General features: G+C 44.0%; 1 protein-coding gene and 2 long non-coding RNA genes across 9 annotated transcripts; 2 read left to right on the top strand and 1 right to left on the bottom strand.

The window, feature by feature from the left end:
* The first annotated feature begins 11,395 nt into the window (after positions 1-11,395).
* Positions 11,396-37,769, top strand: LOC140204084 (uncharacterized). 2 transcript variants are annotated; one of them, XR_011887519.1, is made up of 5 exons: positions 11,396-11,763; positions 13,232-13,499; positions 32,239-32,638; positions 34,618-34,818; positions 36,645-37,769. It is a non-coding gene; the product is annotated as an uncharacterized lncRNA (long non-coding RNA). The 2 variants fall into 2 exon arrangements; XR_011887520.1 differs by having other exon boundaries at positions 36,642-37,769.
* Positions 37,770-75,154: 37,385 nt separating this feature from the next.
* LOC140204088 (uncharacterized) lies at positions 75,155-104,220 on the top strand. Of its 5 annotated transcripts, none has more exons than XR_011887523.1 (4): positions 75,155-75,718; positions 77,594-77,669; positions 77,798-77,922; positions 103,538-104,220. It is a non-coding gene; the product is annotated as an uncharacterized lncRNA (long non-coding RNA). The 5 variants fall into 5 exon arrangements; XR_011887524.1 differs by lacking the exon at positions 75,155-75,718 and adding an exon at positions 76,351-76,422; XR_011887525.1 differs by lacking the exon at positions 75,155-75,718 and adding an exon at positions 76,512-76,695.
* On the bottom strand, positions 102,512-139,757 carry LOC140204086 (interferon-gamma-inducible GTPase 10-like). Of its 2 annotated transcripts, XM_072270406.1 has the most exons (4): positions 139,605-139,757; positions 139,004-139,247; positions 136,242-136,373; positions 102,512-107,054 (listed from the first exon to the last, which is right to left on the bottom strand). In XM_072270406.1, exons 3-4 carry the CDS (start codon positions 136,259-136,261, stop codon positions 105,857-105,859), a joined length of 1,218 nt encoding a protein of 405 aa, XP_072126507.1. In that variant the 5' UTR covers positions 136,262-136,373; positions 139,004-139,247; positions 139,605-139,757; the 3' UTR covers positions 102,512-105,856. The 2 variants fall into 2 exon arrangements, with proteins under 2 accessions (XP_072126507.1, XP_072126508.1); XM_072270407.1 differs by lacking the exons at positions 139,004-139,247; positions 139,605-139,757 and adding an exon at positions 136,513-136,728.
* Positions 139,758-144,179: the final 4,422 nt, after the last annotated feature.

Genomic DNA, 144,179 nt, shown 5'->3' with positions numbered 1-144,179 from the left:
CTTAGGCAAACCAAATCTGTTCAGTCTCCAAATGCAATATAGTCCCCCTCTTGCCTTCTTTATAGCTGCGTCCCGGTTCGGTCCTCAGAGATATTGACACCCAGGAACTTGAAATGGCTCATTCGATCCACTTCTGATCCCTCTATAAGGATTGTTTTTTTGTACGCTCATCTCACCCTTCCCGCAGTCTACCATCAACTCTTTTGTTTTGCTGACGTTGAGTGCAAGGTTCTTGCTGTGACACCACTTAACGATCTGGTATATCTTGTTCCTGTACGCCTATCGTCACTATCGGAGATTCTGCCAACAATTGTGTCATCTGCAAATTTCTGGAGACCATTTGAGTTGTGCCAGGCTACACATTCGTGAGTGTGAAGAGAGTAGAGTCGAGGGCTAAACACACATTTCTGTTGTACGCCAGCGTTGACTGTCAGCAAGGTGTAGATATCATTTCCAATCCGCGCAGAATGTGGGCTTCCGGTTACGAAGTCGAGGATGCAGTTGCAGAGGCCTAGGTTCTGTAGCTTTGCGATCAGGACTGTAGGAAATATGCTGTTAAATGTTGAGTATTGTCTAGAAAATGCATCTTGTCAAAGTATTTGCATTGTCCAGGTGATCCAAGGCCGCATGGAGAGCCACTGGATCGCGTCTGTTGCAGACCTATTGTGGAGACAGGCAATTTGCAGTGGCTCCAGGTGTTTCCTGAGTCAGATGTGCAACGGAAACTCGACCCGCTCCCCTTATTAACTGTAAGACACCTTCCAAATGATTTCTCCTACGGTGTCCTTGGCTCATAGACTGCATCGAGCTAAAGGTAAAAAGAGAGAGACTCGCACACCTGAAGACCTTTATACAACTGAAGACAGGAAACCAGTAGTAGGTATAGGACCACGTGACCCAGGACCAGAAAGCGGTACTGCAGTGTGGGGGAGCGAAACAATTGGACAGGGACTACACACCAATCATTAACCAATACGGTAGAGCGACTTCGGAATAATTTGAGATGAGCAAATAAGCTAATTGTCACATTGGGGGGGGGGGGGCGTTGATGGCGGACCCAAATGCAAGACACAGACACTGAAGTACAAGGACCAGGACGTGACTAGAGTAGGGACGTGACAGGATACAGACAAGGAGCAGGAACAAGATCGCGGACTTGGGCTAGGACATGGACTAGACAGGGAACCCGGACAAGGAGCTAAGAAACAGGAGCCTCGCTCGGGAGAGCGGGGCCAGGACTAGAAACCATGGACTAGGAGGCAAGGCTTGGACTCCGAGCCAGAGACTGGACAAGGACCCAGAACCTGGGATGCCTCGGGCTCGGACCCCAGAACCAGGCAAGGACAGGACGTGGCTGGGGTCTTGGCTCTTGAGCTTGGCTGCAGGCTCGGGTCTTGGATCTTGGGCTTGGCTGCAGGCTGCGGTCTTGGATCTTGAGCTACGGAGGCTGGAACTCGGAGACAGACTGGGAACTGTACATTAACATAGAGCCGGGATTTATCCTTCGAAAATCCGGGACTCGTCTTTGACATGACACCAACATGAGACAGGACAGTACATAGACACAGAGCCGGGACTTATACTTAGACAAGCCGGGACTCCACTTCTTCACCACACCAAGGTGGGACAGAACCATCCGTCGGGTAACGGCAGAACGGCCGCCCTTACCCAACAGAGGCAAAGACAAGACAAGACAGATCCCCCCGCAGGACAACGGCAAAACGGCCTGACTTACCCCACGGAGGCAAGGACAAGTCAAGACGAGACAGGAACACCCCCCCCCCCCCCCCGCCGGGCAACGGCAGAACGACCTGACTTACCCCACGGAGGCGAGGACAAGACAAGACAGATCCCCCCGCAGGGCAACAGAAAAACGGCCTGGTTTATCCCACGGAGGCGAGGACAAGAAGCGACAACACCAAAGAACGACAGACAGTTCCAACTCTGCACTCCGGGGTAGCTCCGAGCCTCAGTTTGGCCAGCAACCTCAGCTGGCTACGGAAACAGCCGGATCCCTACCTAGCTCGGAGTAGCTGGCAGCCACTCAGCTGGCCCGGGAAACGGCAGAATCTAAACCTCAAAGACAGCTCCGACTACTGACAGCAAAGCTCCATGAGGGGTCGCTTTCCCAACGCGGCCTAAAGATGCCAAGTGGCCGCTCTAGCCTTCTGCCAGTAGGTTTCTCCCAGGGGATCTTGACAAAACAAACCAGCGCCTACACTCAACCCCAAGGCTACTAATAGTACAAGCCTCAAGATGGGAATCAGGTGCCTATGATTAACTCAACCAAACATGGGACAGCTGGAAGACCCGGAGTCCTGAATCCACAGACCAGACCGTGAACAGCAATGCGGACTTCACGGACCAGACCATGACATTAACATTCTATGTGACAAATATTACATTTATGATTGTCCAAAAATTTCTTCATGTACAGGAGATCGATAAAGAGAGGCTTCTCTGATGCAATGTCCACAGCAATTGAGGAAGTATTCAGCATTGTACTTTGTGCAAAAATTGTGATTATTACACAATTTCAATTTCTTGATAATATAATATCCTTTTCACCCTAAGCTGGGTCTTATGTTATTCGGGAGGGACAGGACGGCAAGACTGTCTCTATTCCAGTAGCTGTCAGTATTACGCTGGGTATCCCTTTTCCTCTCTGGGCTGCTGTCCTTGTTAGCAGAAAATGCTGTGGAATACACACAAATGGCTGGAGGAACTCAGCAAGCCAGGCAGCAGCCATGGAAATGTACAGTGGACATTTCGGGCCGAAACCTTTCGGCAGGACTGTGGGTCAGTTATTCCAATTCAATTCACCAAAGCATCACAAGATCCACACAGCTACTTGTAAACTAAAGTCACTAGAAAATAATAGTTAATTTCACCAACATTCGCTGCATTTCTCTGTAACCAGGCGATGGCCGTTCATCCAGCTCCTCTAAAATCTCGTCATTTGGAACTCCTGGCGGTCTGCACTTGACGGCCAGAGTGATGCCCGTGCTCTCACAGCAATAATCCCCCACATTCAGCTAAACTCAATGCAGTGCCTAAGTTTCATCGTCGTTTTGATTGCAGTTCTGACCTGGGTCATGAACTGATGAGCGAAGAGAATAAAACTTGAAAAATAGTTACCCAGCTTTCTCACCAACAAATTTCGCTGCTAGCAGATCCGGATCTCCTGTTGATTTGTACGAAACGATAATGAGATGTTGAGAGTACTCCCTGCAGCAAATATTTTGTTTGGGCAAAAGGTTTATGTTCTTTCGGCATTTCATATCGAAAATTCCCGCGAAACTGCCATATCTCTTTATTAGACGTTTGAAACTCTTTATTGATTGCACACGGATAGTGATCCGCTCGCTTTTTTATGGTGGCCGACTGCCTTAAAATCGATGAAATCGGAGTGTTCTATGTGATGAAATACTTGGAATAATTCCAGGATGTTGAGTGTTGATAAAATAATAGATTTTATTTTCTGTTTCACAGAATAAGGAAACAACAATTTGCACATATTTCCTGCGATATACAGACTCACATTGATCAGCATCTCCTCTGTAGACGATCGATGCTATTATAGTCGTCTCCTTTTCCGAAAATTACCATCCTTTATTCTTTTGCCCGAGTGAATTTTTGTAACAATGTATGTGAACATTTTCAGAAAGAAAATCCACAGGGACAAACTAGCTCTGTTATCTGTTTCGATTTCCAAATTGTTCATTGCACGAGCAATCCAATTATCATTTGTCCGTCTTCATCCCATTCATAAAATTAAATACGAAAACACGTCTGGGTATCTGCGAGCAAAGTCCACCACTGGTATTTGGAGACAGAGTGTTTTTTGTTGCGACTGTCGTTTTTCCCGTTATTCCTTTCAATGGCAAATTATTTGGCTATACCAGGCAATGCTTGTGTTAAACAGAGGAGTCCTCTTGATTTCCCCTTGATCCAATACTAATTTTCTCAAGAACTATAAATGAATAAAATTTATCTGTACCGCTTATTTTCAAACATGGCTTAAAAACGGCAGAATCTAAACTAGGTACGTGTTGGATGTTTGCATCAATGGACTATGCGTGTACATACTGCCCTGTGACAAAATAGTCTCGAGTTTGAATATAATATCATCATGAATATACAGCATCTACATGTGTTTTCTGAGAAAATTACTCTTTTCACTATCCGAGCTCAGTTCCCAGAGAAAGTGACACGCATGGAGGAGATTTGCTGATGCTTGGTGGAAAAGCGAACATAGTCGCTCTAAACTAGATGAGTTGAAACAATTGTAGGTCCTCAGAATCGTTTGGCAATGATAAAAAAAGAATACGTCGATTGGCAGAAGGTGGTGCGAGGGTAGGTATTGTGCACTAATGTGACATCAGCACTCAGCCTCTCGGAATCTCATTATTCGCCTTTCTCCATACAATACATCACTCGGACTCGACAGAAAGCGGGTGTTCCTGTTACTACATTCATCATGATAAACTTTCCTTTGACATCTTGGCACAGTCCACAGCTGGTAGTCATTGGCAGACCAAGTGAAAACATTAATTCACCGACACATAACGTGTAAGAGTACAGTTTCGAACATATTTTACCAAAATGCCAAAGCGTGTCCACGCCGTTGACATTTATTTTAGTATTTGAAGATTCAGCAGTTAATGACATCTGTGGGAATAAATGTTTTCTAATTATCAAGCAAACATAAAAATTGCTGGGGAACGCAGCAGCCCAGGCAGCACCTATAGGAAGAGGTACAATCGACCCTTCGTTAGGAATTACTGAAAGAAGAGCTAGTAAGAGATTTGAAACTGGGAGGGGGAGGGGGAGATCCGAAATGATAGGAGAGGACATGAGGGGAGGGATGGTGCTAAGAGCTAGAAAGTTGATTGGTAAAAGGGATATGCGACGATCATGGGACGCGAGGCCTAGGGAGAAAGAAAGATGGGGGGGAGGGGAGCCCAGAGGATGTTAAGGAGTATAGTGAGAGGGGCAGAGAGAGAAAAAGAAGAGAAAAAAAAATAATAATAATAGTAATAAAGAAATAATAAATACAACATAAAAAGAAAACAATAAAAATTAAAAATTTCATATATATATATATATATATATATATATATAAAATAAATGAATAGCGGATGGGGTACGAAGGGGAGGTAGGGCATTAATGGAAGTTAGAGAAGTCAATGTTCATGCCATCAGGTTGGAGGCTACCCAGACGGAAAATAAGGTGTTGTTCCTCCGACCTGAGTGTGGCTTCGTCTTGACAGTAGAGGAGGCCGTGGATAGACATATCAGAATTATCAATGTAGATTCCTGATATTGTGTGTTAAAAGTAGTTAATGTTATAAACTGTATCATGGCATGATAACACATATCAAACGGATGCAAATCTTGTGTAAAGAAGCAAAATCAGGAACATTCTCGGGTCATGGATATTCTAGATGCACGAACTGTTGCTGGTTGAGCGCAAACTCCGCGATTTTGGACGTGAAAACAGGTGATATCCCTGCGATGCATGCGATGTCGAGCGGTTACTTTTACAGTGTATTTCAGGTGATCATCCAAAGTAGATTTTGAGATATGGTCCCTTGGAAGATAATCAGCCCCAGCCCTTTGTTGATATAAATAGATTCTATATAGCGCTATTGGCTCGGGGCGACGTAAAAATAATGAACACTGAGCCGCACTGAATATGGACTCTTTGAATTCTATATTTTTTTTATATGTTTTATATTCTGTGCTTTAGCTCGTTCTTTCTTCTTGTTATTTGCGTGATTTATTTTGTTCTTGCGTGGGGCGGAACGGTGGTTGAACATGATTTTCCTTGTTTCGTGGCCGTCTGTGGAGAAGACGAATCTTGGGGTTGTACACTACATACATCAAATCCTTTGAAACTTGAATTTCCTGCTGACTACATCACTTGAAAAACTGAAATCGTTTAATAAAGAGTACCGAGAGGTGTGCGTCGATACTACTGAAACTTAATAATTTCGATTTTAGGGAAGACACAAAAGACTGCAGATGCTGGAATCGGGAATAATAGACAATCTGCTAAGGAACTTGGGGATTCCAGTAACATTGAAAATTCCTTCCACCCACAGATGCTGTTAGACCCGCTGAGTTGTTTAAGTAGGTTATTGTTTAGAGGGGAGAATCCATTATTTTATGTTGCATTCAATGAGACAAAGGCTGTTGATCAGAATTTTTGTTGAAGGTAATGGGTCGAGTTCAAGTGAAGGAATTACTTCAGTAAAGAAGAGTACAAACGCCGGGAATGTGGCTTTCAGTAAATGAGAAAATGATAATTTTAGTTTTAAAGCAACTGACCAAAAGGTAAGAGGGAAAGGAGGGTAATGGTCTGTCTATGCTGAACGCTTCGCTTGTCTGGATCACAGTATGGAATGATAGGTGAGACATAAACATATAAAGAATGGACAAGTGAGCATTTGAAAGTGTCTAATGAACGCGTCAGTGACATGAACATGCGGCCGATAATTGAAGCTGATTGGTGGTTCTATATTGATTAGCACGTTCAGAAAGGACCGAAAGCCTCTTCATAAAATTTGAATGTTCCACGGTTCTGCTTCATTAATTTCAGTGATATTAAAGAGTGAGATATACTAGGTAGTTGCGTGGTGTCACAGCAACAACCTTGCACACAATGTCAGTAAGATGAAGGAACTGATTGTGGACTTCAGGAAGGGTGAAATGAGGAAACATGACTACTCCTCATGCACGGATCAGAATTGGAGAAAGTGAGTAATTTCACGTTCCTGGGTGTCAAGATCTCTGTGGATCTAACCTACTCCCAACATATCGATGCGTCTATAAAGAAGGCAAGACGGTAGCTATATTTAATTTGAAGTTTGGAGAGATTTGGTCTGTCACATAAAACTCTCGAAAACTTTTACAAATGTAACGGCCTTTGCCCCAACTGACTCCCGTTGTCTAGGGTGAATAGCCGTCGACCCCGCCAAGCAGTGCAAATGCTTCGGTGCGGATACAGTGTGAGGCGCCCAATGATCAGCCACATCACAAGTATGAAATAATATACCAAGTGCAAGTAAAGAATTATACTTTATAGCAAATTTTGGTGATGGGTTAGTAGCAACAACTAAAAGAAAAGGCGCCACATAAGTAACTTATCAGTCTAGCGCACATAATATTTTAATACGTTGGAGCCCAGGCCTCCGATTCCATCCACAGCGTCCTTCCGAGACTCCGGCCACCATACGAACCCCCGAAGTCCGGTATCTGCCAGCTTGAAACCACTGTCCGTTCCCCGCATGTCCGTCCTCTCGCTTATCTGCCGAAAAAGCCCGCGCTGCTCAACTCAGCACACATATACAAGATAATATAACATGACTTACATTGGCTAACAAATGAATACACTCCTCATTATCAGTAATATAACCCAAACAAACTGCTAGAGAGAGAACTTTCTCAGCAGTTAACATACAGGAAGCCATTTTAGTATAAAACTTCAGAGAAGCCATTTTGGTAATAAGCGATTAACAGTTAACGGTCCAGCTAATATTACTGAGAACCCTACACATATCCACCATGGAGAGCATTCTGATAGGCTGCAGCACTGTCTGGTATGAGGGAGTGCTACTGCACGGGACCAAGAACGGTACAGAAAGCTATACAATTAGTCAGATCCATCTTGGGCTCTAGCCTTCATAGTATCCAAGACATCTTCAAGGAGCGGTGCCTCAGAAAGGTGCAATCCATTATGAAGGAGCTCGACCACCCAGTACATGCCGTTTCTCACTGCTACCAACAGGGAGGAACAGAAGTCTAAAGGCACACACTCAGCGATTCAGAAACAGCTACTTCTTCTCTGCTATCTGATTCCTAAATGGTGATTGAACCCATGGACAATACATCACCTTTTTACTATTATTTATGTTTTGCACTATGTTAATCTATATATATATAGTTGTTTACAATATATATTAATGACTTAGACGAGGGAATTAAATGCAGCATCTCCAAGTTTGCCGATGACACGAAGCTGGGCGGCAGTGTTAGCTGTGAGGAGGATGCTAAGAGGATGCAGGGTGACTTGGATAGGTTAGTTGAGTGGGCAAATTCATGGCAGATGCAATTTAATGTGAATAAATGTGAGGTTATCCGCTTTGGTGGCAAAAATAGGAAAACAGATTATCATCTGAATGGTGGCCGATTAGGAAAAGGGGAGGTGCAACGAGACCTGGGTGTCATTGTAAACCACTCATTGAAAGTGGCCATGCAGGTACAGCAGGCAGTGAAAAAGGCGAATGGTATGCTGGCATTCATAGCAAGAGGATTCGAGTACAGGAGCAGGGAGGCTCTACTGCAGTTGTACAAGGCCTTGGTGAGACCACACCCGGAGTATTGTGTGCAGTTTTGGTCCCCTAATCTGAGGAAAGACATTCTTGCCATAGAGGGAGTACAAAAAAGGTTCACCAGATTGATTCCTGGGATGTCAGGTCTTTCATATGATGAAAGACTGGATCGACTGGGCTTATACTCTCTGGAATTTAGAAGATTGAGGGGGGATCTTATTGAAACATACAAAATTCTAAAGGGATTGGACAGGCTAGATGCAGGAAGATTGTTTCCGATGTTGGGGAAGTCCAGAACGAGGGGTCACAGTTTGAGGATAAAGGGGAAGCCTTTTAGGACCGAGAAGAGGAAAAACTTCTTCACACAGAGAGTGGTGAATCTGTGGAATTCTCTGTCGCAGGACACAGTTCCATTTTCTACTAATGCTCCCTGAGTTGCTGATATTTCCAGCACTTTCCATTTTGTTGTGTTTATCAAACTGTCACGGATACACTTTATGGCCGTTGTTCAAATTTCAAAGTAAATTTATTATCCCAGTACATATACAGCATGGCGGCATCTGCAACACTGAAGTTCATTTCCTTGTGGGCATTTACAATAAATCCATAGAATAATAACCATAACAGAATGAATGAAACACCGCACCAACTTGGGCGTACAACCAGTGTGCATAAGACAGCAAACTGTGCAAATGCAAAATGAAAGAAATAATAATAATAAATAGCTAGACAATAAATAACCAGAACATGAGATGAAGAGTTCTCAGAAGTGAGTTCATCGGCTGTGGGAACATTTTATGATTGGGTAAGTAAAGCTGAGTTAAGTTACCACTTTAGTTCAAGATCCTGAAGCTTGAGGGTTAATAACTATTCCTGAACCTGGTGTTGTGTGTCCTGAGACAGGTGGCATCAGTGACAGGAGAGCCTGTCCTGGGTGGTGAGGTCTCTGATTTGCCCTTCATGCTATGTAGGACATCCCTACTTTCGAAAAACACGTGACCTCTCCATCTGTGATATTGAATTGAATCTCTTTTGGCATTGTCATCAAAACACGATGGGAAATACAGAGGTCTTCTATAACCCATGGCGTACTTGAACGTCACGTGAAGCATTCTGATCTCGCACAGTCATTGCTCTGTCTCGGCTTTGTTTGCAGACAAGAAATGTTTTCGATATTTGATTTACTGGCCCACATATCTCACAGCCACAGTTTATTATTATTCTCTCTTTCAGTTTTGCGCGGCACAGTTTTTTAGCCCTTAATGCTGTTATAGCACCAGGAAACAGAGTTCAATTCAGTCGGTCTGTAAGGAGATTGTACGTTCTCCCACTACTGCGTGGGTTTCCTCCGAGTCTCCAGTTTCCTCCCACTTTCCAGAGACATACAGGTTAGTACAATTTTTACTCAGTCATCATTGAGAGTGTTGTGACCACCTCTATCAATGTTTGGTTTCCTGCAACCTCCCCCCTCTTCAATTATCGGTCCACTCAGAAGAGAAGGTCACTAGCTGTCAGCTACCGACATTAAGAGACCTATTCATCACCAGAGCGAAGAAACGAGCTGGAAGAATTACAACCTGGCAGTCACCTATTCACCGAATTACCATCAGGGAACTGCTCCAAGTCCATCACCACCAGGACTACACAAGATCAGGAAAGCTTCAATCCAGTAGCTATCCAGCTTCTCTGCAGAGATCATTCAGGTGCAAGACCCTAACTGGCCCTCTACAACATCTGTGTATTGAGTGTAAATGAGTGTTGTGGGCTCGTAGGGAGTCAGAGAGAGAGAGGTCACTGAGGAATGAGGAAACACAGGGAGAGGATGATATGGCTAATAATGATCTCCCATTTCAAATGGTGGAAAATGGTGGGGGGAGAGGCATTGTTGCTTGCTGCCACTTATGCGAGGTAAGTACAGGAGCTGTGGGAGTATTTTGGTGTTCTAACATTTAACTGTTGTTCATTCTTTGGGCCAGTCCTCTGTTTTCATGGATAGTTGTGAAGAAAAGCATTTCAGGATGTATATTGTATACATTTCTCTGATATGAAATTGGACCTTTGAACCTTTGAATGATGCCATGGTGCTCTCTCGAACGACAGGACAGAGGTGCAAAGGAAGGGCACAATCCCCAGGAAGAAACGGAAACAAGAGATTAAACATTAGGAGCAGAGCCTCATGGGGAGCGACTGAGCGACTCCGCGAGGTAATCAATCCTGTCCGACACAATGACCCTATACTAAGGCACTGAATGGGAAACCTGCTTAAATAAACATACAATGCGAGAAATGTACCAGTCACAATTAACTTAACAAGATTAACAAAAGGCTGCAAAACTGTATTTGAAATATTGATTAGCAAATACAGGTGCTCAAAAAACCGAGAAGCTCAACGCTCTATGGTAAGCTACTGGGTTCATGACAGATGATCCATGATGTGATGGCTGCTAAGGCTATTGGAAATGAAGGTGTTTACCAATGGGTTTCTGTCTTCATTCAGTTTGGTGGCTGATAAGACCATACGATTTAGTAGCAGAATTAAGCAGTTTGGCCCATCAAGTCAATTCCACAATTTAATCATGGCAGATCCTTCTCCCCTCCTCAACCCCACTCTCCAGCCTTCTCTCTGTAACCTTTGATACCATGTCCAATCAGGTTCTGCCTTAAATACACCCAATGACCTGGCCTCCACAGCTGCCTGTGGTAATGAATTCCAAAAATTCACCACCCTCTGGTTGAAGGAATTTCCCTGCATCTCTGTTTGAAATGGACACCCCTCTATCCTGAGGCTGTGCCCCCTTCTCCTGGACTCCCGCACCATGGGAAACATCCTTTCCGTATCTACTTTGTCTCGGCACTTCAACTTTTGAAAGGTTTCAATGAAATCCCACCTCATCCTCCTAAATTCCAACGAGTACAGACCCAGAGCTATCAAATATTCCTCATACGATAATCCTTTCAGTCCCGAATCGGCCTTGTGAACCTCCTCTGAACCCTCTCCAATGTCCGCACGTTTTCTTAGATGAGGAAACTGAACTGTTCACCTTAGTGCGCATGCGCCGGTCGTGCATACGGCCTGGTACAGCTGTTCCGTTCTATTCTTACTTTACTCTTCTTACTTTTTAATTTACACTATTTTTTGTATTTTTTTTCCCACGGTAACACGTCGAAGCTGCACCCTCTCTAACATGCTGGTAGAGAGAGTTTTATTTGGGTTTTCTTTAGTGCTGGAAATGGTTACATTCCGACACGCGGGACAGAAGCAGGGTCTTCCACCCACCAGCAAATACCGGCCGGTTTAGCGAGAAGAGCGTCGGACACCCCTGCTGAAATCCGGAGGAAAACACACAGAGGATTCAGAGGCGGATCACAAAGCCGAGGAAAGAGGACCGGGTCGAGACAACAGAGACTTTTGGAGAAGAGGAGTTCGGTGAGTAATACCGTTCCGGCTGACCGGAAGTGCACTGAGAGCGGTAAACGTGAAGGAATTGGGTCCTTACTGTTCTGGCTAACAACAGATGGTACAATCCGGGGCATATTTCGATCGAGGAATGTGCTTGCAGACTAGATATTGAACTCCTTACTGTTGGACTTCGGCCACATTCCACCGTGATACAACACTTGGCGGCACGGGAGGTCGTTCCAGCCTGTGGCCATCGAACGTGCAGCTCCTCCCGTGGAGGGCCAGACACCCTGAGCCAATAGACTGGTCCTGGACTTATTTTCCATCTGGCATAGTTTGCATTCTGTTGTTTGACTGTTGGGGGTTTTTTGTATTGCTACATTTACGCTCTATTCTTGGTTGGTGAGGCTGTAACGAAAACAAATTTCCCCCGGGATTAATAAAGTATATCTATCTATCTATCTATCTATCTATTTACTTAAGGTGATGCCTCACCAGTGCCATAAAGCCTCAGCACCACATCCCTCTTCTTGTATACTCGACCTCTTGAAATGATCGCTAACATTGCATTTGCCTTCCACACCAAAGACTCAACCTGCAAGTTACCTTTCAGGATGTTCTGCACAAGGATTCCCAAGAACCTTTGCATCTCAGATGTTTGGATTTTCTCCCCATTTAGAAAATAGCCTGCACACATATTTCTATTACCAAAGTGCATGACCATGCATTTTCCAACATTGTATTTCATTTGTCACTCTCTTAACCTGTTTAAGACCTTCTGCAGCCTACTTCTTTCCTCAACACTACCTGCCCCTACACCAATCTTCCTATCATCTGCAAAGTTGGCAACAAAGCCATCTATTTCATCATCTAAATCATTGATATACAGCATAAAAAGAAGAGGTCCCAACGCGAACCCCTGTGGAACACCGCTTGTCAATGGCAGCCAACCAGAAAATGAGGATCCTTTTATTCCCACTCACTGCCTCCTATCAGTCAGCCAATGCTCTCACCCTGCCAGTAACTGTCCTGTCGTACTGTGGTCTCTGATCATGGTAAGCAGCCTCATGTGTGGCACCTTGCCAAAGGCCTCCTAAAATTCCAAATATACAACATCCACTGAAGACCCTTTATTATCCTATGTGCCATCTCCTCAAAGAATTCCAACAGGTTCATCAGATAAGATTTTCCCTGAAGGAAACCACACAGACTTTGTCCTTTCTTGTCATGTGTCACTAAGTACTACATAACCTAATCGTTAACAAATGCATCCAACATCTTCCAAACCACTGACGTCAGGCTAACTGGTCTATAATTTGCTTTCTGTTGGCTTCATCCTCTCTTGAAGAATGCAGTGACATTTGCAATTTTCCAGTCCTCTGGAACCATGCCATAGTCCAATGTTTTTTGAAAGATCATTACTAATGCCTCCACAATCTCTACCGCTGCCTCTTTCAGAACCCTAGTTAACCTATCCCCTATTTTTTTTTTACAGCAGCACGGACCAACCATTGTTCTGAGTAGGATATTTGTTACACATCCTGAAATCTGTTCTTCACTTTCATTGAACATTATACAAAAGAAAATTCCAGCTGTGCAGCAACAAAGGCTATGTGCACGGGAGCATTTCACTTTCTGCACGGCCACACACCCAGACAGCATAGAAAGATCAATCGGGCAGAGAGAAGAAATCCACACATCAAATGAAAGGTGACGGAGGACTCTACGAACCACAACAGAACGGAAGGTGCATTTCTTCATGAGTGAGTACTTCTATCCTATACTAGGTAGATGCTTCCTGTATGATAATCATTCGACCATTCAATGGGATCATGCAAACATCTGTTATGGTGGGTCTTTCCTGTGCAATTCTCACATTCCTGGATTCACATCAGTTTTTAATATAATTTATCTGCTTACTCTTGATCGTACAGAGAATTTGACTTTCATCAGACCAGTTTAGCAGAGAATTCCCATGATAACCATATTCTGGGTGAAGACGTTTTCCATCTCTTTTCCACTTGAATGGAATGCTGCTGAGATGGGATTCTTTTTTGCCTCGCATCCACGGGGAGGAAATCACCTCAATATACCTACTCTTACAAGTTCCTTCCCATACGGAGACAACCTGATACCCAGCATTCTATCTCCAGCAAATGTATACAGTTGCATTTCATTGATCAGTTAAATCACACTAATTTAGATTCGGGATAGGCTGTGATTTGTTGGAACATCAGCTGATGTGAACAGAATTTTCAGAATGGAAAATTATTCATGTTGTCGTAATATAACCATGTAACAATTACAGCACGGAAACAGGCCATCTCAACCCTTCTAGTCCATGCCAAACTCTTACTCTCACATAGTCCCAGTGACCTGCACTCAGTTCATAACCCTCCATTCCTTTCCTGTCCATATATCTATCGAATTTAACTTTAAATGACAACATCGAACCTGCCTCAACCACTTCTGCTGGAAGCTCGTTCCACACAGCTACCACTCTCTGAGTAAAGAAGTTCCCCCTCATGTTACCCCTAAACTTTTCCCCTTTAACTCTCAACTCACATCCTCTTGTTTGAGTCTCCCCCAGTCTCAATGGAAAAAGCCTATCCACGTCAACTCTATCTATTCTCCTCATAATTTTAAATACATCTATCAAGTCCCCCCTCAACCTTCTATGCTCCAAAGAATAAAGAGCTAACTTGTTCAACCTTTCACTGTAACTTAGGAGATTAAACCCAGGCAACATGTTAGTAAATCTCCTCTGTACTCTCACAATTTTATTGACATCTTTCCTATAATTCGGTGACCAGAACTGTACACAATACTCCAAATTAATCTCTGTTTTCAAAGTTCAAAATACATTTATTCTCAAAGTAAGTATACTGTATAGAACCTTTAGATTCATCTCTTTAAATGTAGCCACAAAACAAAGATTCCCAGTACTTCCCATCGAAAAAAAAAGATTGTCAAACACCCAACGTGCAGAAAGAATCAATTTGTGCAGACAGTAAGAGTAACATTGAGAAATGAAGTTAATTAAAGTGAGTCCACATCCATGAAGGCTGGTCATCACTGCAGCAGATCCAGGAACCCATTAGTTGCAGATCACAGGGACAGGTCAGTTTAGAGACAAATAAACCTCACAAATTAGTGAGCTGCACACCGTCCCCTCCCTCTCCTCTGGCCCTGACACCCTGACGTTGTCAATGTGGCCTGGTGGTTAAATTGCCCGAACCTTATGTCGTTATTCACTCTCTGACCCAGGTCGTGCCGCATGAATATGCTCTCAGGCCTGGGCCTTGCATTCTCAATTCAGCACATATCTGATCTTTCCAATCAGGGCTGGTGTTTAAATCAGCCAAGCAGTGGGTTGTTCCTCTTCCTCAGGCATAGGCGCCGCTTCCTCGAGTCTGCCTCATTTCCGCGGGCTTTGCCTCAATTTTGCCGCATCAAATCACTTGCAAGACCGCTCCAGCAATGGCCAAATATTGGTTCAATCCCTGCTCTCGCACCCTGGCCCCGCTCCTCAGTTCTGCCTGTATTCACCAAGCTACAACCGCCCTACCCCATGGACACTTCAGTTCACACCGCAAATATGCCAGGTCGTACAGCGGTTCAAAAGGTCTACTCCGAGATGGAAGTCGCAGACTATAAATGGCATTGATAGTTTCCGAGAAGAAGGGTGATTTATAAGCAGTAATTTATAGTTTTGTTCATTTTGTTTGCTGCCAGCAATTCGACGCTGTGATTTACTATCACCATTGCAAACAGTCTGTCATTTAGAATTTTTGCATGTTGATATATTCAAGTCAGGTCAAGTCAAGTCACTTCTTATTGTCATTTCGACCATAACTGCTGGTACAGTACACAGTAAAAACGAGACAACTTTTTTCAGGACCATGGTGCTACATTAAACAATACAAAAATTACACTGAACTACGTAAAACAACACAAAAACTATACGTACTAGACTACAGACCTACCAAGGACTGCACAAAGTGCACAAAACAATGCAAGCATTACAATAAATAATAAACAAGACAATAGGCACAGTAGAGGGCAGTAGGTTGGTGTCAGTCCAGGCTCTGGGTATTGAGGATTCTGATGGTTTGGGGAAAGGAACTGTCACATAGTCTGGTCGTGAGAGCCCAAATGCTTCGGTGCCTTTTGCAGATGTCAGGAGGGAGAAGAGTTTTTTTATGAGTGGTGCGTGGGGTCCTTCATAACGTTGTTTGCTGTACGGATGCAGCGTGTGATGTAAATGTTTGTAATGACAGGAAGAGAGACCCCGATGATCTTCTCAACTGACAAAAGTACCAATGAATGCAATAATAGAGCATCAGCATGAACATGCAAAAACTACCCAGAAAGTCTGTACTGTAAATCTTATGCAAATTTCTGAACAGTAAAAAAATCAGATAAGGCAAATATAGATCATCTGTAGAAGAAGAGCATTGTAAAAGGCAGAAAGTGAATAACAGAACAATGAAAGCAAGTTTTGTAGCATCTATGGAAGGGAATGAAGGGTCTTGGCCCAAAACTGACTGCTCATTCCCCTTCATCGATGCTGTCTGACTTGCTGAGCTCCTCCAGCATCGTTTGTCTGTTGCTCAAATTGATATCACTTTGCAGGATATTCGCACATTCAATTGAACTAAAATATACGCATTAGGTGCCCAGACTAATGTTCAATCCCCCAGAGTAGTGAAATAGGTGGAAAATGCCTTCATCCACAGAACCAGAGAATTTCAGTATTTAATCAGAAAGGCAGAGTAAAGAAATTTCTGAGAATTAGAACAAGAGATAAATTTACTTTTAATCTGTGATTTGAAGAAACTGGTGCTCACATTTTAAAGCCATTTAAGAAAATAATATTGAATTGATGATGATGGTGAAACAGATCATTGACCTTTACTATTCAACTATCATACCTCATAAATTTTTTTTATACTTTACAATAGCGACTAAACGGCATCACCATTAATTGGTAATTAAGTGATTATATTCAATATTCTTGGCTTTACAAACAACAACAATAATATAGTCGAAGTCCATGAGTGTCTTGGCCTGTAGATTGATGGTGCATGGATGTTGTCTTGGAGCCATGTTTCTGCAAGGACAGGCCATAGCAGTTTCTTATTTCACACTAGGGCAGCTTCTGATGGACACAATCCAGCTGGTCTTCCTGGGAACCAATACTGAGGGTCAGAACCAATGGGAGGGGTCAGTGTTCTACATTTCCACTGTCCAAGGGTCCTAGTATCACAAAAAGAACATTCAAGAGGATCATCTGTTGTATCATGCACCACTTCCATGAACTGCCTATGACTATTTCTTTACTGGGTGGATGAAGCAGGCTGCAGCACAGTGCAAAACAAGTAAGCAACTCGGTAGTGGGGTAAACCTGCGATGATTGATATTCTTGATAACCAGAAATGTCTTCTGATCATGACTAACAGAAAGAGGATGAACAATTACACCTTTGTTTGGACCCAGAGAGGCTGCTGTTTCTGCATTCACTGCCATCTTGCCGGAAGATACCGATGCACTGTATCAGAACACCTTTAAATGCTGACAGATTCCCCAGGGATCCCCTGTAAATACTGACACACACCCCGGGTCCCACTATTGATAGGGACACAGTCTGGGGGACCCTCTAAGACTAATACTGAGACAATCTACGTAGAAGTATAGATACCTGGTAAATTCTGATACACTCCACAGAGACATCCTGTAAATAGTAACACACACCTCGAGACCCTGTTTAAATATTGACGTACTTCCTGAGGACCAGCTGTAAATACGGACATTCCCAGCGATCCCCTGTAAATACTGACACAATCCTAGTGAAGCCCTGTAAATACTAACGGATTGCCAAGGACCCCCTGTAAATGTTGACATACTCCTTGTTATCTTCTTAAACACTGACACTCTTCCAAAGACCCTCTATGAAAACTAACACGCTCCAGAGACAGAATATAAATACAGACACACTCTCCAGGACCACCAGTTAATAATAAGACATTCTCCGGGACCCTCCAAATACAGACACACTTTATGAAACTCCCTGGGCCCCCCTGACAATACTGACATAATACCAATGACCACATACAGTATAAATACTGACACACTTCCGTTGAAACCCTGTAAAGACTGATATTCACTGACCGGGACCCACTCTAAATACTGGTACACATCCCCGGATTCCTGTAAATAGTGACAAATTCCTGGGCACACACTGTTGATATTGACACACTCTAACATCTGCTGTATATACAGACACCGTCCTCAGCGCTCGTGGTAGGTATGAAAATTGAGGAAAGGGGTAATGCTGTGGGTAATTTAGTAGCCAGGCACTAAATAAAAATGCTGTATGAAAAAGGTTTGTTACATGAGCCACGTGTAAATTGGCATAGAGTTAATAAGTTCAGAGAACTATATACGTGCTTCACAGATTGGTGAGGGAGAACTGGGTTTGAAGTCATGGGACTTTGGCACCAGTAATGAGGAAGGAGGGAGTTGCTGTGATGGGTTGGTCTCAATGAACCACGTTGTGACTATGCTCCTAGAGAATCACATATCTTGGACTGTGGATAGGGCTTTAAACTAAACAGTACAGAAGGTCAAACAGCTTGGAAAAGTATAAATAAAATAACAATGGCTGAAGTTTCTGGGGTAATTGGAAATTTAGAAGATCGGCTCATTCCAAAGAAGCAAGAGCATTTGGAAGGGAGGACGAGGTAACCGGGACTGATGAGGAAAGTAGAAGGCAGCACAAAAGCAAAAGAGAGGGCAGATGAATAGCAAAAAAAAATTGGCAAGAAGCTTGAAGATTCAAGTTTGTTTCATGCCATTTCCAGCAAATCAGTGTGCAGTAGAACAAAACAATTGTTACCCTGAAGCATAAAAAGAATCAGAATTAGATAAAACACAATAATAATAAAATAACAAATATAATCCGTTACAACACACATAAAATGCTGGAGGAACACAGCAAGACAGGCAGCATCTATGGAAAAAAAAGTACAGTTGACATTTTTGGCCAAGACTCTTAGGCAGGACTGGAGGGAAAAAAAAAGATGGGGAGTAGATTTAAAAGGTGGAAGGGACAAAAGAGATAAACAAAAGGTGATAGTTGAAACCAGGAGAGGAAGGGATGAAGTAAGGAGCTGGGAAATTGATTGGTGAAAGTGAAACAGGGCTGAAGCGGGAGTCTGATAGGAGAGGACAGAAGTTCATAGAAGAAAGAAAATGGGAAAAGAGCACCAATGGGAGGCGATGGGCAGGCAAGGAGATAATGTGAGAGGTGGAAAAGGGATGGGGAATTATGTGGGGACATTACTGGAAGTTTGAGAAGTCTATGATCCTTCCATCAGGTTGGAAGTTACACAGCTGGAATATAAGGTGTTCCTCCAACCTGAGTGTGGCCTCATTGCGTCAATAGGTGAGGCCACGGATTGACATAATGGAATGGGAATAGGAAGTGGAATTAAAATGGGTGGCCACTGGGACATCTGGCTTCCTCTGGTGGACGGAGCATAGGTTCTCGGTGAAGCAGTCTCGCAATCTACGTCGGGTCTCATCGATATACAGGAGGCCACACGGGGAGCACTAGACACAGTATATGACTCCTACAGACTCACAGGTGATGTATTGCCTCAGCTGTGATGCTGCCTGGGCGCCTGAGTTCCCCCAGCATTTTGTGTGTGTTGCTTCGATTTCCAGCTTCTACACATTTTCTCTTGTTTGTGATTGAATATAATACAGAACTTATGAACACAGCTTGATTGTATATCCATAAAGTGATGCTAGTCACAGGAATGTCTGTACATAAAGTGACTTTGACTGGAAATGATAAGAGTAGTGGTGGTGCAAGATGTACACTTCCAGAAGATTGAAACTATTCGCAGCTTCCACTGCTGTGCCACTGATCTAAGGATGGGTGTGAATGGTGTGAGTTCTCATGAAGTCAATAACTGTCTGATTGCATTGTTGACATTGAGGAAGAAGTTCTATGCCTGGCACAAAGCCTTCTGAAAATCCAACAAAGTCCAACGATTCTCCCTTTTCTATCCTGCTTGTTATGTCTTCAAAGAATACCAACAGACTTGACAGGTAAGATTTTCCTTGACCATGCTGACTATGGCCTATTTTAACATGCGCCTCCAAATACCCCGAAACCACATCCTTAACAATTGACTCCAACATCGACCAGCCACTGAAGTCAGACTAAGTGGCCTATAGTTTCCTTTCTTTTGCCTCTTTCCCTTCTTAAAGAGTGGAGTGACATTTGCAATTTTCCAGTCTCCTGGAGCCATGCCAGCATCAATTGACTCTTAAAAGATCACTACTAATGCCTCGATAATCTCTTCCACCACCTAGTCCAGTATCCTGGGTTGTACACCATCTGGATCAGGTGACCTATCTACTTTCAGACCTTTCAGTTTCGCAAGATCCTTCTCCTTAGTGATAGCACCCTCACACACCTCTGCCCCGACACACTTTATCTTCCAGCATAATGCTAGTGACATCCATTTAATCAGTTCATTGCCATTTCCTTGTCCCCCATTACTACCTCTCCAGCATTATGTCCCAGCAGTCCAATATCTACTCTCAACTCTCTTTTACACTTTATGTATCTGCAGAAATGTTTGTTATCCTCTTTAATGTTATTGGATAGCTTCCTTCATATTCTATCTTGTCCATTATCGTGATTTTTGCAGTTGCCTTCTGCTAGTTTTTAAAAGCTTCCCAATTCTCTATCTCCCCATTAGTTTTTGCACTAGATTAAAGATTTTGTGTTGACTTTGACTTCTCTTTGCAGTGTCATCCTGCTTTTTGAATACTTCTTCCTCTCTGGAATGCGTACATCCTACACCTGAATTTCTCGCAGAAATTTCAGCCTTTGCTGCTCTGCCATCATCCCTGCCAGTATTCTTTACCAATCAATTTGGCCAGCTTCTCTCTTATGATTATGAAGACACGTAGTCCTCTTTTATTGTCATTTAGTAATGCATGCATTAAGAAATGATACATTATTTCCTCTGGTGTGATATCACAAAACACGGGACAGACCAAGACTGAAAAAACTGACAAAACCACATAATTATAACATATAGTTATGTTGATCCCCTGGCCAACACCAGGGTCGCTCGGCTCGCTGCCGTCTAGGGAAACAGCCCTCGGCCCCGCCAAACTGGGTAATTAGTTCATGTGGATGCTGTGTGATGTACTGCACCCCGCCCAAATACCAGACAATACACCAGATACGATTAAATGATTTACAGTTTATAGATATTACTGGAACTATGTAATTAATAGAGAATAAAATATAAAAGGAAAATAAAAGACGCCACACTTATCAAAGTTCAATCTCTTCGTGCACAAACAGTTGGATTGCAGGACCCTTCTTTTTCACCCTGCAACCCTCAGACTACCTTGACCGGCCGCCTGGGACCACAACGGTGGTCGACCTGACGCTCCACACGAGTCCGCTTCCATCTCCTCTCCTCGCCGAATGCCCTCCTCGGGGTCCGATCCCGTTAGCGGACATCACAGCACCTGGTCCATCCTCTGTCTCTCTCTCCCGCCTTCTGCCTCCAAAACTCCGCGCATACAAATCTTCCAGTTATACCAAAAACATAACAGCTATCCCAATTGGATGGTAACATCATTCTTATCAGTAGATAATCCAAAAGAAACTGCCAGCGCAAGAACTTTGTCAGCGTTTAACATAACAAAGAAGCATTCCCAAGTATAGCATATCAAAGAAGCCATTTTAATTAGCCTACACAGTAACATAAAAGACGAAACCCCCTTACAGTTACAACAGTGCAACAATAGCATAAATTGATGAAGAAGTCCATGAGCACAGTAAAGTTCAAAGTTTCTCAAATGTCCCACATCTCACGCAGACGGGAGAAGGAAGAAAAACTCTCCCTGACATGCCAACCACAATCCGACTGTGAGTCATCCGAAAACTTCGAGCTCTGATCTGCTCTCCGACACCGAGTACTGAGCGCCATCTCTGTACGAACGATTCGACCTCCATCTCGGTCGCCAAGAGCAGGCAAGGCCTGGCATTTTGAGGCCTACCCTCCGAAGGTTTCCCGACCACACAGCAACGACAGCGGCGAACGGGCATTTCAGAAATTTCTCCAGATGTTCCTCTGTGCTTTCACGTCCATTCTCCATCAAATCAGAATTGTCCACGGCCCCTATTTAACAGATACAATATCATTTTTCACCGGAGGGTTGCGCACACGCAGGCGCGCCGCCATCTTCTCCTCCCGCCAATCTCTTATACCTCTTTAATTCACTTCACTTGGCAGTAATACTGATACATCCAACTTCAGCTCTTCCTTCTCAAATCGCAGGGCAAATTGTATCATTTATGATCACTTTTCCCTGAGGTTTCCTCTACCTTAAGCTCTCTAATCAATTCCATTTAATTGCACAACACTCAGTAAAGAATAGTTGATCCCCTAGAGGGTTCAATCATAAGCTGCTCTAAAATTCATCTCATAGGCATTCTAGAAATTTCCTTTCTTTGGATCCAGAATCAACCTTATTTTCGCAATCTACCTGCATATTGAAATCCCCCATAATTATTGTAACATTGCCTAGGGTAGCCCTGTTGGATTTGGCCATCCGTATTGATGTTTGCCTTCAGCAGCGCCGCAGAGGGAGGGGTTCCAGAGGATCCCTGGGGCACTGAGTTCCAAGCTCTTCGTCGGTCGACTTTGCCCTGCCGTTTACCCCTATCTACAATTCCTGTTCCAGAGCCCGAGGCTATGCATGTTGACCGTACTCGCCTGACGCCTACTGAAAGAGAACGGAGAATCAGCACGGCCCCTATCTGTCTGTACTGTGGCCGACCAGACCACTTCATCTCCTCCTGCCCAGTAAACACCAAGCGTTCACCAGTAGGACGAGGAGTACTGGTGAGCATGACCTCTGGACGGCCCTCCTCGACGCCACGCACTCTCATACCTGCTTCTCTGGAGTTGGGCATCCAACGGTGAGCAGTCTCCATCTTGGTTGATTCTGGTGCAGAGGGGTGTTTTATAGATTCTGGCTTGGTTGCCCAGTGGGGGTTACCCACATCTGCTCTCCAGTCACCATTGATGGCCAACGCCTTGAACGGTCAGAGACTGGCTAACATCACCTACGTCACGGCCCCGGTGAGTCTCAGTTTATCCGGCAACCATGATGAACAGTTAAACCTATATGTTATTGACTCTACTCAAGTTCCCTTTGTCCTGGGTCATCCCTGGTTAGTTAAATACAACCCACACATTGAAAGGCTCATTCGCAAGATGGTAGGCTGGAGCCAATTCTGTCACTCCCACTGCCTCTGCTATGCTCAGGTCCCCTTGTCTCCAAGCCTAGGTCACCCCGGAGGAATTACTGGTCCTTAGTGCCATCCCTCCTGAATACTCGGACCTCAAGGCCGTGTTCAGCAAGTCCCGGGCCACTTTCCTGCCACCTCATCATACATATGATTGCTCCATTGACCTCTCGCCTGGCACATCTCCCAGAAGGGGCCGCCGGTATTCCCTGTCCTTACCTGAAACAGAAGCCATGAATGAGTACATTCAAGAGTCTCTGGCTGCAGACATCAACCAGCTGAATTCCTCCCCTGCTGGTGCCGGTTTTATCTTTGTTGAAAAGAAGGAAGTCTCCTTACGTCCTTGCATTGATTAACGGGGACTGAATGAAGTTACTGTTAAGTACCGTTATCCTCTTCTGCTCATGACCTCGGAATTTGAACTACTGCAAAGGGCCTCAAATTTCACCAAGCTTCATCTCCGTAAAGCCTACCATCTTGTCCACATCCGCGAAGGGGACGAGTGGAAAACGGCATTCAGCAGCAGGCTATTACGAGTATCTGGTCATGCTATTCTGTATCCCCAGTGCCCCCGCCGTTTTGCAAGCCCTGGTAAATGGCGTTCTCAGGGACACGCTGAACCAATTTGTTCTTGTGTATCTCCATGACATTTTCTTTTTTTCTAAGTCCCTTGCTGAACACATAGGTCACGTCCGCAAAGTTCTCCAGCGCCTTCTGGAGAACCAGCTCTTTGGGAAGGCTGAGAAATGTGAGTTTCATCGCAATACAGTCTCCTTCCTGGGGTATGTAATTTCAGGCGGTTCCATTCAGATGGACCAAAAGAAGGTCAGTGCCGTGGTCAAATGGCCCCAACCTTCGACTTGTCGGGAGTTACAACGCTTTTGGGCTTTGCCAACTCTGTCGCCGCTTCATCAGAAATTACAGTACGCTGGCTGCAACACTCACTGCTCTTGTCTCATCTGCTGTCAGATTCTCCTGGTCTCCTGCTGCTGAAAAAAAACATTCTCTGACCAGAAGAAACGTTTCACATCTGTCCCCATACTGTTTCAACCCAACACCGACCGGCAGTTCATTGTGGAGGTGGATACATCTGACGTTGGTGTAGGAGCTGTGCTTTCTCAGTGCTCAGCCAAGGATGCCTGTGCCTTCTTCTCTCACCGCCTCACTCCCACAGAGTGGAGTTACGATGTCGGAAACCTTGAGCAGCTGGCTGTGGAGTTAGCTCTGGAGGAGTGGATGCATTGGCTGGATGGAACCAAGGTACCATTCTTGGTCTGGACTGATCACAGGAATCTGGAATATATCCATACTGCCAAGCATCTCAACTCCTGTCAAGCTCGTTGGTCCCTGTTTTTCTCAAGATTCAATTTTACTCTATCTTTCCGCCCCGGTTCCAAGAATGGAAAACCTGATGCCCTCTCCGGAAGATTTCCCTCTGAGACCCCTGAGGTACCCGATGTCATCCTTCCTGCTCACTGTCTCGTGTGTTCAGCGCAATGGGACATTGAATCCATTGTGCAAGCTGCTCAACAGAGCGAGGCAGCCCCTAGTCAGTGCCCCACTAACCGTGTCTATGTTCCCAGCTCGCTCCGCTCACAGGTGTTGCAGTGCGGTCATTCTTCCTGATTATCCTGTCACCCTGGAGCCAAGTGTACTCGGGCCTTCATCAGTCGGCGGTTATGGTCATCCTCCATGGGAGATGATATCCGCAACTTTGTCTCAGTCTGCTTGGACTGTGCTCGAGGCAAGAACTCTAACAGGTCACCTATTAGTCTGTTTCAGCCCCTGTCTATCCCCAAGAGACACTGGTCCCACGTTGCCCTGGACTGTCTCACTGGTCGTCCCTCATCAGGTGGTAATACCGCCATTCACACAGTAGTTGATCATTTCTCCAATCTGTGCACTTCATTCCCTTACATAAACTCCTTTCGCCAAAAACAAGCCAAATTACTAGTTTTGCATGTTTTTAAATTACGTGGTTTACTTGTAGATGTTCTGTCAGACAGGGGCTCTCAATTCACATCTAACTTTTGGAGGGCATTCTGTAATTTCTGGATACCTCCATGAGTCTGTATTCAGGATTCCATCCACAGACCAATGCCCAGACCGAGCGGGCCAGCCAACAACTGGAGACAGTATTGCAGTGTCTTATCTCCCAGAACCTCTCTGCGTGGAGTCAGCAGCTACCCTGGGCTGAGTACACCATAAACTCTCATCCGTCCTCATCCACCTGTCTGTCCCCATTTGAGTGCTGCCTTGGCTACCAACCTCCACTGTTTCCTGCCCAGGAGGAGGAGGTTGGCGTTCCATCTGCCGAGGCATTCATCCGCCATTGTCAGCAGAAGTGGAGGCACACTCGCTCTGCCCTTCTCCGTGCCTCTTCTAGGATCAAGCATCAAGTTGACCACTATCGCTCCAAGGCCCCACGTTACCGCCAGGGACAGAGTGTGTGGCTTTCAACCCGAGACCTACCCCTCAAGGTGGCTTCCTTCAAACTCACCCCTCACTTCATAGGCCTCTTTCCCATTGCTAAAGTCATAGCCCTGCTGCTGTCCATCTCAAGCTGCCCTCCACTCTCCGCCGCATCCTACCTTCCATGTGTCCCGCATCAAGCCTTTCATGAGCCACCCCTGTGTCCTGTTCCCAAACTCCGCCATCCCCCAAGGCTCATCGATGGGTCAGAGTCCTTCACGGTGCAGCGACTACTGGAATTTCATCACTGGAGCTGTGGCCTCCAGTACCTTGTGGACTGCGAGGACTACGTGTCACAATTGGGGGCATTGGGAACGGACCCAAATGCAAGACACAGACACTGCAGCACAAGGAACAGGACTTGACTAGAGTAGGGACGTGGCAGGATACAGACAGGGAGCAGGAACAAGAGTGCATACTTGGGCTAGGACAAGGACAACAAAACCTGGAACCCGGAAAAGGAACTATGAACTAGGAGCCTGGGCAAGACCAGAACTAGGAACTATGGACTTGGAGCCTGTGCTTGGTCTCCGAGCCAGAGACTGGACAAGGACCCAGAACCTGGGTCTTGCCTCGGGCTCGGACCCCAGAATTGGGCAAGGGCATGACATGGTTATCAGACTGGATGCTGGGGTCTTGAGGCCTGAGCTTTAAATAAACATACAATGCGGGATATGTACCAGTTACAATCAACTTAACAAGATTAACAAAGGGCTGAACACCTCCATTTAAAATATTGATTAGCAAATACAGGTATAGGTGCTCAAAAACGCAAGAAGATGAACGCTCCATAGCAACCTACGGGGCACACGACAGACAATCCATGATGTGATGGCTGCTAATGCTATTGGAAATAAAGGTGTTTAGCAATAGGTTTCTATCTTCACTCAGTTTGGTGGCTGATAAGACCATCCGATCGAAAAGCAGAATTAGGTAATTTGGCCCATCAAGTCAACTCCACAGTTCAATCATGACTGATCCATTTTCCCCTCCTCAACCCCACTCTTCGGCCGCCTTCTTGTAAACTTTGATACCATGTCCAATCGAGAATCTATCAAGCTCTGCCTTATGTATACCCAATGACCTGGCCTCTACAGCTGCCTGTGGTAATGAATTCCAAAAATTCACCACCCTCTGGTTGAAGGAATTTCCCTGCATCTCTGTTTGAAATAGATACACCTCTATCCTGAGGCTGTGCCCCCTTCTCCTGGACTCCCGCACCATGGGAAACATCCCTGCCCTATCTTCTTTGTCTCGGCACTTCGGCACTTCAACTTTTGAAAAGTTTCAATGAAATCCCAACACAGGGCTATCAAACATTCCTTGTATGATTAGATTAGATTAGATTAGATTATGAGGTCACGCAGTCCTTTTTTACTGTCATTTAGTAATGCATGTATTAAGAAATGATACAACGTTCCTCCAGAAATAACCCTCTCATTCCTGAATCATCCTTGAGAAGCTCCTCTGAACCCTCTCCGATGCCAGCTCATATTTTTAGATGAGAAACCTGAGCTGTTCACAATACTCAAGGTAATGCCTCACCAGCGTCATATAAATCCTCAGCACAACATCCCTGTTCTTGTATTCTAGACCTCTTGAAATGAATGCTAACATTGTATTTGCCTTACACACCAACAACTCAACCTGCAAGTTAACCTTCAGAGTGTTCTGCACACGGATTCCCAAGACCCTTTGCATCTCATATGTTTGGATTTTCTCCCCATTTAGAAAATAGCCTGTGCATTTACTTCTACTACCAAAGTACATGATCATGCATTTTCCAACGTTGCATTTCATTTGTTACTCTCTTAATCTGACTAAGACCTTCTGCAGCCGACCTGTTTCCTCAATGCTACCTGCCCCTCCAGCAATCTTAGTATCATCTGCAAAGTTGGCAACAAAGCTATCTATTCCATCATCTAAATCATTGATATACAGCATAAAAAGAAGAGGTCCCAACGCTGACCCCAGTGGAACACCACTATCCATTGGCAGCCAACCAGAAAAGGATCCTTTTTAATCCCACTCGCTGCCTCCTATCAGTCGGCCAATGCACTCACTATGCCAGTTATTATGTGTAATACTGTGGTCTCTGACCATGGTAAGCAACCTCATGTGTGGCACCTTGCCAAAGGCCTTCTAAAAGACCAAATATACAAAATACACTGCATCCCCATTATTATCCTATATGTCACCTCCTCAAAGCATTCCATCAGGTTCATCCGGCATGGATTTTCCCCAAAGGAAATCATGCAGACTTTGTCCTTTCTTGTCCTTTGTCACTGAGTACTCCATAACCTCATCCTTAACAATTGCATCCAGCATCTTCCAAACCACTGACGTCAGGGTAACTGGTCTATAATTTCCTTTCTGTTGGCTTCCTCCTCTCTTAAAGGATGCAGTGACATTTGCAATTTTCTAGTACCCTGGCACCATGCCATAGTCCAATGTTTTTTGAAAAACCATTACTAATGCCTCCACCATCTCTACCTCTGCCTCTTTCAGAACCCTAGTTAACCTATCCTCTTTTTTTTACAGCAGCACGGACCAACCATTGTTCTGAGTAGGATATTTGTTACACATCCTGAAATCTGTTCTTCACTTTCATTGAACATTATACAAAAGAAAATTCCAGCTGTGCAGCAACAAAGGCTATGTGCACGGGAGCATTTCACTTTCTGCACGGCCACACACCCAGACAGCATAGAAAGATCAATCGGGCAGAGAGAAGAAATCCACACATCAAAAGAATCGTAACAGAGGACTCTACGAACCACAACAGAAGGGAAGCTGCATTTCTTTATGAATGAGTACCTCTATCCTATACAGGCAGATGCTTCCTGTCTGATAACCATCGACCATTCAATGAGATCATTGCAAACATCTGTTACGGTGGCTCCTTTCTGTGCAATTCCCACATTCCTTGATTCAGATCAGTTATGAAAATAATTTATCTGCTCACTGTTGATCATACTCAGAAGCTGACTTTCTTCAGACCAGTTCAGCAGAGAAATCCCACGATAACCATACTCTGGGTGAAGGCATTTCCCATCTCTGTTCCACTTGAATGGAATGCTGCTGAGACGGGATTCTGTTTTCTAGCCATCCACGGGAAGGAAATCACCTCCATATATCTACTCTTACAAGTTCCATTCCATAAACTACTCAGTATCCCACACTGAGACCACGTGATACCCAGCTTTCTATCTCCAGCAAGTTTGTACAGTTGCATTTCATTCATCAGTTAACTCATTAGTTTAGATTGTGGTTAGGCTGTGATTTGTTGGAACATCAGCTGATGTGAACAGAATTTTCGTAACAGAAAATTGTTCATGTGTTCTTAATCTCTGTTTTCAAATTTCAAAATACATTTATTCTCCAAATAGGTATACTGTATAGAACCTTTAGACTCATCTCTTTACAGGCAGCAACAAAACAGGAATCTCAGTACATCCTATTAAAAAAACAGAGCGTCAAACACCCAACGTGTAGAAAAAAATCAGTTTGTGCAAACAACAAAAAGCAACATTGAGAATCGAAGTTCATTAAAGTGAGTCCACATCCATGAAGGCCGGTCATCACTGCAGCAGATCCAGGAACCCATTAGTTGCAGATCACAACCTCAGTTCAGTGCAGACAAGTAAATCTCACAGATTAGTGAGCTGCACACCGGCGTATCCCTCTCCTCTGGCTCAGGCACCCTGACCTTTTCAATGTGGAATGGTCGTTAAATCGGCCAAACCTCATGTCGTTACTCAATCTCTGACCCAGCCCCTGCCTCTTCAATATGCTCTTAGGCCTGGGCCTTGCATTCACAGTTCAGCACATATCTGATCTTTCCAATCTGGCCTGATGTTTAAATCGGCCAATCTGTGGTTCGTTCCTCATCCTCACGCACAGGCGCTGCTGCTTCGAGTCTGCCTCATCTCCGCTCACTTTGCCTCAATTCTGCCGCATCAAATCACTTGCATACCATTCCAGCAATGGCCAAATATTGGCTCATTCCCTGCTGTCATACCCTGGCCGTGCCGCCTCGATTCTGACTGTACTCACCAAGCCACAACTACCCTGCACCATCGAGATTTCAGTTCACACCACAAAAATGCCAGGTCATACAGCGGTTTAAATGCTGTACTCCGAGATGCAAGTCGCAGACTATAAATGCCATTGATCATTTCCGAGAAAAAGGGTGATTTATAATCAGTAATTTATAGTTTTGTTCATTTTGTTTGCTGCCAGTAATTCGACGCTGTGCTTTGCTATCACCATTGTAAACACTCTGTCACTTAGTATTTTTGCATGTTGATAATTTATCCACACAACTGAGTGCTGTGGCAATGTATCCTGCATGATATCCTTTCTCATTGTCCGGACACACTACATCGTTTGGTTTGCAGATACATTATATAAACTGCAAAATCAATACATCAAAAAATTACCAATCACGATACTATGTTAACCGATTACAACTGCCATTAGCGAAATATATCAATATTTCCAAATGTCATGCGACAACTTCTGTGATAAAAATAAATGACCACTTTCTTTTTATTAATATTATGCTAACTAGTCTGGAGATTTGTTTTTTTATATTTCACCCTTTCTTTCAATATTAAAGTTATATTTGTTCTCTTTCAAGCTTATATTTTCATACTTTCTTCTATTTTGGAAGCACATGGTGACTATTGCAGCTGCCAGAGCAAACCCCTCAATTACATTCCCATGCTGATTTACCAGGGATTATTTGCTCCTACAAAGGGTTTAGGTTGATTTGTTGTTTTTCCTCTATTGATCACTGATTATCCCTGTAACACCTCCCTTTTTAATTTCACTACCTTAACTTTTGTAATTTTGTAACTAATGCCCATTCTCATCATACCATCAACAATTTATGATAGGTGTCTATCGTCATGTTTAAAAGTTGTTCACTTAGAATTAATTCCAGTTCTGATTGAGGATTATGAAATTACTTTTCAAAGTGATCAGAAGTTCCAACAGATGCTGATCCCTCTCGATGACGCATAGTCTGATATATATATAATGTGGAACACATTACTGCCTTGGTTGCAACATAAATAACAGATAGATTTCTAAGACAGTTTACAGAGACAGCCCTTGACAGCAATCTGACATTCTAACGAGTAATATATCAGGGTTCTCCAACAAAACTAAAGCCAAATGTCAGCCAGTGGAGAGAAAAAGTGTTCTTAGTCTAAACTCACATTTGCTGAAGGGAAAGTGGCTGTGATTACTGAAGAAAGATTCAGGGATACGTTAATGGTCTCAAATGGTGCACTTTGCAGGATCTAATGTGAGCAGAGAGTTCCCACAACTCAGATTGATTGGGCTGTCACTGCAGATTGGTAGGCTAAAATGGAAGAGCAATAGACTGCTGATGATTGTGTAAGGAGAAATCTGGAGGAGTTCAATGGTTCATCATTTTGCAGAGGAACTATCAGGAAGTGTATCATAACAAGGAAGCAGCCAATTGCTTCGTGGGAGCAGATGCCCATACCCTATACTTTAACAGTTTAGAAGTTTAATATAAAGGCAAGCACAAGTTGCTGTGTTGATTCATCCATTTTGTCAACTGTAAGTTCATATTCAGTAATTCATAGATTATTGGTGATAGTAGCACAGTGTTCCTTGGACATTGAGGGAAAATAGTTTCTAGCGAGCATGCAGGCAGGAAGTTCATTCAGCTGTGTTTACAGATTTCAAGCTTTACAGAGTTGGAGCTGCAATTAGATTCACTGTAGTCCTCTGCTGATGTTGAATGTGTTTGAGTTCAGAATCAGCTGCAGAACTCGGCACCGATGATACGTAATTTAGCAGAGTGACAAAAATATCAAAGAGTGCAATAATTGAGCATCAGAGTGAACATGCAAAAACTACCCACAAAGTCTGGTCTGTACTGTAAATCTTCTACAAATTTCTGAACAGTAAAAAATCAGTGAAGGCAAATATAGATCATCAGTTGAAGAAGGGCATTGTAATAGGCATAAAGTAAATGACAGAACAATGAAAGCAAGTTTCATAGCATCTATGGAAGGGAATGAAGGGTCATGGCTGTTCATTCCCCTTCATTGATGCTGTCTGACTTGTTGAGCTCACTCCAGCATTGTTTGCACGTTGCACAGATTGATATCACTTTGCAAGATATTCGCACATTCAGTTGAACTAAAATATATGCATTAGGTGCCCAGACTAATGTTCCATCCTCCAGAGTAGGGAAATGGGTGGAAAATGTCTTCATCCACAGAAACAGAGAATTTCAGTATTTAATCAGAAAGACAGAGTAAAGAAACTTCTGAGAAACAGAACAAAAGATAAACTTACCTTTAATTTGTGATTTGAAGAAACTGGTGTTCACAGTTTAAACACGTTTAAGAAAATAAAATTGAATTGATTGATGATGATGGTAAAACAGACCTTTACTATCCAACTATCATGCCTCATAATTTCTTTGTCTACTTTACAATAAGTAACTAAACGGCATCACTATTAACTGGCAATTAAGTGATTATATTCAATTTTCTTGGCTTTACAAATAACAACAATAATATATTCCAAGTCCTTGAGTGTCTTGGCCTGTAGATTGATTGTGCATGGATGCTGTCTTGGAGCCATCTTTCTGCAAAAACAGGCGATAGCGGTTTCTAATTTCACACTAGGGCAGCTTCAGATGAACACAGTCCAGATGGTCTTCCTGGGAACCAATACTGAGGGTCAGAAGCAATGTGACGAACCAGCCCCTAACCGTGCACGGAACCCAGCGGCACATAGCCAACTCCAGTATCTCTTTCCCCAGCGACCGCAAGAGACTCTGTGGCATGAATAAGGGCCTGGACTGTGCCACAACCAAGGCCACACAGCTCCTCCACCATCGTTCTTTACAATGATCCAGAGAATCAGACGTCCAGTGTTCTACATTCCCAATGTTCACAGGGTCTTGGTATCACAAAAAGAACATCCAAGGCGATCATCTGTTGTATCATGCACCACTTCCTTGAACAGCCTCTATCTCTTTCTTCACTGGGTGGCTGAAGCAGGCTGCAGCAAAGTGCAAAACAAGTAAGTAACTCGGTAGTGGGGTAAACCTGCAATAATTGATATTCTTGATAACCAGCAATGTCTTGTCATGACTAACAGGAAAAGGATGAACAATTACCATTTTCTTTGGATCCAGAGAGGCCACTGTGTCTGCACTCACGGCCACCTTACTGGAGGACGCTGATAAAATGTATAGGACCACCTTTAAATGCTGGCATATTCCCCAGGGACTCCCTGTAGATACTGGCACACACCCCAGAGACCTACTATTGATAAAAACACAGTCTGGGGATGCCTCTGAGAGAAATACTGAGACATTTAACATGAAAGTATAGACACCTTGTAATTTCTGATACACTCCACAGAGATATCCTGTAAATAGTGTCACACGCCCTGAGACCCTCTTTAAATATTGAGGTACTTCATGAGAACCAGCTGTAAATACTGACATTCCCAGTGATCCCCTGTAAATACTGACACACTCCCAGGGATCCCGTGTAAATACTGACTCACTCCCCGTGATCCCCTGTAAATACTAACAGACTGCCAAGGACCCCCTGCAAATATTGGCAGACTCCTTCTTATCTTTTTAAACACCGATATTCTTTCCAAGAAGCTCTGTGAATACTAACACGCACAGAGACACAATGTAAATACAGTTACGCTCTCCAGGACCACCAGGCAATAACAACACATTCCTGGGAACTCTCTAAATACAGACACACTTTATGAGATTCCCTGGGTCCCCCTGTCAATGCTGACATAATACCCGTGAGCACATGTAAATACTGACACACTTCCGTTGGAACACTGTAATGACTGATACTCACTGACCGGAACCCACTGTAAATACTGACAGACATCCCCGGATCCCCGTTAATAGTGACAACCTCCCTGGGCACACACTGTTGATATCGACACACTCCAATACATGTTTAAAATACAGACACTGTCCTCAAGACCTATGGTAGGTATGAAAATTGAGGAAAAGGGTAATGTTGATGGAATTTCAGCAGCCAGGGACTAAATGAAAATGATGAAAAAGAAGATAATAAACTCTTGTTTGTTATGTGAGCCACGTGTAAATTGGCACAGAGTTAATGAATTCAGAGAACTATATATTAAGCTTCACAGATTGCTGAGGGAGAACTGGGTTAGAAGACATGGGACTTTGGCACCAGTAATGGAGAAGCAGGGAATGGTCTCAGACTGAACCAAACAGAAGGGAGGGTCAAACAGCTTTGAAAAGTATAAATAAAGTAACAATAGCTGAAGTTTCTGGAGTAATTGGGAATTCACAAGATGGGTTCATTCCAAAGAAGCAACAGCATTCAAAAGGGAGGATGAGGTAACTGTGGCTGACGAGGAAAATATAAGACAGCACAAAAGCAAAATGTAGGGCTGACAAATAGCAAACATTGGCAAGAAGCTTGAAGATTCAAGATTGTTTCATTTCACTTCCAGCAAACAAGTGTGAAGGAGAACAAAATAATTGTTACTCTGAAGCACAAAAAGAATCACAATTAGATAAAAGCACAATAATAATAACAAATATAATTCATTACAACATACACAAAATACTGGAGGAACTCAGCAGGTCAGGCAGCATCTATGGGAAAAAAGGTACAATTGAAATTTTCTGCTATGACCCTTCGGCGGGACTGGAGAAAATAAAAGATGAGTTGTAAATTTAAAAGGTGGGGGTGAAGGGAGAGAGAAATAGAAGGTGATAGCTGAAACCAGGAGAGGGAGGGATGAAGTAAAGAAGTGGGAAATTGATTGGTGAAGGAGAACAGGGGCTGGACAAGTTGGAGTCTGATAGGAGAGGACAGAAGGTCATGGAAGAAAGAAAAAGGGGGAAGAGCACCGATGTGACGGGCAGGCAAGGAGATAACGTGAGAGGTGGAAAGGGGATAATGAATGATGTGGGGGGCACTACTGGAAGATGGAATATAAGGTGTTGTTCCTACAACCTGAGTGTGGCCTCATTGCGTCAATAGGTGAAGCCACGGCTTGACATATCGGAATCGGAATGCGACGTGGAATTAAAATGGGTGGCCAATGGGACATCCCGATTCTTCTGGTGGACAGAGCATAGGTTCTCGGTGAAGCAGCCTCGCAATCTACGTCAGGTCTCATCGATATACAGGAGGCCGCACGGGGAGCACTGGACACAGTATATGACTCCAACAGACTCACAGGTGATGTATTGCCTCAGCTGTGATGCTGCCTGGGCGCCTGAGTTCCTCCAACATTTTGTGTGTGTTGCTTCGATTTCCAGCTTCTGCAGATCTTCTCTTCTTTATAATTAAATATAATACAGAACTTATGAACACAGATTGATTGTCTGTGCATAAAGTGATGCTAGGCACAGGAATGTCTGTACATAAAGTGACTTTGACTGGAAATGATAAGAGTAGTGGTGGTGCAAGATGTACACTTCCAGGAGATTGAAACTATTCGCAGTTTCCACTGCTGTGCCACTGATGTAAAGACGAGTGTCAGTGGTGCGAGTTCTCTTGAAGGCGATAAAAGTCCAATTGCATTGCTGATATTGAGGAAAGTGTTCTACACCTGGCAGAAGGCTTCTGAAAATCCAAGTACATGACATCCAACTGTTCTCCTTTTTCTATTGTGCTTGTTATGTCTTCAAATAATACCAACAGATTTGTTAGGCAAGATTTTCCCTTGATGAAACCATACTGACTATGGCCTATTTTACCATGTGCCTCCAAGTACCCTGAAACCACATCCTTAACAATTGGCTCGAACATCGTCCCAGCCACTGAGGTCAGACTAACTGTTTCCTTTCTTTTGCCTCTCTTCTTTCTTAAAGAGTGGAGTGACATTTGCAATTTTCCATTCCTCACGAGCCATACCAGGTTCAATTGATTCGTGAAAGAACACTACTAATGCCTCCACAATTTCTTTGCCACCTACTCCAGTATCCTGGGGTGTATACCATTTGGTTCAGGTGACTATCTACCTTCAGACATTTCAGTTTCCCAAGATCCTCCTCCTTAGTAATGGCAGTTTCAGACACTTCTGCCCCGACACACTTGATCTTCCGGCATAACGCTCGTGACATACATTTAATCAGTTCGCCGCCATTTCTTTGTCCCCCATTACTAGCTCTGCAGCATTATCTCCCAGCGGTCCAGTATCTACTCTCAACTCCCTTTTACACTTTATGGATTTGAAGAAACGTTTGTTATTCTCTTTAATATTAATCGTCTAACTTACCTTCATAGTCTATCTTTTCCTATATCGTGACTTTTGTAGTTGCCTTCTTCTAGTTTTTAAAAGTCTCCTGATCCTCTAACTCCTCATTAATTTTTGCATCATTATTTGGCTTCTATGTTGTCTTTGACTTTTCTTGGTAGTGTCATTCTGCTTCCTGAATACTTCTTCCTCTGTGAAATGTCTACCTCCTGCACCTTCTGAAATTTCTCACAGAAATTTCAGCCTCTGCTGTACTGCCATCAACCCTACCTGTGTACTTTACCAATCAATTTGGTCAGCTCCTTGCTTGTACCACTTTAGTTCCCTTTTCTCCACTGTAATACTGATACATCTGATTCAGATTCTCCATCTCAATTTACAGGATGAATTGTATCATTTATGATCATTTTTCCCAAAGGGTTTATTTACCTTAAGTTCGCTAATCAATTCCAGTTCTTTGCACTGCAGCCAGTCTAGAATCGTTGAACCCAAGAGGGCTCAACGAAAAGCTCCAAAAATTCATCTCATCGGCAATACAGAAATTTCCCCTCTTGGATTCCAGAACCAGCTTGATTTTCCGAATCTACCTGCATCTTGGAATCCCCCATAACTATTGTAATATTGCATTTTGTCTCTCCCGTTGTAATTTGTAGATGTCATCTTTGCTCCTGTTTGGAGGAGTATATATAATTTCCATCAGGGTGTTTTTACCCTTGCAGTTTCTCAGATATATCCAAAAGGATTCAAAAACTTCCGATCCTATGTCACCTTGTACTGATATTTTGATATGACGTTTTACCAGCAGGGCCAGACCACCCCCTCTGCCTACATGTACAGATTTGGAGAGCGCCTTCACCAGTCCATGCGAATGACCCGAGCCTTCCCGTTCCCTGTTACCGTAACTGGAACGGTCATCAGTCTGCTGGAGGGAAGTCATTGGGTTGAGCAGAAATTGTACCGTGGAAACAGCGAGAGAGTGTCTCACAGAAGTCCTGCGGGACAAAGTAGAAAATGGTTTCCAAAGTGACATTCCGTGAACAAACTTTGCAATACAACACAGACGCTGCCCGACGCGCTGAGCTCCTCCGGTAGATTATCACTTGCTCCAGATTCCAGCAGCTGCCGTCTCCAGTGTCTCCTGTCAGTTTAGTCCTCCTTCATCAGTCCGTGGTCACATCAACCATGACCTTAATGGAATGGTGGAGCAGGCTTGATCGGCCCGATGAGCTAATCCTGCTCATATTTCTTCTGTTCTTAGGCACAGTGGGAGGAAGGATAGATCATGAAAGCATATGTTTCACTTATTTTATGTCTTTTAATCATTTATTTGCGTCTTGGATGTAATCCAGGAAATTTAGGAGCCTGTGATTTGCTGTTTGGAGATCGTTTGGATGTTCCAGCACTCTGCAGTCTCCGAAAGGATTCCGGTAGGCAGAGGCAGCATAATTAAACATCAAGACGGGAAGGCCGCAGAACGGCTGCGACGTGCGAGCTGATGTTTGACTCCATTTGACCAATTAAAGCTTCCACTGTTTGCCAATAAAAGCGGCGAGGGAAATCGAAACACTGAAGTGAACGTGGAAGCTTGGAGATTGTTTGGGTGTTTGAGTGTTCTGCAGTCGCCAAGAGGATTCCAGGAGACTGAGTCAGCATTGCCGAACTCCATGGCGGTCAGGTTGCGGAACAGGGTGCAAGACGACGTTTGAATGCAGTTTGCCAAATAAAGCAACGAGGGAGATTTAAGCATTGAGACGAGTACGGAGGCTAGGCGCCGGCTGCTTGTCTTGACTGCTCTACTATGGAGTGGTGAAGGGCAAATGGAGAATGTTACCCAGGTTTTCTGTGTCTTGGATGTGGACTTGGACTATAGGTTTTATCGACTTACAGGTTTTTATATTCTATGTTTTTAGCCTGATTTTTCTTGTTTATTTCGTGTGCGGGGGGAGGGGTGGGGCGGAGATTTGGGGATCGTGGCGACTGTTTCGTTTCTGTTTGTCTCTTTGTGTAGGAGGAGGGATTTGTGGCTTGGCGTTCCCGAACCATTTTGTTCATTTTTGCGTGAGGGAGGAGGGATTTGAGAATTGGTCTGCCTGTTCCATTTTTGTCCTTCTTGTGCAGGAGGAGGGATTTGCAGGATGATGATCGCGCTGCCTTTCTTTTCTTTCTTGGTTTCATGCCTACCCAGAAAAAAATAATTTCTAGTTGTGTAATTTGATTATAAGTTCACTTTTGAACTGGAAACTGGAGCAGTTGGAAGAAACCCACGTGGTTACGGGGAGAAAATATAAACAACATACAGGCGGCAGCATGAATTGGACCTGGGTCAATGGTCCTGTTAACTGTTGTGCTAACCAATATGCTATGATACTGCCCATGGTAGCAAATTGACTGTGTTACAAATCTATTCCCACGTTACACCAGTGAGCATTAAATAAATTGCTTAGTTCCATGGAAATATCCTTTGTAACATCCCATGTTTGCAACTGACGTCGCAGCTTTGCCTCCCCTTCCCACAACCCATGTCTCCCCCCCCCCACTCTCCCTCCCCCTCTGGTTGTTGAAAACGAGCTTGTGTTTGTGTTTTTGGGAAAGCTGCCCCTTCCCTGGAGGTGTTACTGATGTCACGCTGTTGGGTATAAAGCCACTGTGACATTGCCTGCTATCATCCAGGTGTCGATTGTCGCTTTTTTGAATATATTCCCTTCATGGTTAACTCAGTGACCAGATACATTCTGTTCCTTGCCGCCCCCTGTTGTGAGGTCAGCCAGCGCATTAATGTGAGTTTTTTTTTACCCCTCACTCTACCCTGAATCTGTCCTTTTGCTCCTACATTGCAGAGAGATGCAATGAAGGAGCCCCAAATCCACAACTGAAGTTCAACAACGGCTTGCTCAACTCTGCTGTCATATTCCCTAACACTTGTTCATCAATTTTCCGAATACCAGGGAAAAAAAAACAGTAGCCATTCCACATGACTTTGGACATAAGGGGAGATCAGCAAACACAGAGGAAACCTACAGTGTCACAAAAAAACATGCAGCACCACATACAACAGTCATATGAAAGTCATAATCCCATTATTAGATGGTAGTCCCGCCTGGTGGCGCAATAATATCAGCGCCGGACTCCGGAGCGAAGGTTCCCGAGTTCGAATCTAAGTCTCGTAAAAACAAGAATAGCTACGGAAACACCGTCAAAAGACGGTACCCCGATAACTCCACTGCCGAGCTAAAGGCTATTCTTCTTCTTATTTGTCATGGTCCCTTCTGGCAATTCCCCACCATGCCATTTACCTCAGGATTTGGGCGTCAATCACCTCATTTAAATTCCAATCATTCCCAGCTTCCACTAACTAAACACATCTGCTTCCCATCAGAAACTGCATGATAAAGACCCTGTGACCACAACAAAAAGTTACCAGTTCGTTGGTCGATTCTTGTATGAGTAGCCTTGTTCCATGGTTCTTAGGACTATCAGTTCTAAGGTAGCATCGTTCCTGAATTCTCTACTAAAACCAAGACTTCGGCTAAAGACTCTCTCTGGACACCAATTCCACGCTCGCTACGACCATAACGCCACACTTGGGTTCGTACCACCACCACGTCCTTGCAACAGAAGGAACTGGCCACGACGAACCCAGCGGACACGGATCCCGTACAACAGGCCCTGGTTAACCAGGGCTATCTATTGTGCGCCCACGACCAATTACTTCGGGAGATCACGGAAAACCTTTGGACACTGTCCACGAATGTGCAGAAGGTCAGTGAACAAGCGGGCCGATTCTCCGCTTCTGTTCCCCTGTCCCCTTCAAGAACCACGACAACCCAAATCGCACCGCTCGGGATGACTTCGTCCTTGGAATCAGCAACACGATCCCCTCGGCAGCCGTATGTACCCGAGCCTGAACCATACGCCGGGGACTTAGGTAGGTGCCGAGCCTTCCTTTAACAATGCTTTGATCTGCAGCCACGTACCCACACTTCCGATAAATCAAAGATTGTATACATCATGGAGCTACTACCAGGCGATCCCTTGGCTTGGACAACCGCGATATGGGATAACAAATCAGAGATTTGTTCCTCCTACTCCTCCTATGTCGCTGAAATGAGGAAAGTATTCGAACAATCCATTCGCGGTAAGGACGCCGCGTAAAGGTTGCTTACTCTTCCTCAAACTTCACTATGTGTGGCCAAGTATTCCATTGAGTTCCGGACCTTAGCCGCAGACCCCGGGTGGAATGACGAGACCCTACGGGAGGTGTTTCGACAGGGCCTCTCGTACAAGATGAAGGATGAGTTGGCCGCGAGGGACGTCACGGACTGTCCGGACTCTCTGATCTCGTTAGCTATTCGATTAGATTATCGACTTAAGGAGCGTCAGAGAGAAAGAACCAGTCGCCCCGCTCCTCGGAAAAGGCCAAAGTCCACCTTACCAGTCTCAGCCAGCCCCCCTTCCCCAGTCGCTCCCAGTGTGCCCCGGCCGAACGAATTCGGAGGTGCAGAGCTGGGGATTCCTACTATTGTGGCCAGCCAGGCCAATTTCGGGATACCTGCCCTCAGCGAACCAAAAAGAAGGGCTCACCAGTGAGAAAGGGAGTTCGGGTGATCCGAATGATACACCCTTCAGAACACCTGACTCGGATGCAGATCCTGGCAACCGTGAATTACCAACAACAGTCCCTGTCCCTATCTGTTTTGGTAGATTACAGTGCTGAGGGCAATCTGCTGGACGAAGAGATAGCCATCCAGGCCGGAATACCTCGCGAGCCGCTAACCACCCCTCTGGAGGCCCGGGCCCTGGACGGAAAGCTGCTGGCTCGGGTGACCCACCGTACGCCGGCCCTGACCTTGATCCTATCCGGCAACCATCTGCAGGAGGTAAGATTCAGTCTCATCCATTCACCTCAAGCCCCGGTAGTTCTAGGGTATCCATGGCTGACCCAACACAATCCCCATATAGACTGGTCTACCGGGAGGGTAGCCGAATGGAGCCCGTCTTGCCATGCCAACTGTCTGCTGTCAGCCCCATCTCCCAGAGAAACTACCGCGACCCTGCCTGTTTTGCAACCCCTCGACTTGTCCCGCGTCCACAAAGAGTACCATGACTTGGGACAGGTGTTCAGTAAACAACGGGCCCTGTCCCTGCCTCCGCACCGCATCGATTGTGCAATCGATTTTCTCCCCGGGGCCCCGCTACCGACCAGTCGCCTTTTTAACCTCTCCCGACCGGAGAGAGAGGCAATGGAGAAATACATTAGCGAGTCCCTCGAGGCAGGCATTATCAGGCCTTCATCCTCCCCGGTAGACACCGGTTACTTTTTTGTGGGAAAAAAAAAGGACGGGACTTCGCCCTTGTATCGACTACCGAGGTTTCAATAATATAACAGTTAAGAACAAGTCCCCTCTACCACTCATTAGTTCGGCAGTTGAACCACTGCATGGAGCCACCATCTTCTCAAAGCTGGACCTTCGCAACGCCTACCATTTAATCAGGATGAGGGAGGGGGACGAATAGAAGACGGCCTTCAATACACCTCTGGGCCACTTTGAATATTTGGTTATGCCATTTGGCCTCACCAATGCTCCCGCCGTTTTCCAAACCCTGACCAATGACATACTGAGGGACTTTATCAATCGGATCGTATTTGTTTACCTTGACGATACCCTGATATTTTCTAGCAACCCCCAAGAACACGTACACCATGTCCGTCAAGTCCTCCAGCGACTATGGGAAAACCGGTTATTTGCTAAGGCGGAGAAATGCGAGTTCCACGTTCCTTCGGTGAGCTTACCAGGCTATATCATTGAAAGCAGGCGGGTAAAAACAGACCCCGAGAAGATCCGGGCAGTGGAGGAATGGCCTAGACCCACGACACGCAAACAACTTCAACGATTCCTGGGGTTTGCAAACTTCTGTCGTAGATTCATCAGAGACTACAGTCGAGTGGTGGCCCCCCTTACCCGGGTTACCTCGCCTACCACACCGCTTTGCTGGTACTCCGAAGAGGACTCGGCATTGACCGACCTGAAGAGGCGTTCTGGTCCCATTCTGGTCCATCCGGACCCGTCACGTCAATTCATCGTTGAGGTGGACGCCTCTGACTCCTGGATAGGAGCAGTTCTGTCCCAACGATCAAGTTCGGACGAAAAACTTCACCCTTGCGCTTTCTACTCTCGCCGACTGTCCCCCGCCGAGCGGAATTACGACGTGAGGAAACGGGAACTGCTGGCGGTCAAACTAGCACTGGAAGAATGGAGGCACTGGTTGGAGGGGGCTGAACACTCGTTTGTGGTATGGACTGATCATAAGAACCTGGGGTATATTCAGACCGCCAAGCGGTTGAACTCCCGCCGGGCCCGTTGGGCATTGTTTTATGGTCGGTTCGAGTTTACCCTCACGTACCTTCCAGGATCCAAGAACGGGAAGCCGGACGCGCTATCCCGCCAGCATGACTCCAAGGATGACACCTCCGGTCCGGACACTATCCTCCCACCATCCGGCGTGGTTGCCAACCTCACTTGGTAGATCGAGGCTAAAGTAAAGGAAGCCCAGCGGGACGACCCCGACCCTGGCAATGGACCCTGCGATCGTCTGTACGTGCCCGTCTCCGTCAGGTCCCAGGTTCTCCAGTGGGGCCACACATTCCGGTTCGCCTGCCACCCCGGAAGTGATCGGACCCTGGCTCTCCTGAGGAAGCACTTTTGGTGGCCGTCCATGGAGGGGGACAGCCGTTCTCATGTCTCGGCTTGTTCCATCTGTGCCCGGTTAAAGGTGTCTCATCGACCACCTGCGGGACTACTTCGTCCTCTACCTGTTCCTGCTTCTCCCTAGTCACACATCGCCTTAGTCTTCGTCACCGGTCTTCCCCTTCCCGTGGAAACACCACTGTCCTCACCGTGGTAGACCGATTCTCCAAGGCGGTGCACTTTGTGGCCCTCCCCAAACTCCCTTCCTCTCAAGAAACTGCAGATCTTCTCGTGCACCACGTTTCCGCCTCCACGGAATCTTCGCGGACATCGTCTCCGACCGAGGTCCCCAGTTCGTCTCGCAGGTATGGAAGGCCTCCTGCCAAGCCTTAGGCGCATCAGTCAGCCTATCATCCGGCTTCCACCCCCAGACGAACGGGCAGACTGAACGGGTCAACCAAGACCTGGAGGCGACGCTATGTTGTGTAACGGCAAACAACCCGTCGACCTGGAGCGACCACCTCCCGTGGGTTGAGTACGCCCACAGCAATCTGGTGAGCTCTGCCATTGGAAGGTCTCCGTTCGAGTGCTCCCTTGGGTACCAAGCCCTGCTGTTCCCCACGCAAGAGGAGGAGATTGCGGTACCGTCGGTTCAGGACTATATTGATCGGTGCCGTAAGATTTGGGAGGAGACACGCACGGCCCTACTGAGATCAACAACTCGAAATTAAGAAGATAGCTGACCGACACCGCACTCCCGTGCCGGAGTACCAACCTGGGCAGATGGTGTGGCTTGCCTCCAAGACATCCCGCTCAAGAACGTACATAGGAAACTCTCTCCTCGCTTTCTGGGACCATTCAAGTTTGAAAGGGTTATCAATCCCACAGAGGTCCGCCTTAAGCTGCCAAGATCCATGCGCATCCACCCAACGTTTCATGTGTCTCAGTTAAAGCCAGTTTCTGTCAGCCCCTTGTGTCCCCCGGCTGAGACTCCCCCACCTGCCCGTATCATCGACAGCCATTCGGCATACACCGTCCGACGGCTACTAGATGTGCGCCGTCGGAGCAGGGGTCTCCAATACTTGGTGGACTGGGAAGGATACGGTCCAGAAGAGCGATCCTGGGTCCCCTGCTCCTTCATCCTAGACCCTACCCTCATCCAGGACTTTCATCGGGACCATCCATACAGGCCTGGAGGATCGCCTGGAGGATCGCCTGGAGGCTCCCGTTGAAGGGGGGGAGGTACTGTCATGGTCCCTTCTGGCAATTCCCCACCATGCCATTTACCTCAGGAATTGGGCCTCAATCACCTCATTTAAATTGCAATCATTCCCAGGTTCCACTAGCTACACACTCCTGCTTCCCATCAGAAAATGCAGGATAAAGACCCTGTAACCACAACGAGTCGCCAGTTCGTTGGTCGACTCTTGTATGAGTAGCCTCGTTCCATCGTTCTTTGGACTATCAGTTCTAAGGCTAACATCAACCCTGAATTCTCTACTAAAACCAAGACATCGGCTAAGGACTGTCTCTGGACACCAATTCCACGCTTGCAATGACCACAACACCTCCCGACTCGGCCTCCGCCCCTTTGTTCAGCACTTGGGTTCATGCCACCACCGCATCCTTGCAACATTATTAGATGGTAGGGTGGAGATACGTCTCTACCAAAGGAGGTGGAAGGCGCATCTTCCCTCCACTAAATGTAACATTTTGTACTCATTTATCAGAGTACACTTCAAACGGAGGACTATGCAGCACATAATTCAATACCTTATCCATCCATAACATTCCCCAGTAATTAATCTGTGAGCTGGTATGAATCATTGCTAATGGGGCTGTATCCACTGCACCGTTCTGCTGAACAAGTCAGCTTCTGGATGTAGATATCAAATTCTTTCCCTCCTTTACTAGGCCAATGAACTAATTTCCCAGTCATCCATCCGTTGCACTTCCCTGCAGAATGCATTATCACCTGTCCAAATTGGAAACCCACACTCTTCCAGCTTGTAATACATGTTGAGTTATTGAGCTATCCAGCACATAATCAGACCTTTCAATCAAAACATCCGTATTACTGAGAAAGGTACCAACCCAAGTTAATCTCTTTTTTTCCTCTGTTTTGTCCCTATCCCACTGAACTATCCCTGTCATTGTACCTGTCCAAATACTTAGAAATGTTGCAGCTGTAACCATCTCTACACTTGCTCTGGTAGCTTATTCCATATGCACTCAAGCATTTCTATGGAAAGCTTGCTTGCCACTTCAGATCCCCTAGATTTTTTCCCACTAACTTTAACACTGTTCCCTCTAGGGTTAGACTCCCCTCTTTTGGGGACAGGACTGTGACATCCCTCATATCTGGTATGTCTTCTGGGCACAAGACTGTGATATCCCTCATATCTGGTGTGTTGTCTTGCAGCTCCCTGCTGACAGCTTGATTATTGAAATGGATTTCTCATATCCAGCAAACCCATGAGATTTCAAACTTGGCAAAGACCTTAACCCAGGGTCATTATTATATTAAATAAACTGTCATTTCAGATATTTGGTACCTCACTGCCCAGTGCTCCACAAACTGCATTATCCTTTAAGCCTCTGCTCTCAGATGCAGACTCTCTGCTCCCAACATAAGAGTCTCTCATGGTCACGGAGGCATTCTATCAGCAATTCACCCATATATCATAGCACACCACAACAGCACATACTTTGTTCAACAGCATCTGTATATTGTTCAGATCACTGGTTCACATTCTGGTTTTATGTATATATTTATATTCTGATTCTCCTCTTCCTCTTCCTCTTCCTCTTCCTCTTCCTCTTCCTCTTCCTCTTCCTCTTCCTCTTCCTCTTCCTCTTCCTCTTCCTCTTCCTCTTCCTCTTCCTCTTCCTCCCCCCCCCCCCCCCCTTTGGCACCCACATTCTACAACTGGAGTAACTTTCACTAGATACTGAGTCAATGCTGATGATTCCATGAGACATTAGTTGGCCCCTTTTCTGCTATTTCTAGTCACATGCTATAAAGTAGGGAACAGTATCCTTCAATTGAAATCTTGACTAATGTGCCTGATGGTTGTCACTGTTACGTTTTGTACGTCTGGACAGTCAGATACCAATGACTTATGAATCTTGACATTTGTGAGAAACAGCAGTGTTCCATGAGGACTGTATCATTTCCCTTGTGACAGACAATAATTTTAGAAATTCTACATAAGAAAAAAATGGGATGGCGTATCTCCATATATAGCTGCGAATTTTCAAAGGTTACAGTGGTGAATCTACACACTGAAACTGCAATATGTCAGAACGTTGTTTGAGACGTGACAGAGCAGGGGGGATTAAGGGAGGAAGGGTGGTGTTATTAATCAGGGAAAATATCATGCAGTGCTCCAACATGACAGACTGGAGAACCGAACTACTGAGTCATTAGGTGTTGAAATGAGAAATAATAAATGTATGACCACATTATTGGGGATATATTACTGACCACACTACAGTCCTAAGGATTTAGAGGAAAAAATAGGAGAGAGATTGCAGACCTCTGCAACAAAAAAGGTTGTTATAGTAGGAGATTGTAACTTCCCAAATATTGGGAGTCCCATACTGTAAAAGGTCTAGATGGGACAGAGTTTTTCAATAGTGTTCAGGAAAGATTCCTTCAGCCCTACGTAAAAGTCCCAATGAGAGAGTGTGTGATACTGGATCTGCTATTAGGGAATGAGAGAGGTTAGGTGACAAAAGTTTGTATAGGGGAACACTTTGCATCTAGTGATCATGGTGCCATTAGTTTCAAAGTAAATATTCAAAGTGGCAGGTCTTGTCCACAGGTTGAGATAAAGGAGGTGCATAGTTGATAGAGGCAAGTTGGAACAAATGAGGTGCTTATGGAGTACAAGAAATGTAAGAGGACACTTAAGAAAGAAATCAAGAGTACAATAAAGCATGATGTTGCTCTAGCAGACAAGGTGAAGAAGAAACGCAATGGATTTCACAAATATGTTAAGACCAAAAGGATTGCAAGAGAACAAAATTGGTCCTCTGGAAGATGTGTGCAGCCAAAAGAGATAGGGGAGATCTTAAATGCATGCTATGTATCTGCGTTTACTGAGGAGACTGATACAGCATCTATAGGAGTGACGCAAGACAGTATTAACTTCATGGACCCTGTAGAGGTTATGGGGGAGGAGGTGTTTGCTACACTGAGGCAAATCAGAGTAGATAAATCCTCAAGGCCTAGCAAAGTGTTCCCTTGTACCCTAGCGGTGGCAAATGCAGAAATTACCAGGGCCGCAGCAGAGATATTTAAAATGTGCTTGGTAACTGGAGAGGTTAAAGAGGATTCAAATATAACGGTTGTTTAAAAAATACTGTAAACAGAAACCAGGACATTGAAGGCCAGTGAGTGTGTCAACAGTTGTGGAAGGTTATTGGAAGGTATTCTAATTGACTGGATATACTGTGAAAGTATTTGGATAGCCAAGGACTGATTGAGGAGTGTCAGCATGGCTTTGTGCGTGGTAGGTCATGTCAAACAGATTTTAGAGTTTTTCAGGGAAGCTACCAGGAAAGTGGATGAATGCAATAAAGTGAATGTTGTGTACATGGACTTTAGTAGGGCATTTGACAAGGTCTCACATGGGAGGGTGGTCAAGAACATTCAGTTGCTCGGCATTCTTGATGAGGTGGAAAATTGGATTCAAAATTGGCTTTGTGGGAGAAGCCAGAGAGTGGTAGTAAAGGGTTCCCTCTCTGACTGGAGACCTATGACTAGTGTGCCGCAGGGTGCAGTGCTGGGTCCATTGTTGTTTGTCATCTATATCAATGATATGGATGATAATATGGTTAACTGGATCAGGAGACTTGTGGATGACTCCAAAATCTGGCATTTTGTGGATTGTGAGCAAGGATATAATGGATTGCAGAGGGAGGTGCATCAGCTGGAAAAATTGACTGAAAAATGGCAGATGTAATTTAATACAGACCAGTGTGAGTATTTACACTTCGGTCGGATCAGCCAATGCAGGCCTTACAGAGCGAACTGAGGAGTGTGTTAGAAGAAACAGATCTGGGAATACAGCTAGGGTCGTAAAGAAAGCTTTGGCACATTGGCCTTCATAAATCAAAGTACTGAATACAGATGACGGGATGTTATGTTGAAGTTGTATAAGATGTTGGTCAGCCCTAATTTGGAGTATTGTGTGCAGGTTTGGTCACCTAACTACAGGAGAGATATAAACAAGATTGGAAGAGTGCAGAGAACACTTACGAGGATGTGGCCAACTTTGGAGGACCTGAATTATAAGGAAAGATAGAATAGGTTAGAATTGTATTCTTTGGAACATAGAAGATTTAGAGGAGATTTGATAGAAGTATACAAAATTATAAAGGATAGAGATAAGATAAATGCAAGATGGTTTTTTCCACTGAGGTTGGGTGGGACTAAAACCAGAGGACATGGCTTAAGGATGAAGGTTGAAAAGGGATGAGAGAACATAGAACATAGAATAGTACCTCACAGTACAGGCCCTTCGGCCCACAATGTTATGCCGACCTTCATACGCTGCCTCCCATATAAGCCCCCAACTTAAACTCCTCCGTATACCTGTCCAGTAGTCTCTTAAACTTCATTAGTGTATCTGCCTCCACCACTGACTCAGGAAGTGCATTCCATGTACCAACCATTCTCTGAGTAAAAACCCTTCATCTAATATCCTCCTTGAACTTCCCACCCCTTACTTTAAAGCCATGTCCCCTTGTATTGAGCAGTGGTGCCCTGGGAAAGAGGCGCTGGCTATCCATTCTATCTATTCCTCTTATTATCTTGTACATCTCTTTCATGTCTCCTGTCACCCTCCTTCTCTCCAGATAGTAAAGCCCTAGCTCCTTTAATCTCTGATCATAATGCATACTGTCTAAACCAGGCAGCATCCTGGTGAATCTCCTCTGTATACTTTCCAATGCTTCCACATCCTTCCTATACTGAGGCAACCAGAACTGGACACAGTACTCCAATTGTGGCCTAGCCAGAGTTTTATAGAGCTGCATCATTACATCGCGACTCTTAAACTATATCCCTTGACTTATGAAATCTAACACCCCATAAGCTTTCTTAACTACCATATCCACCTGTGAGGCAACTTTCAGGGATCTGTAGACATGTACCCTCAGATCTCTCCGCTCCTCCACACTACCAAGTATCCCGCCATTTGCTTTGTACTCTGCCTTGGATTTTGTCCTTCCAAAGTGTGCCACCTCACACTTCTCTGGGTTGAACTCCATCTGCAACTTCTCAGCCCACTTCTGCATCTTATCAATGTCTCTCTGCAATCTTTGACAATCTTCTACACTATCTACAACACCACCAACCTTTGTGTCGTCACAAACTTGCCAACCCGCCCTTCTACCCCCACATCCAGGTCATTAATAAAAATCACGAAAAGAAGAGGTCCCAGAACAGATCCTTGTGGGACACCACTAGTCACAATCCTCCAATCTGAATGTACTCCCTCTGCCACGAACCTCTGCCTTCTGCAGGAAAGCTAATTCTGAATCCAACTGGCCAAACCTCCCTGGATCCCATGCCTTCTGACTTTCTGAATAAGCCTACCATGTGGAACCCTGTCAAATGCCTTACTAAAATCCATGCAGATCACATCCACTGCACTACCCTCATCTATATGCCTGGTCACCTCCTCAAAGAACTCTATCAGGCTTGTTAGACACGATATGCCCTTCACAATGCCATGCTGACTGTCCCTGATCAGACCATGATTCTCTAAATGCCCATAGATCCTATCTCTAAGAATCTTTTCAACAGCTTTCCCACCACAGATGTAAGACTCACTGGTCTATAATTACCCGGACTATCCCTACTACCTTTTTTGAACAAGGGGACAACATTCGTCTCTCTCCAATCCTCTGGTATCATTCCTGTGAACAAAGAGGACATAAAGATCCTAGCCAGAGGCTCAGCAATCTCTTCCCTCGCCTCGTGGAGCAGTCTGGGGAATATTCCGTCAGGCCCGGGGGACTTATCCGTCCTAATGTATTTTAACAACTCCAACACCTCCTCTCCCTTAATGTCAACATGCTCCAGAACATCAACCTCACTCATATTGTCCTCACCATCATCAAGTTCCCTCTCATTGGTGAATACCGAAGAGAAGTATTCATTGAGGACCTCGCTCACTTCCACAGCCTTCAGGCACTTCTGCCCACCTTTATCTCTAATTGGTCCTACCTTTACTCCTGGCATCCTCTTTTAGTTCTTCACATAATTGAAGAATGCCTGAGGGGAAAATTGTTCACTCAGTGGGTCGTGAGAGTGTGGAGTGAGCTGCCGGTACATTCGATTTCAATGCTTAAGAAAAGTTTGCATAGGTACATGAATCGTAGGAATATGTATGGATATGGTTTTGGTGCAGATCACTGTGAGTAGGCAGATCAATTGGTTTCAGCATGGATTAGGTTATCAAAAGGGTCTGTTTCTGTGCTGTACTTCTTTCTGAAAACCATGGACTATAGTATCTACCTGGTCGTGAGTATGCCCATTTCAGCGGATAGGAGTTTCATTATGCTGGTATTTATCTTCCTTCTGTTCGTTCTGGTCTTGTTGAGACTCAACAAAATGCAGAGCAACATCTGTGCTCCCTGCTTATCCTCATCTTTGTCTGGGACAGAAGACTACTGTTTCAACTGACACTGTAAGGAGTGGTATTTAGTTCATGTTTAGCTTTTGGCTTCTGGCTTTCGTTTGAGAACTTTAGTTAATGGTTCGGTTGGCCTAGTGTTTAATGCTTATCTTTTCCAGCTGATAAGCAAACCAAAAATCCCCAAACACTAATCCCTCCTATTTACATCATGCCCATATCCCGCCATTGTCCTTACATCCATGTGCTTGTCCAAAACTCTTTTAAAGACTTCCAATGTATTTGCCTCTATCACCAGGCAGCACATTCCAGGCATCCACGACTCTTGAAATAAAAAGAAAGCACCTTACCCCAGACGTCCCCATAAGGAGGGAGGAGAAAATGGCGGGGTGATGCAAATACTGAAGCAAAGCACTCATTAAGTACCTCACTCATATTCTCCGGATCCATGCAAATTTATTCCCTCTATCCTTGAGTAGTCCCACCCTCTCCTTGGTTATCTTTCAGCTCTTGATGAATAACTTGGGATTCACCTTAATCCTCCTTGCCAGGAAATTTTCATGGCCCCTCCGATCTTTCCTGTGTATGGGATCTTTCTTTTTCTTGTATGTTAAATTTAAAATGGCTTCTTTGTTATGTTATACTGGGGAATGCTTCTTGGTTATGTTAAATGCTGAGAAAGTCTCTAACTAGACAGTTGCGTGGGTTAATACAGATAGCAGGGTGCTATTAACCAATGGGTGGTCATGTATCATTTTGTTTTCAGATGATAATGCTGTCTCATATGACTGGGGATGGGGTTTTTGGCAGGCAGTCGGAGGAGAGATGGTGAGGACGGCAGACGTGCGGAAAGGCTCCGGTCGATCACTTCGGGTGGTCCCGAGCCTTGAGTCGTCAGGAATCAATTGAGCTCCAACTGTTGTGCGCGAAGAACTTGGACTTTGATAAGTCTTGGTGCCTTTTTTTTCATTACTTCTTTTTCTGTATCGAATTTATATTAATGTCATTGCATTAGTATCTATAAAGTATACTTGTTAAAATTTACTGGGTGTGCTGGCTGATGATTGGTGTTTGGGATTGATTCGGGCGGCAACCGACTCCGTGGGAAGCGTTGAGCCAGGTGCTGGGTGGGATTTTCCCTAGACATATACCAGCCAATATAACTGAGCGTTACAAGTGGGGGCTACCGTCCGGATTTGGATTTTCGGTAAAGCTGTATAGTCGTCGCGTTAAGTAATGCGAAGATGGAGCGAGATATGATTGTAAATTGGTGTGAATTAGAGGATGTACCGGTGAATCATGTGTGCGTGCTAAGTGGGGTCGATTTCCGCATATCGGCAGACGTAATAGTGCGAGGTTTGAGTTTGATTAAAGGTATCGGGCAGGTAGAACTTACAGCTAGAAGGTGTGGAAGGAACTGGAGTCCACCTCGATGTTGGTTCGGACGAGTGCCGACGTCATGACGTTGGAACTACCAGAGACAGTCCACGTCCAGGGGGAGGCGGGACCGTGGGGTCTCCACACCCTCCCGGAGGACGAAAGTGAGGAGGTGCCGGAGGAGGAGCTAGATGAGGCCCCAGGGGAGGTGCCATTAGCCAGGGGTGGAGGCGTGGAGTGGGAAGGCTTGGCCAGGCCCCGTCCCCCAGTTAGGGGTGAGACTTCCGAGTTAGCGGCTGCCATTACCTCCCTGGTGAGAAGGGTTGAGGGGCCCCGCCCGAAGCTGAGAATTTTCTCAGGAGCCAGGCCCACCCCGGAAGGGGAGGACGAATATGAGGCTTGGATTGAGAATACGTCCCAGTTGTTAGAGGTGTGATCAGTTTCGGATGAGGAAAAGAGACAGCGATTGGTGGAAAGTTTAAGGGGCGGGGCGACCAGTGTAGTCCGCGAGTTGAGAGCGGAACGCCCTTCGGCTTCCCTGTCGGAGTGTTTGGACGCTTTGGAGAAAGTGTTTGGACTGTCAGGAGATCCCTGGCAACATTTAGCGGAGTTGCAACAAATGGGTCAAGGAAGAGGAAAAAACTCTCAGAGTACATTTTCCGGCTGGAAGGGAAGCTTACAGGGCTGCGGCGCCGAGGGGTAGTGAAGGCGGACGAAGTAGCGAAGTTCAGGATGAGCCAGATATGCAGAAGTTCCCGGGAGGATGACAGGGTGGCTTGGAGTATCCGGCAGTCATATAAGAGGAGCCCCCCTCCATCATTCGGGCAGCTGATGAGAGAGGTGCGGGCGGAGGAGAGTGCTTCGAGACGAACAGGGGGCTCGGACCCCCGGGGACGATCTTCAGCGGTTCAGGAGGTGGTAACCGGATTGAGATCAGAGAAATCCAAGGGGTCCCAGGAGGGGCGTACCAGGAGGAGAGAGGCGGCGGGTAGCGGGTGCTATAACTGTGGGAGAGAGGGGCATTTCCGGCGGCAATGTGAGTGCCGGGGGTGTGCTGCAGCTGTGGGGAAGCGGGTCACTTGCGGAGGTATTGTGTGAGGCGAGATGCTCCGAGGGTGGCGGGCCCCCGGGCAACTAAGAAGGGAGAGGTGTCGGGAAATTTAGGAGAGGCTCAGTGAGGGAACGGACTGGAGTCTCAGGAGGAACACGTTCCCAGAAAGCAGCCTTGGAACCCCGGAAGGTACAAGCCCTTATTCCGGAAGGACCGGCGGGACCCCGTTTCAGCGTGTCCCTACGGACAGAGGGAAATCTTTGCAAAAGGCATCCTTGACACCGGATCGCAGGTTACCTTACTGTACCGGTCGTTCTACAACAAATATCTGAAGCATTTGCCAGTAACCCCGTTTAATGCACTGGAAATTTAGGGCATAAGTGATGGTGATTACCCGTACGATGGATACTTGTCAGTGAGATTGGAATTCTAGGTGGGCGACGTGGGAGTGTCGGAAGCCCTTTAGACGTTGGTGTTGGTTTGTCCGGACCCGGTGGAAACCGGTGGCGCTGCCCTGCTAGTGGACACTAACTCCCCTCTGGTGCGACGGCTCTTGGGAGCCTGTAAGAGGGAGGCGGGAGAGAACTTTCTGGAGACCCTCTCGCTACACCCAGTGTTTCGAGCGGTGTACGAAGGAGTGGGTGACCCCCAGAGGCTGGATCCTGAGTGCTAACGAGGGATGGTGTGGTGCACTCAGGCGAGGCCTAAGGTGATACAGCCAGGGGAGGCGGCCTTAGTGATGGGGACCCCCAGATTCCCCGGAGTACCGGCGGGCGAGGCCCTGCTAGTAGACGCCCCAGACGAGCTGGAAGGGGAGAACCGGTTCCCGGCTGGGGTGCTGGTGAGACCTGAATTGCAGAGGCCCTCAGCCATACAGGCACGCCGGATGGGGGTGATTGTAAGGAACATAACGGAGAGGGAGATCATATTTAAGCGCGGGATGCCCCTTGCGGACGTGTTCCCTGCGACGGTGATGTCTAGCGCCCCCGTGAGGCCCACTGGAGGAAAACTATTGGAAAACGGGGGTGGGGGGATTGACCGAGGAGGCCTTTAATTTTGATGACTCCCCTGTACTGCCGGCGTATAAGAGCAAGCTGGTGGAGAAGATGCTGAAGCTAGGGGATGTCTTTTCTCAAGGCGACTTTGATGTGGGATGTTCCAAGAGCACTCGGCACACTATCCGGGTGACAAATGACACCCCATTTAGAGAAAGCTCGCGGCGGTTGGCCCCGGCAGATGTGGAAGATGTGCGGCAGCACTTACGGCAATTGAAGGATGCAGGGATTATCGCGGAGTCCCGAAACCCCTATGCGTCCCCCATGGTGGTGGCAAGGAAGAAAAATGGGAAGGTAGGCATGTGCGTGGACTACAGGACCCTGAGCCGGTGCACGGTTCCCGACCAGTATACGGTCCCAAGGGTGGAAGTCGCATTGGCCTGTTTAAGTGGGTCGCAGTGGTTTAGTGTATTGGATTTGCGGAGTGGGTATTACCAGATTCCGATGAGTGAGACCGATAAAGATAAGACGGCCTTTATCTACCCCCTGGGACTTTTCCGGTTCGAACGATTGCCCCAAGGCATATCGGGGGCCCCAGAGACCTTCCAGCGGCTCATGGAGAGGACAGTCGGGGATATGAACCTGCTGGAGGTATTGGTGTACCTGGACGACCTGATAGTGTTTGGATCTACGTTGGAGGAGCATGAGCAGCGGCTGCTGAAGGTGCTGAGACGGCTGAAGGAGGAAGGGTTAAAACTTTCCCTGGATAAATGCCGGTTCTGTAAGACGTCGGTCAGCTATGTCGGGCACATAATCTCGCGAAATGGAGTGGTCACAGATCCGGCTAAGATAGCCGCAGTGACCACCTGGCCAAGACCTCAGAAGGTGAGTCCCTTACGCTCGTTTTTCGGGTTTTGTGGGTATTACCGGCGATTCGTGAAAACATATGCGAAAATGAGTCATCCATTGAACCAGCTGCTGTGTGGTTATCCACCTGTGGGGAGGAAAAGGAAGGGAGACCGAGGGCCGGAGGTAGAAGGATACTTGAACCTGGGGGAGCTTTTTGGATTGAGGTGGGATGCTCAATGCGAGGAGGCGTTCCAATCTCTAAAAAGGGCGCTGACACAGGCCCCAGTGTTGGCTTTTGATGATTCCCCGAAGCCGTATGTTCTACACACTGATGCCATTCACGAGGGTCTGGGGGCTGTCCTGTACCAGAGTTTCTGGTCTCGAGCCTCGCCTCAAGTCTGAAGACTCCAGCTTCGTCCTGCCTGCCAGCCAAGTCACGTCCTTGCCTAGTTCTGGGGTCCAAGCCAGTGGCAAGACTCAGGTTCTGGGTCCTTGTCCAGTCTCTGGCTGGAGTCCAAGCCCTGGCTCCTAGGTCTCTTGTCCAGTCCTGTTCTGGGTTCCCAGTTTTCATGTCCATGCCCTAGCCCTCACCCTGTATCCTACTCCTGTCCCTAGTACTTCAGTGTCTGTGTCCTGCACTTGTGTCAGTTCCCAGCCACCTCCTTATGACAATTCTCTGCTACGTCCTTATTTTTTTAATAATGGTCAGTACATTTGGTGCTTGAACGGACGCATTCTTTTAGTAAGGACATTTCTTTTTGTCACGTACGTACATTACAACATATTAGCTTCATTCCGGGATCGTCTACAACTCCATTTGGCACCTCAAATGGTTACAAAAATACAATGTTCAATACATGTTTCCACATTCCCTCCTATTTATCATCCCACGACAACATATATTTATTATTATCAGGATTTAATGCAAATTACATCTTTCAGACTAGAATGGTTCAGCTCTTGAGGCCTCCTTTTACCATCCATTCCCAATAAATACCCAAAGCTCGGATGTCCCCTCCTTTTCAGACCTGTTACTGAGTACAAGAATTGTAATAAGATTATTGCCATTATTATAGCACTGATGGTTATTCCTTAGTGTGGTGCTGTGGCTCAGAAGAGCAGAGAGGTGAAGAGAACTGCAGTGTTGACAGCATACACCATAACAGAGGAACAGAGATGAGCTACTGTGGGTGTGATAGAGACTGCTGGATAGTATGTTGCCTCCCAGGTGCAAGGATCAGGTTGGCTCCATGGCATTCTCAAGGATGAGGGTCATCAATCAGAAGTCTTGGTGCATATTGGCACGAATGACATAGGTAAAAAAAAAACGGTAAGGAAGTCCTGAAGAGATAATTCTAGGTTGAAAGCTGTAAAATAGGACCTCCAGGGAAGTAATCTCAGTCCGGCTGCCTGTGCCACACTCTAGTGAGAATAAGAAAAGGATGATTTGGCAGATGAATTCATGGCTAGGGAACTGGTGCAGGGGAAGGGGTTCAGACATATGGATCTTTGGGATCTCTTCTAGAGAAGGTACAACCTGTACAAAAGTGACAAGTTACATGTGAACACGAGTAGGTCCAATATCCTTGCCAGAATGTTGACTAGAGTTTTTCGGGTGCATTTAAACTAATTTGACAGGGGAATGGGAACCATGCTGAAGATGAGGTGCGTTCACCAGCAACTTTTATGTGTGTTGAGGATGAGGTAATGTGTTTACAAACAAAGGCATAGCGTATTGAAACTCCTGGTGAGCAAAGTCTAATGATCGGTCAAAATTGCAGTCAAAAGGATAAGTTGCAATGAAAACCGTTGACAAAATTGAAAAATATTAATACAGGACAGACGGTGATATATTTAAATGCGTGCAGTTTACGGAATCAAGTTCTACGTTTGCTGTTCTATGCCCATTTTACATTTTGAACACAAGGGAGATGATAAACTGTCCCAAAAGGAAATTGCTTCCCCAACCTGCAAATCAAGCAGGACAGAAATAGACGTTTCTCAATCTTGCTCACGGGAGCCATCAAGAACTCAACTCCACTAATCCCATTTACCAGCACTTAGTCTATAGCCTTCTCTGCCTTGGCAAATCAAGAGCATCATTAACCAAGATAGTACTTAACTCCAGCACCTACCCAGGGAACAAGGTCCAGACTGCAACCATCCTCTGGGTGAAAAGCATTTTCCTCAGATTCCCTCTGACTCTTAAACACCTGCCCACTAGTTTTTGAAATTCTGTGTTTTGGGAAAACTGTCACACTACCCACCCTATCAATGCCCCTGCTTATGTTTTAAATAAAAAAGATCTAGTTAAGAGATTCAAGTTCCTCGGTGTGTAGATGACCAACAACTTGTCTTGGTCCAGCCACACAAATGTAGCAGGTTGGCATGTATGATGTTGTGTGGATCATAAGTAATGGTTGAAAGAAGATTATAAACTGTGAGCTGAAAATCCAAGGATATACATTATATTGAAAGCACAGGCAGGTAGGCTGAGGGGCTGGGCTGACTATGTTGGTAAAAATGAAACTGTGGCAAGAGACTTAGGCGAGGATGGTTGGACCCATGTGCTGGAGTATCCGAGGCTGGAATCGAGACTTGACATGAGAATGACAAGAGAACAAAATTCAAAACAAGACACGAGACGATAATCCAAGAAGAACTCACAATTCATCCACTCTTGTGCTCCTTATATATGGAACACTGGTACCAAAACATGGCTGCCAATTAGTGAGATGATACTGAATCCCTGAAGGGGCTGTACCATCTATCCACTTTCTGGAGAGGTAGAGTTTTGGTAAAGCTGTAGCTAAGAAACTGCAAAGATAGAAAGACACTGATGGGAGTTATATACAGACGTCCACACAGTTGCAAGGATATACATTGCAAATTACAATGGGAGGTACAAAATGCATATTTTTGAGGGGCTAGTGGATCACCTATTTTGGATTGGATGTTGTGCAATGAACCAGAATTTATTAGGGTGCCTAAGGTAAAAGAACCCAGAGGGGTAAGTGCTCATAATATGATTGAATTCTCCCTGAAATTTGAGAAGGAAAAGCTAAAGTCAGATGTCTCAGTATTCTAGTTGACATGAGTGAGGAGCTGGCTAAAATTGATTGGATAAGCGTGAAGTGGTTCAGTTTATTAGGTCAAATATGATGGCAGAATATAGTATTAATGGCAGTCTTCATGGACTCTTGGCAGTGTGGAGGATCAGACGGATCTTGGGGTCCGAGTCCATAGGACGCACAAAGCAGCTGCGCAAGTTGACTCTGTGGTTAAAAAGGCATACGGTGCTTTGGCCTTCATCAATTGTGGGATTGAGTCTAAGAGCCGAGAGATAATGTTGCAGCTATATAGGACCCCACTTGGAGAACTGTGCTCATTTCTGTTCGCCTCACTACAGGAAAGATGTGGAAACCATAGAAAGGGTGCAGGGGAGATCTATAAGGATGTTGCCTGGATTGGGGAGCATGCCTTATGAAAACAGGTTGAGTGAACTCGGCCTTTTCTCCTTGGAGCGACGGAGAAGGAGAGGTGACCTGATAGAGGTGTATAAGATGATGAGAAGCATTGATCGTGTCGATAGTCAGAGGCTTTTTCCCAGGGCTGAAATGGTTGCCACAAGAGGACACAGGTTTAAGGTGCTGGGGAGTAGGTACAGAGGAGATGTCAGGGGTAAGTTTTTTACTCAGAGAGTGGTGAGTGCGTGGAATGGGCAGTGGCAACGGTGGTGGAGGCGGATAAGATAGGGTCTTTTAAGAGAGTTTTGGATAGGTGTCAGGAGCTTAGAAAAAAAGAAGGCTATGGGTAAGCCTCGTGATTTCTAATGTAGGAACATGTTCAGCACAACTTTGTGGGCCAAAGGGTCTGTATTGTGCTGTAGGTTTTCAATGTTTCTATGAAAAGAACACTGGCAGGGATGACAGCAGAGCAGCAATAGCTGGAATATCTGGAAGCAATTCGCAAGTCAATGGATCTATAAAGAGCAAGTAGTATTCTAAAGGCAAGATGACTCATTGGTGGCTAAGAAGAGAAAATGCCAATACAAAAACCCAAGAGAGGGCACGTATTAGTGTAAAAAATAGTGGCAAGTCAGAGGATTGGGAAACTTTTAAAAATCAACAGAAGACAACTAAAAAGCTATTAAGAAGGAAAAGATGGAATACAAAAGTAAGCTAGCCAATAATATTAAAGACGATAACAAATGTTTCTTCAAATACATCAAGTGAAAAAGAGATCTGAGATTGGATATTGGACCACTGGAAAATGATGTTGGAGTGTAGAAGTAGTAATGAGGGCCAAGGAAATTGTGGATGAACTGAATAAGTATTTTGCATCAGTCTTCAATGTGGTAAACATAACCGTCGCTGGAAGTACAAGAGTGTCAGGGGTCAGAGTGTATAACGTTGCCATTACTAAGGAGAACGTTCTTGGGATATTGAAAGGTCTGAATGAAGATGTATCACCTGAAGCAGGTTCTGAAAGGGATAGCTGAAGAGATTGTGGAGACATTAGTAATTATCTTTCAAGAATCACCAGATCTGGAATGGCTCTGGAAGAACGGGAGAATTTTAAGTGTCCCTCGACTCTTCAAGAAAGGAGAGAATCAGAAGAAGGGAAATTTTAGGCAATTTACTCTGACCTCTGTGGTTGGAAAGATACTGCAGTTGATTGATAGGGATGTGCTTTCAGGGTTCTGTACTTGGTGGTACATGGTAAAATAAGCCATAGTCAGCATGGTTTAATCAAAGGAATATCTTGCCTAACAAATCTGTTGGAATTCTTTGAAGAAATAACAAGCAGGATAGCCAAAGGAGAATCAGTGGATGTTTTGTGTTTGTATTTTTAGAACACCTTTGAAACGAGGTGCCATACACGAGGCTACTTAACATGGTAAGAGCTGCTGGTATTACAGGAAACATACTAGCATGGATAATTCAGTGGCTGGCGGGACACAAAGAATGGAAACAAGGGGAGCCTTCTCTGGTTCGCTGCTGGTGACTAGTCGTGTTCCACTGGGGTCTGTGTTGGAATCATTTCTGTTTACGTCGTATGTCAATGACTTAGATGACAGAATTGATACCTTGTTGCAAAGTGTGTGGATGATACAAAGATACGTGAATGGGCGGGTAGTTTTGAGGAAACAGAGAAGCTACAGAAGGACTTAGAGTAGGAGAATGGTCAAATGAGTGACAGGTGCGATACAGTGTTGTGAAATGTATAGTCATGCACTTTAGTAGCAGAAATAAAAAGGTAGACTATTTCCTAAATGGAGAAAAAATACAAAATTCTGAGGTGCAAACATTCTGCAGGGTTGCTTAAAGGTTAATTTGCAGATTAAGTCAGTGGTGAGGATGGCAAATGTGATGTTAACGTTCATTTCTAGTGACTCCTGGATCGACTGGTTTGTCATATGAAGAGCATTTGATGGCTCTGGGTCTGTATTCACTGGAATTCAGAAGAATGACGGGTGACGTATTTGAATCATTTCAAATTTCGAAAGGTCTCGATTAAAGTGGATGTGGAACAGATGTTTCCTCTGGTGGACGAGTCTTGTACCGGATGACACAGTCTCAGAATAGAAGGGCTTCCTTTTACAACAGAGATGAGCAGGAATTTCTGTAGCTAGAGACTGGTGGATCTGTGGAATTTTTTGCCGCAGGCATCTGTGGAAGCCAAGACATCACTTATAGATGACCGTGATGATAGGTTGAGGTGTACCCATGATAGAACTGGCTGAGACCATTACTGTCTGTAGCGTTTTGCATTCTTCTACATTTGAGTTTCCATATGAAGCCATGATATAACCAGTTGAATGCTTTCTACTGTATATCCGTCAAAGTTTGCTGGTCTTTGATTACATGCTGAACCTCCTTTAATAAGATTGTGTCAAGCATTCTTCATGATTGCCTTTATGTTCTGGCCCAGGATAGATCTTGAAAACTATTCACACCCAGGTAAGTGAAGCTGCCCAATCTATCCACCACATTCTTCAATGAGACTAGTGTGTGTTTATCTTTCTTCTCCTTCCTAAAATCTACAATCAGTACAGGTTGTCAATGGATTCAAAATTCTTTCACAATCTTGTCTGACTCTCAATTGCATATGATATTAGTGTCCTTGTCCATTTTGCCTGAGCCTGTGTATTTCACCAGTTATAGTCAACCTGTCCAAGCAGTCAGACAAAGTGTGCCCGAAGTCCTGTGGCAAATGTTATTAGATGTCTAATCTTGCATTGTTTAAATTTATTTTAGATGTACATAGTGATCCTCCTGTTCTGACAAACGGCAGTCAAGTTCACTGCCTTAAATTCTTTGGGCACCCTCTCCATCCTGGGGATTGGGCGAAGTAGGTCAGACACATGGGTATTAACTTCATCTTCTCCAAGTCTTCCAGACCATGTAGTTCCATTTGTCGGTGCATTTAATTGAAGAAAGGTATACCAGTGGGGGGTGGTGCAAATTTACGAACCTGTTTAGCCATTTCTTTCAATTGTTATACTGTAAATGTGATTATGTACATGATGCTGGTTTTGACCAGGTGATTTCCACAGATGGCAATCATTCCACAGTGGATTCATAGAGTTGGCAATTGATTCTCTGCGTTCTGAAGGACTTAGTCTGAGTTGATCCTGGGCGGGAGGATGATGTAGATGCAGGCTATCAGTCTCTCTATCTGTAGTGTGTAACTCTCCATCATTTACAGGAAAATAAACAAATGCAATTGAATTCATGACAAACTCAGTATAAACAAAGACCAATATGCCAAAGAAGAAAAAATACAATTAATACCGAGAATATTAGTTGTAAGTGGAAGACACTAGCTGTAAGGCAGCGGTCCATGAGTGTCAGGAAGCCGGAGTGATTGTCATTGCTATTACAAAGGAAAGAAATGCTAGGCAACCAGAAATGTCTGAAGGTGGATAAGTCACCTGGACCAAATAGACAACATTCCACAGTCCTAAAAGAAGTTGCTGAAGAGTCAGTGGATGCATTGGTCAATGACATTACAAGAATCACATGATCCGGGAGTCTCTTAAAGCACTAGATTGCTTTGCTCTGTTCTTTTTTTTCCATTTATTTACCACCCGTTTAGTATTCACATTGAAGTGTTTACATTATTTTTTATGCTTGAATTTTGACTTTTGATTCTTGGAAATGGCAACAGAGGGAAAAAAGGCACTTACTGAGAGCAAGGAAGCTGACAATGGACATGGAAGAGAGAGAGGCACGCTAAGCAGTTTAAACAACCTAAACGGGCACAACTGACTTTTGAAGTTATATCCAAGCTTTTGGATGATAAACTTGATAAATTTAATAAAAGATTTTCTAATCTCGAGATAAAGTTAAATAATATTGAAGATCAACTCGGAGCAATTAAACTTGAGAATGAAGAAACAACAACAACTAATTTCGGATCTTGATGAAAATGGCAGACAAAAAAAACGTAGATTAGGCTCGTTGGAAAAGAAGGTATTCTCGACCACTCAAACGCTGGAACGATATAAAGCCAAGATCATTTACCTGGAAAATCACAGTCGCAGACAGAATCTACGGATTATAGGACTTTGTGAGGATGCTGAAAGTGGCGATCCCATTAAGTTTTTTCCTCAATTTTTAATGGAGGTATTCGGTACTGTAGTGTTTTCTAACCAAACCCCCCCCCCCCGCCCCCCCATACTAGACCGACATCATCGCTTGTTAAGCGTTAAACCTCCGAAAGATTTAAAACCCAGAGCAGTTGTTCTACAATTCCACTATGTGCATACTAAGGAGCAGTTAATTCGAGTTGCATGTCGGAAAGGAGTCATTGAGCACAGGGATCTCAAATTCCGTTTGGTGGAGGATTTTAGTCCAGAGTTGTTATGAGAGGTCTCTTTTTCAGTCGTTGATGTAGGAATTATACCAAAATAAATTACATCCTGCGCATTTAAGGGTTGTTTTGCCAGAAAAATCACGTAAATGGTTTATATCAGTGACGGAGACACGTCAATTTCTTGAAGAGCTTGATTAATTTTCAACTGTTTAATAAATTTACTGCTTTCTCATGTCTGAAAGTAGTTGTCTATTAGTTTAAAACTAACGTGTAGATTTGCCTTTAAAGTTCGGGAATTATCATTCTTGGTTGGATTATACCTGTATTTTTTTTTGGAGTATAGATGTTGAAAATGCTTTAATGTTAAGATTTCTTTTCTCTTTTATTATTGTATGTAAATATTTTTAACTTAGAAGATGGTGGCACGACACAGCACGCGCGGCCGCTCCGAAATGATACAAGTAGGGGCCATGCACAATCCCGATTTGATGGAGACAGAGGTGAGAAACACGGATGAACATCTGGAGAAAATGCTGAAATGCCTGCTTCGCTGCCGTTGCTACTGTGCAATCGAGAATCTCCGGAGGGGAGTGCCCCAAATCCTCGGCTTTGCCTATCTCCTGTTGCCGGGGCCAGGGTCGAAACGCTCGGTAAATATGGTGCTCGGTGCTCGGTATCAGAGGCAGGTTGGAGGCTGAAAGTTTTCGGACGGACTCAAGAGTCGGCTGTGGTCGGGTGCTTCCAGGGTGCTGCATCGGCAAGTTTTCGGCGCTGGAAGTTCATGGCAGGAAGAGAGTTTCTCTTCCTTCTACTGTCTGCGTGAGCTGATGGGACTTTTTAGAGACTTTGAGACTATTTTTTTTACCGTGCCCATGGTCTGTTCTTCATCAAATTACGGTATCGCTTTGCGCTGTTGTAACTATATGTTATAATTATTTGGTTTTTGTCAGTTTTTTTAGTCGTGGTTTATCTTGTGTTTCTGTGATATCATTCTGGGGGAGCACTGTATCATTTCTTAATGACAATAAAATTACTAAATGACAATAAAAGAGGACTGCGTGTCCTAATAATCTAATCTAATCTAACCTAAACATTCTGACGTGGCGACAGATTGTCCTTTTTTTTGAAACATTAATAAGATTGTATTTTGTTTCATTTTTCAAGATTTCGCCTTTCAAAATGTCTTGCAATGACTGGGTTCATTTTTTCAATATTTGTTTTGTCCTTTTCTTGGTATTTCTCTCATAATGTTTTGTCTGTGGGTGGTTTATTACATTCCTTCCATTTGGAGCTATGTCTTCATGAGAGATGGGGGTAATTTATTTAGGATTAGTTAGTGTACTGGCTGGCAGTGGCCAGTTGTTTTTTTTTTCGGGCTTGGTGGGTAGGGCATTGTATTTCTTTTAGATTAGTATTTTCCAATTGGGATGTTCTGAAACTACAAATATGTCTGAAGCGTCGTAGATTCCAGTTCCTCTTTAAACTTTTTTTCCTCTTCCTGAGTCATGGGTTTCCTCTGCAGTAAGGTTAACCCTTCGCATACCATTTGGCTTATTGTAGTAAAATTGATAATGTTATTAATTTGTGTCATAGAATGTAAATGGTTTGAATCATCCAATTAAATGGAAGAAGGTTTTTAATCTCTTTCGTAAACTGAATGCTCAGATTATCTTTGCTCAGGAGACTCCTATGAGGAGGATGGATAATCAGCATTTTTTTTAGGTTTTGGTAGGGTTTATTGTTTCATTCTAATTCACAATCTAAGGTAAAAGGTGTCTCTATTTTTATAGATTCCTCGATTTCATTTGTTCATTATGAAACAATTTCAGACCCGAATGGTAGATTTTTGCTAATAACTGACTTACTTTATAATCAAAAAGTTGTTTTGGTTAATATTTATGCACCAGATACCGACTACCCTGGATTTTTAAAGCTAATTTAAATAAATAAGTTGATAATGGGCGGAGACTTTAATTGTTGCTTGAAGCCTTTGATGGATAGGTCTGCCTCTAATCAAATATCTCCAAACAACTCCGCTATTTTTTATTAACTCCTTTTTAGTTGATTACGGAATCTTAGATGTTTGGAGGCCTTTACGTCATAATGAGAAAGAGTTCTCTTTTCTCCATGTATAGCATAGCTATTCGAGAATAGATTATATTGTTATTGATTCTCGATTATTTTCGTCTGTTATTGCATGTGAATAACTTTGAAACTATCAATTAAAATCACTGATGTAACGTCTAGTGCAAGACATGGAGGTTCAATTCCACTTTACTTCAGGATTCAAATTTTGCCAATTTTATTAATGAACAGATTGTTTTTTTTCTTTTCAACTAATTCTACGGATAAAATTTCCAGTGGAATATTGTGGGATACTTTTAAAGTATATATTCATGGGCAAATTATTTCATATTCTGCTGAATTGAAAAAAAATTAATAATGAAATATGTACATTGGTTGATAAGATTAAATAAATTGATAAAAAGTATTCTGTTGCCCCTAATTTAGAACTCTATCAAAAGAGGGTTGAACTTCAGATGCAAAATAATTTGTTATTAACTTCCCGAATTGAAAATCAATTACTTAAATCTAAAAGTTAATTTTATATACAGGTACATGGCGATAAATCGGGTAAATTATTGGCAGACCAACTGAAAGCTGCTTTGGCTAAACGTTTGATCAGTAAAGTTTCTAAACGGGGTGGTACCTTGACGGTTGATCATGACGGAAATAATATATCTTTTCAAGACTTCTATACATCTCTATATCAATCCGAATTTCCTGAAGAGTCTACCATTATGCATGATTTTTAATCAAATTGAACATTCAGAAATTACCACTTAATGAACGTTTAGAACTAGATGCAACCACTACGGAAGACGATATCAAGAAAGGAATTTTTGCGATGAGTACTGGAAAAGCATCAGGTTTGGATGGTTTTACAGTAGAATTTTACAAATCTTCTTCAAATTTACTTTCACCATGGCTATGTAAAAATGTTAAGGATGTCTTACTTGTAGGTAAATTACCACAATCCTTTTATGAAGCATCCATTTCTTAAATTCCTAAAAGAAAGATAAAGGCTTTACTGATTGTGCATCATGTACTGTCATAAGGGGGGCGTTGGGAATGGACCCAAGTGCAAGACACAGGCCCTGAAGCACTCGGAACAGGAACGGACAAAACTAAATGACGGGACAGGACGCAGACTAGGAGTAGGGAGAGGAACATAGACTAGGCTAGGGAAGCAGGACCAGGACGACGGAATGGGAACAAGGAGCCTGGGCGTGAACTCCGAGCTAGTGACTGGACAAGGACCCAGAACCTGGGTCTTGCCTCGTCAGGTCTTCTCCTAGTTTTTTGGTCCGAGCCCTAGTCTAGGGTTCCGGGAGACCGGGCGAAGACGTGACGGGGCTAGGGTTCCGGCAGACCGGGCGAAGACGTGACGGGGCTAGGGTTCCGGCAGACCGGGCGAAGACGTGACGGGGCTAGGGTTCCGGCAGACCGGGCGAAGACGTGACGGGGCTAGGGTTCCGGCAGACCGGGCGAAGACGTGACGGGGCTAGGGTTCCGGCAGACCGGGCGAAGACGTGACGGGGCTAGGGTTCCGGCAGACCGGGCGAAGACGTGACGGGGCTAGGGTTCCGGCAGACCGGGCGAAGACGTGACGGGGCTAGGGTTCCGGCAGACCGGGCGAAGACGTGACGGGGCTAGGGTTCCGGCAGACCGGGCGAAGACGTGACGGGGCTAGGGTTCCGGCAGACCGGGCGAAGACGTGACGGGGCTAGGGTTCCGGCAGACCCAGGGTCTTGGAGACTAGACGAGGACATGACGGGGTAAGGGTACTTCGAGGACTCCTGGGCAGGACGCGGGACTCCTGGGCAGGACAGGGAGGGATAGACCCAACTGGAGGTTAACGGCAAACGGCCTGACTTACCCGACGGAGGCAAGGGACAGGAAAGGGCAGAACCAACCGCAGGGTAACGACAATCGGCCTAGCTTACCGTCGGTGACGAGGGACAAGAAGGGGCCGAACCAACCGCAGGATAACAGCAATCGGCCTGGCTTACCCGACGGAGGCACGGGACAGGAAGGGACAGACCCAACATCGGGGTAACGGCTAATGGCCTGGCCTACGCGATGGAGGCAAGGGGAAGGAAGAGACAGAACCAACCGCAAGGTAACGGCAATCGGCCTGGTTTACTCGTCGGAGACGAGGGACAGGAAGAGGCAGAACCAACCACAGGGTAATGGCAATCGGCCTGGCTTACCCGATGGAGGCGGTGGACAGGAAAGGAGCTAGGTTCGGGGTGGCCCCAAGACTCGAGGCGGCTGGTAACCTCGACGTGCTACGGAGCAGCCAACTCCATATCACGATGACAGCACTAGACTTCCACCGGTGGGTTGCTCCAAGGGGAGACTGATGGGATGATCCAGCACCCACACTCGATCCCAGGGCCACTTATATTCCCAGTCTCAAGATGAGCATCAGGTGCTTATGGTTAAGTCCAACCTTATCCAGGGAAAGCCGAAAGACCCAGAGTCCTGTGTATGCGGACGAGACCGTGAACGGAAATGCGGATTTCGAACCGTACCATTACATATAGACCTATATTTTTGTTGAATTTAGATTCCAAATGTTTTTCTAAAATAATAGCAAATAGATTGGAAAAAATACTGCCACAAATTATTTCTGATGATCAGGCAGGATTTATTAAAAATCGCTTTTCGTATTTCAATGTTAGGAGATTAATGAATATTGTATATACTCCTTCGTTTAAAGTTCCGGAATGTGTTATCTCGCTCTACGCCGTGAAAGCGTTTGACTGAGTTGAATGGAAATATTTATTTAATGTGCTTGAGGGATTCAACTTTAGCCCAAAATTTATTTCTTGGATTGAATTGATATATCATTCATCTTTTTCTGCCGTTACCAATAATCAGAAATCCCCCTTTTTTTAGGCTTTTCAGAGATATTAGACAGGGTTGTCCGTTAAGTCCATGTTACTTGATATAGGTTTGGAACCCTTGGCAATTGCCTTTCGTGATTCACCCAATATATTTGGAATTACTCATGGGAAGGAGACGCATGAGGTATCATTGTATGCAGATGACGTGTTACTATATATCTCTAACCAAGAGAAATCCGTCTCAACAGTTTTATCACTACTAGCTTAGTTTAGTAGTTTTTCTGTTTATAAGCTAAATCTTAATAGGAGTGAGCATTTTCCATTAAATATGCAAGTTCCAATTTATAGACAATTATCATTTGAATTAATTACTGATTATTTCACTTATTTGGGTGTCAAAATTATTAAAAAATATAAAGATCTATTTAAAGTTAACTTTATATCCTTAATTGATCATGTTAAACAATTGTTTACTAAATGGTCTCCACTGTCCTTATCATTGATTGGTCGAATTAATGCTATTAAAATGACTGTTTTACCTACATTTCTGTATATATTTCAAATGCTACCTATTTTTATCTCTAAAACCTTTTTTGATATTATTGATTCTAAAATTTCTTCATATATATGGCAGGATAAAAATCCTAGACTGAACAAGAAATATCTACAGTAATGAAAAAAAGGACAGTGGTTTAATATTGCCGGATTTTAGATTTTATTATTGGGCAATTAATATCCGATATGTAACGTTTTGTACGCAAGATTGGAATGAAACTCATTGTGCAGGGGTTTTCATTAGTTTATATCTTAGGAGCTTCGCTCCCCTCTGCATTAACTAAACTGAATAAACAAATAATTAATCCAATAATTAAACATACAATACGAATATGGTTTCAATTTCGCATTTTTTTTTTGGATTGAACGAATTTATTTTATCTAGTTCTATTATATTTAATTTTTTTTTCAACCTTCTAGAATTGATCAAGCTTTATCCTTATGGAAAAAAAAAACAGTGGGTCAATTGTTTAAGAAAAATAACCGGATGGCTTGAGTCGCAAAAATAAATTGAGATGCTTTTATTTACCTCAAAACAAGACAAAAACTGCCCCAAAGTCACCCCAAAGCCTTGGTAACCTGATGCTTATAACTGCTAAGCTCCTCCCTCTAGACCAACCAAAAGCTAATTAAATCAATTATCCAATTGAAGATGGTATCCTCCAACATCAGCACACCTGTGCAGGTTGCTGCTGCCTCTCTATGAGACAGCTCCAAGCAGCAACTCTGTTTCAGACCCAGTCACTATTACGGCTGGGGATGAGTGTATAACCAAGTGCGCCATGTGCTGTCCGTAGTAGGCGACGGACCTTCGTCACAGAGGGGAATAGCATGCTTTCGTGATTTATCCATGGATAATTGTTTCATGTCGTTTGAACAATTACCTAATAAATATGAGTTACCTAGTTCATATTTTTTTTAGATATCTGCAGATTAGAAGTTTTTGGAATGGTATTTTACCTAACTTTCCAATATTTCACCCAACTAATATTACAGAAAAAAATAGGTTCAAATCCCTATCAGAAGTGCTTAATAGCAGTTTTGTATGATTTAGTTGCGAAAATACATCTAGGTACATCTGATAAAAAAAAGAATGGGAAAGAGAACGTCAGGTATCTTTACCTATACAGAAAATGAAGAAAAATTTTCAACTAGTTAATACTTCCTCAATGTGCGCTAGACATACACTGATACAATCTATAATAGTCCATAGAGCTCTTATGTTTAATGTGACGGGGTCCTGAATTACCCCTATGAACTGTGCCCGAATACCCCTATGAATTGTGCTTTTGAAGAGAGAGAGAGAGAGTTCTCTAACACCGACATCTAGTTTTTAAGAGAGACAGAGGCGCAGACTGCTCACAGTATGTTAACATCTCCCAAGGACATTGCCTGCTTCTACGTTCTTACACAGACAGAGAAGGGAAGAGTTATTTGAGAGACGGTTGGTACTCCGTACGGTGAGATAAATAGGTCAGATGGTAGACCTCAGACACATGATTTTGGACACTGAATGAGCTTTGTTGTCCCCACAGAAAAAGTGGGTTTTGGAGGATCGATCAGGCGAATCGATCGGTGGCTCTCGCAGTGTGGTAAGGGAGTGACCACTGGGGAGTTGTTCGTGGCCAACCCTCGCCTGGGTTGATAACTCCACCACAGAAGAACGGTCCCCTTTGTTTTGGTCACAGTCGGTGACTTAAAAAGTATTTCGACGGCGACAGCTCACCGGAAGACTCAAGTCTCTCCCTCTCTCTGTCTCCATCACTACTGAACTCAATACCACGAACTGAACTGAACTTTACTCATCATCGTAAGGCGATCTATTTACACCTCGACCTGAAGAAGCTTGGTTTTCATATATTTCCACACTTACTTATATATAATCGTTGCTAACCTGTTTTATATATCTGTGTTTATATTACTGCATTACGTAGTTACTAATAAATATCATTAGTTAATAGCAATACTGAACTCCAAAGTATTTTCCATTCCTGCTGGTTCTTTAACCCGTCACGGGGTACATGACACTCAGGATAAATTAGCTCATTTTTACGGACATATAAATCCTGTGCGTGACAGATGTAATTCTGAGGTGGCCTCTCTGACACATATATTTTGGCCTTGCTCTCTTTTAGATAAATATTGGAAAAATATTTTTGATATTATTTCAACAGTTTTGCGTATTAATTTAAAACCTCACCCTATTACTACAATTTTTGGATTACCAGTGACAGATGTTGGTCTTTTATCTTTTTCAGCTGACCCTTTGATTGCATTTGTTACAGTAATAGCTAAGAGAGCCATCTTACTTAAATGGAAAGATTCTGATCCTCCTACTAATTTTCAATTGTTTTCTCAAATTATGTTATGTTTGAACCTGGGGAAAAAATACATGTGGTATGGTTGATTCTTCAGTTAAATTTGAAGAAACCTGGAGCCCGTTTATTCAACATTTTTATATGATGTAAGTTGTCCCTTTCAGACCCTTTTCTTTTTTAGTAATCTTTTGTTTCTTTGTACAGGAGTGGAGTTAGTGACAAATAATGTTCTCATCCGAAGGAATAGGTCATCCCAGTTTTGTTTTGTTTTTTTTTTCGTTTAGGGGGTTCTTTAATAATTACTTTTTCATATTCAATTACTTAGAGATTGGGAGGCTTGAATTATATATTTTACTCAAATTATGCTTGTATATGTTAACCATTATCAATGTTATACCAATTTTTTTGTATCATTAATATTGTTATGCATATTAATCTGAAACTTAATAAAAATATTGAAAAAGAAAGACATGATCCTGGCATGGACCCGGAGGACTAGAACATTACAAATGTCAACACACTCTTTAAGAAGGGGGGAAGTCAAAAGAGAAGAAATTATAGGGCAGTTAACCTAAAGCTCAGTGGTTGCAAAAGTGTTGGAGGCCATTATTAAGGATGATGTTTTTTGTGAACTTGGAAACTGATGATAAAGTAAGTCAAAGTCAGCATGGTTTCTGTGAAGCCTTGACTGACAAGTCTGTTAGAATTCTTCGAGCAAGTAACAAGCAGGGTGGACAAAGAAGTACAAGTGGATATCATTTACTTCGATTTTCTGAAGGCGTTTGATAAGGCGCCACACATGAGGCTGCTCAAGAAGATAAAATCCTGTGGCGTTAGAGGAAAGATACTGGCATGGATTGAAGAACGTTTGACAGTCAGAAGCAGTGAATGGGAATACAGGGTACCTTTTCTGGTTGGCTGCTTGTGACTCGTGGTGCCCCTCAGGGGGCAGTATTGGGACAGCTACCTTTCACATTGTCAATGATTTAGATAGTGGAATTGATGACTTTGTGGCAAAGTTTGCAGATGATACAATGATAGGTGGAGGGGTAGGTAGTACTGAGGAAGCAATGCGATCACAGCAGGACTTAGACGTTGGAAGAATTGGCAAAAAAGGGGCAGTTTGTTAAAAAGAACAACAGAGCAGATTATTATATAAATGGGGAGAACATACAAATAACAGTTGTGCAAAGGGACTTTGTGCAAAAAGTCTTTGTGTAAGTCTCCCAGAAGGCTAATTCACAAGTTGAGTCTGTGCTAAAGAAGGCATATGCATTGTTAGCATTTATTTCAAGGGGAACAGAGTATAAAATAAGGAGATAATGCTGAAGCTTTATAAGACACAAGTAAGGCTGCACTTGGAGTGTTGTCAACAGTTTTGGGTCTCTTATCTCAGAAAAGATGTAATATCATTGGACAGAATCCAAAGGAGGTTCACGTCGATGATTGCAGGAATGAATAAGCGTTTGGCAGCTTTGGGCCTTAACTCACTGGAATTTAGAGGAATGCATGGGGATTTCATTGAAACTTTCTGAATGTTAAAAGGTCTGGATGAAGTGGATGTGGAGAGGGCACTTCCTCTAGTGGGGGTATCAGAACTGAAGGGCACATCACTAAATTGAAAGGCAACCTTTTAGAACAGAGACATGGAGGAATATTTTAGCCAAAGAGTAGTGAATCTGTGGAATGCTCTGCCACTAACTGAGGCGGTGGCCAACTCTGTGGGTGTATTCAAAGCGTTACTTGATAGATTCTGGAGTGGTCGGGCGATCTAAGGATATGGTTAGGGCAAGCGTACGGGGTCGAGTGGAATCTAGGATCGGCCATGATGAAAGAGCGGAGCAGACTCCATGGGCTGAATGTCCTAATTCTGCTCTTATGTTGAATTGTCTTAAATAGCCCTTGACATTGAGTCTGTAGGTCAGGAATAAGTTCAGGATTCTGGTGAGTGAAATTATTCACACCAGTTCAGGAGCATGATGGCTGTAGGATAATTACTGTCCCTGTACCTGGTGGTGTGGGACCTAAACCTTATGTGCCATCTGCGTGATGGTAGGAGTCCCATTAGTGTGTGACCTCGATGGGATTGTATTTGATGATGGATGGGGCATTTTGTGGCAGAACTCCTCGTAAGTGTGGTCAGTGGTTGAAAGGCCTTTGCCTGTGACATTATGAACTGTATCCAACATTTTCTTTAGACTTTTCCATTCCTCAGCATTGGTGTTCCTATACAGGCCATGATCAAAGATAGTTTAATTTCATTTCCAGTACAAAACTGTAAAGGAGAAATCAATAATTGTTACTTCATATCTGATGCAGGATAAGAAATACACAATAAGATAAAGAACACAATAATAGAGAAACATAATAAATATAAATTGGAGAAAAGTTTATATGCATACATAGTTGGATTGTATGGCCAGGAAATGATGCAAGGCACAGGAGCATTTGTACAGAAGGTGAGTGACAGGAAATAATAAACTGCTGGCGGTAGGAGTGTGGTGGGTGTGGGAGGGGGGTTAGATGTGGCGATGTTGATCAGCCTTACTGCTTGGGCAAAATAACTATTTTGGTTTCTGATGGTCCTAGTAGCCTCCTCTCTGATGGGAGTGGACAAACAAGCCACAAATATGGTGGGTGGGATCCTTCATGATGTTACTGGCACCTTTCTGTATTTACTTTATGTCCTTGATGGAGGATAAGCTGGTACTGATGATGCATTGGGCTGTTTTCACGACCCTTTGCAAAGCCTTCCTGCCTGTCACAGTGCAGTTTCCACATCATGCAGTGACGCAGCTTCTTGGGGTGATCTCTCGTATGCAAATTTACAATGGCTGAGTATGGATGTGGATAGTCCAGCTCACATCAGCTTCTTTAAAAAGTAGAGGCTTTGGTAACATTCCTGATCGTAGAGGATGTGTTCCAGGAACATGATAATTTGTGAGAGATGTGCACTCCTAGGAGTTTAAACCTGCTAACAGTTTCCACTGCTGTGCTGCTGATGTAAAGAGGGGTGTGACTGGTGAAAATTCTCCTGAAATCAATAATCATCTCCTTTATCTTGGTGACATTGAGGAAGAGGTTATTATCCTGGCACCAGGCCTTCAACTCCTCTATCTCCTCTCAGTAGGTCATCTCAACCATCTCATTGTTGTTGGCGATGAGTCCCAGCACTGTCATGTCATTGGCGAACATGACAATGTGATTACTATAATGGCTTTGGCCATGCAGTTGAGTGTGAACAGTGTGTACAGTTAATGAGCTCAACACACAGCCATGGGGAGGAGCCCATTTTGAGGATGATGAGGAGGAAGGTGCCATTGTGCATTCTGACCATCTGAGATCCGTTGGTTTGAAAGTCCAACACCCAGTTGCACCGTGTTGTATTTAGACAGAGGAGGAGGAACCACAGTTTGTTCAAGGTCTGTGGGACAATAGTGTTGAATGTAGAACCGAAATCCAGAAACTGCATTCTGACATGACGGTTGTTGCTTGTCAGGTGTGTCAGGGCCAGGTGCATGACAGATGCTATGCAATATGTTAGAGAAAGGTTCTTTCAGTGAACATGTTGATAACTGTGGCGGAATGGAATTTTTGATTACCAGCCATTCAAAACATTTCATGATGATTGCTGTCAGTGCCAGTGGGCAGCAGTTGTTTAGTTCTGAAAGTGTAGAGTTCCTTGATACAGCGATGATTGTGACTGTTTCAGAACACTTGGAACAGTAGCCTGGGTGAGTGACATGCTGAAGATGTCCCTGAAGACATCAGTGAGCTGGTGTGCACACTCCCTGAGAACACGACCTGGGATATTGTCTAGCTTGGCCAGCTTAATCAGGTTGACTCTGCAGAGTCTTTCTCGTGTTTGCTGTTGCTACAATTACTGATCCCCTGGGAGAGGGATAGATTTTGTGGTTGGTGTTGTTTTCATGCCTCAAAGCATGATTAACAGTTGTTTAGAGTATCAGAGAGGGAGGCGTGAATGGTACAGGGATAGAGTCGACATATTCTTTGCTTGCACAATGCCCTTGCTGCCCCGCCACATACGACGGGGATCATTATTGGACAGGTGTTCTTGATCTTTTCTGAGACAAGGTGGTCTTAGCCTTCTTGATGGTTAAGATGAGGTTTTTTCCTGGCTACTCTGGAGTCATTATGTCACTAGAATTGAAGGCGGTGTGCCAGGCTTTTAATAGGAAGCACTCTTCACCATTTAGCCAGGGCTTTTGGTTGGACAATTAAATGACATTGTTGAGTCACCAATGTTGTCTGCACTCTTACTGGTGTAGCCAGTGACAAATGAGGCATATTTCTCGAAGTCTGTGTCCTCTCAGTTTCTGGCAGGTTCTTTGATCAATTGCCAGTTCATCCGTTCCAAACAGACCTGAAGCATAAAGATCATCTCATTAGGCCACACAGTGATGGTTCTCTTGACTGGTTCCTCCATTTTCAGCAATGGTCGGAATGCTGAGATTAACATTATAGAAATGGGATCAGAGAGGCCAAGATGAGGGAGTGGGATGGCTTTGTGAGTATCATGTCGGTTTGTATAAACATGATCGAATCTCTTTTCCCCCCAGTGGCCATGGTGACGTGTTGGTGGAATTTGGATAAAAGGTAATCCAACCAGTTAGGATACTCCCCACTGTGCATGTATAAAAGTTTGTCTCTCACATTATTTTATATTTATAGAAGGCTCTCGCGTGCTATTGAACTCGTCAAGTTGCCTATCCAACTGAACTGGGGTCAATTTCGAGTGACCCATTCGCCCACCAAACCGCATGTCTTTGGTATAGGAGTGGAAATTGGAATACACCAAAAATACCAACACAATGACGAGAAAACATGCACATTCCACGCACAGACATCATCGAAGGTCAGGAGGACAGGACAGCTGCACCTCCCGCTCTGCCATTGTGTCACTCCGCGTCATCTCGCTGCCTGCAGACAAAGATTGGCTTGTTTTCATTGCGAATGTGATTGAATATTGTGCAGTCATGAGCAAACATCCAACTTCTGATTTAGTTCTGACTTTAGAGGAAGGAATGTGTTTTATGATATATTTGGAACTGATTTTTTCCTGCTATTAGGACCTGATGGAATTCTACATCGATATCATGGTACTGGATAGATTTATCTGCAAAACCCTGTAATCAGACTTCGATCCTGACACAGAGGGAAGTTTGAATATTCTTTCCGTGATGCTGTGGATCCGTTCTCCCCAGCGGCTCGCATGTCCTTCCACATCCTAAAGACATGATGATTCATTCAGTTAGTTGGCGGGCGTAAATTACCCTCAATGTAGCTGGCTGGCTGAAGAAACAATGAAGCTAGAAATGGATTGGCAGGTGTAACAGAGTGTACGTTGCGGTGATTTAACGATTGTAGTTAATAGGGATTGTTCTGTAAGTACACGGTATTTAATATACCGTCTGCATTCATCACACACTGAACCAGCAGAATGAAAAGAATAGTCACCCGGCAACAAGTAATCTCATGTACATCTTTATTTCTTTTTGGATCACACACATCAATCTGGGTGTACCTTTTGTAGAGGTAAACAGTGTGAACGAGAGCGGAAGCACAGAATATGTAAATCGCAACGGACTGCTGATCATAGCGGACATTCACTGACGGAGCCTCCTTGATCAAAGATCCAGTGCAGGTAAAGACAAGAAATTGAATGACAAACTCGGTCTATGTATTCCCGTTACATAAGTTTAATACGATTCGATTGAGAAAATTGTGGACAGTATATCCTGCGAGTTTGCAAGCAGGGTCTCGATGTAAACGACCGTAAAACCAACCCAAAGCGCCAACAATTTGAGAAAACTCCTGAACAGGTGTTACTTCTGTCCTATTTTCTGCCTCTTTTGCTAGCATGTGGGGATTTTACATCGGAGATCTGAGGGTTTTCGAGTGAAAATTAAGTTGAGGACGTAATAACAGCAACAAACTGCCCTAAATTGATAATCAAATCAGAAACAGGTTTAGCATATCGTGAAGTTTGTTAAAATTGCGGCGGTAGTACAATGCAATACATCATAAATGTAAAAAACTGAATAACAGTAAGTATTTATGTGTATACTAATTACAAACGTAGTTAAGTTAAAACAAGTAGTGCCAAACACAGACAAAAAGTAGTCAGGTACATAAAGAGGTCAGGGTGTTTCCAGGAAAGGAGAGAGCTGCGTGACGCAAATCACGATTGAAACAGCCCCGAGGCGCTGCAGTACAAGCGCTTATTGCAAACCACCCAGAAAGCATATGAGGGAAACAATTTCGAGTTTACGTTTGGTTCACTTTATCAGCCTTTCTGACTATATCCAGCACGGAATGAGATGTCATCACAAGACCACTTAACGCAAGGTACAGAGACTAATAAAATCCTGTGACCCGCGGTCTCTGAGAACAAGGTGTGGGTCTCAGCCGTTTGCGAACTCGTCTTTCAAGTTTCCATCCGAACGTGTAGTCATGGAGAGTTAGCACACAGTTCATATTGCCTGTCTAGTACTCTTGTGAGGAAAGTTGCCGAAGAACTTGTTGGATCCATCTAGCAGAGCGTGCTAAAATCTCAAGTGCTGCATTGTTATTTTAAGATTTATTTACAGAGCGAAAAACAAAAAATATTAGAGGAGAAATGTAAGGGACATAGCTAAAGTTGAAAGTGAGTAGTTGTAGAATCAGAAGGCATGGGTGAAAGGACGTTGTTTAAATGTAGCGAAATTGAAGTGGGGATGGCGGGTTCTGTCCCGCAGAGGACAGTTGGCAGCTAACAGACAATTCCCCTGGCCTCCATGGTTCCAGTAACGATAGTTCCTATCCGGACAAGTACTGGAATCGCCAAAGTAGAGATGTCATTGAGTGTGTGCCTTCAGGACCCTCTACTTCCTCCCTCATGGTAGCAATGCGAAGAAAGCATGCCCTGGGTGTTGCTAGATGTCGTCCTTTAGAGGTATCGCTCCTTGAAGTTGTCATGGATGTTGGGGAGGCCAGTGCCAATGATGGACTGTCTGAGTTTATAATTTTCTGCAGCTTATTTCGATCCTGTACAGTGGTCATCCACCGACGCCCTAACAGATGGTGATGCAGCCAGTTAGAATTCTTTCCACGGTGTAACATTGTCTCTTTGTATTCTCAGTTATCAATGCTTCATGGATACAACCTGAAAAATCTCATCCTCTTGATTTAGTTTAGTATTTAACTATATGTTTAGTATTTTATTCCTATCTGTGAAGTCAGAAAAGCTCTTTACAAAGTCAGAGTTTTATTTCAATTGAATTGCAATTTCACAGACATCTACTGCCTATAGACATAACATTTTCCTGTGAATTGCCGGAAGTGTGAGTGCAAAATGCTCTTTTTCCCAAAGTGATTGCCACGGGCTTTCCATTGAGACAGTAAGTTGGCACTATGTAGTACAAGGGTTTCTGTCACTTCACTTCAAGTTGGAGACTGATTAATGATAATATTGGAGAGTCCAATCATTTTGATCATTTTGATTCACCTTCAGTTCTCTATGTTCTGACCTTCACGACAGGTCCTTCTTTCTAAGAACATTGAGAAGGAAGCACGACTGCCCTCAGAATCTCTTTCTTCAGGTTGACTAAGGCAAGGTGAGTAAATGCAATTGTGTATTTTCTAGTTGCTTGCATTAAGCCAAACGTTATTAATGATGATTTGCTTTAGAGTCATGGATATGACTGCTATGAAAAAACATAACTCATTCTGTCATCTTCTCTAGAAGCAGAAACAGCACACACAAACGGAGGCTCCCTGAGCATCTGAGTAAAGCCCTGTTTTCACTGGATCGTTATACACGCCCACCAATGAGAGACAGAGGTCAAGAATGGGAGGGTCAAGCTCCAGGTAGGTTGGAAATTACACACATTGTTTCAACTCAGCTCCCCTGCATCAACAAAACCTACAAGAGCAGAAGCCATACAGTGCTCAGTTTTCTCTTAACAACAGAACAGACCTGGCTCTTAGGCAGATTAAATCCCTTTTGTTTGTTTTTGAGATGTGGGTATTGACATGAAGAACAACAGCTATTACATCCTTGAGCATGTAGCTGGGTCCTGCCTTCCTGAAAAGCTGCACTCAGGACCTGTCTGATTCCATCTTGGGGTTGGCTGATGATTTCATCAAGGTAGACAGGGAGATATTAAAGGAACAGTGATACCTTTCCTCTTAATCATGGTGCATTATGGAGATGAAGATACATGAGGAAATGTTATCTCACACTAAAACCCTGATCCATTCTCTTAGAGGTCTTCTTATTATTAAAATAGCTTAAGCAGGCAGCATCTTGAAATCTTGTGAGTGCCATTCACTTCATCCTCTGTGTGGTACTGGTGGAAAATGTGACTATTTTGGGTAGCATATAGTGCACCAGTCCACCTTCTTGTGTGCTGCTGGAGCTTGATTCATTATTTGAAATTAAGGGGTAATCCTGCATGCATCTGACTTCTGCCTCACAGATAGTGGAAGGTTTTAGGGGTGACAAGAGTTTTCAATAGGATTCCCCCATCCTCCAATCTTCTAAACTACAATGGTGACAGGCCCAGAGCTATGATCCACCTCTTAAGTATAGCTGTTTCAGCCTCCAGTACATTGTCATGAATATACTTTGGTCTCTCTAGAAAAGTAGCATATCCTTTTATAGATATGGGGTACAACAATGCTCACAATAATCCAAGTGCAGTCTGTCCAATGCCTGATTAAGCCTCAGCATCATATCATTATATCATATTCTAGCCTTCTCAAATGTTGCATTGTCTTCCTTACAACATTAGAAAATAATGTACATTTTCATTCCTTCTACCAAAATGCCTTGCACTTCTCTACAACATATTCCTTCTGCCACTGCTTTCCTATTTCCTGATCTGTCCAAGTCCTTCTGCAGAATCCCTGCTTCCTCACCACTGACATCAATGGAACACCACTAATCTCTGGCAGCCAACCAGCAAAGGAATAAAGAGCAGATGTATCAGTCGTGATGAAAGACCTCAGCCTGAAAGATCAGCTCTTTATTGCCATCCATTTGTATGTACTACCTGACCAGAGTTCCTCCAGCATTTTATGTGTGTTAGCTTTATTCTCACTGTTTGCTTTTGGCCGGTCAGCCAATCATATATTCATGCTCATATCCTTATGGAACCTTATCTTCTTTCCAGCCTTCTGTGTCAAATGCCTATAAAATATCCAAGTAAGTAACATCTACTGTCTCTCCTTTGTCTATTCTACCTGCTATTTTCTCAAAGATGGTGAGCAGATTTGTCAGGTAAGACTTCCCTTCAAGAAAGCATACTGAGTTCTGCGTATTTCATCATGTACCTTCAACTACTCTGAATCTCATCCTTAATAATAGATGCCAACCTCTCGCCGGGTGTGTTTTGGAGAGTGTGGAGGGCTGTCAGAGGTTACAATGATAGGATGCAAAACTGGGCTGACAAGTGGCAGATGGAGTTCAACCCAGATAAGTCTGAGGTGGTTCATTTTGGTAGGTCAAATATGATGGCAGAATATACTATTATTGGTAAGACTCTTCGCAGTGTGGTGGATCAGAGGGATCTTAGGGTCCAAGCCCATAGGACACTCAAAGCTGCTACATAGGTTGACTCTATGGATTAGAAGGCATACTGTTCATTGGCCTTCATCAATCGTGGGATTGAGTTTAAGAGCCGAGAGGTGGTGTTGCAGGTGTATAGGACCTTGGTCAGACCCCACTTGGAGTACTGTGCTCAATTCTGGTCATCTCAATATAGGGAGGACGTGGAAATCATAGAAAGGGTGAAGAGGATATTTACAAGGATGTTGCCTGGATTGAGGAGCATGCCTTATGAGAGTAGATTGAGTGAACTCGGTCTGTTCCCTTTGGACCGACGGAGGATGAGATGTGACTTGATAGAGGTGTACAAGATAAGAGAGGCATTGATCGTGTGGATAGTCAGAGGCTTTTCCACAGGACTGAAATGTCTAGCACCAGAGGGCATAATTTTAAGGTGTTTGGAAGTAGGTACGGAGGAGATGTCAAGGGTTTGTTTATTACGCAGAAAGTGGTGAGTGTGTCAAATGGGCTGCCGGTGGCAGTGGTGGAGGTGAAAATGATTGGGTCTTTTAAGAGACTCCTGGATGGCTACATTGAGCTTAGAAAAATAGAGGGCTATGGGTAAAGCCCAGGTTTTTCTAAAGTAGGGATACGTTTGGCACAACTTTGTGGGCCGAAAGGCCTGTATTGTGCAGTATGTTGTTCTATGTTTTTGTGTTTGAAATCAAATTAGCTGACCTATAGTTTCCTGACTTTGGCCTCCCTCCATCCTGAAATCATTCCAAGGACCAGCGATTCTTGAAGGATCACTACAGTTACTACACAATCTATTTAGCGCCCTGTTTTAGAGCACTGAGGTATGGACCATTTCCATTAGGTGACTTACCTACCTTCAGACCTCTCAGCTTCCCAAGCACTTTCTTCTTAGTAAACACAAATACACTACCTCTGCCCCTGATGCTCAAATTTCTGGCATGCTGCTGGTGTCTTCCACTGAGAAGACTGTCACAAAATACTTATTCAGTTCATCTGCCATTTCTTTGTCCCCATGATGGACTTTGCAGTGACAGTTTTCCGCAGATCTGTGTTCAGCCTTACCTCTCATTTACTACTTATATCTGAAACAGTAAGCTTTTTGTTTCCTCTTTTATAGTATTTCTCAGCTTACCTTCATTTTTATCATTTCTCTCGTTAATGTTTTTTTGCCTGTTTGCCTTCCGTTTGGTTTTTAATAATTTGCCAATCCTCTAGTTTCCCTTTATTATTTGCTACATTGTATGTCCTTTATTTTGCTTTAATGTTGTCTTCACTTCTCTTTTTGTCATGGTAGCCTCATCCTCCCGTTAGACTGCTTCTCCTTTGTGATGAACTGATCCTGTATCTTCAAAATTGGCTGCCAGGGGTTGATGTTGTTCTGCTGGGTTCTGTGTTGGGACTACTTCTTTTTACATTGTATATCAATGACTCATATGATGGAATGATAGCTTTGTGACAGGTGATACAAAGATAGGTGGAGTCTTGAGGAAGCAGGGAAGCAAGGATTTAGGCAAATTAGGAAAATGGGCAAAAACGTGACAAAAGGAATATCGTTTTGGGTAATACTGTATATGGCCAGGCACTTTGGTAGAAGGAAAACAAGTGCAGATTATTCCCTAAACAGGGAGGAATTTTTTTTAAAAAATTGTACTGCAAAGGGACTTGGGATTCCTCATGCAGGATTCCCTAAAAGTTCAGGTTGAGTTGGTAGTGAGGAAACAAATGCAATGTTAATATTAATTTTGAGCAGACTAGAATATAAAAGCAAGGATTTAATGCTGAGGCTTTAGAAGGAACTGGTGAAGCCTCTCAAAGTATTGTAAGCAGTTTTGAACCACTAATTTAAGAAAGGATGTGCAGACAGAAGAGGTTCATGAGAGTGATTCCAGGAATGAAAGGATTATCACAAGAGAAGCAATTAGTGGCATTGAGCCTTCACTTGCTGGAATTAGGTAGAATGAGGGGGAATCTCATTGAAATGTATTGCATGTTCAAACGCCTGAATATCTTATATGTTGAGAGGATGTTTACTACGATGGGAGAGTTTCGGACCACAGGGCACACCCTCAGAATTGAGGGATGTTCATTTACAGCATAGATGAAAATGGTATTTTTTTTAAACCAGAGGGTTGTGAATCTCTGGAATTCCTTACCACTGGCTGATGTGCAGGGCAAGTTATTCAGTATATTTCATGTGGAGGTTGATGGGTTCTTCAGTAGTTGGGTTATGAAGGTATCGCGGAGAAGGCAGGAGAATGGTGTTGAGAGGGAAATGGACCAGGCATGATGAAATGTCAGAGCAGACTCGATGCACCAATTGGTCTAATTCTGCTCCTATGTCTTTTGCTGTAATTATTCTCAAAAAGTCCAACCATTAATCTTCTATCATCCCTGCTGGTGTTACAGTCCAGTGAAATTTGGCCCCTCTTCTCTCCTGCTTCTATAATTCCCCTTATTGGCCTGTAATACCGATACATCCATTTTTATCTTCCCCCTTTCAAACTGTAGGGTGTATTCTATATTAGTATGATGACTGTCTCCTAAGGGTTCCTTTACCTTAGGCCCCTTAAACAAATCTGATTACACAACATCCAATCCAGAATTTTCCCTCATGTTCTCAACCAGAAGCTGTTTGAAAAATGTATCTTACAGGCATTCTAGAAACTCTTTCTCTTGGAATCTAGTACCAAAATGATGTTCCAATAAACCTGCATATTATAATCTCCCCGGACCAACATGACATTACTCTGTTTATATGCTTTTTCAATCTTTCTTTGTAGTTTGTACCCCACATTCTTGCTACTATTTGGAGGCCTATGTGAAGCTCCCATGTGTGTGTTTTTTAAAACCTTGTTGACTGCATCTTCTAATTATATACCTTTTCTTCTGAGTGACTTTATTTATTTATTTCATTAAACAAACAACGCCATCCCAACACCTCTGCCCAGCTGCCTTTCCTTTTGATACGATGTGTATCCTTGGATGTTAAGCTCCCAACTGTGATCTTCCTTCAACCATGACCCAGTGATGCCTACATCATCATATCTGGCAATCTGTAACTGTGCTATAAGATCATTTACTTTATTATATTTACATCATGCATTGATATATAACAGATTCAGTTCTGTATCACCACCTTTTTTAATTTTGTCTCCATGGTCTGAAGCTAATTTGAAGACCAAACTTTGTCTTATTCATATATTTGGAGATTTCTGTAACCTCTCCTGGATTCTCCTTCCCTTTAATGTTACCCTGACTTTTTCAATGTACTCAACCCACCCCCTACAATTTAGTTTAAAGCCCATCACAGCCCTAGTTAGGCAATTTGCCAGGGCTCTGGTTGCAGCACAGTTCATCAGAACAGCTCCCTTTCTCCAACACCCATGCTAATCAAAGACTGATCATTTATCTGAAGAAAATTCTTTTTTCACTATCCGAGGATGGCTTGTCTGACTTTGTCTGACTTTAATAGAAATTGCTGAGTGGCGCTCCCTTCAAGTGGCGCCCAGGGCACGTGCCATGCCTGCCATTCCTTAGATATGCCACTGGTCTCATCTTACTCTTCCTGAAGTCCACAATCAGTTCCTTCACCTTACTGATGCTGTGTGCAACACCACGCAGCTATTAGTATATCTCACTCTTCAATATCACAGAAAATAATGAAGCAGAACCATAGAACATTCACAGTTTATGAAGAGACATTCGGTCTTTCCTGTCAGTGCTGATCAATATAGAATCACCAATCTGCTTCAATCATCAACAGCATGTCCATGCCACTGATGCTTTCATTAGACACTTTCAAATATTCGCTTTTCTAATCTTTATACGTTCATGCCTCACCTATCAGTCCATACTGTGATCCAGACCAGTAAAGCGTCCTGCATGAACGGATAACTACCCTCCATTATCCTCTTACCTTTTGGTCAATTACTTTAAAACTAAAACTTTCATTTCCATATTCACCAAAAGACACATTCCTAGTGTTTGTACGCTCCTTTACAGAAGTAATTCCTTCACTTGAACTCGACCCATTGTCTTCAGTGAAAATTCCACTCAACAGCCTTTGTCTCATAGAATGCAGCATAAAATAATCGATTTTTCTTTCAAAACAACAATCTGATTAAGGAACTCAGCAGGTGGAAGAAATTATCAACGTTACAGGAATCGCCGAGTTCCTTAGCAGATTGTCTATTATTGCCGATTCCAGCATCTGCAGTCTTTTGTATTTTCCCTCAAATCGAAACTTTTTAAGTTTCTCTAGTATCTACGTACATCTCTCGGTGCTCTTTATCACACCATTTCATTTTTCAAGTGATGTAGTCAGCAGAAAATTCAAGTTTCAAAGGACTTGAAGTATGCAGTGTATGCAGCGTACAACCCTGAGATCCGTCTTCTCCACAGACGGCCATGAAACAGGGGAAACCACAGACCCCATTCAACCCCTGCTCTGCCACCCACGTGCAAAAAAATACAAATTGCGCAAACAGCAACAAGAAAGAACGAGCGAAAACGCAGAATACGAAACAATTTTAAAAAGAATATAGAATCGAAAAAGTCTATATTCAGTGCAGCTCAGTCTTCATTATCTTCATGTCGCCCCAATTCAATATCGCATCAGCCAGATAGCACCATGTAAAGTATGTTGGAGGTAGCATCATGCTATGGGGATGCTTCTTAGCAGCAGGGACTGGAAATCGGGTCAGGGTTATTTCTTAGGCAGTTCGAATGGGGCACGACTGCGCAAGCACATGGAGGTCAGACAGTGAGAACAGCAGGAAGAATTTAAATGCGAGCAGAGTTGAGAAAGTGATGGTTATTTCTTTGGCAGTTTGAACGGAGCACGACCAGGCAAGCACGTGGCAGTCGGCCAGTGAGAACAGCAGGAAGAGTTTAAAAGGAAGACAGATTTACAGAGCAGGCATCAGAATAGTGGGAGACAGAGTAGGAAGGCTTTGGCTCAACAGGGCTTGGCGATAAAGGGTCGAGGTCAGGTAGGTAATCCGTTTAAAATAAAGACAGAGAGTGTGTCATAGTATGGTCCATGAAGTACATATTCCGGTTCATGGTCCGGTCCATAGTGCCTTATTCCAGGGTTTCTGGATTTTCCCCAGTATCTGTTGTAGGCAACGATTCTTGTTTTGGGGCTGAGACATAAATTCCTCTGCAAACCACAGATTCCCCGCTGGACTGTCCTGTTACCCTCCCTGTCTTTTCCCCCCTCGCCTGACATTCTGCCTGCATGCCTCGCCTGACCCTCAGCCTGGATACCTCGCCTGACCCTCTGCCTGGATACCTCACCTGACCCTCAGCCTGGATGTCTCGCCTGACCCTCAGCCTGGATGCCTCGCCTGACCCTCTGCCTGGATACCTTGCCTGACCCTCAGCCTGGATGCCTCGCCTGCATCTGTTCCTGGATGCCTCGCCTGTATCTATGCCTGGATGCCTCGCCTGCATCTCTGCCTGGATGCCTCACCTGAATCTCTGCCTGGATGCCTCGCCTGACCCTCTGCCTGGATGCTCGCCTGACCCTCTGCCTGGACGCTCGCCTGACCCGCTGCCTGGATGCCCCGCCTGACGATCTGCCTGGATGCTTCGCCTGACGATCTGCCTGGATGCCTCGACTGCATCTCGGCCTGGATGCTTTGACTGCATCTCTGCCTGGATGCCTCACCTGACCCTCTGCCTGTTTGCCTCGCCTGACTCTCTGCCTGGATGCCTCCCCTGACCCTCTGCCTGGATGCCTCACCTAACACGCTGCCTGGAAGCCTCGCTGGCATCTCTGCCTGCTCACCAAGCCTTGATACCCCGCTGGTATCGCTGAAATTTTACCGCCGGACTAAGTCTGGAGCCTTGTTAGGTGAAGATGTGGAACTGGCTTTCGTTGCATGGTATTCTCTCTATGTGTCCACACCTTCGCTAGGTAGGTATGGCCATTTGCCACTCCCTAGTGTTGGGATCTGTTTGTGTCCTCGCCTTCGCTAGGTGGGTCCGGCTGTTTGCCACCACCTTGTGTTGGGATCTATCTCTTCATGTTCAACGTACTGTGTATGAGTCCCGGCCCTACGCCCTTTCCCAATGAGAGGTCCGGGCTCTGTGTTCCGTGCTCCTGTCTCTTCTAGTCCAAGGCTCCATGCTCCCGTCTCTTCTCGTCCAAGGCTCCGTGCTCCTGAAGGCCTTCGTCCTGTCCGTGCCTATTCCTGTCCTATCCGAGTCCTGTCCATGTGCCTTTACCTGTCCTTGTGTCTCGACCTAACCAGGAGTTCCTCACCCGAGCCATGTCCAGACCTGTAGACTCGTTTTGTCCTCACCTAGTTCTGTAGTCCAAGCCCGAGTCAACTCCTAGGTATTGGGTCCTTGCAGAGTCTCTGGCTCGGAGATCATACCCAAGCCTTGAAGTACCCTAGACTTAGGCCTCAAGACCCCAAGCCTGTCTCCAAGCCTCAAGCCTGAAGACCCCAAGCCTGTCTCCAAGCGTCAAGCCTGAAGACCACAAGCCTGTCTCCAAGCCTCAAGCCTGAAGACCCCAAGCCTTTCTTCAAGCCTCAAGCCTCAAGACTCCAAGCCTGTCTCCAAGCCGCAAGCCTCAAGACCCCAAGCCTGTCTCCAAGCCTCAAGCCTCAAGACCCCAAGCCTGTCTCCAAGCCTCAAGCCTCAAGACCCCAACCTCCAGTCCTGCAGTCATGTTATGTCCTTGCCTGGTTCTGGGGCCCGAGCCCGAGGCAAGACCCAAGTTCTGGGTTCTTGTCCAGTCTCTGGCTCGGGGTTCAAGCCCAGGCTCCTAGTTCATAGTTCCTTGTCCAATTTCTCTGTTTCTTGTCCATGTCCTAGCCCAGGTCCTGCATCCTTGTCCTGTTCCTAGTACTTCAGTGTCTGTGTCTTGCATTTAGGTCCACCATCAACGTCCCCCTTGTGACATAGTATGTGTGTGAGGCCAGTTTTCTGTGCTCGATGTCAGATGTGGGAAGTCCTAGAGACTCCTGGCCTCCCGGATGACCACATCTGCACCAGGTGCGTCGAGCTGCAGCTCGTTAGGGACTGCATAGGGAGCTGGAGGTGCAGCTTGAGGACCTTCCTCTGGTCAGGGAGAGTGAGGAGGTGACAGACAGGAGCTATGGCAAGAAACAGGTACCAGAGAGTACCCCAGTGGCTGTCCCACTTAACAGTAAGTATTCCTGCTTGAGTACTTTTGGGGGGGGGCAGGGAATGGCCTACCTGGGGGAAGCAATAGTGGTCGTGCCTCTGGCACAGAGTCTGGCCCTGTGGCTCAGATGGGTAGGGAAATGAAGAGGATGGCAGAAGTGATAGGGGCTCTATATTTAGGGGGTCAGGCAGGTGATTCTGTGGAGCAGGAAAGAAGCATGGATGGTAGTTTGCCTCCCAGGTGCCAGGGTCCAGGATGTTTCTGATCGCGTCCACGATATCTTGAAGTGGGAAGAACAGCCAGAGTTTGTGGTACATATTGGAACCAACAATATAGGTAGGAAAAGGGAAGAAGTCCTGAAAAAAAACTACAGGGAGTTAGGAAAGAAGTTGAGAAGCATCACCTCAAAGGTAGTAATCTCGGGATTACTGCTTGTGCCATGTGATAGTGAGTATAGGAATAGAATGAGGTGGAGGATAAATGCGTGGCTGAGGGATTGGAGCAGGGGGCAGGGATTCAGATTTCTGGATCATTGGGACCTCTTCTGGGGTAGGTATGACCTGTACAAAAAGGATAGGTTGCACTTGAATCTGAGGGGGACCAATATCCTGGTGGGAAGGTTAGCTAAGTTAGGGAAATGTTTAGTTGGAGTAAGAGGAACTATGAGGCTATCAGGCAGGAACTTGGAATCATAAATTGGAAAAAGATATTCTCAGGGAAACATACCGAAGAAATGTGGCAAGTGTTCAGGGGATATTTGCGTGGGGTTCTGTGTAGATACATTCCATTGAGACATGGAAAGGATGGTGGGGTACAAGATCCGTGGTGCACAAAGGCTGTTGTAAATCCAGTCAAGAAGATAAGGAGAGCTTACAAAAGGTTCAAAAAAACTAGGTGATGATATGAATCTAGAAGATTATAAGGTTTGCAGGAAGGAGCTTAAGAATGAAATTAGGAGAGCCTGAAGTAGCCATGAGAAGGCCTTGACAGACAGGATTAAGGAAAACCCCAAGGCATTCTACAAGTACGTGAAGAACAAGAAGCAAAGGCGTTAGAGAATAGGACCAATCAAGTATGACAGTGGAAAAGTGTTTATGGAACTGGAAGAGATAGCAGAGGTACTTAATGAATACTTTGCTTCAGTATTCACTACGGAAAAGGATCTTGGTGATTGTAGAGATAACTTACAGTGGACTGAAAAGCTTGAGCATGTAGATATTAAGGAAGAGGATGTGCTGGAGCTTTTGGAAAGCATCATGTTGGATAAGTTACCGGGACCAGATGGGATGTACCCCAGGCTACTGTGGGAAGCGAGGGAGGACATTGCTGAGCCTCTGGCAATGATCTTTGCATCATCAATGAGGATGGGAGAGGTTCCAGAGGATTGTAAGTAGAGCAGAATTAAGCAGATGAATGTGTGGCTAAGTAACTGGTGCAGGGGGCAGGGCTTCAAACTCTTGAATCATTGGGATCTATTTTGGGGAAGGTATGACTTATACAAAAAAGATGGATTACACCTGAACTCAAAAGGTACTAATATCCTGGTGGGATTGTTTAATATAGCTGTTAGGGAGGGTTTAAACTAAGTTGGCAAGGGGAAGGAAACCAAGGTGTTAGGGTCAAGGAAGAGGAAAATAGAAATAAGTCAAAAATACTGTGCAACAAAGATGGCAAAAGGGACAGGCCGGTGAGTATACAGGATAATTTGCTGCAAAATAGAAATATAACAAAATCGGCAATAGGTACTGATCTAAATGTATGCAGCATTAGAAATAAAGTGGATGACCTTGCGGCACAGCTGCAGGTTAAAAGATATGACATTGTGGCCATCACCCAGTCATGGCTAAATGATGGATGTGATTGGGAGCCGAATATCCAAGGATACACAGTGTACAGGAAAGATAGGAAGGTAGGTAAAGCGGGTGGCGTGGCCCTGATGGTAAGTAATAATATCAAATCAATAGAAAGAAGGGACATAGGATCAGAAGAGGTAGAGTCCTTATGGGTAGAATTAAGAAATGGCAAGGGTAAAAAGACACTAATAGCAGTTATACACAGGCCTCCAAACAGCAGCTGGGATGTGGACTACAAGTTGCAGCTGGAAATAGAAAAAGCATGTCAGAAGGAAATTGTCAAGATAATTATGTGGGATTTTAATATGAAAGTGGATTGGGAAAGTCAGGAAGGTAATGGATCTCAGGAGAGGGAGTTTGTAGAATGCCTACAGGATGGCTTTTTGGAGCAGCTTGTCCAGAAGCCCACCAGGGGACCGGCTGTTTTGGATTGGGTGCTGTGTAACGAACCTGAGGCGATTAGGGAGCTGGAGGCAAAGGAACCCCTTGGAAGTAGTGATCATAATATGATTGAGTTCTGTTTCAAATTTGAAAAGGAGAAGCTGGTATCAGGTGTATCGATATTTCAGTGGAACAGGGGAAATTACAGTGGTATGAGAGAGGAACTGGCCCAAGTCGATTGGAAAAGTAAGCTAAATGGAGGGACGGCAGAGCAGAATTGGATGAAATTCCTACAAGAAATAAAGAAAATGCAGGAAAAATATATTCCAAGAAAAAAGAAAACCATGAATGGAAAAATGGCACAAATGTGGCTAATGAGAGAGGTTAAGGCAAAAATAAAAGCAAAAGAAATGGCGCACAAGGAAGCAAAAATTAGTGGGAAAAATGAGGACTGGAAGACTTTTAAAAACTTACAATAGGAAACTAAGAAAGTCATTGGAAAGAAAAGATGAATTATGAAAGGATGTTGGCGATTAACAGAAAAAAGGATACTAAGAGTTTTTTTAAATATATGAAGAGTAAAAGAGTGACAAGGGGAGATACAGGACCGATTGAAAATGATGCTGGAGAAATTATAATGGATAACAAAGAGATGGCGGAGGAACTGAATGAGTATTTTGCATCAGTCTTCACAGTGGAAGACATGAGCAATATACCTGATAGCCAGAGGTATCAGGGAATAGAATTAGGTACAGTCAAGATTACCAGACAGAAAGTGCTTGGGAAGCTAAGTGGACTGAGAATAGGTAAGTCTCCCGGTCCAGATGAGGTGTACCCAAGCGTTCTGAAGGAGGTGGCTTTGGAGATTGTGGAAACATTGGAAATGATCTTCCAGGAATCAATAGACTCTGGCATGGTTCCGGAGGACTGGAAGGTTGCAAATGTAGTTCCGTTATTTAAGAAAGGAAGGAGGCAGCAAAAAGAAAATTACAGACCTATTAGTCTGACATCCGTAGTTGGAAAGATATTGGAGTCAATCCTCAAGGAGGAGGTTATGAAATACCTCGAGGTGCATGACAAGATAGGCCGAAGGCAGCATGATTTCATGAAGGGGAGATCCTGTCTCACCAACCTATTGGAATTTTTTGAGGTAAGCTCGAATAAGATTGACAAGGGAGAGGCTGTGGATGTTGTGTATTTGGATTTTCAAAAGGCCTTCGATAAGGTACAGCATATGAGGCTGCTTAATAAGGTGAGAGCCCATGGAATTATAGGAAAGATATTGAAATGGGTGGAGCAGGAAATGTTGAAGAAACGGAAAGGTTGCAGAGAGACTTAGTCAGTTTGGGAGAGTGGGCAAAGAAATGGCAGATGAGATACAACCTTGACAAATGTACGGTTGTACATTTCGGAAGAAGAAATAATTGGGCAGATTATTATTTAGATGGGGAGAAAATTCAAAACTCAGAAGTGCAAAGGGACTTGGGGGTCCTTGTGCAGGATACCCTAAAGGTTAACCACCAAGTTGGATCGGCGGTAAGGACATCGCATACTATGTTGGCATTCATTTCAAGAGGAATAGTATATAAGAGTAAGGAGGTGTTGATGAGGCTCTATGGGGCATTAGTGAGACCTCATTTGGAATACTGTGTGCAGTTTTGGGCCCCCTACCTTAGAAAGGATGTACTGATGTTGGAGAGAGTTCAGAGAAGATTTAAGAGGATGATTCCTTGAATGCAGGGGCTAACATATGAGGAGCGTTTGTCGGCTCTTGGATTGTATTCATTAGAGTATAGAAGAATGAGAGGGGATCTCATAGAAACATTTCGAATGTTGAAAGGGTTGGATAGAGTAGATGTGGAAAGGTTGTTTCCCTTGGTGGGTGAGTCCGGGACAAGAGGCCATAGTCTTAGAATTAGAGGGTACCCAGTTAAAACAGAGATGAGGAGATGTGGAATTCATTGCCACATACAGCTGTGGAGGCCCGATCATTGAGGGTGTTTAAGGAGGAGATTGACAGGTATCTAATTAGTCAGTGTATCAAGGGATAGGGGGAAAAAGCCAGAAATTGAAACTAGATGGGTGAACAGTTTAGCTCATGTGGGAGCTGCGGAGCAGACTCGATGGGCTGAATGGCCTACTTCTGCTCCTTTGTCTTGTGATCTTGTGATCTTGTGTTTGGAGGGTTGCGGATATTGTTCCCTTATTGAAGAAAGGGAGTAGAGGTAGCCCAGAAAATTAAAGACCAGTGAGTCTTACTTCAGTGGTTGGCAATTTGATGGAGAAGATCCTGAGAGGCAGGATTTATGAACATTTGGAGAGGCATAATATGATTAGGAATAGTCAGCATGGCTTTGTCAAAGGCAGGTCATGCCTTACGTGCCTGATTGAATTTTTTGAGTACGTAACTAAACACATTGGTGAAGGTAGAACCATAAATGTAGTGTATATGGATTTTAGCAAGTCATTTGATAAAGTACCCCATGCAAGCCTTATTGAGAAAGTAAAGAGGCATTGGATCCAAGGGGACATCGCTTTGTGGATCCAGAACTGGCTTGCCCACAGAAAGCAAAGAGTGGTTGTAGACGGGTCATATTCTGCATGGAGGCTGGTGACCAGTGGTGTAACGTATGGATCTGTTTTGGGACCTGTTCTCTTTGTGATTTTTTTCAATAACATGGATGAGGAAGTGCAAGTTTGGGTTAGTAAATTTGCTGATGGTACAAAGGTTGGGTGTGTTTTGGATAAAGTGGAGGGTTGTCAGAGGTTATAACAGGACATTGATAGGATGTGAAACTGGGCTGAGAACTGGCAGATGGAGTTCAACCCAGATAAGCGTGAGGTGGTTCATTTTGGTAGGTCAAATATGATGGTGGAATATAGTATTAGTGGTAAGACTCTTGGCAATATTTTATTGGGCAGTTAATATAAGAAATCTTACATTTTGGTTATATTACATTGGTCGTGAGGATTGCTTGATGTGGATTTTTTAGAAGCTAACTCTGTTAATAAATTTTCTATTATTTCTCTTCTTGGATCCTCACTTCCTTTGTCTCTGAGTAAATTAACTGATAATCTGGTAGTTAAACACATATAAGAATTTGGATACAATTCTGAAAATACTTTGGCTTATTCAGATTGTCTCTTTCAAGTCCCATTTTTTTCTAATTATTTTTAAACCCTGTATGATTGATGTGGCTTTTAAGTAATGGGATAGATTAGGTATTAAATGCTTTGAGGACTTGTTTGTAGAGGGAAGTCTCTTTTCGTTTGAACCACTGTAAACTAAACATAGTTTACCCAAAACTCATTTTTTTCGATACCTACAAATAAGAGATTTTTTAATGGTTTCAATTAAGTACATTTCCTAAAAGTCCTGATAAGAATTTACTAGATGTAATTTTTAATTTGAAACCTTATTATAATGGATCCATATCTAATATTTATAATATGCTGTTGGGAATGAGAGGTGTCCTTTAGATACAATTATAAATCTTTGGGAACAAGATTTACAGACTTCAATATCTGAGGAAACTTGGAATCAAATTTTTAAATTGGTTAAAACTTCATCATTATGTGCCCGCCACTCTCTCCTACAATTTAAAGTAGTCCATAGGGCCTATATGACCAAGGATAATTTTTATTTAGATATATTCCCATATTGTGATAAATGTAATAATGGAGAAGCTTCACTCATCCATATGTTTTGGACATGGCTGAGTCTTGGAAAATATTGGAAAGAGGTATTTCAAACTTTCTCGATACTTTTCAAAGTACACTTTAAGCTTAATCCTTTGACTGCTTTATTTGGTATTGTTGGAGAAAAATATATTATTTTGGAGTCATTTGACTTGCACACTTTGGCTTTTAGTTCCTTTATGGCCCGAAGGATGCTCTTGCTTAAGTGTTCAGATGTGGCCCCTCTCATTCACGCTCAATGGTTATGTAATGTGATGTCATGTTTAAATTTAGAGAAGATTCGATGTTCAATCTCTGAATCTAGCCAAGACTTCCAAACATTGTGGGGACCTTTTTTGAATTATTTCCAAAACCGTTGGTTTGCTGTTAAAGCACAGATGATGACTAGTAATTTTTTTTCTTTACTAATCAGCTTCGGTCTTGGTAGTGGGTTAGATTTTTTTTTGTATATTATATTACATACCTCATGGGCATCTTGTGACTGTCTTATGATCATGGTGTAATTGAGTACCTGACGACCATGATGTAATGGTCTTGTGATGGTGGGGTGATGTAATTTTCCCGCCAGTGAGATATCACCTGATGACATGCTCACATTTTGTTTGATTGGTCTGTGGGTGGTATTCGGCAGCAATGGATATCGACAAGTTTATGGATTCGCCAGACCTGGAGGTATTAGCGAAGGCAAAAAGGAGTGAGGTATCCGAGATTGCTAGAAGGTTGGACCTTAAAGGTATTACAAAGGTTACAACAAAACCAGTAATTCAGAGGAAAATAACAGAACATTATATAAGTTCGGGAAAGTTTGATGATGAGGTGTTAGGGAGGTTTCCAATGAGTACACTGGAAACGCAGTTACATATTGAACAGGTAAAGTTTGAGCAATTTAAAGTAGAAATGGCAGAAAGAGAGGCAAATAGACAAAGGGAATTTAAAGAAAGAGAAGCAGATAACCAGAGGAAATTTGAGCTAGAGATGGAGAAATTAAGGATGGAATATCAGTCCTCTGGTTATAGGAAACAGTTTGTTGCTAGTCGATAGGTTATTTTGGCTCCTCCATTTAAGGAAACAGAAGTGGACAAATATTTCCAACATTTTGTAATTGTGCTCTGAGTTTAGGGTGGCTGAAAGATAGATGGCTAGAGATGTTACAAAGTGTAATTAGAGGCAAGGCACAAGAAGTTTATACAGCTTTAACTGCTGACCAAGCACTTGATTATGACATTGTGAAGCAGCATATACTGAAAGCGTATGAACTGGTTTCAGAAGCTTATACAGAAAGATTCAAAAATTTGAAGAAATCCATGGAAAAAAACTTACACCGAATTTGCCTACAAGAAATCTGTGTGTTTTGAAGGATGGGTTTCCTCTAAAAATGTGAATGCGGAGTATAATAACTTAAAAAAGTTGATTTTATTGGAGGAATTCAAAAGGAGTATTCCTGTTGAAGTAAGGACATAGTTAAAAGACAGGGACACTGCTACATTGCAGGAGTCTGCTAAATTAGCTGATGAGTATGATTTAATTCACAAGAGTAAATTTTCTCCAGGTAGAGCTTTTAAAAGGAAAACTAACACAGAGAGTCAAGGTAAACCAGAAATTAAATCTGAAGTTAGTGAGAAAGGTAAGGATGAAGGGAAATATGTGAAGGAAAGACATTTTGGTCATATTTGTTATTATTGTAAGAAACCTGGACACGTAATATCTGACTGTTTCTGATTGAAGAAGAAGGAGAAGGAAGCAGTCCCAGATGATTCTGTGCAACATATTGAAACACCTGTAAATCCACATAGTTCGATAAATATAAATGAAGCGTTGTCAGAGTTTGACCAAGTTAAGAGGGGAAATGACCATTTTATAACTGACGGATTTGTATCCTTGAAAGTGCGATCCACTCCAGTGCCAATAATAATCCTTAGGGATACTGGAGCTTCTCAATCACTAATGTTAGACAGTGTTCTAAAGTTTAGTGATGAATCTGACATTGGTGAGGTAAACTATATACACTGAATTGGGAGTGCCCTTACGGTGGTACATTTGCATAGAGTAAATTTTAGGTCAGGGTTAGTTACAGGGTCTGTTAAAATAGGGCTACAAACCAGTTTACCCATAAATGATGTTTCTCTATTGTTAGGGAAAAGCTTAGCAGATGGACAAGTTTTTCCTGAAGTGCATTTGACAATAAAACCTATTTCTGAGGAACCACAGATTGATTCTAACATGGATTCTTCCTGTGTTTTAACCAAAGCTATGGCTAAAATGATTGATGTGCAGGATGGGTCTGTTACTCATGACCCATGGTCTGTTACTCACTTTATTAACGACCTGGATGTGGGGGTAGAAGGGTGGGTTGGCAAGTTTGCAGACGACACAAAGGTTGGTGGTATTGTAGATAGTATAGAGGATTGTCAAAGATTGCAGAGAGACATTGATAGGATGCAGAAGTGGGCTGAGAAGTGGCAGATGGAGTTCAACCCGGAGAAGTGTGAGGTGGTACACTTTGGAAGGACAAACTCCAAGGCAGAGTACAAAGTAAATGTCAGGATACTTGGTAGTGTGGAGGAGCAGAGGGATCTCGGGGTACATGTCCACAGATCCCTGAAAGTTGCCTCACAGGTGGATAGGGTAGTTAAGAAAGCTTATGGGGTGTTAGCTTTCCTTAAGTCGAGGGATAGAGTTTAACAGTCGCGATGTAATGATGCAGCACTATAAAACTCTGGTTAAGCCACACTTGGAGTACTGTGTCCAGTTCTGGTCACTTCACTATAGGAAGGATGTGGAAGCATTGGAAAGGGTACAGAGGAGATTTACCAGGGTGCTGCCTGGTTTAGAAAGTATGCATTATGATCAGAGATTAAGGGAGCTAGGGCTTTACTCTTTGGAGAGAAGGAGGATGAGAGGAGACATGATAGAGGTGTACAAGATAATAAGAGGAATAGATAGAGTGGATAGCCAACGCCTCTTCCCCAGGGCACCACTGTTCAATACAAGAGGACATGGCTTTAAGGTAAGGGGTGGGAAGTTCAAGGGGGATATTAGAGGAAGGTTTTTTACTCAGAGAGTGGTTGGTGCGTGGAATGCACTGCCTGAGTCAGTGGTGGAGGCAGATACACTAGTGAAGTTTAAGAGACTACTAGACAGGTATATGGAGGAATCTAAGGTGGGGGCTTATATGGGAGGCAGAGTTTGAGGGTTGGCACAACATTGTGGGCCGAAGGGCCTGTACTGTGCTGTACTATTCTATGTTCTATGTTCTATGTTCTATGACCATTCAACTCGGGATTCAAATTTTGAAGATGTGTCAGAAACTTTCCTACCTTCATTACTTGATCAAGATTATTGTAGTAAGTCTAACCAGGAAGATCTGTCTTTATCTCAGATGGAGATGATAGCAGAGCAGAGTAGAAACCCTGAGATTATCAAATTAAAGGAGCAGGCTCTTCCAGATAGTGAGATTGAGAAGGTGCCAGTAGGATATTATTTTGAAAAGAGAGTATTAATGAGAAAGTAGAGATCACCTACAATTCCTGCTAGTGAAGAATGGGAAGTGAATCACCAGGTAGTAGTTCCTAAAGTTTATCAAAATGTGATTTTAACTATGGCTCATAGTATGCCTTTGGGTGGCCATCAAGGTGTAAAGAAAACTATGAACAAGGTTTTTAAACATTTTAACTGGTCTAGTTTAAGACAAGATGTGGCAACATTTTGCAGGATGTGTCATACTTGTCAAATCGTGGGTAAACCTAATCAAGTTACTCCAGTTGTCCCACTGCAACCTACTCCAGCATTTGGTGAACCTTTTTCCAAAACTATTATAGATTGTGTAGGTCCATTGCCAAAAAACAAAACTGGACATCAATATTTGCTGACCATTATGTGCACAGTGTCTAGGTTTCCAGAGGCCATACCACTCAGTAATATAACGACTAAAACAATAATTAAGTCTCTTGTAAAATTCTTTACCTACTTTGGGTTACTTAAGGAAATACAAACTGATCAAGGTAGTAATTTTATGTCTGGATTGTTCCAGCAGATAGTTTATAAACTGGGAGCAAAACAGATAACCTCATCTGCATATCATCCAGAATCACAAGGAGCCTTGGAGAGGTTCCATTCTACCCTCAAAACTATGATTAGGACATATTGTATGGTGAATGAAAATGACTGGGATGAAGGCGTACATTTACTACGTTTAGCAGTACGGGAGTCAGTGCAGGAATCATTAGGTTTTAGTCCTTTTCAACTTGTGTTTGGGCATAGAGTTCGAGAACCTTTGGCCTTGTTGAAGGAACAATGGATTAATAAAGAGGTACATACTAATTTGCTGGATTATGTTTTTAAATTCAAAGAAAGATTACATAAATCTTGTAGTGTAGCCAAGGAAATTTTAAATTTGACTCAGGAGAAAATGAAAACTTGGTATGATTAGGAAACTAGAATGAGGTCATTTAAGCCTGGAGATATGATGTTTCCTGGTGCAAACAAACCTGTTACAAGCTAAATTTCATGGTCCTTATGAGATTAAATCTAAAGTAAATGAAGTTGAATATATGATTAAGAACCCCAGATCGAAGAAAGCCAACACAGCTATGTCATATAAATATGATAAAACCGTACTATGAGAAACAAGCTGCAACTATGACTGTTGTGGTCAATAATAATGAGTATGATCCCACTGGGAATTTAATGGATGATTGATCTGAAACTTATTTTAAACCCAACATTATTTCTGCCAGGTTACCAAACACAACAATTCTGGAAAATATTGATGAGAAATTAGCTCATTTACTGCCAGAGCAGAGAGAGAAGCTGAAACAGTTAATTTTCAAATATAGGGATTTATTTCCAGACGTTCCTGGAAGAACCACTGTAGCTTCGCATGATGTAGATGTTGGAGATACAAAGCCTATAAAGCAACATCCATATCGAATGAACAGGGAAAAATGTGAACTTGCTGAATCAGAAATTAAGTATATGTTAGAGAATAATATTATTCGACCTTCTATTTTGAATTGGAGTTCACCGTGTGATATGGTGCCTAAGCCAGATAATAGTATTCCATTTTGTACAGATTACAGGAAGGTGAATGCTGTGACAAAAACTGATGTGTATCCAATCCCTAGGGTAGAAGATTGTGTGGACAAAGTTGGACAAACCAAGTTCCTTACAAAGATTGATTTGTTAAAAGGTTATTGATGTGTTCCATTGACGGATAAAGGTAGAGAGATTTCTGCATTTGTAACCCCATCCGGGTTGTATGAATATAATGTTCTTCCCTTTGGGATGAAGGTTGCACCCGGTACTTTCCAGTGAATGATTAATTCTGTAACTACACAGGTTGACTCTGTGGTTAAGAAGGTATATGGTGTATTGGCTTTCATCAATCACGCAATTGAGTTTAAGAGCTGAGAGGTAATGTTGCAGCTATCTAGGACCCTGGTCAGACCCCACTTGGAGTCTTGTGCTCAATTCTGGTCACCTCACTATAGGAAGTATGTGGAAACCATAGAAAAGGTGCAGTCGAGATTTACAAGGATGTTGCCTGGACTGGGGAGCATGCCTTATGAGAATAGGTTGAGTGAACTTGGCCTTTTCTCCTGTGAGCAACAGTGGATGAGAGGTGACTTGATAGAAGTGTACAAGATTATGAGAGGCATTGATCATGTGGATAGTCAGAGGCTTTTCCCCAGGGCTGAATTGGCTAGCATGAGAGGGCATAGTTTTAAGGTGCTTGGAAGTAGGTACAGAGGAGATGTCAGGGGTAAGTTTTTTTTTTATGCAGAGAGTGGTGTGTGCATGGAATGGGCTGCCGGCGGTGGTGGTGGAGGCGGAAATGATAGGGTCTTTTAAGAGACTCCTGGATGGCTAGAAAAATAGAGGACTCTGGGTAAAGCCTAGGTAGTTCTAGGGTAGTGATATGTTCAGCACAGCTTTGTCAGCCGAAGTGCTCGTATTGTGCTGTATGTTTTCTGTGTTTCAATGTTTCTATCTCAGACTCTCACAGCCCACTTTTAGCATTTCATGAAGATTCACTGGTTGAACTTTCAAGACAGACCAACTCTTTCAGCCTTCACTTACCCACATAATAATTCCTTCACTTTCTCATTATTCTTTCCATCGTCCTGTTTCTTCTAATTTCCGTCCGCACAGCTTTGATACTTTCTGCCATTTTGACTGTTAATGCAACGGCCACATTGTTCCAACCACCCAGGTTCAAGTCAGACTCTCCCTATGTGGAATTTGCACAGACTACCTATGACCACATATGCTTGCTTCAACTTCTCTGGGTTTTTCCCACATCTCTAAGTTAGCAACATTGATAGGTTAATTGGCTTCTGTATTTTATTGTTAGCATTAGAAGATAAAAGGAAAATCGTGAGGCTGGCATGCAAACATAAGCTTTTTAATAATCATCTCTCCAGAAGAGGAAATAAATGTCATGACAAAAATGTGCAGATTAATAAAGTGCCAGCAGTGACACAATGGGATTGATACCTTTCCCCCTTATCCCAGCAAAACTAAATGTACAACACACCTTAATTTTCAGAAAGCTTCATTGCATTCCAGAAGCATTCAGTACCTTTAAGTATTCCAGACAGACTACTGTACTATCTCCATGACTTAATAGTCAAATTCCTCCCTCCCTCCATCTTTTCTTTAATACAATGTGTCCTTGATTAATGTGTCCCCCAAAATCATAGATACTCCTGTTAATCCTTGCACTTTAACTGGACCCACCTTTTGCAAATTGAGCCTCTTATTTTTCTCATTTTTTTTTTAAGTGAGACTTGACTTGAAATATAGAGCTTGTTTTTGTTTAAAAACATAGAAACAGAAAACCTATAGTACAATACACGCCCTTTGGCCCACAATGTTGTGCCGAACATGTCCCTACCTTAGAAATTACTAGGCTTGCCCATAGCCCTCTATTTTTCTAAGATTCATGCACCTATCCAAAAGTCTCTTAAAAGATCCTATCATAATCGTCTCCACCACTGTTGCCGGCAGCTCATTCCATGCACTCACCGCTCCCTGCTAAAATACTTACCCCTGACATCTCCTCTGTACCTACTCCCCAGCACCTTAAACCTGTGTCCTCTTGTGGCAACCATTTCAGCCCTGGGAAAAAGCCTCTGACTATCCACACGATCAATGCCTCTCATCATCTTATACACAGCTATCAAGTCAGCTCTCATCCTCCGTCACTCCAAGAAGAAAAGGCCGTGTTCACTCAACCTGTTTTTATAAGATATGCTCCACAACCAAGGCAACATCCTTGTAAATCTCCTCTGAATCCTTTCTATGGCTTCCACATCCTTCCTGTAGTGAGGCGACTGGAACTGAGCACAGTACTCCAAGTGGGGTCTGACCACGGTCCTATATAGCTGCAACATTACCTCTCGGTTCCTAAATTCAATTCCACGATTAATGAAGGCCAATACACCGTATGCCTTCTTAACCACAGAGTCAACCCAAGCAGCTGCTTTGAGTGTCCTATGGACTCGGACCCAATCCCTCTGATCCTCCACACTGCCAAGAGTCTTACCATTAATACTATATTCTGCCATCATATTTGACCTACCAAAATGAACCATCTCACATTTATCTGGGTTGAACTCCATCTTCCCAGTTTTGCATTCTATCAATGTCCCGCTGTAACTTCTGACAGCCCTCCACACTATCCACAACACATCCAACCTTTGTGTCATCAGCAAACTTACTAACCCATCCCTCCACTTCCTCATCCAGGTCATTTATATAAATCATGAAGAGTAAGGGTCCCAGAACAGATCCCTGAGGCATACCACTGGTGACCAGCCTCCATGCAGAATATGACCTGTCTAAAACCACTCTCTACCTGCTGAAGGCAAGCCAGTTCTGGATCCACAAAGCAACGTCCCCTTGGAACTCATGCCACCGTACTTCTCAATAAGCCTGCAATGGGGTACCTTATCAAATGCCTTGCTGAAATCCATATACACTTCACCTACTGCTCTTCCTTCATCAATGTGTTTAGTCACATCCTCAAAAAATTAAATCAGGGTCGTAAGGCACGACCTGCCCTTGACAAAGCCATGCTGACTATTCCTAATCATATTATACCTCTCCAAATGTTCATAAATCCTGCCTCTCAGGATCTTCTCCATGAACTTACCAACCACTGAATTAAGACTCTCTGGTCTATAATTTTCTGAACTATCTGTACTCCCCTCCTAGAATAAACGAACACCATCCGTAAATCTCCAATCCTCTAGAACCTCTCCTGTCCCCATTGATGATTCAAAGATGATCGCCCGAGGCTCAGCCATCTGCTCCCTCATCTCCCACAGTAGCCTGGGGTACACATCATCGGGTCCCGGTGACATATCCACCTTAATGCTTTCCAAAATCTCCAGCACATCCTCTTTCTGAATATCTACATGCTCAAGCTTTTCAGTCTATTCATCACTACAATCACCAAGATCCTTTTCCATAGTGAATACTGAAGTAAAGTTTTCATTAAGTACCTCTGCTATTTCCTCCAGTTCCATACACACTTTCCCACTGTCACACTTGATAGGTCATATTCTTTCACGTCTCATCCTCTTGCTCTTCACATACTTCTAGAAAGCCTTGGGGTTTTCCTTAATCCGGCCGATGAAGGCCTTCTCATGGCCCCTTCTGGCTCTCCTAATTTCCTTTTTAAGCTCCTTCCTGTTAGCCTTATAAACTTCTGGATCTCTGACATTACCTCGCTCTCTGAAACTTTAACAACAGGAATTCTGCAGATGCTGGAAATTCAAGCAACACACTTCAAAGTTGCCGGTGAACGCAGCAGGCCAGGCAGCATCTCTAGGAAGAGGTAAAGTCGACTGTACCTCTTCCTAGAGATGCTGCCTGGCCTGCTGCGTTCACCAGCAACTTTGATGTGTGTTCTCTGAAACTTTGTAAGCTTTTCTTTTCTTCTTGACAAGATTTATTGCAGCCTTTGTACACCATGGTTCCTGTACCCTATCATAACATCCCTGTCTCATTGAAATGTACCTATGCAGAACTCCACACAAATATCCCCTGAACATTTGCCACGTTTCTTCCGTAATTTTCCCTGAGAACATCTGTTCCCAATTTAAGCTTCCATTTTCCTGCCTGATAGCCTCATAATTCCCCTTACTCTAAGTAAACAGGTTTCTAACTTGTCTGTTCCTATCTCTCTCCGATGCTATTAAAAAAGACATAGAATTATGATCACTATCTCCAGAATGCTCTCCCACTGAGAGATCTGACACCTGACCAGGTTCATTTCCCAATACCAAATCAAGTACAGCCTCTCCTCTTGGATGCTTATCTGCATATTGTGTCAAGAAACATCTTTCTAAAACATCTAAAACCCGGCACTTGAAGTAACCATTCCTGTCCCTGAGCCACCCAAGTCTCTGTATTGGCCAGCACATCATTGTTCCAATTATTGATCCATGCTCTAAGCTCATTCGCTTTGTTCACAAGACTCCTTGCATTAATATAGACACATCTCAAACCGTCTATCACCTGCCTAACCTCCCTCACACAGGCTCCAAGCTTTCTCTATTTGTGAGCCAATGGCCTCTTCTCCAGTCTCTTCAGTTCAGTTCCCACCCCCCAACAATTCTAGTTTAAACTCTCCCCAGGAGCCTTAGCAAACCTCCCTGCCAAGATATTGGTCCCCCTGGATTCGAGTGCAAACTATCCTTTTTGTGCAGGTCACACCTGCCCCAAAAGAGGTCCCAATGATCCAGAAATCTGAATCCCTGCCCCCTGCTCTAATCCCTCAACCACGTATTTATCCTCCACCTCATTCTATTCCTATACTTGCTGTTGCGTGGCACAGGCAGTAATCCTGAGACTACTACATTTGCGGTCCTGCTTCTCAGCTAGGAGTACTGTGCATTGTTAAGTACCCCGTAATCGGGTTGCCAAACCAGCAGAAATGGATCACTCAGTTGGAGTCTGGATTACTGGAACTAAGAAAGTTTTATTAAAGAAATAAGCAACACAGTACTCTAATAGCAAGGATATAAATGCAACAGGTTAGCACTGAATAAACACACATGTACACAGAACTAGGATAATAGGATCAATCAAGCTCTATCGCAGTCTAGGGGTAAAATGTTCAATCACAAGTGACAGAGTTCACCTTAGTTCAGTTTGCGGCAATCGTTGTTGTGCCATTGAAGAGAGAGAGAGAGAGAGAGAGAGCGAATGCTGATATTCAAATCGGATTCAACAGACCTTTGATATTTCTCGCAGTTAACTTTCGGGCGAGCCCTTTGTAATGTCTTCTGAGGTCACCGACTGTGACCCCTCCATTTTCAGATACGATCGTTCCTCTGCAGTGAACCCGGCACCCAGGCAAGGGTGGACACACACACCAGGTTCCCGCCGACCAAATCTTTCCACCCTGTGCGTCTATGGCTGGTCCCGTGTCAGCCCTCCAAAACTCCCACCGACTTGTGGGGGCGTACCGCTTCCAGGGTCTCGATACCTCGTGGTGTCGTGAGTGGTGTCTCGTGTGGTGTCTGTTGCCTTAGCGAACCTCTCCCTTTTTATCCCCCCTGTTGGGGTATCGCCTGCCCATCACTTCAAACAGTTCAGGTTCAAAGGAGCCGGTCTTGACAATACGCAGACCAGTGTCTCCTTCCACTAAACTCTCTCGTCTCTTCACTAACATTTCCAAATGCTGCTCCATTGTCTTACTTATCTCTCTCTCCTGAAGACAGGTGGCCGATCAACTGATGATCCCACTTGTGATAGCACAGGACAGTTAACATCTTAGTCTATGTGTACTTTTGTAACCCTCTTTCGTCACAGCATCAATCCGGATTTGATAGGGACAGCCGTGAAAGCGCAGAGGAACATCTGGAGTAGCTTCTGAAATGCCTGCTTCGCTGCCGCTGCTACTGTGCAATCAAGAATCTCCAGAGACGAAGGCCCCAAATCCTTGGCTTTGCATATCGCCTGTTGCCGGGGTCGGGGTCGAAACGCTCCACAGAGATGGTGCTCGGCGCTCGGTGTTGAATAGGTGGTTGGAGGATCGTAATTTTTCGGACGGACTCAGAGTCGGACTGTGGTCGGACTCTTCCGGGATGCTGCATCGGCAAGTTAGCGGCGCTGGGGGTTTAGCGTCTGTGTGAGATGATGGGACTTTCGAGAGAGACTGAGATTTTTACTGTGCCATGGTCTGTTCTTATCAAATTAAGGTATTGCTTTGCACTGTTGTAACTATATGTTATAATTATGTGGTTTTTGTTAGTTTTTTCAGTCGGTTTGTCATGTGTTTTCATGATATCATTCTGGAAAAACGTTTTTATCATTTCTTAATGCATGCATTACTAAATGACAATAAAAGGGGACTGCGTGTCCTCATAATCATAATCATAAAAAAAATTCCTTCCTAGCTCCCTGTAGTCTTTTTTCAGGACCTCTTTCCTTTTCCTACCTATGTCATTGGTACCAATATGTACCACAACCTCTGGCTGTTCTCCCTCCTACTGCAGGATATCTTGGACGTGATCTGAAACATTCCGGACCCTAGCACCTGGGTGGCAAACTACCATCCGAGTTTCTTTTCTGTGTCCACAGAATTGCTTGTCTAACCCACTAACTATAGCATCCCTTATCAATACTGCCTTCCTCTTCCTTTCCCTACCCTTCTGAGCCACAGAGCCGGAGCCTGTGCCAGAGGCACAGCCACTGTTGTTTCCCCCAGGTAGGCTGTCCCCACTAACAGTACTCAAACAGGAGTACTTATTGTTCAGGGGTACAGCCACAGGGGTACTCTCTAGTACCTGACTCTTCCCCTTCTCCATCCTGACTGTGACCCACTTGTCTGTCTCCCGTGGCCCCGGTGTGACTATCTGTCTATAACTGCTTTCTATCTTCTCCTCGTTCTCCCTGACCAGACGAAGGTCATCGAGCTGAATCTCCAGTTCCCTAACGCGGTCCCTTAGGAGCTGCAGCTCGACACACTGGGTGCAGATATGACTGTCCGGGAGGCTGGGTGACTCCAGGACCTCACAAATCTGACATCAAGCACAGAAAAACGGCCTCACACACATACTTCCTCCTTTCGGCAAATAACACAGGTAAACCTATCTCGCCTTATTACTGTCTAAGCCTCTTGAGCCAAAGCCCTATCACTCTGCTATATCTCACTCCGCTACCTGCTAGATATGGCGGTCTTTTTTTTACTTTTCCGGCTCTACTGGCTGATGTCACGCGCCTGCGCAGTCCTGCCTCTCTTTTACCCCGAGCAGTAAAACTGCCTTTGCTCCAGAAATCCTTAGCCATTCACCTGCAGCCTTCTTGCTCCGAATCTTTCCTCTGTCTTCTGCTTGACCTGCTGAGAAGATCTATCTGTTTCTGGTTTTGCGTTGGATTTCACACCTCATTTACTGATGAAGGGTCTCAGCCTGAAACTCTTCTGTAAACTTGACTGTTTACTCTTTTCTATAGATGCTGCCTATCTGCTGAGTTCCTCCAGCATTCTGTGTTCCCTGGATTGCCAAAATCTGCCGATTTTTGTTTTGGTGCTTTGGAATAACTCCGACTTGCTGTGCTGTATGCATATTAGATGCCAAGCAGAAGTGTTCATACGAAACTCACAGAACCTGCAGAAGGGAGAATTATCAACCACTGTTTCACCATTTTAAATGAGATCTAAATGTGCAAGGCCTTTGTTGATCCCAGATCTTACCACATGCCTTGGACCAAGGTCTCTAACAATTTTTAAAAATTATTATTCAGAGGTTCTCTTGAAGGTTAGTGAAACTTAACAAGCGTTCTCAGTTGATATAGACATTTATACACTGCACCCAAGTATCAACTATCATTTAACCTGTGCGGTTATATTTTAGTCAGGTAATTGGCTGCGTAATGCAAGGTGCTCCTGATTACTGCATAACAACCCACCCAGCTGTATCATCAATAGGCCAGTGTTTATTGGGCACATCCTTTACTTACATTTCTGAAGGCAGATATAGTTTAATAAGAAATATTTCAGGAACCAATGCAGTTGAAGTGAAGATTATCAAGTCAAATTACAGTCGGATTTGGTGTTAGATGACATCAAATTATTAATCACAGCATGATAAAAAACTCACAGGTTAGATGCTTGTACAGCTAAATTATTCATTCTTTACAGGCAATTTTCACTACTATCTCTGCAGATGCTGTAAGATCCTTCAGTGCAGCACGCAGTACCTTGTACATCATGAGAAATGACGAATCTTCTCTAAAAGTGGAGACAAGGATTGGGTTTAATTCGACAGCGAATTCCAGGGCGGAGATGGCAACAACAGCAGCACCGTAACTTAACTTCGTAATTGCATCTGGGGTTATTTTCCCCAGCAGTGGTGTTTGTACTGTTGCCTTCAGCTCTTCCACAGGTTTTCCTGCTTTCCTGGCCAGTCTCCGAAGAGAAGCATCATCCAGACCCAAGCTTTTCTGGAAATGGACAATGGCGTCAATCAACACATCGTTATCACTACTGAGAGAGATGCTGGAATCTGGGCCTGTTCCCAATCCCCCAGAGAGTGTTGCAAACATCCAGATATGTTTATTCAGAATCTCATATTTCTGCTGGACTATCTTGACACTTAGATTTGGAAGCGCCAGGACAAATATCATTTTCTTTACATTCTTTAGATCACGTTCAAGTTCTTCATTTAATTGATTGAAATCAAACTTCTCCTTTTTGAAACTAGAGATTAGGAACACTGTTGGACTCAGAATCCCTGCCTTTATCAACTTCTGCACACAGTCACTCCGAATCTTATCTAGCTCTTCTTCTTCATTAAAAGACGGATTTTCTTCCCTCATGGAATCAAGATCAACGTCAATCTTAGAGCGGACAAAATAGAATCTTTTCCCCAGCCGTTTAATCTCTTTGGCAAGTTTCGCATCATTTTCTTTGAATCGAGAAACTGAGATTATGATAAATAAGTCATATCTTTTGAATTTCATTTCTGTGAGATATTTAGCTGCTGTGAATCGTGTAGATCCAATCCCTGGCAGGTCCCAATAGCAAACATTGAGCAGACTGGGATGTGAGTACACGGTTGGCTCCATTGTTGTTTCTGTCGTCCCAGATTTAGCAGCTCCATCATCACTGTTCCGAAGTCCTCTCATGGCATTGATGAAGGTGGATTTTCCTGTACCTGTTTCTCCTGTCACTGCAATGTTAAGCTCTGTTTTGTTCAGCTCAGTTACTTTCTTCTCTATCAGTGGTTTAACATTTTCCACCCCACCCGTTTCAAGATCAGACTTTAGTTTGCTCAGTTCTTCCTGTGTGAAGAATGAGGGGGTCTCAGTCTCTGCCACCTGTTCACTGAAAGAAAATATGTTCCATTAAAATTCTCAATTGAAACAACTATTTATACTGCATGTCACATCATTCACATGTAACACCCTGGGAAAGGTTTCACTGGTAACATAATGGTCTTTCTGCAGAAGCAGTGCTTGGGTTATGGTTAGAGATGATGTGTGCTTTTGAATGTGAGCCATCCAATGAAGGGAGTGTGTTTCCCTGTTGTGTGCCTGACACCAGGGCCCTTTGTCTAGTGGGAGTTGAAGAGAGAAGACGCCAGAGAGAAGACGTCATAGGATTCAACCCGGAGCTGGGCTATGATTCGTTGAAGCTCGGGCGATCGAAGGAGGATCAGGGAAGGGGAAACCATGAGATCCAACTTGTGCACATTAGATTGTTTCATTAAAATTAGCCTTTTTCTTTTTCCGCTTTTTCTTTGCTAACCCTTTAATCTAATTAAGATTTATAAAGCTAAATCGTTTAATTGTATGCGGTGTAATGTTTGTTATTTCATGGTACTTATTTGTAACAGGGTAATAAATCACATAGCATCCACACAAAGGGGGTTTTGGTGGGCTTGTGCTTCAATCTCCCACGTTTGGCGGGGCTGGAGATTGTCATCCCTACAGCCGACGGAACCGGAGTGTTTCCACACAGAATCTCTTCCTGTCAATACTAGTAATGGTCAAAGTGCTTTTTGCTGTTACAATTTACTACCAAACAGCTATCTATACAGAGTTTGCTGTTGTAATATTCATAAGGACAATTATCGGTTAATAACCTTTGACTTTGCTTAACCACCATTGATTTAACTGATGGAGCTCGTAGATCTTGACCTGTCTGTCCACAGAGCAGCATCTTCATATTCTTCTACCATTTTATTTCTGTTTTCCCATGTTTCTTCATCATTTCATCCCCTTTGTCCAACAAAGTTATCTCAGCTGTTGCATCTCTGAAATGACTGCAGGTGAAGTTGGTGATGGAAGATTTGGAACACATGAACCCCTATTTTGTGAGGGGCACTAGTAATTGTTTGATAGGGTGCAGAAGAGGAGTGATTGTCAGAAGTTCCTGTGCAGATGATGCGTTCTCTCTGCAGTATCAATGGGAATGGGAATGGCTTATTTCAGACCTGAAATGCTTCAGTGATAGATAAGCCCCACCACAGTCAAAGATCTAGTTTCAGCACATGCAGCTCTGAATGATGCTGCACAGTCAAATGGTTGGAGGAGAACAAGACAGGAACAGTTTCCAAGATCATGCCCATCCTCATCATCGTGAGTGCGAAAGACATAGCTGAAGTAGTCACAAGCATGTTGTTCGATATCTAGGTCTGTGTCACCACAGGACCCAGATTCAGACACTTCAGTTCAGTCTGTGACACCAACCAATAGAAGATGCAATACTTAAACATAAAGGCTATGGGGCCATGTGACTTCCAGGATATAGTACAAAAATCATGTGCTCTATAACTAACTCTTAAAATGCAGGCATCTACCCAACAAGATGAAATATTGCTGAAGTGTGTCAAATCTAGTATGGCCAATGACCACCAAATCTGTCTACACTAAAACATCAAAGCAGCGGACCTTGCTATTGAGAAGCTCATTGGCAGGGAACACTAGCAGGGATGATAGATGAGCAATGGCTGGAGATCTTGGGAATAAATAGACCATAAGATAGGAGCTGAATTAGGCCATTCTGCCTGTCTAATCTGCTCTGCCATTTCATCACAGCTAATCTACTTCCTTCCCAACTTCATTCTCCTGCCTTCTGCCCACAACTTCCATGCCCTGACTAATGAAGAACCTATTAATCTCTGCCTCAAATACACCCAATAATACATCCACTGACACCTGTGGCAATGAATTCCACAGATTCACCACATTCTGGCTAAAGAAATTTCTCCTTATCTACATTTTAAATGAATGTCTCTCTATTCTGAGACTATGCCCTTTGGCCTAGACCAGGGGTCGGCAACCTTTTTGCCTCTGTGGGCCGGATCGTATATTAATGAGCAGCCGGTGGGCCAGGTAAATGTCATAAAAACTTGAAATATTGGAATTATTCATTTAAATACACCTAGTTATGTCTTGCCTCAAATTAATAAATAACGCATGCTAGAAAATCATTTGCCCTTAACCAAGCATACCAATTAGTAATCAAAGAACTCAGTTTAGTTGCAATTTATTTCAATTAAGGCATCTTTTGAATCTATTAACAGGACACAAAGTATCTTTAAACATAAAACGTTTAATTGATGCATTGAATGGTGGTAAATTGAGTATAAAAAAAAGGAAAATTTTAATGCAAACAGTCGATAAATCAATGTGAAACTTGATGCTGTTTGTTGCTTAAAAGCTTCTCAATATTGGGTGTCAGACTTGTTGATGCCAAGAGCAAGACATTATCCAGATGGACATCAGTCAATCTTGTTCTCAAATGGTTCTTGCTGTGCTTCATTTTTGAGAATAATTGCTCACACAGATAAGTGCTGCTGAAGAATGATGCCATCTTTTTTGTATGGTCCACTAAGTTAGGATACTTCCCACTTGGATGAGTATATTTTCTGTAGAAATCAAGCACTGACACATCTTCAGAATGAAATTTTGATCTCAATATGTCATCACACTGCATCTCAATCAATTCCATTTGAAAAATTTCTAATGCAGTGTCCACTTCCACTTCAAATGGAGTAGCAAACAGCTTGAACTCATTTGCATGCAAGCGAAAATCAGCAAAATGAGATGAAAACTTCTCAATTCTTGGACCATATTCACAAAAAGGCCTGGATCTTGTGCTTTACTTTTTTGAAAAGTGGGAAAATGTGCACAATTTCCATTTTGAAGCTGGTACTCCCACAATTGCAGCTTTCTTTCAAAGGCCACAATATGACCATACATCTCATGTATCAGCTGTTTTTTTCCTTGAAGTTGTAAATTCAGGCTATTTAAATGAGATGTAATGTCCACAAGAAATGCCAAGGTTGCGAGCCAATCAGGATCACGAAAATGTGAAGCTTTCATGGAATATTGCCACCTCTTCATGCAATGCAAATACTCTTTCCAGCACTGACCCTCAGCTAAGCCAGTGTACATTGCAGAAATAAGCCAGGTGCCCATATTCTGCCTCTGTATCCAACAAAAACTGCTGAAATAGGCAATGATTCAATCCACGAAATAGGATCAGATTCACTGCCTTCACAACAATGTCCATAACATCCTTTAATTTCAAAGACTTGGCACATAGTGTCTCTTGATGGATAATGCAATGTATTTTAACCAGTTTCTGCGTGATTCCAAGGTTTTCCGTTTGCCCTTGCAGCAATGCGATGATGCCTTTTTTCTGTCCCACCATTGCTGGTGCCCCATCAGTTGTGATGCCAATTAGCTTCGACACATTAAGTTTCATTTCTGACATCATTTTCAACAAAGCTTCAAAAATGTCTGCTCCAGTAACCATGTCCTTCATAGGAAGGAATTGAATAAACTCTTCAAAAATTTGAAAAGTTGAGGTCGCCCCTCGCACAAACACTGCAAGTTGAGCAATGTCTCCAGTCTGTGCTCTCATCAAGCGCAATTGAAAAAAAAAATGCAATTTGTTGCAGGCATCCCTTAAACAACTTAACATCTGCTGACATTTCTTCAACTCACCGTGAGATCGTTGTTGCTGACAGGCTGATAGATGCAAATAAAGATTTCTTTCCAGGACAAACAATATCCACCACTGCCAGTAGACTTCTTTGACAAACTCTCCATCTGTAAAAGGCATCATCTTTTCTGCAATACGTTTTGAGACTTCATCGCTGGCACGGGTATTTCCTTAATTTTCACTGTTTTTCTTGGCAAAAAATGATGTTTGTTTTCAGAAACTAGCCTTCATTCGCTCAACTTCATCTTTCCTTGCTTGCCCAGTAAACTTGTTAAAATTTCCACTATGGTGGGTCTCATAATGTCGCCTGATATTTGCCACCTTCTTCACAGCAAAATTTTCTAGGCAAATGAGACAAACTGATTTCCTAGCTTGCTCGATGAGGAAGTAATCTAGTGTCTAGGAAATTTCAGCACTCAGTGTCTACCTTCCTGCGTTTTGCATTCATTGCCATTAGAAATTTTTTCTTCAATTTTATTTCAAAACGCGAGTTATCGTAGCACATGTAAATATCTGGATACTTAGTGTGGATTTCTTGTTAAAACACAGTGACGCTGTTTCTGTTTACAAATTTGAACGATCCCATCTGAAAACCTGCACGTGCACAGAGAGTATCTGATATATATTAATAAGGTAGTCTGCCTGCCCGTCATTCCTATGTACCAGTGTTTGGTTTGGAACAAAATGGAACCTGGGGCCAATGTAACAAGATGCCATGCATGTCCAGTGTTGTCGCATGAAGCACTCAGAATAAGGAAAAAAACACTCACGGGCCGGATAAGCATAGTATCCCAATATTTACTCACAGGCCGCTCAAAACACCTTCACGGTCTGGATATTGCCCGCAGACCGTAGGCTGCTTACACCTGGTCTAGACCCTACTACCATAGGATACATCTTCTCCAGATCTATTTTATCTAAGCCTTTCAATATTCAATTGTTTTCACTGACATCCACCCTCATTCTTCTAAATTCCAGCAAGTACAGACCCACAACCATCAATCACTCCTCATGCAATAATCATTTCATTCTCAGAATCAATCATGTGACCTTCTCTGAACCCTCTCCAATGTCAGCACATCCGAACTTAAATAAGGGACCCAAAGCTGCTCACAATACACCGAGAGGCTTCACCAATGCCTCATAAGGCCTCGGCATTACATCCCTGGTTGTATATTCTTGTCCTCTCAAAATGAATGCTAACATTGCATTTGCCTTCCCCACCACTGACTCAACCTTAACATAGAACATAGAATAGTACAGCACAGTACAGGCCCTTCGGCCCACAATGTTGTGCTGACCCTCAAGCCCTGCCTCCCATATAAGCCCCCAACTTAAATTCCTCCGTATACCTGTCTAGTAGTCTCTTAAACTTCACTAGTGTATCTGCCTCCACCACTGACTCAGGCAGTGCATTCCACGCACCAACCACTCTCTGAGTAAAAAACCTTCCTCTAATATCCCCCTTGAACTTCCCACCCCTTACCTTAAAGCCATGTCCTCTTGTATTGAGCAGTGGTGCCCTGGGGAAGAGGCGCTGGCTATCCACTCTATCTATTCTTATTATCTTGTACACCTCTATCATGTCTCCTCTCATCCTCCCTCTCTCCAAAGAGTGAAGCTCTAGCTCCCTTAATCTCCAATCATAATGCATACTCTCTAAACCAGGCAGCATTCTGGTAAATCTCCTCTGTACCCTTTCCAATGCTTCCACACCCTTCCAATAGTGAGGTGACCAGAACTGGACAGAGTACTCCAAGTGTGGCCTAACCAGAGTTTTATAGAGTTGCATCATTACACTGCGACTCTTAAACTCTATCCCTCGACTTATGAAAGCTAACAGCCCATAACATTTCTTATCTACCCTATCTACCTGTGCGACAACTTTCAGGGATCTGTGGACATGTACCCCCCGATCCCTCTGCTCCTCTACACTACCAAGTATCCTGCCATTTACTTTGTACTCTGCCTTGGAGTTTGTCCTTCCAAAGTGTACCACCTCACACTTCTCCAGGTTGAACTCCATCTGCCACTTCTCAGCCCACTTCTGCATCCTATCAATGTCTCTCTGCAATCTTTGAAAATCCTCTACACTATCTACAACACCACCAACCTTCGTGTCTTCTGCAAACTTGCCAACCCACCCTTGTACCCCAACATCCAGGTCATTAATAAAAATCACAAAAAGTAGAGGTCCCAGAACAGATCCTTGTGGGACACCACTAGTCACAATCCTCCAATCTGAATGTAGTCCCTCCACCACGACCCTCTGCCTTCTGCAGGCAAGCCAATTCTGAATCCACCTGGCCAAACTTCCCAGGATCCCATGCCTTCTGACTTTCTGAATAAGCCTACTATGCGGAACCTTGTCAAATGCCTTACAAAAATCCATATAGATCACATCCACTGCACTACCCTCATTTATATGCCTGGTCACCTCCTCAAAGAGCTCTATCAGGCTTGTTAGACAATATCTGCCCTTCACGAAGCCATGCTGACTATCCCTGATCAGACCATTGTTCTCTAAATGACCAGACATCATATCTCTAAGAATCTTTTCCAACAGGTTTCCCACCACAGATGTAAGGCTCACTGGTCTATAATTATCTGGACTATGTCTACTACCTTTTTTGAACAAGGGGACAATATTCGCTTCCCTCCAATCTTCTGGTACCATTCCCGTGGACAATGAGGACATAAAGATCCTAGCCAGAGGCTCAGCAATCTCTTCCCTCATCCCGTGGAGCAGCCTGGGGAATATTCCATCTGGCCCCAGGGACTTATCTGTCCTAATGTATTTTAACAACTCCAACACCTCCTCTCTCTTAATATCAACATGCTCCAGAACATCAACCTCACTCATATTGTCCTCACCATCATCAAGTTCCCTCTCATTGGTGAATATCGAAGAGCAGTATTCATTGAGAACCTCGCTCACTTCCACAGCCTCCAGGCACATCTTCCCAGCTTTATCTCTAATTGGTCCTACCTTCACTCCTGTCATCCTTTTCTTCTTCACATAGTTCAAGAACACCTTGAGGTTTTCCTTTACCCTACTCGCCAAGGCCTTCTCATGCCCCCTTCTTGCTCTTCTCAGCCCCTTCTTAAGCTCCTTTCTTGCTTCCCTATATTCCTCAACAGACTCATCTGATCCTTGCTACCTAAACCTCATGTATGCTGCCTTCTTCCACCTGACTAAATTCTCCACCTCACTTGTCACCTATGGTTCCTTCACCCTACCATTCTTTATCTTCCTCACCGGGACAAATTAATTCCTAACATTCTGCGAGAGATCCCTAAACATTGTCCACATGTCCATAGTACATTTCCCTGCAAAAACATCATCCCAACTCACATCCGCAAGTTCTAGCCTTATAGCCTCATAATTTGCCCTTCCCCAATTAAAGATTTTCCTGTCCTCTTTGATTCTGTCCTTTTCCATGATAATGCTAAAGGCCAGGGAGCGGTGGTCACTGTCCCCCAGATGCTCACCCACGGAGAGATCTGTGACCTGACCCGGTTTACTACCAAGTACTAGATCTAGTATGGCATTCCCCCTAGTAGGCCTGTCCACTTACTGTGACAGGAATCAGTCCTGGACACATTTAACAAACTCTGCCCCATCTAAACCCTTGGAACTAATCAGGTGCCAATCAATATTGGGGAAGTTAAAGTCACCCATGATAGCAACCCTTTTATTTTTGCACCTTTCCAAAATCTGCCTCCCAATCTGCTCCTCTGTATCTCTGCTACTACCAGGGGGCCTATAAAATACCCTCAGTAGAATAACTGCTCCCTTCCTGTTCCTGACCTCCACCCATACTGACTCAAAAGAGGATCCTGCTATATTACGCACCCTTTCTGTAGCTGTAATAGTATCCCTGACCAGTAATGCCACCCCTCCTCCCCTTTTTCCACCCTCTCTATCCCTTTTAAAGCACTGAAATCCAGGAATATTGAGAATCCATTCCTGCACTGGTGCCAGCCAAGTCTCTGTAATGGCCACTACATCATAATACCATGTATGTATCGAAGCTCTCTGTTCATCAGCTTTGTTCCTGATGCTTCTTGCATTGAGGTACACACATTTCAGTCCTTCTACCTTACTGTCTTTACACCATTTATTCTGCTTCTCTTTCCTCAAAGCCTCTCTATATGTTAGATTTGGCTTTACTCCATGCACTTCTTTCGCCGTTCTATCACTCTGGGTCCCATCCCCCTTGCAAATTAGTTTAAACCCTCCCGAACCATGCTAGCAAACCTACCTGCAAGGATATTGCTCCCCCTTGAGTTCAGGTGCAACCCATCCAATCTGTACAGGTCCCACCTTCCCCAGAAGAGATCCCAATGATCCAAAAATCTAAAACCCTGCCCCCTGCACCAACTCCTCAGCCACGCATTCAACTGCCATCTCCTCCAATTCTTACCATCACTGTCACGTAGCACTGGCAGCAATCCTGAGAACACCACCCTTGAGGTCCTGTTCTTCAGCCTTCTGCCTAGTTCCCAATACTCACACTTCAGGACCTCATCTCTCTTCCTGCCCATGTCGTTGGTCCTTACATGTATCACGACTTCTAGTTGATTTCCCTCTCATACCAGGATGTTGCTCACCCGGTCAGAGACATCCCGGACCCTGGCACCCGGGAGGCACAAACCATGCAGGTGTCCTTCTCACGTCCACAAAATCTCCTGTCTGCTCCCCTGACTATAGAGTCTCCAATGACGACAGCTCTCTTCTTCTCCGTCCCACCCTTCTGCACCACCGGGTCAGACTCAGTGCCGGAGGCCCTGCCACCATGGCTCACAGCTGGTTGGTCGTCCCCGCCAACAGTATCCAGGACGGTAAACTTATTATTCAGGGGAATGGCTGCAGGGGTGCTCTGCACTAACTGTCTGCTCAACTTCGCTTTCCCCCCTCTGACTGTCACCCAACGACCTGCTTCCGACAGCCTAGGTGTGACTACCTCCCTGTAGCTCTCATCTATGACTGCCTCATTCTCCCTTATGAGTCGAAGGTCATCCAGCTGCTGCTCCAGATTCCTTACACGGTCTTCCAGATCGCCCAGCCTACAAATTAACCTTTAAGAAATCCTGAATGAGGGCTCCCAAATCCATTTGCATCTTGAATATTTGGATTTTCTCCACGTTTTGAAAATGACCTATACATTTATTTCTTCTACCAAAGAGCATGATCATACATTTCCTGACACTTTATTTTTATCAGTTCTTTGCACATTCTTCTTATCTGTTGAAGTACTTCTCCAGCCTCCCTGCTTCCTCAACGCTACCTGTCCCTCTACCTGCCTTCATATTTTCTTGAAACCTGCGCTTAAAGCCATCAATTTCAGCATCCAAGTCATTAACGTATAACGTAAAAACAAGTGGTCCCAACACAGACCCCTGCAGAATACCATTAATCGTTGGCAGCCAATTCTGAAGCCACATAGAGGACATACAAATAGCAAACTTTACTGGGAAGTTAGAGGGTTGGGAAGCTGATAAAAACATTAACAAGAGAAATGATAAATATGAAGGTAAGCTAGCAAATAATATAAAAGAAAAGCAAAAGCTTTCCCCACTCCACCGATATAAATAGTAAGTGAAAGTCTGCTGGTCTGCTGAAAATTGACACTGGATAGGTAGTAATTTGGATGGAGAAATGGCAGATGAACTGAATAAGTATTTTGCAACAGTCTTCTCTATAGAAGACACCAGCAGCATGCTAGAAATTCAAGAGTGTTGGGCAGAAGAAGTTATTGTTATCACTAAGGAGAAAGTGCTTGGGAAGCTGGAAAGTCTGAAGGTAGATAAGTCACCTGTTTAGATAGTGTACACCCCAGGGTTCTAAAAGAGGTAGCTAAAGAGATCGTGGAAGCAGTGGCAGAGATCCTTCAAGAATCACTGGTCTCTGGAATAATTCCAGAGAACTGGACAATTTCAAATTTTGCTCCACTCTTTCAGAACTTAGGGAAGCAAAAGGCCTGAAATTATGGGTCAGCTAGTTTGACTGCAGTGCTTGGCACGACATTAGTGTCCATTATTAAGGATGAGGATTCAGGGCAGTTGGGGGCACTTCTGCTCTCACTCCATCTTCCCGCCACCCCACTAGGAATAGGGTTCCCCTGGTCCTCACCTACCACCCCACGAGCCTCCGGGTCCAACATATTATTCTCCGTAACTTCCGCCACCTCCAACGGGATCCCACCACTAAACACATCTTTCCCTCCCCCACTCTCTCTGCTTTCCACAGGGATCGCTCCCTACGCGACTCCCTTGTCCATTCATCCCCCCCATCCCTCCCCACTGATCTTCCTCCTGGCACTTATCCTTGTAAGCGGAACAAGTGCTACACATGCCCTAACACTTTCTCCCTCACCACCATTCAGGGCCCCAGACAGTCCTTCCAGGTGAGGCAACACTTCACCTGTGAGTCGGCTGGGGTGATATACTGCATCCGGTGCTCCCGATGTGGCCTTCTATATATTGGCAAGACCCGACGCAGACTGGGAGACCGCTTTGCTGAAAACATACGCTCTGTCTGCCAGAGAAAGCAGGATCTCCCAGCGGCCACACATTTTAATTCCATGTCCCATTCCAATTCTGACATGTCTATCCATGGCCTCCTCTACTGTAAAGATGAAGCCACACTCAGGTTGGAGGAACAACACCTTGTATTCCGTCTGGGTAGCCTCCAACCTGATGGCATGAACATCGACTTAGAACCATAGAACCTACAGCACAGAAACAGGCCTTTTGGCCCTTCTTGGCTGTGCCGAACCATTTTCTGCCTGGTCCCACTGACCTGCACACGGACCGTATCCCTCCATACACCTCCCATCCATGTATCTGTCCAATTTATTCTTAAATGTTAAAAAAGAACCTGCATTTACCACCTCTTCTGGCAGCTGATTCCATACTCCCACCACTCTCTGTGTGAAGAAGCCCCCACTAATGTTCCCTTTAAACTTTTCCCCCCTCACCCTTAACCCATGTCCTCTGGTTTTTTTCTCCCCTTGCCTCAGTGGAAAAAGCCTGCTTGCATTCACTCTATCTATACCCATCATAATTTTATATACCTCTATGAGATCTCCCCTCATTCTTCTATTCTCCAGGGAATAAAGTCCTAACCTATTCAACCTTTCTCTGTAACTGAGTTTCTCAAGTCCCGGCAACATCCTTGTAAACCTTCTCCGCACCCTTTTAACCTTATTTATATCCTTCCTGTAATTTGGTGACCAAAACTGAACACAATACTCCAGATTCGGCCTCACCAATGCCTTATACAACCTCATCATAACATTCCAGCTCTTATACTCAATACTTTGATTAATAAAGGCCAATGTACCAAAAGCTCTCTTTATGACCCTATCTACCTGTGACGACACTTTTAGGGAATTTCTCTATTCCCAGATCCCTCTGTTCCACTGCACTCCTCAGTGCCTTACCTTTAACCCTGTATGTTCTACGTTGGTTTTTCCATCCAACGTGCAATACCTCACACTTGTCAGTATTAAACTCCATCTGCCATTTTTCAGCCCATTTTTCCAGCTGGTCCAAGTCCCTCTGCAGGCTCTGAAAGCCTTCCTCACTGTCTACTACACCTCCAATCTTTGTATCATCAGCAAACTTGCTGATCCACTTTACCACATTAACATCCAGATCATTGATATAGATGACAAGTAACAATGGACCCGGCACTGATCCCTGTGGCACACCACTAGTCACAGGTCTCCACTCAGAGAAGCAATTCTCTACCACCACTCTCTGGCTTCTTCCATCAAGCCAATGTCTAATCCAATTTACCACCTCTCCATGTGTACCTAGCGACTGAATTTTCCTAATTAACCTCCCATGCGGGACCTTGTCAAAGGCCTTACTGAAGTCCATGTAGACAATATCCACTGCCTTCCCTTCATCCACTTTCCTGGTAACCTCCTCGAAAAACTCCAACAGATTCGTCAAACATGACCTACCACGCATGAAGCCATGTTGACTCTCCCTAATAAGTCCCTGTCTATCCAAATGCTTGTAGATTCTGTCTCTTAGTACTCACTCCAATAACTTACCTACTACCGGCGTTAAACTCACCGGCCTATAATTTCCCGGATTACTTTTTGATCCTTTTTTAAACAACGGAACAACATGAGCCACTCTCCAATCCTCCGGCACTTCACCCATAGACAGTGACATTTTAAATATTTCTGCCAGGGCCCCCGCAATTTCAACACTAGTCTCCTTTAAGGTCCAAGGGAACACTCTGTCAGGTCCCGGGGATTTATCCACTTTAATTTTCCTCAAGACAGCAAGCACCTCCTCCTTTTCAATCTGTACAGTTTCCATGATCTCACTACTTGATTCCCTCAATTCCATAGACTTCATGCCAGTTTCCTTAGTAAATACAGACGCAAAAAACCTGTTTAAGATCTCCCCGATTTCCTTCGGTTCCGCACACAGCCGACCACTCTGATCTTCAAGAGGTCCAATTTTATCCCTTACAATCCTTTTGCTCTTAATATACTTGTAAAAGCTCTTTGGATTATCCTTCACTTTGACTGCCAAGGCAACCTCATGTCTTCTTTTAGCCCTCCTGATTTCTTTCTTAAGTATTTTCTTGCACTTCTTATACTCCTCAAGCACCTGATTTACTCCCTGTTTCCTATACATTTCATACAACTCCCTCTTCTCCTTTATCAGAGTTGCAATATCCCTTGAGAACCAAGGTTCCTTATTCCTATTCAATTTGCCTTTAATCCTGACAGGAACATACAAACTCTGCACTCTCAAAATTTCCCTTTGAAGGCTTCCCACCTACCAAACACATCTTTGCCGGAGAACAACCTGTCCCAATCCACGCATTTTAGATCCTTTCTCATTTCTCTAACTTCCGCTAATGCCCCACCTCCCCCTCGTACCCCATCCATTATTTATTTTTATACACACATTCTTTCTCTCTCTCCTTTTTCTCCCTCTGTCCCTCTGACTATACCCCTTGCCCATCCTCTGGGTTCCCCCCGCCCTTGTCTTTCTCCCTGGGTCTCCTGTCCCATGATCCTCTCATACCCCTTTTGCCTATCACCCGTCCAGCTCTTGGCTCCATCCCGCCCCCTCCTGTCTTCTCCTATCATTTTGGATCTCCCCCTCCCCGTCCAACTTTCAAATCTCTTACTAACTCTTCCTTCAGTTAGTCCTGACGAAGGGTCTCGGCCTGAAACGTGGACTGTACCTCTTCCTAGAGATGCTGCCTGGCCTGCTGCGTTCACCAGCAACTTTGATGTGTGTGGCTTGAATTTCCAGCATCTGCAGAATTCCTTGTGTTACTCTCTGTGACAATCTCAGTTTCCTATGGGCGATTCACTCTCCCTACATTCAAAAGAATCCATTAGGAGATGAGATAACTGGGGACATGCTGGGCTGATGTAAGGTACAGAACAGAAGGAATAAAAGGGTAAACAACAGGAATTCTGCAGATGCTGGAAATTCAAGCAACACACATCAAAGTTGCTGGTGAACGCAGCAGGCCAAGCAGCATCTGTAGGAAGAGGTGCAGTCGACGTTTCAGGCCGAGACCCTTCGTCAGGACTAACTGAAGGAAGAAAAGGGTGACTGTTCTGGAGCTATGAAAAATCTCACCGCCTGAATATTTCCAGATTCTTAAGTCAACATGTGAAATAGAAATAACAGAGAGAGTAACTTGAAAATATGAAAGGGGTAAGAAACATTCAGATATGGAATAATCAAACCAGTGGTAAAACTCGTTCAACTGAAAAATCTCCAGAGGAGAATCTAACCACCTCATTTCAGTATCGTAGCTAAATTCCTCACTGATCAAGGATTTGTCAAGACCAGAAAACTGAAAATGATGGCTGGAAGAGGAGTCGGTGAGGTCAAAGGCCATTGTTGGCCAGAAGGAACTACAGTCTAATCAAGGACAGGAGAAGCAGACAAAACAGTTGACTTTGTTCCCCCCAGTTTGTAGACTTTGAACTGATCCTTGCTCTTGGATAATCTAATCAGAGCAACAATGTTGACACAGGATGCTCCAGGTAATGACTGCGAAGACCATTCTCAAAGAAGTAGCTATTTGTTATGTAAAGGACATGGATTCTGAATTGATTATTGCTCTAGGACAATCTAATCAGAGCAACTGAATGTGGAAAAGAGAAACTTCAGGTAATGACCTGCTAAATTTGAAACCCTTCTCAGAGGAGTAACTACTTATTATGTAAAATGCCAGACCTACCAAAGAAGCAATCGGTAATCTCATCACTCTGTCTGGGTTGCCTCATTTAACAGATTTCGACCAGTCAGAGTTGAAAGACTGAAATACATAAGGCTGGGGTGGCAGAACCATGAAACAATGTTGATTGTAGCCCTGTACAATGACCAGTAAGAAGGTGACTCAGGTAGGTCAGGTGACCATGAGCCAATGGGATGGAGATTCAACAGCTCAATTGATGAGGAACACTATAAGAGTCAGGAGCAAATACACGGGAAATAACTCTCCAGCAGCCAGAGATCAACCATCGCGGATAAGGAGGGCCCCACGGACACATGGAGATCTGGTCCTTGAGGAACGCCTGGCCAGCATAAACTCCTTTCCCGGGTAATTTCCTTTTCTCTTCATTCACTGTTCATGGAGGGTCAGGAATTCTAGGAGGATGCACACAGGTAGGAGGTTTGTGAACCCACGTGCTTTTTAGTTGAGATAATAAAAGTTATTTGTTGGTAAATACAGATCTCTGTGCCTCTGATCATTATTACAAGGGGTAATTCTTGTAACAGAGTTGTCATCCATGGGTGGGGGCTTGAAGATAAATCTCTTTGTTCAGCAAGAGACTCGAGTCAGACCACATGGGTGAGGTGCAGAAAAATCTGGCACTGGGGAGATAGGCGTTACTAACCCAAGATGAAAAAAATCAGGAAATTTCGCAAGTCCAAAGGACTTGGATAGTTTTGATTGGAGGGGATGCCTCCAGAAATACGTGTTGGGGAAATGGTTGCAATATAAGGAGTTTGTCGGTCATCTTGGCTGTGAAGGGACAACTGCTGGAGATGCCCCGTGGAAAATTGCTCAAGGGAAGCTGTCGAGCAGGAAGTTTAAACAGTTAAAAAAACAATAGCAGTTAGCTGTTTAATTGAGGATTTGATAGAATAACGACAAAATGCTAAGGCAGAATGGCACAAATTAGAATACTGATTTACAGGGTCATAGACGTATGGATGATTCATATGAACCAGTTTCAATTGAGGTGTGAGAAATTACTTAATGAAAAAGTAAACTGGAGGAAGTAGCCAAATTGGTGAAGGATGAACTGAAGGATTAAGGAAACTGTGCAGTGAAATAAAGACGGCTATGAGTGTGATTCACAAATCAGCACAGGAATGGAAGAGTAACACTAGTGACATGCAAAGTGTTTAAAGCAGATTCAAAACCTGTAGGATCAACTTGCTGCACAGCAAGGAATAATATGTGCTTTGGATCTGAAAAGGAGGAGGAAGGTGAATATGGAAACATTGATTGACATGATTTAGCAGATGAAGCTACTAGATACGGTTATGATAATTATGAAGCCTCGTTTTCTGAGGAACTGCCACCGACACCCTACCAATGGGAGCCAGTGCTATCATCTGCACGATTGGCATCCCTAGTTACTATTGGGGGGTGGGGGTGGAGCAGGGGGAGCAAATCAAAATCAGAATATAACATACGCCACATCGTTCGGGGTACAGCAGCTTAGAGATATTGCTAAAGATATCGGGACATGTGTGCTCGGAGACAATCCTCAAGAGCTTTTCCAAGAAACTAGTCATCAGAGAATAATACATGCCCTTGATGACTCCGAGGAAAGGAAACTGATTATAATGCATTTGCATCCGAATATACACTCAGCTTTGCCAACGACCTGGTGGGGGAAACGAAGAACGCAATATTGACTGTTATGGGTGTTAACAGAAGGAACCCGGTAGATGTGCCAGACAAATGTTACCAGAGGAGAGGTGAACAACCCACTGCATTTGCATTCCCTTCATGGACTGCGTTCCAAGGGTTGTATGGAACAGCAGCAGATCGAGATCAATTTGGACCAGAAGCTTCAAACAGATGGTTGAGAACACTAGTGTCTCACCGTACAGATGAGTTTAAAAAGGCACTGGAAATGTTTGATCCTGCTGAACACACATATACTGAGGCATGGATACTGAGGAAAATGAGTAAAGCGTGGGAAAAGGAGATATAAAGACCATCTGAACCTTCTAATGGGAAGGTGATGGCTTTTAAAAGTCAGACAACTATGTGGAGAAATGAGGGCAGGAGACCCACGCCGAGAGCTTCCCTGCCACGTTATCAAGGGGCAAGGAAGGGCAGAGGAAATGGAATAGGGCCAGTAATAGGTTGAACTGAAGGTGGAGTAATTAAATGCTATAACTGTGGTCAAGAGGGCACATTAAGAGAGAATGTCCAAACCTGAGACAAGAAAGAGCAGAGCCATGTGGTTTGCCCTCGGAGGGGTCAGAAAGATAGAGCCCACAAAATAAGGTGGAGACACCACCATCCAGGGAATTGTACCCTGAGCTTCAATGATGGTGTCAGGCCTCACCAACATGGGTGTGTGACACAAGGTGGGATGAAACCGGAAGAGCTCTAGTGATTGGTAGGGTCAGAGGCCACCCTGTTACCTTTTTATGGGACACTGGAGGATCCTGAACCACCGCCAACACCACTATGAGAATAACATAAATTGGGAGATACAGGTAAAATTATCCTCAGTGGATTCACAGGACATTCACAACTTGGATATCTAAGTGTATGAGTGGAAGTTAGAAGAGGAGACATCACATTGGAACATTCAATATTGTTGGTGGAATTACCCAGAAAGCAGGAACATATACTGTGGAGTGATTACATGGACAAAGCGAGGCTTTGTTTTGACCCAGTTAACTGTATGATTTGGCAGATGCCAACTGGCATGAATAACATACACCACATGTAGATCCCAGCAGGAGCACATCAGGATAGAAAATGCACAATGGGTGAAACGTGATAAAACCGGAAAAGATGAGCAATGATCAGAAGGTGCAGCAAGTCATTGCACAGGACCCATGGGCACTTGCAAGGCACAAGCATGAATGCAGAAAGATGGCTGGCAGTGTGTGCATGCAAGGTCCCAACCCCAAACCACAGAAGCAATATGGGTTTCCGAAAAAAGCAGAGGAAGATGTAGGTAAGGGAATACAGAGTGTGGAACAACAAGGGGCACTGAGGCCAGTAGCCTCCATGAATAACTCACCCATATGGCCAGTGAGGGAACCAGATGGTAGTTGGAGGTTGACAACAGACTATTGAGAGCTGAGTAAAGTAACCCCGTTAACAGCCCCAACTGTAGCAACTAACCCAGAGACAGTGGTCAAATAGAATGAAAGAGCACAATTATTCACTGTTTTAGACATAAATAATGGATTTTGGTCGATCCCACGAGAGTGAGAGTGTCAATACAAGGTTGCATTTACCATTCAGGTTCAGCAGTATACAGGAGTTCTATAATTCCCATCTATATTTCACCAGGGCTTAGGGGAAGGGTTAAAACGCTTTTCAAAATCCGAGTGCTTGGTACAATATGTAGATGATCTAAACACAAAATACTCTGCAGATGCTGGGGTCAAAACAACACTCACAACATGCTAGAGGAACTCAGCAGGTTGGGCAGCATCCGTGGAAACGATCAGTCAACGTTTCGGGCTGGAACCCTTCGTCAGGACTGAAGAGGGAGGGGGCAGAGGCCCTATAAAGAAGGTGGGGGGAGGGTGGGAAGGGGACAACTACTTTTGCAGACTGAAAGCAATCAAGGACATTATCAGCTGTTGACAGAACTGATGCGATTATTACATGCATTGGGACTAAAGGTAAACCATAAAAAAGCACAGATGATGAAACAACAAGTTAGTTATTTGGGAATGATCTTGACACTGGGAAAAAGAGAAATGGATAAGTAAAGAGTAGAAACAGTTATGAAACTCCCCTATTCCCCGAGACCTGAAAGAGCTCCAGTCCTTTCTGGGGCTGGTAGGCTACTGTAAAGATGAAAATCAGGACATATCAGGCCATCACAGCTCTGAAGCAAGGGTTGGCCACTGCACTTGCTTTAAAAACCCCAAATCCAAATGGGCCATTCTCATTGGAAGTGGCTACAACTGATAACACCCTCTCAGCCATGCTATCATAGGAGACACATGGGAAGTTAAGACCAGTAGAGTAGGCTTCACGCATGCTCTCACTAGTAGAGCAGGGGTGTAATGTATGTGAAAAACACTTGTTAGCTGTTTTCTGGGCGGTACAATGCTTTGCCTACATAGCGGGATTTAATCCACTTACAGCACTGACAGAACATACCCCCATAGACTGTTAGATAGAAGAATTAAAGATGGTTCAGGAAGCCAAAACAGAATTGCTCAATGGACATTGCAGCTGCAAGGAAGAAATATTAGTGTGAAGGCAGTAAACACTACCTCCATGTTAGCCGATAACCTGGTGTACCAAGGAAGTGAACATGAGTGTCAAGTTATGATAGCAAATGATCCCAAGGGTCCATTTGTATCAAAACAAAAAGGAGGGGGTGGAAGCAGGTCAGATAAAGTAATGCCTGAGAACAAAAATACAATGGAAAAAGAAAAACTGCTTTTTAATTTTTGTTGTAGATGGCTCCAGATCAGTACAGGATGGTGAGAAGAGAACTGGGTGTGGCATATATGTAGATGATGCACACGGCAAGGAAAGATATCATATAGCTTTAAAGTTACCCAAGAGCATGAGTGTACAGACAACAGAATTGGCAGCTGTACAGTATGTGGTCAGCCACCCAGAATGATTTCTGTCAGGGTCAGTCATACACTCTGATTGTATATACATTTGTAATAGCCTTACGGAATATTTGCCTCTGTGGGAAGCCAGAGGGTTTGTTTCAGCTGATGGAAAACCCCTTCCATCTGCTGCTTTATTACAATGTATATTTGAGGTGGTAAAGGGAAAGGAATATGGAGTAATAAAGGTGAAAGCCTACTCTAAATTATCTCCTGAGGGAAAGGCTGACGAGTTGGCAAAGCAAGGTGCTATATTTGGGCAGGAATGGCTGCCACAGATTGTCTGAGATTGGGAGGCAGGAAGAACAGCAGATTAAGGTTATGGATTTAACAGAGCAGCAGTAGAAAGATAAAGAATTTTAAAAATTGATAGAAGGTGCAGGGTCTGAAACATACAAAGAGCACAAGGAAGTGTTTGTCAAAGATGAAGGAAAGCTTGTGGTTCCAGAGGGAGAAAGAAACCAGATGACCCATTGGTACCATGATCTATGGGGACACTAGTGAGCTGAAGGCACCCTGGAAAAAAGATAAAGGAGGTGTGTTGGTACCCTGGATGAAGAATGACGTGGAGCATTATGTCAAAAATAGCTTGATTTGTGCACAATATAATCCTGAAAGAAATGTAAAGAGCCCTTCGACACACCAAACCAGTGGAAGGGCCTTGGACTAAGTTGCAGAAAAATCCAGCCACCTCAGGAGGATACAAATACAGCATATTCTGATAGTAATAGAAACCCTTATGAAGTGGGTGGAAGCTTTCTTGGCTAAGACAAACACAGCAAAAGGCCATGTAAAAATCTTATTGGAAAGGATATTCACTCACTGGGGACTACCCCAGAGTACTGAATTGGATCAAGACACACACTTCACAGCCTAGGTAACACAAGATGTCATGGCACTTTAAGGGATGAAGCAGAGATTTCATACACCCTATAGACCGCAGTCAAGTGGAATTGTGGAAAGGATGAATCGAACAGTAAAAAATATGATTGCAAAAATATTGCAACAACATGGAACAATGTGACAAGTAGTTTTGCCTTATGCCTTGCTGATAATAAGGAATAGAGTGGCATCTTCAACTGGTTACACCCCGTATAAATTCATGACCGGAAGGGACATGAGAGGATTGGAGGAGTTGTTCGGATTAGATTTGTCAGAACCCAAAATCGACAGGATTGTATCAGTAAAGTGTGTACAAAAATTGGTAGAGACAGTGAAAGAGGTCAATTATGTGGCAGCCCACCAAATAGGAAAGAAGAAGGAATAGAGAAAAGCCTACTTTACCTCAAAAGTCAGTCCCATAGAATTAAGCCCAACAAAGTGATGATTAGAATACATCAACCCACCTCCTTTTTAAATTCAAGGTTTGCAGGGCCCCATGAAGTCCTTCAGTACACAAAGTACTGACTTCTGCAGATCAAAGTAGTTGCTACCATATCAACCAGGTGAAATTGGTGGGGAAGAAACAGGGATGTTATCACCATCGGCACATAACAATTGATGTATATGATAGCCCTGATCTGGGAGACTAGAGGATGGAACAACTTCCCTGAAGATGGGGACAAGTCCTCTCAAGGGGGTGATTTTCAGTTCCCTCATCCTGAGAACCAGGGAAGTTTTGTCAAAAAAATCAAAGGAAAAGGAAGATATGCCAGTGCACGTCCCTCCTAAGTGGAAACAAAATTGGGTGAGGGAAAATGGATGCCTTGAGTCCAAAGACAACTGGTAGTCCAGATTGGATGGTCTAGCAAAACAAATAAAAAGTATGGTCTTAAAATAGTTTAAGATTTAAGCTGGGAAGAATAAGAGATAATATCCTTGCGTGTTACAGGTTTAATTCAACATGAAGAGAATAATGAATTTTGTTGCAATGGCATTAACCATGACTGAGGCCATGGTCAGTCTTGTTCCAGAGCCAGTGCAGTGGATAAATGTGTCAACAGTGATATCACTGCATTGCTTGGGAAACACTCAGTGAACAACAATAAAAACGTATCTTCTCAACGGACACGGGTAATGCAGTCCAGCAAAGGAGAAATGGAGGACTCAAATTTGTATGAAGTAGATCTTCAAGATCCAACACACTAATACGGATGAATAGGTGAATATCAGTAGCACTATGTTGTTACTGAATTGCCACCAATTCGTCACTTGACTGCAGACTGGAAACGTGTTGTGGAGAGGGCAAGAGGGATAATTCATCAATGGACTAAATACACTAAAGTAATTAAAAACACATGCTGGTAAGGCGAATGAAATATTGAGTGACCCAGGCTTTTGGAGTAAGATTTGGAATTCGGGGACAAATGTTCAAATACATCCGTGGGTAAGAATAGTATCACGTGCTACTGTAATATTAATTTTATGTACTGTGACGAAAAACCAAGTTATCAGAAGATTGATGCTAATGAGAGAGATAAGGGAGACAACTGGAGAAACGTTCAAAATGCTAATGAGAGAGGAGAGAGATAACGAAAAGAGACACCAGTCCGGGTATTGAAAGACCGGTTGCTTTGAACCTGAACTGTTTGAAGTTTGATGGATAGGCAATACCCCAGCAGGGAGATAAAGAGAACAGGTTCACTAAGGCACAACACACACCACGAGATCACGAGATAACGAGACCCTGGAAGAGCGGTGTGCCCCCACAAGTTGGTGGGAGTTGGGAGTTTGGAGATCTGGTCGTGGGAACCGACTATAGACGCACAGGGTGAAAAGGGACGATCGGCGGGAACCTGGTGTGTGTGTCTGCCCTTGCCTGGGTGCCGGGTTCACCACGGAAGAATGGTCGTATCCGGAACAGAGGGGTCACAGTCGGTGACCACAGCGGGATAGGGGACATAAAAGGGTCCACTCGAAAGCTAACTGCGAAGAATATCAAAGATCTGTTTGATTCAAAATTTGCATTCTCTCTCTCCCCAACAGCACAACAGCGATTACTGCGAACTGTACTAAGCTGAACTGAACTCTGCGTCACTTGAGACTGATCATTTTACCGCTAGACTGTGATAGAGCTTGTTTGATTCCTATTACCCTAGTTCTGTGTACGTGTGTTTTGTCATTGCTAACCTGTTGCATTTATATCCTTACGATTAGAGTACTGTGTTACTTATTTCTTTAATAAAGCTTTATTAGTTCTGTTAAACCAGACTCCAACTAAGTGGTCCATTTCTGCTGGTTTGGCAACCCAGTTACGGAATATGTAACATAAGTGAGGATCTTGTCCGCGATTTTGAACACCAAATTTGGGACTGGGTAAATTGATTGGGTTAAAATTCCCGAAAGAAAGAAAGGGTAAACAGCAGAAATGGAGATTGAGGAATTTCTAAAGACGCCAACCTTGGAGGCATTAGAGGATGCCAGGAAATCAGAATTGGCAACTGTGGCCAAACGGTTGAATCTTTTTAAAGGGAAGTCGACAATGAGGAAAGCAGAGATGCAGAGAGCTATCATAGAGCATTATGTATCTAAAGGTATGTTTCCCCAAGGGGAGCTGGATGTGGTATCTTTGGGCAAACCTGGTGGAGAAGCAGTACAGCTGCAGATGGAAAAATTGAGACTTGAACACGAGTTCCGGGTAAAACAGCTGGAGCGAGAAGAGAGGGACAGGCAGTTAGACCGAGAAGAGAGGGACCGGCAGTTAGAACAACAGGAGAGAGAGAAACAGAGGGAAAGAGAATTTGAGCTGGAGAAGTTAAGGATGACGCTAGCGCAGGGGCCCATGCCGAACCAAGGTGGAGGGTTCAGGGCGACCCAGGAGGTTAGGCTGGTTCCCCAATTTGAGGAGGCCGATGTTGATCGGTACTTTCTCCATTTTGAAAAAGTCGCTGCAAGTCAGGACTGGCTGAGGGATAAGTGGGCTGTTTTGCTTCAGAGCGTACTTAAAGGAAAAGCCCAGCAAGCTTACTCGGCATTGTCCGCAGAAGATGCCCAGAGGTATGATGTGGTGAAAGAGGCGATACTCAGGATTTATGAGTTGGTCCCGGGGGCATACCGGCAGAAGTTCCGGAATGCGAGGAAGCAGTGGGGCCGCACGTATTTAGAGTTTGCCCGTGAGATGCAGATGTATTGTGAGCGTTGGTGCGCTTCGAAAGGGGTCAATGGGGATTATAACAGACTGCTACAGCTAATACTGATTGAGCAGTTTAAAGGTTATGTCCCTGAAGGTATGAGACCCTACCTAGATGAGAAAGAGGCAGACACCTTAGCCGCAACTGCTAAGTTAGCGGATGAATACACGTTAACGCACAAAGTGAAGTTTATCCCGAGTAAAGGCTACCAGAAGGGTAGTCAAGACGGCGGAGAGAGTCCACCAGAAAAGTCAGAAAGTAAGCCGGGGACTAGTGAGAAGGATAAGGTAGACCGGGAGCAGTTTGGTAGGAAGTCTCCTGGGGTCGTATGCTATAATTGTGGGAAAGCCGGACACTTTGCGTCCAAGTGCTTTGCTCCAAAGAAGGAGACATGGAAAGGAAAAATGACGGTTCCGACTGGCTGTATTGAGCTGGTAAACAAACCGCTAGGGGAGAAGAGGTCTGATAAAGTTCAGGAAGGGTGCAAGAAGTTTATCTCGGCCAGATTGGTGTTGATGAAGGAGGGGTTAAACCCGGTTCCAGTACGGATCTGGAGAGACACTGGAGCTTGCCAGTCATTGATCTTAAAGAGTGTGTTAGACTTTAGTTCAGAGACCCAGACTGGGGAGGTCAGGATGATAAAAGGCATCGGGAAAGGTACTGAAGCAGTACCTTTGCACCAGATACACCTAAAAAGCGACTTGGTCTCCGGCCCGGTCACGATCAGGGTGAGGCCCGAACTACCGATGGAAAACGCGGAGGTCTTACTCGGTAATGGTCTCACCGGCAGAAATGTGTACTCAGCAGTAAAACTGACAAGCCAGCCTGCCAGCATTGAGGCCCCGCCCCTGGACTCACAGGTTTATCCCGTTTGCGCAGTGACTCGGCGCAAGTCCAGAAAAGTTGCCGAAGTGTATATAGATTTAGCTGAGACGTTTTTACCAGCCTTGTACCAGGAGGGGTTAGAAAGTGAAAAGAAGTGGCGTAGTGAAACGGACGTTGAGGTAGACTTATCATTAGCAGGGAAGGAATTTATACAGGCACAGGAACGAGACAAGGAGCCAGTGGGCTATTATGTGAAGGAGGGAGTACTAAGGAGGAAATGGAAACCAAGTACCATGCCCGCAGATGAGGAATGGGGGGGTGATAATGCCGAAAATTTATAGGGATGAGATTTTTAACCTGGCCCACAAGATACCCCTCGGTGGACATTTTGGGGTGAGGAAAACAGTCGATAGAATCATGAAGGAGTCTTACTGGCCGCACAGGAGGAAGGATGCTATTGACTATGGTAGACGTGAGTTAACACAGTTACAGGCTATTGATATGCTAACAGCTTGCCACGAAAGGCGAGCAGACCTAGTCGGTGTTATCACGAAAATTAATGAGGCTAGGGTGCCACCTGGTAAGGGGAAAACCCATTTTGAAAAGTTAATTATGGTGCTGACCAGATAGGAGAACTCTATTGTTTGACCAGCTTTGCTGATAAGGTCTCTCCCTTAACCCCTGAACAGAGCGAGCACCTGAGAAAGCTAATTAACCGGCACGTACACGTATGTCCGGATGTCCCGAGGCGATACAAAGAGCCGGTACATGGTGTTGTTGTCACATCAGGTCAGCCTAGTGAGCAACACCCCTATAGGATGATTAATTCAGTGACAAAAGGGCTAAAGAATGCAGAAGCGTATATTGGCGATTTAGTGGTCTGGAGTGACACGTGGGAGGGGCACATTGTGGCAGTAGAGGAACTGTTTAAAAAGCTGTTTGAAGCCAGCCTGACAGTGAACCTTGCAAAAAGTGAATTCGGCCATGCGAAGGTCACTTATATAGGATTTGTGGTAGGACGGGGCAGCTGGCTCCGATGCAGGCTATGATGCGGGCTATCTCTGAAGTCCCCACCCCGACAGACAAGAGAGCCCTGTGAAGGTTCTTGGGGATGGTGGGGTACTATCAGAAGTTTTGAAAAAACTTTTCAGGTATTACCCTCCCTCTTACTAAGCTCTTGCCAAAGAATGCTAGGTTTGTGTGGGACGACCCTTGTTATATCTGTCCGGGATGGAAACCACTGAGAATTTACACTGATCACAACCCATTAGTGTTTTTGGCCACTATGAAGGATAAGACAAAAGGTTGCTAAGTTGGAGCCTGGTCTTAGAGGATATTAAAATAAAACATATAAAAGGAACGGAAAATGTGATTGCTGACTGTCTGTCAAGGTGTTGAAAACTTAAGGTTCTCTGTATTAGCCGAATAGCTGATGACCCTGTATGTTAGTGTGTTTCTAATAATGTATTCATGCCTATAATTTTTACGCCGGTAAAAATCCTTTGAAGGATAGGGGTGTGACAAAAAACCAAGTTATCAGAAGATTGATGCTGATGAGAAAGATAAGGGAGACAAATGGAGAAACGTTCAAAATGCTAATGAGAGAGGAGAGAGATAACGAAAAGAGACACCAGTCCGAATATTGATAGACCGGTTGCTTTGAACCTGAACTGTTTGAAGTTTGATGGACAGGCGATAACCCAGCAGGGGGATAAAAAGAACAGGTTCGCTAAGGCACGACACACACCACGAGATCACGAGATAACGAGACCCTGGAAGAGCGGTGTGCCCCCACAAGTTGGTGGGAGTTTGGAGGTCTGGTCGCGGGAACCGACCATAGACGCACATGGTGAAAAGGGATGATCGGCGGGAACCTGGTGTGAGTGTCCACCCTTGCCTGGGTGCCGAGTTCACCGTGGAAGAACGGTTGTATCCGGAGCGGAAGGGTCACAGTCAGTGACCACAGCGGGATAGCAGACATAAAAGGGTCCGCTCGAAAGCTAACTGCGAAGAATATCAAAGGTCTGTTTGAATCAAAATTTGCATTCTCTCTCTCCCCAATGGCACAACAGCGATTACTGCGAACTGTACTAAGCTGAACTGAACTCTGTGTCACTTGAGACTGATCATTTTACCGCTAGACTGTGATAGAGCTTGTTGATTCCTATTACACTAGTTCTGTGTACATGTGTGTTTTATTATTGCTAATCTGTTGCATTTATATCCTTACGATTAGAGTACTGTGTTACTTATTCTTTTAATAAAACTTCATTAGTTCTGTTAAACCAGACTCCAACTACATGGTCCATTTCTGCTGGTTTGGCAGCCCAGTTACGGGGTACATAACAGTACCCTGATAATTGTATTGCTCAATGTATATAAACTGAGAAGTTGGAAGGCTGAAATAATGGAAAAAAAATCGAGAATAATGCTTTCATGAAACAGCAAAGATGACTGTCACTATGAAGTGGGTGAATTTAGTAAGTAAATGTTATTACTTATAGAATGTAAGTGTTGCACACCGGCAGGGGTTCAACACTATGAGAGGAGTACAATGATCCTAAGATAAGTGACTGTAAGATAAGAGGAGGGAGATGTTGGACAGAAGAAACTAAAGTCTAATGATGGACAGGGAAAGCAGATGAACTAGATTAGAGTAGATTCAATTTTATTGTCATTGTGCCGAGTACAGATACAAAGCCAATGAAAAGCAGTTAGCATCTGACAAGAAATGCAAAGGATAGTGTTATTTACAAAATAACTGCAAATAAAAAGTGCTACAGCACACAAATATGAAAGTACTGAGTCAGTACAAAATGCTTAGTGCTGTGATGAGAGGTTCAGCAGTGTCACAGCCTTAGGGGAGAAGCTCTTCCTGTGCCTGCTGGTGCAGGAGCAGAGGCTCTCGTAACACCTACCGGATAGGAGGAGCGTAAAAAGTCCATGGTTAGGGTGAGATGCATCCTCGATAATGCTTTTCATCCTGCCCAGGCAGCGTTTATGGTAGATGTTCTCAATGGCGGGCAATTGGGTGCCGATAATCCACTGGGCAGTTTTCAGCACATGCTGGAGTGCTTTGTGGTCCGATATGGGACAATTGCCATACCATACTGAGATGCAGTTGGTGAGTATGCTCTCAATGGTACAGTGGTAAAAGTCCGTCAGTGTCCTGGGACAGAGGTGAGCTTTCTTGATACTCCGCAGGAAATAAAGGCGCTGTTGCACCTTTTTGATCAGGATAGAGGAGTTCAGGGACCAGGTGAGATCCTCGGAAATGTGGACACCAAGGAATTTGAAGCTTGATACACACATCACTACAGCTCCATTGATGTGGATGGGGACGTGAGTGTGGCACCTAGCATGTCTGAAGTCCAGTAATCTCCTTGGTCTTCTGGGTGTTAAGGGCCAGATTGTTGTTGGCACACCATGCAGCCAGGTGCTGGACTTCATCCCTGTAGGCCGTCTCATCATCTCTTCTGATCAGGCCAACCACCATGGTGCCGTCTGCGAACTTGATTATGGAGTTAGAACCATGTACAGGAATGCAGTAATAGTTGAAAAGGGAGTACAGAAGAGGGCTCAGCACACAGCCTTGAGGCATGCCGGTTTTCAGGGTGAGAGTGGAGGAGGAGAGGTTGTCTAAGTTGACTGATTGGGGTCTGTTAGTCAGAAAGTCCGAAGTCCAATTGCAGAGGGGTGAGCTGATACCAAGCTGGCGAAGTTTGGCGATCAGCTTGGAGGGGATCACAGTATTGAATGCCAAATTAAAGTCAATGAACAGCATTCTGACGTAAGAGTTGGGGCTGTCCAGGTGGGTCAGGGCAGAGTGAAGTGCCATGGAGATGGCATCCTCTGTTGACTTGTTGGTGTGATAGGCAAATTAATGGGGGTCCAGGGTAGTGGGCAGACAGGATTTCAGATGTGATAGAACCAGTCTCTCAAAGCACTTTGCAATGATGGGGGTGAGTGCAACTGGATGGAAGTCATTCAGGCCCGTGGCAGTGGAATGCTTCAGCACTGGCACGATGGTGGAGATCTTGAAGCTTGTGGGGACAACTGCATGGGCCAGGGACAGATTAAGAATGTCCGTGAAGACCCCGGCCAACTGCCCTTCACAAACTGAGCACACGGCCAGGTATTCCATCTGGACCAGTTGCCTTCTGTACATTCACCCTGCTCAGGGTGGCGCACAAACTAGTTGTCTTTCTTCATCCCATTTTGAGGACTCTGAACTGATTCTTGCTCTTAGATAATCTAATCAAGCAATTGAATGTGGACACAGGAAGCTTCAGGTAATGACCTGCTAAACCTGATACCATTCTCAGACAAGTAGCTATTTGTTATGTAAAGAGTGTGGACTCTGAAATGATTCTTGTTCTGGGACAATCTAATCAGAACAATTGAATGTGAACATGAGAAACTTCAAGTAATGATATGCTAGATCTGAGACATCCCTGGAGGAGTAGCTACTTATTATGCAACATGACGGACCTATCAAAGAAGCAATCTGTAATTTTGTTGGATTCTGTCTGGGTCACCTCATTTAACTGGTTCAGACCAGTTAGAGTTGAAAGACTCAAATACACAAGGCTGGGGTGGGCAGAACCGTGAAACAATGTTAATTGTAGCCCTGTACAATGACCAGTAAGAAGGTGACTCAGATAGCTCAGGTGAGCATGAGCCAATGGGATGGAGATCCAACAGTTGAGTTGAAGAGAAACACTGTAAGAGTCAGGAGCTCCAAATACACAGGGGCAATAACTCTATAGCAACCAGAGACCAGCCATCGCAGATATGGATGACCCCACAGACACATGGAGATCGGGACCATGAGGAATGCCTGGCCAGCGCAGACTCCTTTCCTGAGAAATACCTTTTCTCCTCATTGACTGTTTATGGAGGGTCAGGAACTCCTGTAGGTTGCACACATGTAGGTAGTTTGTCAACCCACATAGTTTTTAATTGAGAAAATAAAAGATATTGTCAGTAATTACAAATTCTCTGTGCCTCACTGATCATTTTTACAAGGGATAATTCTTGTAACAGTATTCTCCAGTGGGTGACTTATTTCTTGTCACCCCAAGGCCTGCTAATACCTGTGACGCAGAAGTCATATGCATGCAGGATTACTCCTCACTTTCCTATCACGAATCATGCTCTAGCAGCACTCAAGACATTGGACTAGTACATCATATGCTCCCCAAAACAACCACACTTTCCACCCATACCACACAGGACGAAGTGAATGAAACTCGCAAGATTTAATGATGCTGACTGTTTATGTTATTCTACAATAAAATGTCCACTAAGAGAATAGACCAGGGCTTTAGTGTGAGATAACATTTCCTCATGTATCTTCATCTCCATCATTCACTATGATTACGAGGAAAGCTATTGTTGCTCCTTTAATGTCACCAGGTCTACTGTGATGTAATTGTGAGCCAACCCCAAGACAGGATCAGATTGATCCACAATGCAGCTTTTCAAGAAGGCAAGTCCCAGCCACATGCTCATGGGCTGCAAGTTAGAAACTTGTAATAACTGCTGTTACACAGAAACCTAGAAAATCTACAGCGCATTACAGGCCCTTCGGCCCACGATGTTGTGCCGACCATGTAACCTACTCTATGATGTTCTTGATGTCCATACCCACATCTCAAAAACAAATAGAAAGGATTTTACCTGCTGAAGAGCCAGATCTGTCTTGTTTGAAAGAGAAAGCTGTGCACGGTACGGCTTCTGCTCTGGCAGGTTTTGTTGATGCAGGAGAGCTGGGAAGAAACAAAGCGCGTAATTTCTGACCTACCTGGAGCTTGACCCTCCCATTCCTGATCTCTGTTTTCTGTTGGCTGGCCTGTATAACGTTCCAGTGCCTACAGGGCTTTAATTGGATGCTTGGGGGAGCCTTTTTGTTTTTCCTTCTGTGATTTTTCTACTTCTAGAAGAGATGACAGAGAAGGAGGTGTGTTCTGTTTTAATACCAGACATATCCAAGACTCTGAAGCAAATCACACAATCATTCTTAATGTGTTGGTTTAATGCAAGCAATTTGAAAATACGCAACTGCATTGACTTACCTTGCTTTAGTCAACTTGAAGACAGAGATTGTGAGGGCAGTCGTGCTTCCTTCTCAATGTTCCAAGGAAGAAGAACTTGCCATACACCTCAGGAAATAGAGATTGTCTAGACTCTCAAACATAAATCAGTTGCTACCTTCAAGTGCAATGACAGAAACCCTTGTGTTGCAAGGTACCACTTGCTGTCTCAGTGGAAAGCCCATGGCAATCAATTCGAAGAAAATAAAATTTTGCACTCACACTCCCAGCAATTCACAGGAAGGTGTTATTTCTCTGGACAGCAGACGCCAGTGAAATTGCACTTAAATTAAAATAAAAAGCTGATTTATTGATATTCCATCTTGTCATGACAGAAAATAATAAAGTACTAAAGGTATAGTTAATACTAAACTAAATCAAGATGATGAGATTTTTCAGTATTGTATCCATAAAGCTTGGATAAGCGAGAATACAGTGAGACCATCTTACACCATAGAGTAAATTCTAACTGGCTTCATCACGGTCTGGTCTGGAAGAGCCACTGCATACGATCAACATAAGCTGCATAAAGTTGTAAACTCAGTCTATGTCCACACCACGCCGGATAATTTTGAAAACTAAGCTTTTTCTCTTCGTTTTGACCCTCTATCCACACTAAAACGGCATTTTTAACCCCCGAAAATAGAGATTTTCAGAAACGGTCTCCAGAGTGAATAAATCTGAAAACGCCTAATATCCGTCGCAGTGTGTACGGGGTAACCGGAGCTTTTTAAAACCACTGTCATGATTTGCTGGAACAGATAGCGGCACTGCAGAATTTCATTGTTTTCTTCTTATTATTCTTCTTATTATTATTACTACTTTATTGTCCCCAAACAATTGATACCACAGCGTAAAATCATCACAGCGATATTTGATTCTGCGCTTCGCAGAAGCTAACAATTTCAGAACAGACTGCAATGAGACTGAAGCCAGAAGAGTTAGAAATGTACTCACCAAATACTTTGACCCATAGCTTACTGAATAAATAAGTATACTCACTTCGCCCTGTTTTCTGTCCTTGCTTGTATGAAGGTGGTTTAATTATTTATGCAAGTACTTCTCTGACAATAGATGTGTAACAGCCTAATGTAACATTGTATGGAAATACAAGATAAAACTGATGCAGACATGTTTTATACATTTAACAAGGCGCTTTATTAATGCAAGAGAGTTAGTCAGTTTTTCAATGTTCGTCGTCAGCCGGGTCATACTATCCGTGAACTCTCTGTCGGTTGCCTCCATACACTTTTTTTTTTAGTTTTAAGTCCTCCTGCCGAGAGCCAAGAACAATTTCTTTTAAGTTTTTCTACTCTGTAAGTGGACAAACGCGCACCAAGTATACTGTTTCCTCTTCGCTTGTTTTCTGTGTGTCCTGCGCATGCCTAGTAGGAGGAAATATCCAAATATCCGTGTTAGTGTGGACAGATATATTTTGAAACCCCGCAGCAACCAGGACATCTTCAAGGGGTGATGCCTCAGAAATGTGGCAACCATCATTAAGGACCCCCAACACCCAGGACTTGCCATCTTTACATTGCTCCTCATCAGGGAGGAGGTACAGGAACCTGAATGAATTCTGAACACACTCAATGAATTCTGTGCTTTAGCGATTCCAATGCTTATCCGGATAAGAGCGCTGCTTGCTGGAACTAGTGAGGTCGGGGCATTGTGTTTTAGCTCCCAACTTTCCTTTGCTGAACGACCGACCCTACCACCCTCCACTTCAGTTTCTCTCCAACTAAACATCGAGGCAACGCTCTGCCAAATGGCTCCAACATCTTTCGTGGCCACTGTCCTCTGACTGGCTGGGCCTTTCCATAGGAACTGTATGCCATCTTTCCATGGGCACCTGGTCGTATTGAAACTTGAGACGAGCCCGCAAATGCTTGGGCCTCCGCACCTTCTCCACAATGTCCGCGGGTCAGGAGGATTCTGTTAGTCCATCTGTACCTTGAGTTAAGCGGTCGTGTGATGACATCTCATTCAGTGCTGGGAATAGTCAGACAGGCTGGAAAAGTGAACTAAACGTAAAGTGGAAATTGTTGTTTCCCTCGCTTGTTTTCTGGGCGGTTTGCAATAAGCTGCTGTCTTGTTTGCAGCATCCTGGATCACTTTGAATCGTGATTTGCTTCAGACAGCTCTCGTTTCCTGGAAACACCCAAAACTCTTTATCATCAATTTAGGGCAGTTTGCTGCTAATGTTACGTGCTCAACTTCAATTTCACTCGAAAACCTACAGATCTCCGATGTAAAATGCCTACACGCTAGTAAAAGGGACAGAAAATAGGACAAAAGTAACACCGGTTCAAGAGTTTTCTCAAATTATTCAGGCTATATATTGGATTTACTGTCGTTTACAGCGAGACAAATAGGTAGGGTACGCTGCCCAGAATTGTTTCTATCTAATAAGATTAAAATTCTATGATAGTAATAAACAGATTTAGTTTGTCATTCAGTTGCTTGTCTTTACCTGCACCGGATCTTGGATCAAGGAGGCTCCGTCAGTGAATGTCCGCTTTGATCTGCAGTCCGTTGCGATTTGTACGTTCTGTGCTTCCTCTCATTCACACGGTGTACTTCTCATTGATTGGACAGATCGATGTGTGTCATCCAATAAGAAATAAAGATATCTATGTGATTACTTGTTGCCGGGTAGCTTCTTTTTATTCTGTTGGTTGGGTGTGTCAAGAGTGCTGACAGTGCACTTAGAAACCCTGTGATTGCAGAACGGTCTTTATTAGATCCCTGCAATATAGTCCTACACGCATGCCAATCAATTTATACATTTCTGAATTCTTCAGACAGCCATCTACGTTTGGAATAGTTTACCGCAGCCGACTAGCCAAAGCAATCTAAGGTCCTGCGGTTTGGTGGGCAACATGAAGAGTTAAATAGCACGTGAGAGACTTCTATAAATATAAAATAATGAGAGACAAACTTCTATAGATGCACAGTGGGGAGTATCCTAACTGGTTACAGGAGATTTTACCCAAATTCCACTAAGACGTCACTATGGCCACTAGGGGGAAATCAGATTCGACCATGTTTATACAAACAGACACGATACTTACAAAGCCAACCCACGCCCTCAACTTGATCTCTCCAAGCACATCTCGATAATGTTAATTCCAGGCCTGGTGCCAGGCTAACAACCTCTTCCTCTAGGTCAACAAGACAAAGGAGATGATTATTGACTTCAGGAGAACTCGCACCAGTCACACCCTGTTTACATCTGCGGCATGGGAGTGGAAGCTGCAAGCAGTTTTGAAATCCCAGGAGTGCACATCTTACAAATCTTTTCATGGTCTCCGACCACATCCTGCACGATCAGAAAAGTGCACCAACGCCTCTAATTTCTAAAGTTCAAAGGAAATTTTATTATCAGAGTACATATATGTCACCACATACAATCTGGAGATTCTTAACAGAGAACATAGAATATAGACCATAGAAATCTACAGCACATTACAGGGCCGATCATGTAACCTTATCCAGAAATTAACTAGAATTTTCCTAATGCATAGCCCTCTTTTCTATGCTCCATGTACCTATCAAAGGGTCTCTTAAAAGATCCTATTGCATCCACCTCTACCACCATCGCTAACAGTGCATTCCACACACCCCCGCTCTCTCTGTGAAAAACTTACCTTTGACATCCCCTCTGTACTAATTCAAAACACCTTAAATCTATGCCCCCTCATGTTAGCCATTTCAGCCCCAGCTATCCACATGATCAATGCCTCTCACCATCTTATACAACTCTATAATGTCTCCTCTCATCCACCGTTGCTCCAAGGAGAGAAGGCCAAGTTCACTCAACCTATTCTCATAAGGCATTCTCTTCAATCCAGGCACCATCCTTGTAAATCTCCCTATAGTATGCACATTCTTCTTGTAGTGAGATGACCAGAACTGAACACAATACTCCAAATGGGGTCTGCCAAGGTCTTATGTAGCTGTAACATTACCTCACGGCTCTTGAACTCAATCCTACAGTTGATGAAGGCCAACATACCATAAGCCTTCTTAACAACACTGTCAAACTGTGCAGCAGGTCTGAATGTCCTGTGGACACTGACCCCGAGATTTCTCTGATCCATCACACTGGCAAGTGTCTTGACATTCATATTATATTCTGCCTTCAAAGTTAACTTACCAAAATAAACCACTTCACACTTATCTGGGTTGAATTCCATCTGCTACTTTTCAGCCCTGTTCTGCATCCTATCGATGTCCTGCTGTAACCTCTGACAAATCTGCAGACCATCTGCAACACCCTGTCACAATGTGGGCATTGGGAATGGACCCAAATGCAAGACATGGTCACTGAAGTACAAGGAACAGGACTTGACTAGAGTAAGGACGTGACAGGATACAGACAAGGAGCAGGGACAAGAATGCAGATTTGGGCTAGGACATGGAATAGACAGGGAACTGGACTAGGAACCATGAACTAGGAGCCAGGGCTTGGGCTCTGATCTAGGGACTGACAAGGACCCAAAACCTGGGTCTTGCCTCGGGCTCAGGCAAGTCTTGAGGCTTGAGCTTGCAGACAGGCTGGCCTCTTGGGTCTTGGAATGCAGAGGCTGATAACTCGGAGGTTGGAGCTCGGAGACAGACTGGGAACTGTACATCAACATGGAGCCAGGACTTATGCTTTGAAAAGCAAGGACTCATCTTTAACATGACACCAACATGAGACAGGACAGTGCATAGACATAGAGCCGGGACTGATCCTTCGAAAAGCCAGGACTCATCTTTAACACAACACCAACATGAGACAGGACAGTACATAGACCCAGAGCCAGGACTTATACTTAGACAAACCGGGTCTCAGCTTCATCTCCACACCAAGGTCGGACAGGAACATCCATCGGTAATGGCAGAACGGCCAGACTTACCCAACAGAGGCAAAGACGAGACAAGACAGGTACCCCTGCAGGGTAATGGCAGAATGGCCTGACTTACCCCACAGAGGTGAGGACAAGACAAGACAAGACAGATCCCCTTGCAGGGCAATGGCAGAATGGCTTAATTTACCCCATGGAGGCGAGGACAAAAAGAGACAAACACCGAAGAATGACAGACAGTTCCATCTCTACATCAGGGTTGCTCCGAGACACAGTTACGGCCAGCGACCTCAGCTGGCTACAGAAACAGCCAGATCCCTACCTAGCTCGGTGCGGCTGATGGTCACTCAGCTGGCCCGGGAAACAGCCGAATCCATACTGCAAAGACAGCTCCAACTACTGACAACAAGGCTCCATGAGTGGATGATTCCCCAACACGGCTTAAAGAAGGCTGTTCTAGCCTTCCACTGGCAGATTACTCCCAGGGAATCTTGACAAGACAAACCAGCAGCCCAGACCCAACCCCAAGGCCACTTATATTCCAAGCCCTGAGATGGGAATCAGGTGCCTATGATTAACTCAACCAAAACAAGGGACAGCTGGAAGACCCAGAGCCCTGAGTCCACGGACCGGACGGTGAACCAGAATGCGGACTTCACGGACCAGACCATGACACACCCCAAACCTTTGTGTCATCAGCAAATTTACTAACCCACCCTCCTATTGCTCATCCAGGTCATTTATAAAAATCAAGGGAAGGGTCCCAGAACACAGCCCTACAGAACGCCACAGGTCACTGACCTCCATGCAGAATATGGACCATCTACAACCACCCTTTGCCTTCTATGGGCAAGCCAATTCTGGATCCACAAAGCATGGTTGCCTTGAATCCTATGCTTCCTTACTTTGTGGATGGACCTTGCATTGGGAACCTTAACAAATGCTCTACAGAAATCCATATACACTACATCCACTGCTCTACTTTCATCAATGTATTTTGTTACATCCTCAAGGATTCAATCAGCCTTGTAAGGCACGACCTGCACTTGATAAAGCCAGGCTGACGATCCCTAATCAGATTATGTCTCTCCAAATGCTCATAAATCCTGCCTCACAGGATCTTCTGCAACAATTTGCCCACGATTGAAGTCAGACTCACTGGTCAATAATTTCCTGGGTTATCTCTACTCCCTTTCTTGAACAAGGAAACGACACTTGCAACCCTCCAGTCCTCCGGCACTTCTCCCGTCTCTATTGATGATACAAAGATAATCCTTAGAGGCTCAGCAATTTTCTCCCTCAGTTCCAACAGTAGCCTGGAATATATCTCATCCAGACCTGGTGACTTATCTAACTTAATACTTTGCAAAAGCTCCAGCCCATCCCCTTTCTTAATGTCTATATGCTCAAGTGTTTCAGTCTGCTATAAGTTGTTCCCACAATTGTCAAGGAACTTTTCCCTGGTGAATACTGAAGCAAAGTATTCATTAAGTACCACCGCTTCTTCCTCTGACTCCATGCACATGTTTCTACTATTGCACCAGATTGGTCCTATTTTCACATGGCTCATCCTCTTGCTTTTCACATACTTGTCGAATGCCTTGGGGTTTTCCTTATTCCTCCTCACCAAGGCCCTCACAAGAACCCTTATAGCTATTCTAATTTCATTCTTAAGCTCCTTCCTGGCAACCTTGTAATTTTCAAGAGCTCTAACAGAACCTAGTTTCTTGAATATTTGGTAAGCTTTTCTTTTCTTCTCAGTTAGATTTTCTACATCCTTTGTACACCATGGTTTTTTCACTCTACCATCCTTTCCCTGTCTCAATGGAACATACCTATGCAGAACTCCATGCAAATGTTCCTTGAACATTTGACGCATTTCTGCTGCGCATTTCCCTGAGAAAATCTGCTCCTAATATATGCTTCCAAGTTTCTGCCTGACAGCATCATATTTCCCCCTACCCCAATTAAATGTTTTCCTAAATTGTCTGCTCCTATCCCTCTCCAGTCCTATGGGAAAGGAGATAGAATTGTGATCACTGCTTCCAAAACGTTCACCCATCGATTGATCTGACACCTGACCAGGTTCATTTCTTAATACCAGATCAAGTACAGCCTCTTCTCTAGTTGGCTTATTTACATATTACATCAGGAAACCTTCCTGAACACATCTAATGAACTCCACCCCATCGAAACCACTTGCTCTAAGGAGATGCCAATCAATATTAGGAAAGTTAAAATCACCCTATATGAGTTCCTCCTTTTCTGCAGCTGTGATACTATCCCCGATTAGCAATGCCATGCCCCTACCTCTTTTGCCTCCCTCCCTGTCCTTTTTGAAACATCTGGAGTCCAGCACATTCAGCAGCCATTCCTGCTCCCGCGACATCCAAGCCATAGTTCCACGTATTGATCCATGCTCTAAATTCATCCACCTTGTATATGATACTCCTTGCATTAACATAGATACATCTCAAACCCATCTGTCTGAGTGCAACTTTGCTCTATTATCTGCCTATGCTTCCTCACAAACTCCCTGCAAGCTGTCTCTACTTCTGTGCCAACTGCCTCATCTTCTGTCTCTTCACTTCGGTTCCCATCCCCCTGCAAATCTAGTTTAAACCCTCCCCAATAGCATTAGCAAACCTCCCTCCCAGGACCACTTACAAAATGCTGGAAGAACTCAGTAAGCCAGGCTGCATCTATGGAAAATATACAGTCGACGTTTCGGGCCAAAACCTTAAGGCAGGACAATTTGACTGTATTTATTCCATAGGTGCTGCCTGGCCTCCAGCA

The sequence above is a fragment of the Mobula birostris genome, chromosome 10 (assembly GCF_030028105.1).
Source record: "Mobula birostris isolate sMobBir1 chromosome 10, sMobBir1.hap1, whole genome shotgun sequence".
Taxonomy (NCBI): Eukaryota; Metazoa; Chordata; class Chondrichthyes; order Myliobatiformes; family Myliobatidae; genus Mobula; species Mobula birostris.
This window is presented reverse-complemented; position numbering and strand designations above follow the sequence as displayed.

Bases quoted from the DNA above. Each gene is read 5' to 3' on its own strand.
- LOC140204086 (XM_072270406.1), bottom strand. From the start codon at position 136,261: ATGGGAGGGTCAAGCTCCAG. The intron at 107,055-136,241 runs GTAGGTCAGAAA...ATTTTCTTTCAG, and splicing joins ATGGGAGGGTCAAGCTCCAG to TGAACAGGTGGCAGAGACTG.